The sequence below is a fragment of the Perna viridis genome, chromosome 15, assembly GCF_037379345.1.
Source record: "Perna viridis isolate PV_CMFRI_1.1 ecotype Kerala chromosome 15, ASM3737934v1, whole genome shotgun sequence".
Lineage (NCBI taxonomy): Eukaryota > Metazoa > Mollusca > Bivalvia > Mytilida > Mytilidae > Perna > Perna viridis.
In genome coordinates this window covers 22,829,439-22,973,617 of record NC_142459.1, presented here as the reverse complement: position 1 = coordinate 22,973,617, position 144,179 = coordinate 22,829,439, and the positions used below count along the sequence as shown (strand labels likewise).

General features: G+C 32.9%; 4 protein-coding genes, 1 long non-coding RNA gene and 1 pseudogene across 22 annotated transcripts; 3 read left to right on the top strand and 3 right to left on the bottom strand.

The window, feature by feature from the left end:
• Positions 1-14,881: 14,881 nt before the first annotated feature.
• LOC148597505 (perlucin-like protein) lies at positions 14,882-21,261 on the bottom strand. Its single transcript, XM_088563038.1, has 6 exons — positions 21,247-21,261; positions 20,376-20,444; positions 19,721-19,799; positions 18,365-18,474; positions 16,151-16,462; positions 14,882-14,956 (listed from the first exon to the last, which is right to left on the bottom strand). Exons 1-6 carry the CDS (start codon positions 21,259-21,261, stop codon positions 14,939-14,941), a joined length of 603 nt encoding a protein of 200 aa, XP_088419164.1. The 3' UTR covers positions 14,882-14,938.
• A 286-nt stretch (positions 21,262-21,547) lies between these two features.
• On the top strand, positions 21,548-23,893 carry LOC148597504 (uncharacterized; annotated as a pseudogene).
• Positions 23,894-45,390: 21,497 nt separating this feature from the next.
• Positions 45,391-50,066, bottom strand: LOC148597503 (perlucin-like protein). Its single transcript, XM_088563617.1, has 4 exons — positions 49,936-50,066; positions 49,246-49,339; positions 48,164-48,270; positions 45,391-45,967 (listed from the first exon to the last, which is right to left on the bottom strand). The coding sequence occupies exons 1-4, from the start codon at positions 49,954-49,956 to the stop codon at positions 45,647-45,649; spliced, it is 543 nt and encodes a 180-aa protein (XP_088419743.1). The 5' UTR covers positions 49,957-50,066; the 3' UTR covers positions 45,391-45,646.
• Positions 50,067-63,213: 13,147 nt separating this feature from the next.
• Positions 63,214-73,602, bottom strand: LOC148597502 (uncharacterized). Its single transcript, XR_015919204.1, has 6 exons — positions 73,461-73,602; positions 67,990-68,056; positions 66,073-66,103; positions 65,023-65,069; positions 64,667-64,699; positions 63,214-63,361 (listed from the first exon to the last, which is right to left on the bottom strand). It is a non-coding gene; the product is annotated as an uncharacterized LOC148597502 (long non-coding RNA).
• Positions 73,603-78,055: 4,453 nt separating this feature from the next.
• Positions 78,056-85,071, top strand: LOC148597501 (uncharacterized). Of its 2 annotated transcripts, XM_088563894.1 has the most exons (3): positions 78,056-78,638; positions 80,758-81,366; positions 82,609-85,070. In XM_088563894.1, exons 1-3 carry the CDS (start codon positions 78,544-78,546, stop codon positions 82,874-82,876), a joined length of 972 nt encoding a protein of 323 aa, XP_088420020.1. In that variant the 5' UTR covers positions 78,056-78,543; the 3' UTR covers positions 82,877-85,070. The 2 variants fall into 2 exon arrangements, with proteins under 2 accessions (XP_088420020.1, XP_088420019.1); XM_088563893.1 differs by lacking the exon at positions 78,056-78,638 and having other exon boundaries at positions 78,646-81,366; positions 82,609-85,071.
• A 5,325-nt stretch (positions 85,072-90,396) lies between these two features.
• On the top strand, positions 90,397-142,699 carry LOC148597500 (inositol hexakisphosphate and diphosphoinositol-pentakisphosphate kinase 2-like). Of its 17 annotated transcripts, XM_088564436.1 has the most exons (36): positions 90,397-90,594; positions 92,584-92,770; positions 94,376-94,580; positions 95,626-95,811; positions 96,671-96,822; positions 98,086-98,187; positions 98,965-99,126; positions 99,965-100,086; positions 100,853-100,954; positions 101,456-101,542; positions 102,324-102,509; positions 106,007-106,092; positions 109,575-109,607; positions 110,002-110,031; positions 112,546-112,671; positions 113,417-113,535; positions 114,213-114,322; positions 114,594-114,660; positions 116,748-116,889; positions 117,476-117,702; positions 118,678-118,814; positions 119,587-119,701; positions 120,369-120,476; positions 121,004-121,132; positions 121,382-121,534; positions 122,689-122,784; positions 123,166-123,348; positions 123,776-123,868; positions 124,426-124,525; positions 125,989-126,018; positions 129,591-129,626; positions 131,450-131,533; positions 133,162-133,269; positions 136,446-136,511; positions 140,963-141,124; positions 141,870-142,699. In XM_088564436.1, exons 2-36 carry the CDS (start codon positions 92,660-92,662, stop codon positions 142,172-142,174), a joined length of 4,260 nt encoding a protein of 1,419 aa, XP_088420562.1. In that variant the 5' UTR covers positions 90,397-90,594; positions 92,584-92,659; the 3' UTR covers positions 142,175-142,699. The 17 variants fall into 17 exon arrangements, with proteins under 17 accessions (XP_088420562.1, XP_088420568.1, XP_088420565.1 ...); XM_088564442.1 differs by lacking the exons at positions 106,007-106,092; positions 109,575-109,607 and adding an exon at positions 106,879-106,958; XM_088564439.1 differs by lacking the exon at positions 109,575-109,607.
• The last annotated feature ends 1,480 nt before the right edge of the window (positions 142,700-144,179 follow it).

Genomic DNA, 144,179 nt, shown 5'->3' with positions numbered 1-144,179 from the left:
CATTTGCTTTTTTACTTTGTATGAATGATGCTAGTTACTTTATGTTCTTTGTTGTGTATGTCTGTTTTCCATGTCTGGTCTTTGTACCTGGATTACATTCTTTTGATTACCGCTATAACCTTGGTTCCCTTGATTACCCTTAGCAACTAATTTCCTATTTATTCATTAAAAAAATATAATTTCGATATAGTTGATTTTTTGTATCTATTTTTGATATCATACCTTACAAGGGAGCATCATTATCTAAAATGTATTTGTTTTGGTTCATTTTCAAAAATGTTCCATATGAAATGAAAACAATAAAGGCATTTATGAGCGATGATTCACTATACGAGAATCATAAACAGACTGCAGTATGTTACTGTAATATTGTATAAATATTCATTACTGCTCATATTTGAAATTTGATATAGCACTCCGTATAAGAGTCATACAAAGTGCGATTCATAGTTGGAAAGTCAGCATATTCTTATTTTTAATATCTTATTGAAAATGTCACGGTAAACAGAAAAAAAAGAAGAGGCATGGTGATCTCTTCGATGCAGAGTTATTATTATATAACTTTTGCCTAAGATATTATATCATTGTATTGTCTGCGACCGACGAGGAAAAGTATGAAATTCTGATATGTTTTAAATCATAAGTCACTTATCTAACCTTAAAAACAAATCATTTATAACATTCGTATTTAAATATTTAAATTTAATCTCCTGTAAGCAGAAACGAATTACCTTTACCTTACTTGTGACTTTTAATATGCAAGCCTCTGCAGCATTTTATAATTCAAATCTTCCCTTACGGAAAGGACTTAAAATTTTGTCTCGACTTCGATGAAGGCATTTGAACTTTGAAGCGAATGAAACGTTGCAAGAAAGTACTCAGGGCAGTTTTATCACCACTTGGATTTTTCAAATGTTAAAAAGGATATATTGAATGATTAGATCATACCTTATTTAAAAAAAAGAAATAACATTCAATATTTTCAAATTAAAACGTTTTCGTTTAATTTACTAAATTAATTAACGCCGTTCAATTCTATGGTATTACAACCTATCCATATGTACCTACTTCAAGATAGGATATATGGATTTGAGATGCAGGGTTATGGGGATTTGAACGACTAAACTGGTGATAATTACATGACTATTTTTTAAACACACTTTTTTTAATGTAGACGTTGTTTAAAAAAAAAACTATTAGGTCTCAGTATCGTATAGATTTCTCCATTGGCTCCAATGCTAACGGTGCATGTTTCAAAAAAAATTTAAAAATTGAAAAGTTGATTCAAATAAACTTTCATACATATATCATGTTTCAGGAAATGTTCAAATTTGATTTTAACTTAAAAAACCTAGACCAGTCCACGAAGATTGGAAAATCATCAAACCTTGAAGTCAAAAGCACATGTTTTCTACTTTCACTTTGGTATTGTTGTTGTGCTGCAGTACTCCCTATCAACTGGATATCCTTCCTCTTTCCTGTCTTTGAATCTGTAAATAAAAATCACACATTTTTTCTACTTGGATACATTTTTAAATATGGCCAAAATTCAAGTTCAAAATTAAATGCAGCTCTTTAAAAAAAAATTAGAAAAAAAAGAACTCTATTTTATTAGCCTCCATGTTTTGACGTACACCCGCTCAAGAATATCAATACGATACTGGTACCTATTACTAAAGGCAAAGTTTGCGAAAAAGTTTTTAAAAAAATTAACAGTTAATGTGATATGTTTTGAAATACCTTGTAATTTTTTTAAAATTTCCATTGGAAATATGGTTGTAGCGGACAAATTTATACATGTACCCTATTCTGCAAAATAAGAAATTTCAATGGAAATAGTGAAATTTTTTGTTTTTTTAATTTTTAAATTTCAAACACAATTTTTAAGATGTTGTAATAGATGTTCTAAATATTTGAAATTTATGAAAATTGTTGACCTTTTCTGTATTATGTAATTTATGTGATTTTTTATTATTGTCATGTATGAATATTTGACTTTTTTTCAAAATAAAAGTTGTACTGTTAACTTTTTGTTTTCTTTGAGCCAAATATATTACTGAACATTTAAAAGAACAATTAATGCTGAATAACTGTGATGGTTAATGATTTTATGAAACTTCACACCTAGGCTAGAATAGGCACTTAAACTGCTTAGATGTTGGAGCTCCGGGTCACTCATCAGCCTCATAATCATACCAGTAAAAATGACATTGTTGGCACATTAATGCAAATTTTGAAATAATGCAACCTCTTGGCACTTAGCAACTATGATACAAATATTTCTAAAAAATTAAATATACACAGAATTCCACAAATCCACATTCAAAGTGCAAAAATGCCAAAAGTACACAAGTCAAAAAGTGGCTATTTCAAGCATGGACATGATAAAAGAAGACAAGTGCCTACCATAAAATGTGAAACTGAGCCTCAAAAGACTGTTTTTCATAGACCAGATGCAAACACTAGAGCAGAGGAAACATTAAACCCACAAGCATTACCTATTTTGGAAGATAATGTGAAAAAAATGGAAAACCCACCAAAAATCAAAGTACTTAGAGAAAAACCTGGGGAGGAGAACATATTTGAAAAGTACATGCACCCTAAAATACAAGGCAATAAGGACACTTACAGATTTCTACATGCAGATAAGACTTTCCAGGCAATTTCCAGTTTGACTACTCAAAAGAGCGACAGCATACCATGTGCTGGATGGAAAGTGTGGTATGTACATTGTGTGGATACAAAACTAAAATGGTTCCTCTTTATGAAGAAGTAGACTCGGGCAAGAGAGGCAGAAAGGCAGGTGCACCAAATATCAGACTGCAGATTGCACTAGCAGACAGTAGCATTTCAAATAGTGCATGGTGCCAGATTATGAGCACTATCAGTCATCCCGCACCATTTAGTACAAACATGCAGAGACAAGCAAACACCACTGGAGAAGAACTTGTGAAAATGAACAAAAAAGACATGAAGGAACAAAACAAAACTGTAAAAAGGACACTTCTAAGACATGGGTTCCCAGAAAACACACCTATACCAGATGAAACTGACACACAATACAACATATCCTTGTTCGGTCACCGTAAAACAACACCGTTTCAGCCTGCTACCCAAGCTACAAGCTCACTAGCAGAAAATGTGACAGTAAAGAAGAAACTTATTGGACTTCATGATGCAAACAAGCTTTGTAAGACAGCAAGCTATTTAAGATCACTTGGAGGAGATCCAGAGTGTCCAGGCCACCCTGGTCACTGTTCAGCAAACATGAAATGGAGTGCTACAATTGGCAATGAAGAGAGATATGGTGAAATACTGGCTGATATGCTAAATGAAGATGAAGAACCACTTATAATTGGACAATTAACAACAGATGGGGACAGCCATGCATTCAGAAGATTTAGCCGGAAACAAGAAGAAAATTTAAATTTCATACCTGAGAACCTGCGCGACACCAGACACTTAGCCAAATCACAAGTGCGAGCCTGTGACAATGCCAAATTCAGTGAAATGATGCTACAGTTTGTAACTAAGGCAGACCGTACTATGCTCCAAAGACGATTTGCTATTGACATAAGCAACAGATGCACAATAGAGTTCAACTTTGCTCTGAAGGAGTGTGCAGGAGACATGAACAAGCTTGTGAACAGACTTAGCTATGCAGCAGACAGTATCATTGCATGTTATACAGGACATTGTGGAGAAAAGTGCAAATCATACTCCTATGTATGTAAAGGTACTGAGCAAGATCACTGGGGCAAAGATTTTATGCCAGATGAGGAAGCAAAATGCTTATACATGACAGATGATGATGAGATACTTGTGCGTAATATAATAAACATTCGATTTGGTCGGACAAACTTGGTTAAGACTCGCTTTGGGACAACGACACAAAAGTGTGAGGCCGTAAACCGAGGCTATCGCAAGTCAGATTCAAAAGAATCTACTCACCCGAGGAACTATTCTGCTCGTACTCATTCAAGTGCACACAGGATTAATCATGGATCAGGGGAATCTGCACTTCTGAAGTGTGAGGCTCTTGGTGTACCACTTCCACCAAACTCGCGTCCGGTCACCAAGCTGAAAAGACAGAATGAGAAATATGAATATGATAGACAGAGACAAAAGACACCAAAGGTGAAAAAAGCTAGAATTGATTCTGCTATCAGGAATTTTAAGACTTATGACTCAATACCAGATGAGCCTGATACATATAAAAAAGGACTAGCTGACTCTGAATCTTGTGAAGTGATGCAAATGAAAACACGAAAGAAAACGTGCAATGAACATGGATATTCAAAAGGAAAATAAGACTTTGTTAGGACTTAAAACTTACATTCTGCAACTAAAAAACACAATCTGGGTAAGTTGAATGATGCTGGCATGCTGGGGGGTCCACATTTTTACAAATTTGTCTACTATTATTAATTTCTGGCAGTTCAAGGGACAAATGTTCAGCGTTAATACATAAACTGTTATGGCAAATGTGCGAAACATGCAAGTGCGGGGGTATATCTAAAAGATCATGCACAAGCATATACATAAATCTGTGAGCTAAATGATATTTAATCCTGCCACCAGGCCATTTAACCTTCAAACGACCATATTTAGGGCCTCTAGTAAAGCCTCTTTCTCTTTGATTAACAGCAAATCTAGTAGACCAAAATTTACAATTTTTGGAATTTTGCTGATTTAGATCAATTTTAGAATTAAGCTTGGCTAATTGCAGAATTTTCCATTGGGGATCCATTTTGGAAATGCCATGTGACTAGTACCTACCCAGGTTATGTAAATTAGTTGCAGCATCTGACATAATTTGCATATTTTTGTTCTAACTTTAAATCGAAAGTAGTGGTACTAGGTCTCAGTATCGTATAGATTTCTCCATTGGCTCCAATGCTAACGGTGCATGTTTCAAAAAAATTTTAAAAATTGAAAAGTTGATTCAAATAAAATTTCATACATATATCATGTTTCAGGAAATGTTCAAATTTGATTTTAACTTAAAAAACCTAGACCAGTCCACGAAGATTGGAAAATCATCAAACCTTGAAGTCAAAAGCACATGTTTTCTACTTTCACTTTGGTATTGTTGTTGTGCTGCAGTACTCCCTATCAACTGGATATCCTTCCTCTTTCCTGTCTTTGAATCTGTAAATAAAAATCACACATTTTTTTTACTTGGATACATTTTTAAATATGGCCAAAATTCAAGTTCAAAATTAAATGCAGCTCTTTAAAAAAAAATTAGAAAAAAAAAGAACTCTATTTTATTAGCCTCCATGTTTTGACGTACACCCGCTCAAGAATATCAATACGATACTGGTACCATTAGTTGACCAATGAAATGAGATGGAACAAATATTAGTGCCTTTCTTTAATTTCTCGAAAATAAAATATATACAATCAAAGTTCAATGTTTCCCAACATTTGAATTAATGTTGATTACTCCAAAAAGCACACCATACTGTTTTGTTTTCGTCACATAAGAAATCTAACCAGTCATCTACAGTATTTACACAGCGGTTCGGAAATTGTTAACTTCGCTGGAAATTGGAGAAATGTACAACTTCCAGTAGATAATGAAGGAAGAACATGTATATTAAGACATATTAACATACATGAATATGAAATAGTACATGTAATTAAGGCAACAAGTTCATGAATCAGGTGGAAATAAAAGAAATGTAACCCAGATATAAAGACTATACATGGAAAACTGACTAACACAACAAAGAACATGATATAACTTAAATAACACGTAAAAAGAAACAAAAGTAAATAAGCAACTCTGACCCCACTTTAAGGAGGTAGACCTAGGGTAAGTACATAAGTCATGGAATCATTGATATGTTTGTATTATATTAAATTTCACCAAAGCCTCTCAAGCTTTCGTTTGAAGCAGAATAAAATGAATCTAAGTTAATTAGATGTTTACATAAGATTGATTGAGGTAAAATGCTGAATACAAACGTTCCAATGATTTTTAAGAGTTGTGTCCATTATCCAAGGTCTACCTCCGTAAAGGGAGCATGTAATAGGTCAAGATATGAAGCTGACATTATACTGTTTGCAGTATGTAATGTTCTTTGGGGTAGATGCCATGTATTATATCTTCGAACCTGATTTTACGATAATACGTCGTATAGCGGAAACTGAGATAAAAGGATCTGGCTAAAAGATGATTCTTTAAATGGTATAAACAGTTTAAACTGGGAGTTAAAAATAGATAACGGTTGGTGGTGCATTTGCATATCCAGCAATGAGTATTGTTTGTATGGATTCTTGTGAAGTTTTGAAAAGCAGTACAGATAGTACTGATTTACAAGGGTGATCACAATCATCGTACACATGGCAACACATGGAACAATGTTTCCAGTAAAAATAATGATGAAAGCTTAGCTTATGTGGGACAAAAGACAGTGGATAATTACCAATATGAAGGAGAAATATTTGTATCAATGAAAAATGATCATTTAATAAGATTCCATTTCACTTTCCTCATTTGTCTTCTCCGGACTTGACATTTTATGAGCAACTCTGCGAATGTTTCTGGAAAAGCAGAGGACGCTTACCCTACCGGTGCTCCTGGCCATGCTCCCAGTTTTAGTTGAGTCCGAGTTGCTCATTTGCTTTTGTTATTTTGTATGTATGATGCTAGTTACTTTATGTTCTTTGTTGTGTATGTCTGTTTTCCATGTCTGGTCTTTGTCCCTGGATTGCATTCGTTTGATTACATCTATAACCTTTGGTCCCTTGATTACTCTTTCAATTGGCCAATTAAATTGTGCTGTAAAAGCAGTGGATTATTTATTCTTAATGTGTTTTGCTGATAAATGATTACAGCAGTAAGGCAGCGGTAACATGTATAACTAATTTGAACTAGTTTTTCCTTTTTTTATAAAACTGCCATATTTTAGGAGAAAGGAGACGGGAAGGGGTCACATTCATTTGAATATATTAAAACAATATGTTGTTAATCCAATTTTAATTATTCAATGGTCAATAGTTTTCTTTTGAAGTTATTTCTAAAGGTTCTTTTACAATAAATCTTAACATAAACAGTTTTGTTGTTAAGGGAATTAATTGAACCGCATCTAAAAAAATACTTTTTTCAAAAGGTTTATCTTCCATTTTGACTTTTTATTTCAGTTCATTCCTTATAAACCGCTATCTTTATGCTCAATTATATTTCAGTTATCTCTCATGATCTTCTAGTAAAAGTAGACTTTTCTTTGGTTTCAAGTACGATTTCGATGTTGATTAGATTCCTTATGCAAATCCATTCGCGCTTTTGCCAAAGAGATGTCCAGTACCTCCTACCGTTTTCGAATAATGCATATAAGGAATCAAATGGGACCATGCCCAAACAATCGATTTTTTTTTGTATTTTGATCCGATTTTTTTTAATTGGATTCCCTATATTAACTCCTGTCTGTATCCTAGGCAACCTGGATAATAAGTCTCGCTCTACCTTGATGAAACTGTAACATATCAAGTGCTGACATCGTCTAAATAATTACCACTTTTTACAAACATAGGAATGCATCAAATGTAATCTTAGCACATTTCTCTCGTTTTCCGCCGTTAGGTTGTCCCGGATACCAGTTTTTGTTAGTGACTTCTTGATTCTCAAGACTTTTCAGTACAATTTTGTCTCCAACTACATTTCCCGTTACCTTTGAAACCTTCCGCTCCTATCCAGCAATATCCAAACTTATTTGATGGTGATCCTTTTTTGCATAATAATGCCACACATTTATTTTCCACTTCGTCCTCGGTGTAAACGAGTCTTGCACCCTGTTGTTTACAGTAGAACTACAAAGATGTAAATCTAGTAATTATCATTTTATTTACGATTAGTTTGCTATTCAAAACAAATTATAAGAATGGTCACGTTAAAATCGTTACTTTCCTCTTTCTTCTACTCCAGACCTGACTTTTCATGAGCTACTCGTCGGGTGTTCCTGGAAAAGCAGAGGATGCTTACCCTACCGCTACACCTGGTCCATGATCCCAGTATTTTTTTTTGGGGGGGGGGGGGAATCCGAGTTGCTCAATTATTTTTGAAACTTTGTATGCATTATTTTGGTTAATTTATGTTTTTGTTGTGTTTATCTGTTCTTCACGCCTTCCATTCCGATATAAACTTGGTTCCCTTGATTACTCTTGTAAATCTTATTTGCACAGAATATATAGTTGTATGTGTTCAGTAAAACGCGCTACTTGATTAACCATAATGAGATAGTTACGATTGATTGATTGATTGTTGGGGTTTAACGCCCGAGCAGCAATATTTTAGCTATATTCAGGCAATGAACATGAAATGGATGATGAAATGAACATGAATGATAATGAAATGAAAAAAGGGATTGGACACGAGGATAATAGGGTTTATAAATTTTGATTCCACTAGAAAAAGAGGGAGTGGGTAGGGTTGGGCAATTAAGCCTCCTGTTGGGGAGCGCAAATTTCCTACTCCTACCGAATACCACAGCAGGGTTCTTTAACGCGCGAGGAACTTGACATCTTTCCGAACACGGTGAACCACTATGGTTTGCGATCAGGTTTTCCGTATTATAGCCTGAAAACACTAGCATGCAACACACCAAAGGTACCCTATTCCACCATCTGGGGCACACATTCCAGTTGCTCTTTCGGCTAGGTTTCGGAACATCATTTAGTCGCCTTTAACGTTAGGCTAAGAGCTGCTGCAGGCCTATTCTGTCGACACCCTGACCTGCACGAAGCATTAAAAGTTAAGATTCCTGGATGTACGCATATGTGTAACCAATGGACATCCATTAAGCAACTCCTCAAATGCTGAGAAAAAAAATCGCCTTCCATTCATTAGAACTCTGAATTATATCCTATTTTAGTACGGTCAGACTATTTTTGAGTCATTTGTGCGACTAATTTTCAATTTGATATTCTTTTGAGGTTCCAAACAGTATTTTTTCAAGACTTTCTCCTCGTTTGAGACTTCCATTTTTCCATTTTTCAGACTTTTTCGACATCTGTAAAGAGCATTATACTTTTTAAATTGAACTCAAACACCAGATAGAATCATCTTACAAAACCAACAGTCCAATTTTTCTCGGTTAGATAAAACTTGTAACAGATGTATTTAAACTTGGTCCAACCATACTCACAAGTTTCTGCTGTAGCTCTTCCATTTCGTCCTATAATTACATTATCAAAAATTCTGCTATTTGTTCAGAGTTAGATTTACAAAGCGCGTCCCATTGTAAACGTCGATGTCCTAATATAAAATTATCACTGACCATACACTAACAATAATAGGGTTTATTTTGTGTGCAAAAACAAACAAATTAACAAACAAACAAAAGATACCTTATTCTCTCTTCATACACAATACTTTTAATTCACTATAGTCCTTCATGTATACAAAACTGTATTTTTGAGGAAACCATATATCCTAATCGAACATAAATTAATACAAACAAGAACGACAACTCTTACAAAGTGCCAATTTAATACTCATTCTTAAAAGTTTTATCTCAAAAGTGCAACAACCGGATGACAAACGAAAAGTGTTTATAAGTTCGGTGAGCCTTTCTAAATAAAAAAATAACTTTTGAATCACCTTTTCCATAACGACTGCTACTTAAATATGTAGCCTTAAACAAATGATAACATAAGGTCTCACCTTTATTATTGAAACGTATCTATTAAAAATATCATAATGACTGACAATATAACAGGCCAGGTTCTATACAAGATAGTATAAAATAAAAATGAAATAACATTACAAAACCCGGCATCAATGAAAAAACATTAAATTATGATTTTATCGAACTTTACTGTATTTATCTGCTAGGTCTACTCCCTCGTCGATATCAGGGACAGCAACCAACTTCTATTACAATAATGTCGCATCTATATAATGTCACATATTAAGTATTAAACATTGCAACGATATTCTGACGTCGGAACTACGAACAAAGTTGATTGATTACAAAACACATCAAACTCAATGAGTGTGGTATTGAAAAAGATCGACATTGTTTTAGCATCTTTGATTCAAACAATACAATATTTTTGAATCTAGCTTACCGAGTCTTAATTTAATTTCAAGTGGTATCAAGAAGCGATTTATATGTGTTGTAAACCCCGTCTACCGCCATCAATATCGATACCACCCAATTCTATGTATTTAAAGAAATCTTTTCATGATTGAAACTTTAATTAAATTTGAACTTCGTGTACTTACCATGCTAATAGTACGTGTAGTTTTCCTGTTTTTGTTGTTTATAAGAAAGTACGATGAATCTGGTATTTATAAAGGTAACACATATATGTTTTGATAAAGATTGTGTACTGAAAAGTCACAACTCTGAATAGTGCAAATAATAAGTCGTACAAGAATGAGTAATCAAGGGAACTTAAATTCAAGCGGTAATGGAAAGCTAAAAAAAACTGTTCACTTCTTTCTCTTCTCTTTACGATCAACTGCTACTTGCTGCTAAGTTTATTTTGAACGCCAAATCAACTATAGCTAATTTGGAGTACTTTAAGAAGGAAAAAAAACAAGTGATTGGGCATAATTTGTTAATTGTTGTAATAAGAGCAGTCTAATAACAAATACATTAATATGCATATAATGAGCTATAAACCTAGTAATGTAACTAAGGATAATTGTAGAAATAACGATATGCAGAAAATCTTCACCAATGCAATAATTTAAATGGACGAAAACCTTCATAAACTTCCTAACGTCGAGAAACACTGCTCACCAATGAACGATATAAGCATACCAACTCTCTACGCTAAAGTTAATCCATTCTTCGTCGACACTTTAGTTAGACAGAGTTTGAAATAAATTTGTCGATCTGTCGACACCACAATAATTTTATGGTCATGCATTGTTTGCAATCTAAGGCTACTACTATAAGGTTTTAATTTTGTTGCTACGTATGCATGGTAAATTATTTATATCATTCAGATGATATACCTGTACAATGTACAAAGTTTATCATGAACGATTATTAAATTTTATAAATTTCATAAATGCACCTGATTAAGTGCTGAGCATAAAACGTTTTATTATTTGTTAATTTCCTTTTTAAAGGGGATTTTATACATTTAAAATTTGCGAGCCTGACTTAGCACTTACAAAAAGTTTTGATAAGCAGTAAAGGATTAGAAACAGAATATAAACTTTTGGTAAATTTATATTAGATGATATTTAGTAAAACGGTATCCTATTTTTCCAGCAAATCCTTATTTGCATTTCATCCACAAATTACATTGAAACCTTATTGCAATATGTTGGAAAATGTATAAATGGGTCAAAGAGGGGATAACACTTTTTTTCAATGCAAGGGGTGTTTGGCTCCAAAAACGAATATTTTTAAAGAAAATTATGACAAACATACATTTTTTGGTATTTTTTAGCTTGTGGTCCACATATCTGGATATAACAAGAACTTTTCATCTTTCATTTGAAGAGAAATTGATGGGAAATACACAACATACTTTTGTTTAAACGCACGATATACGAACGACGAAAAATAATTATATTGACATATAGTGAAGACAGAAAAAGATAGAAAATAAAATTAATGAAATTATATAAATTAATAATTGCAAAAATATATAGAAATATCAGTTAAATCAAGGAAATAATCAAAGTACAAAAATAAACGAACGCTCCCAGTGTGCGTTTAAACGAACGCTTATATCGTGCGTTTACGAAAGCAAAACGATGTGTAAACGCACGATAAACGATGCACGAACGCTAAAATGGGAAACGTGAACATCTCAAGGAGGGTAGTCTGTAGCTTTTCTGAACAAGAAATAAATGTGAAATTGGTGGGTTTTTGACACGCATATGTTACCTCCTGTCTTAGTTTTGTAAAGACTGTTACTTAAATCAATAATTGTAGTATTATGTTGTTCCAATATGTCTCACTACGTCAGTATTCGAATTAATATTCTTATCACTTGTTGTTTACGTAACAAATGTAACATTCGCTAAAGAAAAAATACAAGTCGATTCGATTACAATCTGGTATCTGCTGTAACATTTGTATTATCAAATTTTAAGTTGTCATTTGAAATAATAAAATTTCGAAATAAATAATATATAACATGTCTAAAATCAGCTTTTAGTTTGCATTAATACTGATATCATTTTTGTTGCTGCATGTTATCACATTTAACTATAAAATCATACATTCATGCAGGTGATGAATTGGCTTCATATATCAACAATCTTAATTTTGTGTGTTGCTTGTATACCCTGGAAAAGGGATATTACGAAGAGATCGCTACAAAAAATTCAAATCGTCATCATGAACTCGTTGGTCATAATGAGGTTTTCATCTGCACCGTGAGAACCAATTTGTTCATAGTGTCAAAGTTTTCATTTACTCTTTCGTTAATTCTATACCAACATTTATTGGCAACTTAGCGAATGTTCCTAAAAAAACAAAGAAGGCTTATCCTACCAGTGCACCTGGTCCATGCAACTACCCCATATGCTAATTTCATGTTGATTACTCTCAGATAAACCATTTGTATTAGAAAAAAAACATGCTACAAACGAATGTAGGAAACTAATCTTTACTATTATAAGTTGTATTTCAATATGCACAAACAAATACAATGAACTAAAAGTACAAAAAGCAAGTGATGCCTGTCTAAATCGAGCACATAATAATCAGTAATCTGTTTAAATCAAGAATTTTTAGAAATCTCCTTATCAGTTGAATGTTTTGAACCTGAATAAAGCAATTACCTGTCTAAGCCAAACAATTTCTGCTTTGAATAAATCCCATTGTAAACAGGTGCACATAAGGAGAAGATCCAACAGTCCAAATGCTGATATTTTATGCAAAATCAGAACAGGAAAAAGATGAAGCTAAAAATAAAAAGTAAATGAATTGTAAGAAAAAAGAATCTTCACTTGAATTATGTCAGCAAATTGGAGAAATTGTAAAACTTAATTTATCTGTGAGGCTCAACAACTAAGTTTTCAACTTACATGAAACATGGCACTTTCAACACACGTTTACCTACTGTCGTCCGCCATCAGGTTTTTCCCTCATGCACTGTCCCTACTCATAGCAATAAGTATGCCGTCAGACAATTAATCAGTCGATCCACAATAACTGTTTGGAAATTTTTTTTTTTCATTTTCAGAATTTGAGTTTGTCTCTCTCTTGCTTTGTTTACATTCAAGTTAGAAACGAATCAATTTTTGTGTGGCACGAGTGGCTCTGTAGTTGGCCGCCGCCAATCCATTTGAAATTGAAACCCCAAAGAGAAGCATCTGCAAACAATTACCCAATGGTAACAGCGTTTTGTCGAAATGCCAAAGACTTCTACATATTTGTTACTGAAAGCCACCAAAATATATTGTAAATATTCAAAGAACTTTTTTTCTGAAATCACAAGAGTTAATGGTTCCACTTAAGGGTCCTTGACCTCTAAATCGTCTACTGGTGAATCGATTAGTTATGCCTCATCAACTAGAAGGATTTATGTTATTTTTGGGACCTAAAGAACGCTTTATCATTATCCATGTGACACTGTTAAAAATATCATTGAAGCTACTTTGTAAAATCTCAACATGTGGACAACTACACTGAGATATATTTAGGTATAATTCATTGGCTGTAAAATAAATGTCGGTGAGAATAAATCACCATATTTTGAATTCCATATTAAATAACAGTGACATTAAGGCGCCAAAACGAAATCAGAGCATTCTCAAACAATTTGTCAATATGAAATTCTTAAACTTTCTGCAGACAAATATAATGGAACAGTTATGTCAGCTTGATGCATTGAGCTGCTGTAATATTGAATGGAATTTACACTTTGAAAGATTCATTGTATTTGAATCGGTAGGTTTATGTCGGCGATAAATGTATGGTTTTCTCAAAACTTACTACACCGTGCAGATCCGGGCGTCAAAAGAATAGGCCTGCAGCAGCTCTAAGCTTGTCGTAAAAGGTGACAAAATAGTGCTCAGAACCCTAGCCAGGTGCTAGGGCGCTCTGTTCACAGAACAACTGGGATGTGTGCACTAGGCGGGGGATTGGGGAACCCCTGGCATGTTACATGATGGGGTTGTCAGGCTATAATACGGAAGACCTGACCGCAAACCATAGAGGTGCAACGTGTTGGGAAAGATGTCTCGTTCGCACGTTGAAGAACCCAACTGTGGTATTCTTCCGGAGTAGGAACTATAGGGCTCCACCACAGGAGGCTAAATTGTCTGACCCTACCCACCTCTCCCCATTTCCAATGGCAATCAAAATTTGTCGACCCCATTATCATTGTGTCCCCTCCCATTATTTATTTCATCATCATTTCATGTTCATTTTATCATCCACTGCATGTTTAGTGCCTGAATGTAGCTGAAATATTGCTGTTCGGGCATTAAATCCCAACAAAGAAACAAACAAAACTAAATACTTATTTACAAAAAAGTATATAACGCGGATAAATTGTATGTGTCCATACTAACAACATCATTTTATCTGTGGATTTGCTGTGCACAATTTATCAACTCCACTGTTTGCAGTGTCGGAATTAATAATTATTGATACTTAAGGAGGTAGACCTAGGGTAAGGAACATAACTCTTAAAAGTCATTGGAACGTTTGCATTGAGCATTTCACATCAAGAATATGTAAGCATCTAATTAACTTTAATTGACTTTATTCTGCTTCAAATGACAACTTGAGAGGCTTTGGTGAAATTGAATATGATACAAACATATCTCTGACTTAAAGAGTTATATCACTTACCATAGGTTTACCTCTTTAAGTAACACAAAAGTTAAGGATTTATGTAAATATGAAGCCATTTTTTTTTCTGTTAATGCAAAACAAACATCAACAATATTTTCCATGAATTTGTTTTATTGGTTTAAACAATGTTGTTCATCGACACTTCATCGGCTCTATGTCTTTGGATTTTTCTGGAAAAAAACGAAAGAACATCTGAAGGACATTATCCATTGAGATATAACAAAATTATTTTCCTGTCTTGCTACTTGTTTTATTACCAAAAGTTATTTCAGCCAAACTTACCAAACACTGAATCTTTTACTATTACAATGAATATAGCTATTAGTTACTTTTTCACATATTTTTTTTTCTTTTGTCTTTTAACAAGTACTGTAGATCATTACACAATATAGATAAATTAGTTGTAGAGTCATTTTGAAAAAAAAATTGTCATAAATGTGTGTGCTGTTACCATTAAAATTATTTACAAAAACATGGTGACAGACTATATTTGCATGGCTGCATTGATATTGACACTGCATTATCTATATAAAATACCAACATATAAATATTGCAATTATGGTATGTGTTTCAAGATTTAGTTTATTATTAGCAGATTAGAACCAAATGCCTATGTATTTCATCCTTCATCCGTCATGTGAAGTCAGCCTCATATCTTGACCTACACTTAGTAATCAATGGTAAAGGAGAACTATTGATCAAACTTTATGATAAATGTGATGACATTTTATTCAGAATTGTCGACTCTCCTTTCATCTGTGGCAACATCCCTTCAGCACCTGGGTATGGAGGATTCCTATCACAACTCAAACGTTATGCCAGAGCTTCACGAAAGTAAGCAGACTTTTTGTATCGCGCTAGAACTCTAACAAATATGCTTCTGGAACAGGGTTATGTTGCTACATGATGGAAGTCATTACTACAGAAGTTTTATGGTCGACATCATGAACTCGTGGATCTTTATGATGTATCCATCTGCACCATGAAAACTGATTTATTTAACGGGTCATAGTTTTCCTTTCCTCGTTTGTCTACCACGGACTTTTTATTAGCAACTCGGTGGGTTTTCCTAGAAAAGCAGAGGACGCTTATCCTACCGGTACACCTGGTCCATACTCCCAGTTTTTAGTTGAGTCCGAGTTGCTCATTTGGTTTTGTTACTTTATATGTATGATTTTAGTTACTTTATGTTCTTTGTTGTGTATATCTGTTTTCCATCGCTGGTCTCTGTCCCTTGATTACATTCTCTTGATTACCTCTTTAACCTTGGTCCCCTTGATTACTCTTCCATAAAGTGTGCACAAGAACAAAAACCGTACATAACAAAATATACCAAAATGATACAGCTAAAACTTGATATTTACCTTACAGAAAAAGAAATGCTCACTATTGCAATCAGTGTTTTCCCACGTTCCAGCGTCTACACCATGAGCCATTATGACACATCTCTCTAACATAGCATTTTTGGGCTCACCTGGGTACCAATTATTGTAACCCACTGCCTGGTCATTATACACCCATCTAAAGTCATCCCCATTTCCTAAACTGTCATCGGCTCCTAACCAACAATAGCCAAATCGACTGGGCGAACCCTCCGCACACTGTGATGCCAACCATTCGTTTTCTTCTTCATTGTCAATGTAGACAAAGTCTGCATCTATCCTGTAGCAAGACGTCTACAAATAACATTTTAAAATAAAATATTGGCAATGTTGAAATGAGAGAAAGCAAAAACGGCCCTTGGCACAAGATCTTTGAATTAACTCCAATAACTATTGATAAGTTATATCAGAAAATTCTTCTTACTATTCGTAAAATTGCAAAAAGAAATAATTGAATAGAAAATGTGTCCACAAGATATTTAGAATACGACAGATTGTGCCGAAACTTTCAAAACTGACGTTTCATTAGTTTCGGCAGCACTAATTTTTTTACATAAAATCTACTTTTATAAATTTCCTTTATCTTCTATGCACTATGGCAGCAACCTTAAACAGGAAATATCAACATATAAAAAACAATGTATAAATGCTATTGCTGTTACCAAATTAATATATTAGATTTATTTCGTCGCGTTCAGGCAGAACCATTACCCACAAAAGTAGTTATATAAACAACTAACAATATCATCCTTGTAAAACGCCTGGCAACTACATGTTCACACAATAAACGAATAGTTTGAAATAGTAAAACAAAATGACAATATAACAAAGCTTATAGTAACTACCTGACTCCGCGATAAAAAGTAATTATTACGATTTTTGCAAGATACACATGACTAAAACTTTAAAACAAAGTATGTGTATTCATTCGTTTTAAGATTAATATTTTAAATAGCAAACAGTACTAACTGAATTTGCAAGTTAAACATAATTCTTATGAAATGTCGATGATTTCTAAATTAATTTATACAGTGTTATAAAAATGATCTTTCGAGACTGTTACTACTTTTGTAACATCGATTCTAATTACCGTCTGACTGCTTACACACTACCACCCTAGTAGGAAGAAAACACACTAGCCTCATTCCTAGAAAGAAAACATACTAGCCTCATTCCTAGAAAGAAAACACACTAGCCTCGTTCCTAGAAAGAAAACGCACTACCGTCCTTCTTAGGGATCAAACACACAATTCTCCTATTTACCAACTTCCTTACGAGCATTCTACCTGCGCATCATATTCACTAGCCCCTTACTATAGTATCACACCAACTAGCCTCCTAACGCAGCATCATACACACTGACCTTGTACCTCAGCAGTATTAGCACCAGCCTCATACTTCAACAGTATCGCAACAGTCGCCTGTCTTAATAGCATACCCACTTGTCTCCTTCATCAGCAGCATACCCTCTCGCCTCTTTTTAGGCAGCATACTCACTGGCCTCTTATCTTATCATTACACCCACTAGCCACCTGAATAATACTCGATTACTGGAGTAACGTAGTCACTATCCCCTTCCTTTATGATGTTCATTTGTGTTTAACTTAAATGCAAATAATGAAATGTAACTTAAGCGACATGTTTAGAGTTTAAAACCATGTTTAACCCATGCACCTTTCATTTTGAAAACAAAAACATGTGCCCAGTCTGGACCATTGCGGTGGTATTCAAACTTTCTGGTTGTTGTCCTAATATCGCAATTTGTTATAAAAAATGTTCTATTTAGATTCTTCCTTTTGACTACTGTACAAATTCGGTGGTATTTTGTTATTGCCGTTACATTTAGAATCATACTCACAATTCTCCTTCTGCAAAAGAATATCGACATAACGCCTACACTTGAGAATAATACCTGCTTGCGTTCCCACGAGCAGTAAACCAACTAGACTCCTCCTACCTCAAATCCATGACCTAGTATTTCACCTTACCAACATATTTAATAGCTTTTTATTTTAGCTATAAGAAAATTAGCCTTTTATGACACATCGTTTCCGTTTTATGGAAACACCAGCTAGCCTGTTACAAGGACAGTTTATCTACATCCGGTATAGCATTGCATTTTAATCATGAAGTAGTAACATTTCTTGCTAGAGAAATTGCCACCTTAGTAGCAAATAAATGAGCTTTAACTCCTACCTTCGCAGCATACCAACTAGCCATTGCCGAAGATTTTATATAGCATTTGTTTTTAAACTCCATCCAACCAAGTCCATATGCACACTTAGCCAAAGCTCTCTCATCTCTGCCTTAAAATTTGAAAGAACATATTACATTGATGATCAAAGTGAAACACGATTTCTTCCCATGGATAAACGTATTCCTAAGATATCTTGCACTCTAGTTCATTATGTGCATGACTATTACAAACATGGCAAAATTGTTTTTACATCTGCAGTAAATTTTATTTTTTCATACTAACAAATATAACTTAAGCAATCAGAAGAAAACAGAAGCAATCCGAGTGTATGTCTAGATTTTTTCTATAATAGCGATACTGTGAAAATAATATCCTTTATGGGGTACACATTTTCGGGTTGCTTTTCGAAATTTGGTTAACAACGAAATTTGGTTCCAAGCGAATAGAAAATTTCGTATTCAATTGTATGCAAGAGTGGTCAAATTAACAATGCGAGAATTGACGTACTGACATTATTTCTTAAACCACAAAAAATGGAACCCTTGAATTAAATTGTTTTACCAATAACTAATAAACGAGCAGTGAAACAATCGTCTTAACTTACTCCTGTGTACATTTCGTTCAGACATTATCGCGGGCATTAATTATTACATTTTGTTATTGTAGCCGAAGTTGCGATTTTACTCTTCGCCGATATTGAGAAAATCATTACTAAATTTCTTTACAACTATATCTATATATATATATTCAAATCTGTCGCGTTTTTCTCGTCATATAATATGAATTCATTTTACCTTACAGAACTCTTTTGGTTTCAAAATGCATTATAATAGATGCACTTAAACTTTAAAAATCGCCTGCCTTAACGAAATAAATCCTATACAAAATAAGTCCTTAAATGTTATAGAGTACAATTTGTATAAATGCATTGGGATTCGGTTTCAAATGACTTTTTCATTTCTAATTCAATTAATGATATATATAAACGGATACTGCAATTTATATTTGAATGAAAAGACGGAGATTAATGCGATTAGAGGGGTTGAAAATGCTTTAGTAAGATACATCCTGTCAGTTGCAAGAAACTAGGGATATAAATCAAGATCAAAGAAAATAAATCGGGTTAATCGCTGGAATTAAAGGAAATAAATCATGTTAACTGGAACCAATGGAAGTAAATCATAATACTTGCAAAGGTAAAACAAAGTCCCGTGAATCGCATGAATCAAGGAGACAAATCATTTTGATAGCGAGAGAAAAGGGAACTTAATCATGTTCATCGCTAGAGTCAAATGCGTTTAATGATTCAAACGTAATTAATTACGTTTCTCGTCAGAAACTGACTATTATCTTACTTGCGCACGCTTCAAAAACATTGCATATCACAATCAACGAAACTGACAGGATAACTGAAGATATACCATTATTAAAAACCTGAAATAAAATTCATTATTATTATAATAATAAGTCATAAAAACAAAATACATTGACTGATGATAGAGTCTTATAATTTCTTATATTTTTCATTTTTATTAGTCTTTGATAACATGTTCAATGTTATATGGAATATTTAGTTTCAGAATTGTAAACATGTCCTTTTATTCTAAACATTGTTTCATACAATCAAATTGGTTGACTTTTGTTAAAATGAGGTTTATTTTTACTAAAATATTATTTCCGTTTTGATATGCTTTAAAGTTTAAATATATATTTTTAAACAAGCCTTTAAGATACCCTTTCAAATTTTCAAAGCATTAAGATACGGAATTATGTTGGAAAAGAGAACCATGGGGATAAAGGTATAATATATGTGAACTTTATACGACACAGATGCTGAACGTGCCTTGCTAACGGTATCATACATTAAGTTATGTGACTCAAGAATTATGCCCAGAATAAAAGTGTAATGGAGGGCTGTAGAAAAATGTACGTTAATTAAAAAAATCTTGAATATAGAAACAAGAAAACAAATGATTGAATAGTAAATAATCAAGTTAAGAGTTCACTTACCATGATGAATAAAGATTCTTCGTGTTCTGAATTTATCCAAGAACTCTTAATTGGAAATGAATGACAAGTCTTATAAATATCCACAAAACATTCTAATCATTATATAATATTTTAATATTTTGTTTAATTACAGAGGTAGTGTGACACATGTCATGAAATAATTTGAAGTTTTGTTTCAAGTTGCCGTTGTCGAGCAAATGTTGTGGTAGATTCACAACATCAAAGATGAAGTATTGATATATCAAATAAATTGTTGCGCGATAAACGAATAAAAGTGCATCAGTGATGCTAGATTCTCTTCGTTAGTGTTGACCGTGTACTTTTGTAAATATCGGCAAAATAATACCTATGATCAGCAGTGGAATGATTCAAATACGTCAAAATCCCAAAACATGGCCAATGTGAACATATGAAATAGTGGCGATCTGCGAACAAAACGAAACGAACCAAATCCAAAGATGACATATAAAGACTAAAAGATAAGGATACAAGACGTGACACAAAAAAAAAAAAAAAACGAAAGCACTAGCGATGTGAATTCCCAAGCAGAGAGTGATATCAGGTGCTCCTTTAAATATTACGAACGATATATGGAGTTAAAGTGCTCGAAGACATTTCCTTCAAATCAATGTATAAAGGTTTTTCAGCAATAAAATAAATGTGATGAATTTATTTGACAACAATCCATGACCATGGCCTTTATACATCACCTAAGATGCATGATATATCCATAGATGGTCTTCTTCCTTTCATACAAAAAAAAAACTTCTTGGACTTCATCACATTCGAACTAAACTATATTCAATACCTCTCACTCTACTACACTCTCTTTACAAAAAGAAACTCTTGGCATTCCTGTTTCTGAACCTACCTTAGTATCATACATTATTTTGGACATCAACAGGATCTTTAAACCATTTTGTGTTAAAGGTCGTGGTAAGTGAAAAAAAAACGATTAATTCTTCTACTTCCGTTTGTCAAACATGCTCAATTTCCAAAATGTTACAAACAAAATTATTTTGCAATTCAAAGAAAAGTCATTACCGATTATTTCATAGTCCTATACTTCACTTATTGCATCTAAAATTTTCAATACGGGATTGAGATTTCAAGACTAAACCATCTGAATGTTCTTGCAAAAACTTTCCATTCCATAAATGATGCCTTCGGTCATGTCATCATGGGATATTAAGACATCATCGAAAACGAATATCTCCGTAAGAAAAAGGTCACAAGTACAGTGAACTACGCTTCATCAATTGGAATCATCAAGTTCTGATGGATGCCGTAGAAGACTGCGCAGAAAAATGAATGATACGAGAAAAAGAAGGCATTGTTTGTTTCAGTGGGTAAAGGCTGTGCGACCTTTAATTCTTAAATGCATGAAATTTTAAGTAGGTCAATGCTACACCAGTTTACAAAGACTCCGATGTAGCAAAAACATTGTCTAATATATGTACGTATTAGAACGGCTGGTACTTCTGTATTCTTAAGCAAGTTGTAGCTTAGTGACACATATTTGTGAATCTTACTATAATTGATCAAGTTTATGTACAAGTTCATATCTTCAGTCTACGTAATAATATTTTACTTTCCAAGTCATGATTTGTTCATCTTTTACAGATACGGAGGGCTATTTCCTCTGCTCGACGTTCTTTGAGCACCAGCTTTGTACCGAAATATCTCGGTTTCAATCATATGACACGGGAAACTGTTATTAACAACCACACACGGCTATTAGCAAAGGAGTTACTTACACCAGTAACTTCGCTTGATGACAACGCAATACTTGTTCTTGACGGGACGTATGTATATGTGCAGAAAAGCGCAGATTTTGAATTTCAAAGAAGATCATATAGCATGCACAAGCATCGCCCTATAGTGAAGCCTTTAATGATCGTGATTACAACGGGTTATATAATAGCCGTTTTAGGGCCGTATCTAGCTGACGGAAAAAACTCAGATGCAAATATTCTTAAACATATTATTTCAACAAATGTGCAAGAAATGAAATCCTAGTTGCATGAAGGCGACGTGTTTGTGGTCGACCGCGGGTTTAGAGACTCGGAGGAGATACTTGAACAAATTGGGATCAAAATGGAAATGCCATCATTTCTACAAAAAGGGACAAAAACAGTACTCGGTAGAAGATGCTAACAATTCAAGATTAGTAACTAAGGTAATTATTCAAAAAATATTTAACCCAGTCCATTAATGTTTATCTGTACATTGTATTAAAAAGTAGTTTCTATATGCTTTGTTTGAAGTTTTGTTGGCGCATTAATTGTTGTAGGAGACAACTATACTGATTTGATTTTGACAGGGTAGCTTGGAACAATTTCATAATAAGTATTTTGAACTCGAACCTTTTTTTATATAAATATGTTTATCATGATGATGATCCGAACATTATGTTTTTGTATATTTTGAAATATAAACATTGGATCGATGTATGCTAAAAAATATTTTATCGATTAATAAGGTGAAAATAAAAATTAATCCGAATAAATCTACCGAAAGTCGTCGTACCCTTCTTTTCTCTACCGGTTTTTGTTTGAAATAGTGAATGATATTACTGTATACAATGTATACTATATTATGTCTACAAGGCAAAATCACATCACTTAAAAAAGGTTTCATGTACATATACTATATTTATTTTAATTATGAAGACATCTCTTCTCAAACTACTTGCGATTTTTCTACTGGGTTGTAAACATGCATCTGCCAATACACGTCCTTTCGTAAACTAGGTAAATCCTTAAAAAGCAATTCTTAGCAATACACGTCCTTTCGTGAACTAGGTAAATCCTTAAAAAGCAATTCTTAGAGCAGTGAATTCTATGGCCTTCAATCATTATAGCTCTTTTTGGTTGTAGATCAGATGGGTAGTTGAATCCGTCAATGGAAGGATAAAAACCTGGCTATAATTAGACAAAACACTACCCAATACACAGCTGCCTTATATTGGAGAATATGTCAAAATAATTAGTGCCATCTGCAACAAGTACAGGTAATTAGCTGTGCTTCATTTGTTGTCATGTTTTTTGTTTGTTTGTTTGTTTTTCTTTTTTTTTTCTTTTTTTTTTGTCTGTCTTAGAGCAATTTTCTCTACTAATGCTGATCTTTATATGATCTCTTAACTTAATGATTTTCCAGTATATACAGAAGACGAAATAAGAGCTTTAACATTAGGCGTGTATCAAGTAAAGTTGGCAAAAGTTACACCCGAGAACATTTAAAAGAAGATGGAACTTATGAAATAAAAGTAAACAACAACAGGATTATTGTCAGCGAAAATCCAGAGTAGGCATGTTACAAGCAAACAGTATCTTTGCTGGATAAAATACGCCGAGGGTGTAGTTTTGGCCTGGTATAGTCAATGCAAAATGGGAGCAAGAGTCGTAGGATTTTACGCTCATATTACAAGCGTCATATGATACCTTGCCTATGCCAGACATTCTGGTCTCAGACTTGATGGTAGTAAAAAGTGGTTAAAATGTATTGACGATGCTTAAAAAATGCCAGATGCTGTGGGTGCCAATGACAGTGAGGGCAAATTCACGGAAGAATAACTTACAAAATGTTTAACTTCATATTCTATTTGATCGAACTGCACATTTAGAAATAGTTGTCTGTATTAATGATTTTGATTTTTTTCAGTTATCTCAAAAATACGATTTTGAGAAATATCCCATACAAAACATATTGTAAATGTATATTTGAATTCAATAAAGCGAATGTTAATTATTGTGATTTCAAGTAAACCGCTGTTCTTAATTATTATTTTGTTAAAGGAGATAGTAATGTAGAATTTACAGTGGCGTAATACTTCATGTACGACCACCCTTTTTGAATTGACGTCCCTCAAATCGTTGTTTTTTAGGTAACATCAAAATATTGGTTCCATATTTTACGGCACCATATAAGATCCCCCAGGTATACAACTTCTAAATTTCTATTTTTAATAATGACGTCTGAATCCCATTTTACTCAAAAACATATTTTTTGAAAATTTAAGATCAGGGCCGATTTTCGTCAAAAACGTACTTTCTCCTTTACATAATTGACCTCGGTTGATTTGTAAATATATAAGCAGCCGACAGAAAAACATGGAGTCTCTGGCGAGATGCTGTCTATTCCTGATAGGGGTTAATATAGAATTACCTGCATTGGCAAAAATAAGATGGACATTTAGTTCAAGATATTACCGCTATAACATTGGTTCCCTTAATTAGTCTTATATAACGCTATGACGCTTTAACTCAACAGATTGGGTCATCAGCTTTTGCGTCGGCTATTACAGACAATGTGTACAGCCTGCTGCGCAGGCACATGGAATGTTCATGGGATCCAATGATCAGGATGCATCGCTTTTAATTCAAATGTTAGTCGTACTAGTATCTCTGCAATTGTATGAACGCCCCATTGAAAGAGTAATCAAGGGAACCAAGGTTATAGCGGTAATCAAAAGAATTAAATCCAGGGACAAAGACCCGAATGTGAATGATGAGAACGTCGGGAATGGTCGATTTAAGGAAGTGAATTGACAATTATTTATCAGACAACGTAAACAAAATCACAAACTGTAAAACAAGGTCCATTATGATTTTTAACGACTGGTTGGTGGCAAACACAGAATCATGAGAATTTGAAACATATCACCACACGAATTGTATTACCTATTGGCAATATTCTATTTAGTTAATGTAACATTAGCTTTATTACTGTATTGCCATGATTTTACATAAAAATTGTTTGTGACCCTATACATTATCCTCTACCATTGGGCCAAGTGTACACTAAAAATGTTTGCAAGTCCCTGCTGGTTTGACCGGCTCCCTGTTAGGTGGTATTGGGATGATGAGGCCGGTACTAGTGCATGAGTATACATGCTATTCCAGTTTTGAGATGTACCCTTATGTTTGGGACTCGTCTGCAATGATGAGGAAAACCACCATCACTTATAAAATGAATCCTACAAAATGTATGAAACTCGACTATACATATACAATTTGTACCTTGAATACTTTAAACTACTTTCCATAATTTTAAACATATGCATTACAATATTTTCAACAATGGGAAAATAGTATTTAGATATATTTTGAAATGAAATCAAATGTATGTGTACATATACATGATTCATTTTCATCTACATTTTGTACTTATTTGTAATGTAATGTTTTATTGGCTTATTTTAAAGACAGGCACGACAACTAGGAGTGGAGGAAACATGGGAACCGTCAAAAAATATTTTCTCAACTAAATAACGGATACTGTCTAGTCAAAAGATTTCCCGATATCCCGAAAAGCAGAGTAAGCTAGCTAACCCAACTGGTGCACCTGGTCCATGCTCCCAGTTTTTAGGGGAGTTTCGAGTTGCTCATTTTCTTTTGTTACTTTGTATGTATGATTTTAGTTACTCTATGTTCTTTGTTGTGTAGGTCTGTTTTCCATGTCTGGTCTTTGTCCCTGGATTACATTCTTTTGATTACCGCTATAGCATTGGTTCCCTTGATTACTCATTCAAAATATACGTGGAACATATGCGTGATAATTTGAAAAAAAAAGTTACCCAAAGTCCAGATTTTATTTGCGACCGCTCGTAAATCAAAAATGTATTAAAGGGTATCATCATATACCAATAGTATCTCTTCGCCATATTCAAAGCATGTTGCTTTAAATACATCAAACAGCAATTGTACACCATTTTCGTCAAATTTAATGCATGTGGCGTTCAAACTTCAAACACTATAACTCCTGTTTACATACTATGTTACCTAGAGGTTTTCTTTATTAAAGAAATAAACACACAAGTTTTTTTCCACTTGTATTGAATAAAATATACATTTCCACTTTCCACATTACAATTCCATGACGATTTTCGAATACGATTATGCACTTGACTAACAATTAAGTCAGACCAAACGAACTTGAATCGATATATTTCCATTACAAGTTTACCACTCCACCCAGTACACACGGAACTGACCATCACCTTTCACTGATTATCTCACTTCAATGGTAACAAATTAATTGCCCTGAACACTGGACTGTTAGTGTAAAAAAATCTCAAAACTTTGGATACTGCAGACAGCTGCATGTGTTATCAGTAAACAAATTAACCTTGAATCTACGGACATAACAAATTAAAGATAATTAATAGACTGACCAGCTGTTCTTATCTCTGAACTAAATTAAAGAAACCAAACTCTATTTTAAAGACAAAATGACTTTAGTTAATTTCAACTGAACATAATTCGTAAAAACTTTTCTCTTCATGCCATTTCTCTCCCTTTACGATTTAATCTAGCAATCAACAATACTTTCCTCTTCACACCGTTTCTCTCCCTTTACGATTTAATCTAGCAATCAACAATGCCAAATAATACACATATGAATTCAATTAACATCATACAACAAAAAGCAACTAAATAATTGACAATTCATTTACTATCGTCTTTAAGACACTTAGTTTCTCGATAAGTCGATAGTAATTAATAATAGAGTTCCAAACGACATAACTTAGATAACGGCCTCACTAAAAATGTATCCCCCTAATCTCACTTTCTTAACTCTCACGTGTCCATCTTTTTCAGGAAACACCACTATTTTTCTACCTAACGGCCAATTTCCTCTCGAAATGTTTCATTCATTACGAGTACAATATCATTAACTTTCAAGTCTTTGAACGTTTTTTGTCCATTTCGATGTTTTTTGTTTTTTTTTTCCTTTTTCAGAGCTGGTAACAACTCACGAAACCAACGATTGAAAAAGTGTCGAACAAGTCCTTGAACACTACGCATCTTCTCTTTGGATTATAGTCCTTTTCATCTTCCGATTCTGGAGCAAATAGTCCGTCTAATTATCCATGTAGAAAATGATTCGGTACATCGTCTGTTGGATTATCTGACTGATAAGATAACGGTCTTGAGTTCAACAAAGATTCAGCATCAGCAAATGCAGTTAGAAGTTCTTCATCAATAACATCTGCATTTCCAAGTATTGCAAAAATAGCTCGTTTAGCACATTTTACTTAGTCTCAAGAACTCCACCGAAATATAGACCGGTTGGGGAGGGAGTGGCGGATTTAAATGTCAAATAATCCCATGATTACATACTGAATCGTTTATATATATATATATATTTTTTTTTTTTTGTCTAACTAAGTAACTCCCGAAGATCACGATATCGGATAGCACCTCAATATGAAGTCCTCTACGATTCACCATTAGTATCTAGTCCAGTCCTCTACGATTCACTATTAGTATCTAGTCCATACGCAAGTTCGAGATGAACGGCCGTTGAAGTTCAACATGTGATAATACACAAATAACGTTTTTGGCGACGCTTTCCTTTGCCTTGCAAAACAATAAAAGATCATGCATTATCAACTGTTTTTTTTTAACACTTTTAACGGAGATTTAAATATAATGTCTAATAATGGAACCATAATTGCTGTCGAGCTTTTGCCTTTTTTCTTCGACACTCGTAACACTTATTCTCACACTGTCTTATATTTTGGCAACCAGAAATAATCCAGAACTTTTCAGACATCGTCGATAATGTATGATTAGTTTTACTTACATGGTTACCTTTTTCGTGGTAATGTTTAACAATGAGTTTGTCACATAGCTTTGTGTTGGCAATGTAATTGGATACATTGTGTCATATGGTGGAAGTCTACATATACAAGTCGTTAATCACACAACATGAGTCCATTTTCATCTAGTTTTGGATTCAAATTAGACAGTTTACTGCTGGTCGATAACTGTTTGTCTCTTACTTTTGCACGGTAATCATCATAAAATTCGTCTCGTTGTATGTAACAAATAATTTCTGCTTCGGATTCATTGATTTCATCTTTAGGTAAAGTTCATATTCATCGCAAAAGCTTTGTTAGTCTACAGATCCCGATAAACCTATTGACCCACGCACGAACACTAAAAAAGCTTTGTTATTCTACAGATCCCGATAAACCTATTGACCCACGCACGAACACTAAAAATATAATCCAGTTCGAATATTAGTATCTAGATGGTTTTAAAAACGGAATGTCTATGCAATTACATGATTAATAGAATTTAGAGTTACTGATTTACAAATGAAATATCCAATGTTTGACGACTTTTGCGTTCTCTGTTTACACAATTAACAGCCAAGAATCTTCATAAATTAGAAGGAAATCCAGACCATTCCACCACAAACAGTCATGTTCAAGTTTTTTGAGGTTCGACCTTCCGAATCGTAATCCACCTAATGTAAGTTTGTTTGCACATATCGCCACTGCAGGGGATTTTAACCTCTCTGAATTACTCAAATTATATTTGCTACGAACGGTGTATAATCTCTTTTTCGACCACGTATTCACCAAAGTGCGTTTGTACTATCTGACCAAAATAACATTTTGTCGGCTTGTAATCCATGTGCACTAACACTCGAATGCGCTAGTCTTAATCCCAATATAGCCACAATAAGCTCGAGTCGAGAACTACTAACAGAAGTCAACGGAGTAACTTCGGATTCTGTAGTAACGAATTATGTCGATATCAACCCAATTTTATGCACATGTCGAATGTACGTGACTGCATCGTATCCATTTTTTGGATGTATCAACGAATACGTGAGTACATGAACTATCGATTTCTTCATTTTGATCAATTACTTGTAAACATCTAGGACTTTTGACTTTTTTCAAATATTTCAATTCACTAAACCATGACATTGCTTTGCACATTAATTCCCCATCTAAATTATCATCCCACTTATATCAAGATAACAACATATCTTATAGTAACATTTTACTTCTAATAGTGAAAGGCATTATTAATTCCAATGGATCAAATAACAATGGAATTTTGCTAATTTTTATTTTCTTATCTCGGAGAATTCGAACATATTATCCATGTACGTAAATTTTAGCACTGGTTCAGTCGCTCACAGATAGACAATTTCACACATTTCGGCGTGATTTATAGTAACAAATGAAGCTTGAAACGGCGATGAATAAACTCCAAAAACAACAGAATTGAATTCATTCTTGTCTGATTTGATCGGTATTCATTGACCACCACAAAATCGATGATACGGCAAATTATTTTCAGGTGTATGAACCCTCAGATATATTTCCGCTAGATCACACACATTGCGACTGGCTGCATTCTAAATCGAAATAACACATCAAATAGTCTTCTTTGTAATTTAGGAACTTGGTGAATTTAATCATCTAACGATACACCTTGACATTTAGCTGAAGCATCGAATACGATTCTTATTTGTGTTGCTTTTTTCTCAGAGTGAATTACGGAGAAATGAGGCAAATACCATTTACCTTTTGTAATAATATCTGTGTCGACTTTTCAAATGTAGCCTTTTTCAACTTACATTTCCATAATGTTCGTGTATTACTTTGCCACTGCTTCATCACGGTCCAGTCTTTAATCTGCAGTTTCTAAGGACTTCCATTACCTAGCTCCTCAAGTCCTCAAGTTTATCACAGCAAGTCAATCAAACCTGCAAATTGCTTGATATCTAGTATTTGCAGATCTTATCGGTTGTAAGTTCTCAAAATGTTCTAAATGCCGCCAAATTTGACGCCTTTTCCTACATATTTTGCTCAAGTCACTCTGTTGCTGCTTCGTATACCGTCTCCGAATATCCAAGATTTTCTATCACTTTCAACGCTTAAATATTGCTGCAATTGTTTCAGTTTGTATTCTTAAGTCGCTAGCGCTTGATTCACAAATGGCATAAATGCTGCTTTCCACGATTTGTAAGTCCGTTTATCACCGAAAAATTACTGGTATTGAAATGTACTTTAGTTGCGCCCACGTGTCTTGACCAATTTCTCTACTTTAAGACTCTCTGTATTCGACACTTCTGTTTTCCGTAGTATTGATCTATTCATCAATTGACTCAGCATTCTATAAGATGCAATAGATACTCTTGATTTAGCACTTGATCTTTCTGAAGAACAAATAGTCTATTCATTAAAAGTACGTCCATTGCTTCCATTCCATTTTCCTCAGCGTCATGTTACATATCCGGCAGTTTTTTTAACCTCTGCTTGATAAGCGGATTCCTGTATTACTTGCAAAAGCCTGTATCTAGTTTTTCTGCAAGTCCTCAATTTTTATGTAACTTTCGTCTGTTTCAACGATTACCTTATCCGCAGTTTCTACATCAAAATTACCCATTGTCAATATTTCCAATCATAACCATGTTCTGCTTACAAATGTGTTTGCTGTGTTACCCAGAGGTTTTTTATTATGGAAACAAACACACAAGTTCTATTCTACTTGAATTGAATAAAATATACACCCGCATTTTACATAAAAATTCAATGATAATTTTCGAATACGATTACGATACGATGTGTCGATATGCAATTGACCAATAATTTAATGAGACCAAACGAACTTGCATCTACAAACTTCGATTCCAATTTTCCTATTCCATCCGATACACATTGTATTGACCATCACTATTTACTTATTATCTCACTTCAATGATAAATTAATTGACCTCTAAACACGTGACAGTTAGAGTAATAAAAACTTTAAAAATTACAGACAGCTGTAAAGAAATAAATCTCGAATCTACAGACATAACAAATTAAAGATAATTAACAGACTGGCCAGCTTTTCTTATCTCGAAACTAAATTAAAGTAACCAAACGCTATTTGACAGACAAAATAGCTTTAGTTAGTTTCCATTGAAAATAATTAACTATACTTTCTCTTCTCACCAACTCCGTACAACGATTCGTCGTCTTCTACTGTGCATATGATGTCGCTAGCACCAAGAAAAATGATCAATCTATTTTCATTGTTTTTTTGAACAAATATTAATAGTGGAGTCATAATATAAACATTTAAATTTGAAAAAAGGTTTGAATGCTGTCAAGAGTAAATGTGTATCAAGAATAGTTTTAAACACTCATTGATTCAAACTCCTCTGATAACTTGATGATGTTGTCAGACAATGTGTATTTCAATATTAATCCTGTATAAAGTCTGAGGGCCAAAACATATTTCCTCAACCAAATACGGCTGTACGTGGGCTTTATGCAGGATTAATGTGAACATACCCATTTAATATTTGTATAGTAATTAAGTTATGTTTTACTACTACATCTCATTTTAAGATTATTTTATAGTACGAAAAATACAAATTCTAAATTTAAATATTTGAAAGATTAATCAAGGGAACCAAGGTCATTGTGACAATCAAAAGAGTGTAATACGGGGACAAAGACCAGACATGGAAAACCGACATACACAACAAAGAACATAAAGTAACTAAAATTATACATACAAAGTAATAAAAGCACATGAGCAACTCGAACTCCACTAAAACCTGGGAGCATGACCAGGTGCACCGGTAGGGTAAGCGTCCTCTGCTTTTCAAGAAACACCCGCCGAGTTGCTCATAAAAATTCAAGTCCGGGGTAGACAAACGAGGAAAGGAAAACCATGACCCGTTGAATAAACCATATAACTGATCATTCATTTTGTTCAAGCTGAGCTTGTAAAAGTGCATATATTGATACATTTGATTTTAAGCAAAGACGGGTCCAAATTGTATACCAATGATCGTCCGTCTGTCCATCCACGTTATAATGATTTCTCCGTAACCTAAAATTTCGTTTTGTGATAATAAATAAAATTCAATAAAATATCCTATGATTCGTTTTAAACTAATTGATATAATAATCCACAAGACAATGATGGCATCACTAATTTAAGAGTAAGTCACATGATTATTATTTATACATATTGTTCTTTTTCAAATTGTCCTGCATTTATTTTTTGCATACTAGCTCAAAGTCAAAACTAATATGTAAGGTTTCTTATTGTAATAATAAAACGTGCAACATATTTTCTTCAAATGTCCACTTTATTACGCAAAATTTAAGAGATAAATATCACAATTAAAATAATGAATCTCAAATAGTATTGACTAAGTGGCACAGGTGTAGAAACGGAATGATCAAAATCATTTTGTCTGCCTTTACGTTGTACTTCAAAGACAATGTTGAAATGATGCTACATTTGATTTGAAATCATCGTGATCAATGACAACACATAAGTAGCAGTCTTTATGAAGATCTGACAGAAGGTGTTTCATGTATGCAAAAAAACACCGAATTCAATTCAGTTTTATTTCTTGTTCAGAAACCTTTACTGATCGCATAACCAGATTTAGTTTTTCGTTTGCGCCTTTGAGATAAAACATTATATATACTGTACATGAAGTGTGCACTTTGCAAAAGTTATCGTTCTTGATTTGGTTTCATTTAGTTGACTTTAGTGGGAGTCTATAAAGTGCAGATCTGATTGCAGACATGATTATCGTTACATGAATGTGTAGCATATAAAGACTGAAAACAAGCATCGTTCGTTTGTTTGTATTTTGTTTTTGTTTTTGTTTGGGTTTTTTTTAACACCATGAATCACTGTATTGGAATTTTATGTGAACTTAAATCCATTTTAATCCACACTGTTTTAGCACCCTTTTGGTGATGTAGTGCTTGTTTTGCTATTATATTTGTTATTAAAACTGTTTATTTTTATTATTTCTACTAAAAAAAATTAATAACATAATTTATTTGATTGTTTTTCTTCACCTTTTTAGTTTTATGTGCCTAATAATTGTTGCATTTGTTTATACATTTTAAAGAAGCATATCATAGTTATGGTGTATCCATCAGCACAATGAAAAATAATTTATTCAACGGGTCATAGTTTTCCTTCCCTCGTTTGTCTTCCCCAGACTTGACGGCGGGTGTTTCTCGAAAAGCAGAGGACACTTGTCCTACCGGTGCACCTTGTCCATACTCCCAGTTTTTAGTGGAGTCCGAGTTGCTCATTTACTTTTGTTACTTTGTATGTATGATTTTAGTTACTTTATGTTCTTTGTTGTGTATGTCTGTTTTTCATGTCTGGTCTTTGTCCCTGGATTACATTCTTTTGATTACCGCTATAACCTTGGTTCCTATGAATACTCTTTTAAAGTACGGAACTATAAAATAAATACTTTAACTTGAAGATCATTGTTCTCTCTTACCATTACATGCATTATAAACACAATGGCATGATTAACTGTTACACGGTGTGTATGTTTGTAGCATTGACAATCATGATGTTTACATGTTTTTGAACAGTTTGTCTCATTATGAATTACTTTCTGTGATTATCCTTTTCAATAGCTTTTATCTTTTGTTGCTATTAAACATTTGAATTACAGTCAACTGAAATGTGGAACGGTCGGGTAATTATTAACAGACATTCGTTTTTCTTACGCCATTTAAAAATATATGTTAAATATTATATATATATTAAATTATTTTGTTATTATTATTATTTATTTATTTATTTTTTTTTTGCTAGTATTTTTGCTTTGTATTTTCATTAGTTCTATTTTCGATTTTGACTTTTTCATTGATATTTGTTAATATGTTTTTCATCATTTGTCTATCATACGTTTAAACGCACGCCTTGAGCTTGAGTGTTCGTGCATCATGCGCTTCAACGCATGCTTTGAGCGTTCGTTCATCGTGCATTTTAACGCACGTTGGGAGGGTTTGTTTGCCGTGAGTTTAAACTTACGATGGTAGCGGGAGCTTTCGTTTAAAAGCACGATAGAAGTGTTCGTATATCGTGCGCTTGATTAGGGTTTTGTCGTACGTGTGGGAAACCTCAACATCTCAAGAAGTTAACATGTCACAACAGAAAAATATGTAAAGAGAAGAATAGATGTTGTCATGAGTAGTGTATATAATGAGGTAGATACCAGTAGATATTAGTTTAAATTTACATTTAATCACGGATTACATTTTAAGGCTTTTAAGTATAGACAATGCTCTTTTATTTTGACCGTTTCTTTCTACTCGTGTTGATAGATGTTGTTCTCAAGAAATGGCTCATACAGGTGAGATATAAACTAGTTTAATGTTTTGTTATACAGATGCATTTATTTAGTGAAATTCTATACATTTCAAAGCATTGTTTCTTGTATATGAAAACAAGTAGATATTTCCTCTGCACATATAAAACAATTTTGTAAGGGAACTGAACATATTTCATTGCATATAGTGCAAAGGGATTTGATTTTTTTTTCAATTTATAAAAGCCCTCTCCCAAAGGAAAGGGAGGGTTACGTTAACAATTGTTAAACGCATAAAATGAAACGATGAGGTAAAATTTAGCAGACTTCAAAATGGGATGTGTTTGTATGTTAACTAGGAAAATAATCAACTATTTAGACTGCTGCAATTATAGGCAGGAAAGAAAGAGCTATATCAGAATGTGAAGAGAGTTGGATCGAGTTTAAGAACAACTGTTACAGGTAATAATTAAATGAGAAGATGTAAACTTCTGTTAGAGCCATTTGATTATGCAATGCAGCCAGTATGTAGATTATGTCAAAGAGATTGATCATCATCATAAATGTTGTGAAATAGAACATAACAAAGCCGAATTACAAACAAGGAAAGATCTTTGAACAATGTCGGGATCACAAAAAAAAATACCAGTTTAACAAAACTCAAAATAATAATTAATAATAATTTCTAATACTAATAATAACTTATAAGCTGAAAGATGTGTGAAAATTACATTCGATATAGACGTAGGAAAACCGGACGACTATAACTGTCGACGATTGCATACCTATATTGAAATGAAAACACTTTGCAGACTTTCAAATTAATGAATCTAAATAAATATTTGAGTTGTATCAAATTTTTGCAAGACTACGCAGTAACCAGTTTGCCTGTGGAAAACCGACCTTCATGGATACAATTCGGCTTATGACGTAAATTTAATTTGGAGCCTATAGGGTGTAAATACACAAACTTTTTAAACATTACAGGAAAACCCCCCTTTGATAATATTGTGCACATTAACAACTAAGCTTCTCTACTTTCAAACATGTATAGGAGCAAGGTACAGTTTGCATGAAAGCCAGTATCCATAGATGCAGTTTTGAAAAAAAAAAATAATAATAAATCGTATGAATTGAACGCTAGCCTTTGGTCATTGTCATTTCCGCACTAGTTTTCCTGTTTACCAATTAATGACCATAAAACAAAAAGAAAATCATACATATCGATTTTTAAAGCAGTAGATAAAACCATAATAATTTACCGTAGGTTAAACTCCTGTTTGACCCAGCGTTCAAATCAATTGTCTGCCGGGCATTGCATGATGTTTCGAAGTTTTAATTAGCAATCGAGCACGGTCCATACTCTCTGAATAAATATAACTTATGATCATTCACACACGTTTGTTCAAGGGTGTTGCTTTGAAATGATACAAATCTATCATACTGCAAATCTGAAATTCTAGCCAGGTAATCACCCGCATTATAAAGTCTCTAACTCACTGCCATAATTTATATGCATAATCGACTGCAGTTAATACTGTTTTTCAGTATATTGTTTTTTTATCCGTGTTTCTAGTTGAGTCTGAGTTGCTCTTTTGCTTTTGTTACTGTGTATGTATGATTTTAGTTACTATATGTTCTCTATTGTGTATGTCTGTTTTCCATGTCTGGTCTTTGTTCCTGGATTATATTTTTTTATTACCGCTATACCCTTGGTTCCCATGATTACTCTTCCATTCCCACGTGTTCCATACGTGTGATGTTCAGTTATGACGATGAAGTCATAAAGAGCATGAAAGGAAACCAAGGTTATAGCGGGAATAAAAAAAAAAGTAGTTCAGTGACAAATACCTGTAGTTCTTTAAAAAATCGTTGGTGTAAAAGTTGTCGTAAATTATGACATCACAGTCTATCAAAGTTTTGTGACGTAATAACTAGCGACTTATTTTACTCTTAAGTTTTTTTGTGAAAATGGCTACAGACATGGAAAGCGGACATACACAACAAAGAACATAAAACAACTAAAAATAATTCATATAAATTAATAAAAGAAAAAGAGCAACTCGAACACCACAATAACCTGGAAGCATTGATCAGGTGCACTTTTAGGGTTAGCGTCCTCTGCCTTTCTAGAAATCACACCGAATTGCTCATAAAAAGTCAAGTCCGGGGTAGACGAAAGACGAAAGGAAAACTATGACACGCTGAACAAATCATTTTCATGGAGCAGATGGAAACACCGTAACGATCCACGAGTTCATGGTGGCGACCACAAAAATTCTATAGTGATTACTTCAATCTTGTCGTAACATTACTCTGTTCCAGAAGCCTTATTTCAAGAAGCCTAGCGCGATACAAAAAGTATGCGTAGTTACGCCAGATTACCATTAAAAATATTGCGCCATATGATACATGACTTCCTGTCCAAAGTTCAATATTTTTTATTTGATAATTGTTTATGAACTTTGGGTAAGAATAAAATGACGCCTTTTTACCAATGATATATTTTTACAGTAAAAAAAGAAAGTCCATCAAAGCACTTCTAAACTTTTGTCTGACATCCCCTCCTTAAAAAAATATAGGAAATCTAGTTATTGAAATTGAACCGATATCTTGTAATAAATAATTTTAATTTTACAGAATAATTTTGACATACTATCCGAAGTATGACCGATCCATGGAATTAATTTGAAAGTAATTCCTCATATGCTGATAATGTTCACGTTAGTGTTTGTATTAAAGCAAAAAACTGTTTTGTTCTTTCAGTGTAAATGTTTGTAAGAAACATGCATGTCAAAACCCCACCGATCTGACAATTATTGCACCCAAAGAGGCTTTCTTTATTTGAAAAAGACTTGTCTGTTTTTCCTTGATACTGATGGTGCAAATAGTCAAATTACACTATCAAATGATGTTTATTTTTATACCATGTTTCACTAACTGCCTGATTCGTACAGGGCTGACCTTTAACTAATAAATTTGAACTTTGTAAAACAGCTTCTGAGATAATCCATATCACAAGTTTAATAAACGTCATGTGTAAACTAACACATGGTAAAAAGTGCTGACGGGTTTACATACTTTTGACAACTGTTATTATATTTTCATTAGACTTGATTGAAATAACATGTGTGTATGTTGAATGAATTGCATATAACTAACTAATTTAGGGGTATTCAAGGGAACCAAGGTTATAGCGGTAATCAAAAGAATGTAATCCAGGGACAAAGACCAGACATGGAAAACAGACATACACAACAAAGAATATAAAGCAACTGAAATCATACATACAAAGTAAAAAAAGCAAACGAGCAACTCGGACCCCACTAAAAGCTGGGAGCATGGACAAAGTGCACCGGTAGGGTAAGCGTCCTCTGCTTTTCTAGGAACACCCGCCGAGTTGCTCATAAAACGTCAAGTCCGGTGTAGACAAACGAGGAAGGGAAAGCTATGACCCATTGAATAAATCAGTTTTCATGGTGCAGATAGATACACCATAACGATCCACGAGTTCATAGACATTGTAATAAATCAATTTCTGTCAGCCTTCTCGGAAAAAGTAAGCACATAAAGTATATTATTAAGAACTGAAATCTTACGATATATCACTATGATTTTACTGATTCACTTCTCAACAACAATCTACATGAAATTGCCAATTCTAAAATAAATGTGTGGCTTGAAATATTTTTGATTTCTTTAACTTCAATATAAAAAAAACCAAAGAACAAAAACTCCACTTAAGGTCTTAAATCAATTGGCCAAATAAACAATACAGCCCTTAGATGCTTGTTAGTATTTTATAGTAATATTTCCTTGTTACAATCTCGTCATTAGTATAAAGCTCGAATGAAAGTGCTATTTATATTTGAAAGGGAAATCCAGTTCGAAGATGATTATTTGTTATGTATACCCAAATACTACACAGGCACTATTTCGTCTTTATTGGGTGTATAAACTTATTTTCATGACAGATTAAACAGTACGCGTTCGAGTATTTGTTGTTATATATTTTCTTTTAAAATTATGATTTGTAAATTTATTATAAATTATATATACTCTACAATTAACATATGTTTAGCATGAAATAGTTATAAGTCCGTAACAATAGTTTTCTGTGTAGAAATATATTCAACAAACACAAAAAAGACTTACATGGATTCGATGTATCCATTAAGTGCGAATTCTAATTCACTCCTGTACTGTTATCTAGATTGTCCTCTTTCTGAACATGTACATGGATTGTAAAAAGTTCCTATTGGAGCATGTGCCAGACACACTAAACTTTCAATTCATGGAATACATATATGATTAAAAATATATTTATCAGTATAATACTTTTTAACAGTTTATATTATCAACAATACTAATTGGTCATCCGAAACGGGTAATAGAAAATAAGAATTTTCAATAAACATTGACCAACTGATTTTGTTAATGCGATGGAGTAAATGAAGAGACCAGACGTCAAACTCTGTGATCAAAATATAATTAGTTTTATATAATGACTTTTAGTACCCTACTTTCCGATAATTGTACACCATATGTGAGATATTAATACTTTATTAGTTCTAATATCCCTTTTTGCAAAATATCTTCTGCAAAACCAAAATGTAAATACTTATAAAAATAGACATGTTTATTTATCCAACCAGTGACCACATGTTCAGAGGTCATTTACAGTTCTTTATTTGCATACTTTATATATCCCTATTCAAATGTGAGTCGCTAAAGGCAAATTTCTTTTCCAAACAAATTTTAATTTTATTCAAAATAGCGACAATCTGTCAACTCCGTGTATATAAAGGAGAACGTGTTTTATCATTAGTTTACTCAGCATTGTGACAATGAAGGTTTTCATTCTTGCCGTTGTTCTGTTCATTGTAGCCATAGAGGTAAGTTTAGCCAAATGTATTTTATTCAGTGATTATCATGTTAAGTGTAAATATTATTTAAATCAGACCAAATGGGAAAATCAGAAACATGCATGTCAAAACCCCACCTATTTGGCAATATAATTTTGACAGAAATATCTGCCATTGAAATTTTCATTCGGTGCATTTCAATGAAATTTACACTCAATTTACCAAAATGATATGGATAATCTTGTCTTATTTCATTGATTCTAATTGTGTAAGTAGTCAATGAAATCTTCAAAATGGTGGATTTCGTCGGCCACTCCCCGATTCTTACAGGGAGGGACATTGAATATCTTTTTGACAATTGTTTAGAGATAAACGTATTAGATGCTAGTGCTTTAGCTACGAATTTCTATCTGAAAACTAGCACGTTTTCCTTATGAAAATTAGGAGGAACTACCTTTTTTACATTTTGAATTTTTAAAAATATCTAAAGTATATGAAACTACCAATGTCACAAAATCACAACCAATCAACAAGCTTGACATATAGAACCAATAGTCAACTGCCTTACATTCCAAACCGTAAATAGGAAATGCAAACTCCATTTATTCATAATTAGTATGATTACTAGAGAAGAAATAATTGATTAAAACTAAACTTTTTTGGGCCTTCCTCTAGAAATTCGCAACACCCATTTTTTTTGTTTTAAAAGATATATACATTCTTATCGTTTATTTCTCAAATAATTTTACATGCTTTTAACTCGTTACTCGCATTTGCAGGCCACATCTCCCCCTAGTAAGTATTTAATATTATCTAAATTTTCTATACCACCGTCATTCTGACGAATGTATCATGTGAATAGCGTAAAGCTTCTACACATATTATGTATTTTGTATGGGAAGTGGTGAAGGGAAATCTGGCTTTATATATAATCGCCATATCAGTTTTTTTTTTCGAATTTCATTTCAGACTCTGCCAAGGGAGGAGGGGGTTAAGGAGAAGAAAACCTAAATCGATGCGTTCTCGATCTACTGCATTACTTGCATTTAGTCCTTTATGCGTACAAAGTTTTGTAGTACATGTATGTAGTCTTGAACTGTTTCTGGCGACTTTTTTATTTTTTATTTATTTATTTTTTTTATTTGTCAAGCATGAAATTTTCTGTGAAATATGTTATAAACTGACATTGTAGTCCTAGATAATTGGGAGAAAATGAAATTTCTGGGAAACCTCGTGTAAAGAATGTATTATATATATGCATCAAACGTGATTTTGAAGTGGGGAATTCAAATCGGGGTCTGGTATGTGGAATTGGGGACGCTGTCACAATACACTCTCATCTGCCTTTCCAAGCAAACCCTATACAACTACAAATAAACTTTTGCGGGAATTCGGTAATGTTTTGGACATTTCTTGTGTCTATGGAGAGAAAGTCTCATTAGTTTTCGTTTATTTACGATTTTTGTTTCTGAGTAATGGGGCCTTTCAACAGAAGAACGGGGATCGTGTATTATACTTGCATTAAATAATCTAATTACTTTAATATCAAGCAAACGTAATGAATTCAGATTAGTTATCAGTAACATCCTTTGGATTGGTTTATCATTTTGTTGGTATTTGTCAATAGTCATGATCAAACACTATTTTGTACTGTTAAATACTGGAAACATAAAAAAAGTATATAGTAAGAGTAGGCCTGTAATGATTAATTAGAAGTCGTTTTATATATAAATCATTTTTAAACAAATTGTGTGTTTGTAGGATGCCCTAACTCGGGATGTAGAATGAAATGTCCAAATGGGTTCAAACGAGTTGGTGGATGCGAAATTTGTGAATGTAATGGTAAGTTAACATTCATTATCTTTATTTTAGAAAATGTAATGATAGCATATTAAAAAAAACTATAAGGATAACGATCTCTCGTTTTGTTATAACCAAAGTAAAAAAAGGTATTAATAAGTAACTGAACTTTCAGCAAGAACGAAAACAATTAAATGGAAGTCACATATAATAGTAAGTGTCGGTCGATCTCTGTCATTTTTATCGTATGAAATTGTACGTGTAAAACTTCAAAAATCACGAGTATTTAATGTTTAAAAAGTTGTTTTTTCCTGAAGAAGGTAAAATATTTAGAATCAACATTTGTTTTTCCATTACGGCACATGTATTGTTCGTGAAAATATTTAATAAGTAAACAAAGTTCCAAACGTTCAAATCAGTTCTATTGTGACTGTTTGATTACTGTTTTATAATGCTAACTGAACTTTCTGTCTACTTAAATTGTTTGTGTGTGTGATGCAGTGTTTATTTCTATACAATTTATTTTCATTTTTTCATTTTATTTTTTTTATTTTATTGTATTTTTCAAACATTTTGGTCAACGATTATTTCTGTAACATTTTGGCCGATGGTTATTTCTGTAACATAACACTTCTGTTGCTCTTTTTTTTTAGAATGTCCAGAGTTCATGTGCATGATGCAATGTCCAAATGGATTCGAGAAAAATGGCAAAGGTTGTGATATATGTAAATGTGCCTGATAACTTCATTGAATAAAATTGTATTCATTGTTAATAAAAGAATGAATTTAAATTATTCGGAATTTCCTAAAACTTTTCTATCATGCATTTTTTTTAATTAGGAAGACTGCTCATCATATTATAAAAAATAAATATAAGCTTAGCAAGTACACATAATATTTTAATCGATCGTCTTAAGATGAATAAAAAATAAACATATTCGCGACACAGTTGGTCCAGACTCAAAATACCATACTTCACAACCATTGAACATTGATATAGAAATAGACTGAAATCTCATCATAAGAAGATTCACTTCAAATAGTTATTACACTTAAAAAATGTATGTCAAAACTAGAACAAACGAGCCATCAAAACACGAAATCTACTTCTATTTAAACAGAAGTCACACAATTTAAAACCATTCAGTCGAACTGTTTTAAATATTTAGCTAAGAAATATATTAAATATTTAGCTAAGAAAAATATCAGTCAACAAACATTTACAAGTACTAGTCATCGATCTCAATAATGCACAGTAAAATTATCTTCCTAAACGGTGACAAGATATATAACAAACTAATGCAGTATAAGTATATTTACTGTGTTTTCCATTGTAATACGCAACTATCATTGGAAAATTTGTTTTACATGTGATATTTCATGAGTCGATGAAACACATCTCCAACAATTAAATGGACTCCTTCGATTGATCGCTGTGACGTTTATTTCCATTAAGGGTAATTGCATGTCACTGTCACAAAGATAATGTTTTCTTCTTGATGATTCAAGGCCATAATGACACTCATTGATTTCGTAGCAGAGCTATCGACCTTCAAAAACCGACGAAGTTTGCAGGAAATTATTTGTTAATTCAATAAAAATCAGGACGAACATTGACTGACTGTTGGGATTTAACGCCCGAGCAGCAATATTTCAGCCATACTCAGGCGATGAACATGAAGTGGATGATAAAATGAACATGAAATGGTGATGAAATGACAAATAGGATGGGACGCATGGATAATGGGGTCGACAAAATTTGATTGCCACTGGAAATAGGGAAAAGGGGTAGAGTCGGGCAATGTAGCCTCCTGTGGCGGACCCCTATGGTTCCAACTCCGGGAGAATACCACAGTAGGGTTTTTTTAACATGCGAGGAACATGGCATCTTTGCCAACACGGTGCACCACTATGGTTTGCGGTCAGGTTTTCCGTATTATAGCCTGTCAACCCCAGCATGTAACACGCCAGGGGTACCCCATTCCACCTCATGGGACACACAACCCAATTGCTCTACGAGCCTTTTACGACAAGTTTAGCGCTGCTTCAGGCCTATTCTTTTGACTTCCGGATCTGCACGGGGCAGGACGAACATTAGATAGAAACTGAATACAGTATTTAATAACATTAAAATAAACAAAGACTGTTTTTAAAAAGAAAGGCGACGCAATAAAATTTATTCATGTTTACTTTAATTTTCTACATTTCATTCAGGAAATAACAAATGGCTCGCAATTTGAATTTTTTATACAGTTTTTTCGAACGCCGCTAATTTATCAGTATTTGGCCAATCGAGAAACAGCATTGCGATTAGATGACTTACGTTCCCGTTGAAGAGCGTCTTTAGGGGTCAAATGGTTAAAAGCGAAACTATATCGACTGCGTCGATAAAACGCCAAGCATGTTTTTAACTGATTATAACCTAAATAGAATTTTATATAAAAATTATTTGTTGTCATAGAAACTATCAAACTTGAACATCTTCACATTTAACAAATGTCTTCGCAGAGGTGCTTACTTTGAGGTATTTAAGGTGCTTACTTTGGATGATAGTGTATGTACGTAATTTCCATGCATCAATACATGTATTTTTATTATTATGGATCAGATCTCTATCTATATATATATATATATATATATATATATATATATATATATATATATATATATATCAATGCTATATGTTGGCATTGACCTCCCTTCATTTTCATCTGTTTTGTTAAAATTTCATTATGTAACATGAATGACAGTCGTCAAAATTAACAAATCTCAATATGGTAATTAGAATTAGGTTTTTTTTTATATTGGTATAAAAACTTATTAATGAGGAATGATAATGTTGAAAATTAAGTATCAATTCATGCAAGAATCAGGCAGTAGGTGAAACATGGTCTTCCATATCATGCTGGACCATCGAAATACAATTTCATTAACATGGACTGAAAATGAACATTTCAAGGTCTTTTCAAATAGCGAAAGCATCTTTGAGTGATATTACATTGTCGGAACGGTAGGGTTTTATATGCACGTTTCTGATTTTTCCCATTTTGCCTGATTCAAACAAATACTTACACTTAAGGATTGTTTCAATTCCTGGTTAGAATATGAGATATAAACAATTTTGGATCGGTTTACGCCGAATATACCGAGAGGGGGTGTATGTTTGTGGCAAGGACGTTTATATCCCATAATCTATCCAAGCAATTTGTTCGTGGTGGGCAATGGTGAGGGCTTCCACATTGTGAACGCACAGAACTGGAAATTGTCGAAGGCCACCTTACAGGACTACGATTTCGAGATGAGATGCTAAGACTCATCCTACATCCTTTCATTGCTAGGCATGGAAATCGTAACATATTTCAACAGTGCAATGCGATATGTCTTATTGCTCGTGTTTGTGTTAATTTACTTCAGCAACAGAACATTCTGCCAAGGCCAGTTCTGTCTCCTGATTTGTCAGCTATTGAACATTTATGGAATGATCGTGATGAGGCGTGTAAGTAGACGTAATCCACAACAATTGAGTGCAGGTACGATATACATTACTTGAGGTGTGGAATAACATCCAACAAGCATTTATCTAAATTTGAATTACCTCTATGCGCCGAGGATTAACCATTGTAATTCATACTACAAGGGGGCACACTTATAATTGATTTAATCAACTATAACACATGGTTTCAACAAGAAAAATGATATTTTTTTGTATTTCTGCTAGAATCATTGTTCTTTTGATTATCTTTACCTTTTTATCTCTTCGTGCAACATGATTTATCATTTGTTGATTGTTTCTTTTATGTGTTAGATGTTACAGATACTTGAAAATAAAAATATATATTTCCTGATTTTAAATAAAATCAATAGTGATGTTTCTTTTTTATGGCTAGTATATGTAGCTCTGATCTTGCACTGTCATTTTCAAGTGATTAAACAGATGGACAATCTGACATTTGTAATAGTTACCTATGAATGATTAAGATATTTTCATGTTTAAAGTTCAGATGTTGGATGTTTATTTGTGGGGAAGCAATACAGTACGTACAAACTATGACGAGTATTGCCAAGACAACACCGACAGGGAACTCGGATACTCGGTAAGGATCACAATGTTTTTTTTGTTTTTTTTTTTCGTTTTTGTTTTTGTTTTTTTTGTTTTTTTTGTTTTGTTTTGTTTTGTTTTGTTTTTTTTTTTTTGCCACATATTAATGTATTTGTACATATAGTTTGTGCTTAAGGAGGTAAACCTAGGGTAAGGGACATAACTCATGTGAAATCATTGATATGTTTGTATCACATTCAATTTCACCAAAGCCTCTCAAGCTTCCGTTTGTAATAGAAAAAAAATGAATCCAAGTTAATAAGATTGATGTAAAATGCTGAATACAAACGTTCCAATGATGATGTCTTCAACTATATTTTACCCGCACCCAAATTCTTAAAGATAATAGCACTTACTGTGTTGGATTCTTTATTGTTAGTAAAAAAAATAAATGCATAAAAGGATCATTAAACTTTATACTTTCTCTAGTACCTTTCGTTAAAGATGTTTGTCAGAAGCATGAATTTATTGATGAAGATACGTCCTTTTATTAATAACACGACATAAACTAAGAATAATAACTTCATATCAGCAAAATAAAATATAAATATCAAATGCATAGAACTTGCTGACATGATATTGCATTATGGAATGACACAAAAAAAAATTCAAAAACATTATAATATGTACGGTTTTTTACAAATGTAGTTGTAAGTATATATACACTTATGGTCTTGCCACATTCCAACGTTCGACCCATAATTCATAGCAGCACATTGTTCATAAAAGCCACCATCTGGTTGTCCTCTTAACCAATTAGTGAATACGACATTTTCGTTATTGTAACACCACTTCCACACATTATCTTTATCTTGAGCTCCTATCCAACAATAACCCACTCTATATCTAGGACTTTTCCCACAAAGTGCTGAAACCCAACTATTTTCATAGCTATCTTCGATCCAAACCAGATCTGCGCCCTTCGCCTTACATTTATCCTGCAAAAACTTTGATTTGATAACTTAAAATTTCCCCTAGTTTTTTAACATTACGAGGTCTGCTGTTTTGTCGGGTTTTTCAATCAACTTGAATTTACGAAAATAATTCACCGCTTTGTCCGGCTCGTAACTCAATCTCTTTATAAATATTACTAGTTGCTAAGGGATGACCTATCTTAAAATGTTTACGGTGCTGATGAACGGGAAGAGTGATAATAACAAAATTGTCAAACCGATAAAATTAAGACAGTAGTCAAAGGAAAAAGTGGAAGAAAAGTCCGTATAACTAAATGCAATATGATTGTATAAATGGAAATGTTAGAAACTACCGCCAAGTACATTAAACCAATTTTATAGCGCGTCTAACGTCCCGCTTCCATTACGGTTCATTATTTCCAGGATATTTTAACTAAAAAATAGGCAGCAAAAATTGCAACCGGTCAAAATTTTTAAAATCAGAAATCAAAACATTACAGAAGATATAAACAATAAATAAAAGAAAACAAAAAATAAAAATAAATACTTAAATGAAACTTGGAACTTTTTTGATGTATCAACGAAGTGGCAAAATCATATCAAACGTATGCCCTGATTTTCTTCTTACATAACATAACATACTAAAATGATGAGACCTGTCCTGGTTTTAACAGTTATGTTGATTTGAAGTAGGGCGTACGTTTCCAGTGTAGACTATGTTCCTCTGCCAATAAAGTAATGCATTATTTGTGAGAATTTTCCATTCTATGTTTTTTGGGGAATGGGGAAGTTGGTGTAGTGTATTTGGCACAGGAATATGAATGGGAAGATGGGAATTAGCTTGTATTAATCAATATGAAAATTATGTTAAAATAATTAAAGAGTAATCAAGAGAACCAAGGTTATAGGGTTACCAAAAGAATAAAATCCAGGGACAAAGACCAGATATGGAAAACAGACATACAAAACAAAGAACACAAAGTAAATAAAATCATACATGCAAAGTAACAAAAGCAAATTAGCAACTCGAACTCCACTAAAAACTGGGAGCATGGACCAGGTGTACCGGTAGGGTAAGCGTCCTCTGCTTTCCTAGAAACACCCGCCGAGTTGCTCATAAAAAGTCTGGGGTATACAAACGTTGAATAAATCAGTTTTCATGGTGCAGATGGATACACCATAACGATCCACGAGTTCATGATGACGACTATAAAAACTTCTGTAGAGATCACTTCAATCTTGTAGCAACATAACCCTGTTCCAGAAGCCTATTGATTAGATTTCTAGCACGATACAAAAAGTCTGCGTAGTTTCAGCAAGCTCTGGCATAACGTGTTAGTTGTGATATGAACACGCCATACGCAGGTGCTGAAGGGATGTTGCCACAGATGAAAGGAAAATTGACAATGTTGAATGAAAAGTCATCACGTTTGTCGTAACGTTTGGTCAGTAGTTGTCCTTTGCCATCGATTTTTAAGTGTAGGTCAAGATATGAGGCTGACTTCACAGTGTCTGTAGTATCCTTTATCCTGGGGTAGATGCGATGTATCAAATCATAATACATCATCTATATAACGGAAACTGAAATTAAAGGACCTAGCTAAACGATATTCTTCCTTTCGGATCAGATCAGCTACAAAATCAGCATCATAAAAGTGAAGGAATAGGTCAGCAAGTAAAGGATCACAATTAGTTCCATTGGAATGTCTACCGTTTGTTGAAAAACACGCCCACCACACTGGACAAATGTTTTGTCGATTAAAATTCCCGCATTTTGTAAACATCTTTCTCTGTATATTTGAAAGATGATTTGGAATTGTTTCTCAAAAAGTATGAGGAATCTATACCAACAACTATATATTTGTATCTAGGTGTACCATCTTTTTGGAAAAAACGACGATGTATAATGTTTTTATGTCGGGATTTTAACTGAGCATGAGTAAAAGTATACACTGTTGAAAAATTAAAGGTGTTAATTCTATTATATTCAGATAACAGTTTTGCAATGATTGTCTCCAAAAGATCTTTCGAATTTTTCAGGATCAACATAGAGTTAATACCACTACGGGAGTAACAATTGTTCTGGTAAGACTGCAGACCCTCTTTGACAGTTGTGAGTATAGAAGTTAAAAGTTTTGAAAGGATATGGATAGGATGCTGAATAGGGGGATATGTAAATTTCACGTTTATTCCATTCTGGGGATGTAGTTACAGACTTACTCGAGCTGATGTCCAAGAAATTTCTTCGTTTCCTCTAAGATAGCAATGGTCTCTTAGTTTCTCCCAACCAGCCTCACAATTTGATGTTGCGTCCCTTTCTTTTCTTCCTGAAACATTATTAAAGTCGCTTAAAAATGCAATAAATAAACTTGCTCTATATTAAGCCGAAAACAGTTTGTAAACTTGATCAAGCTTTCGACCATGGAAACACAGGCGGTTCAGACTTTTAAACATTTCGAAAAAAAATAATATCTTGTGATGTGACAGCTGTTTAGCATATAATTAAAATAGCAATAGTTTATTTTTTAAACATCAACCACTAATGTTTAATATTAGGGGTTGTTTGTCTATTTTTATATATATATATTTATCACTTAAAGTGAAAAATGCTGTCAATTTGAACGGAATTGACGTAAAGTGGGGGAAGGAGTATTCAAGGGAACCAAGGTTATAGCGGTAATCAATAGAATGTATTCCAGGGACAAAGACCAGACATGGAAAACAGATATACACAACAAAGAACATAAAGTAACTAAAATCATACATACAAAGTAACAAAAGTAAATGAGCAACTCGGATTCCACTAAAAACTGGGAGCATGGACCAGGTGTACCGGTAGGGTAAGCGTCCTCTGCTTTTATAGAAACACCCGCCAAGTGACAAAAGGGAAAAGTCAAAATAAAATTTTTCGGGTGAAGGCGAATAAAAACTAGACCGAAAAGGGATACAAATATAGGATAAATTGTTTTTGGCCTGAATTTATTTTTTTCAAATTTCATGAGGAATGATAATCATTCTAGATTAGCAAAGAGACATATTTACTACCATCCTTTTTGATTAAAAAATTACATTAACTAACTCAGTTACTTTTTGTAATCGTTCATCTGAAGATATAATGACGATCGTTATGATTTCACTTTTCTTACAATCAAACACTGATAAAGAATGCTAGTTATGATTTTACCATAATCAATACAGAGTGTTATACAGAAGTGAAATGCTGACATTGATTAAATTTAAAACGAAAAGCAAAAGAAAGGAATATGTACGAGGAAGCACCCAACCAGAGAAGTCAACCTTACCTGTTAGTGGGGAATTGCTTGAAACTACAGGATTCATCATAGCAAATGTTAAAATTGCTAGCATCATGTAATATGGTTCATACTTAAGAACAACCTACAATATACACAAAAAACAAAACAATTTTATTTTTATTGCATAGTTTTTGTTTTGTTTTGTTTTTTTTGTTTTTTGTTTTTTTTTGTTTTGTTTTGTTTTTTGTTTTTGTTATGTTGTTTTTTTTTTGTTTGTTTGTTTTTTCATACATGTATTGTACAAATCAATTAAGCACACCTGATACAGGTATTTATGACTACCTTAGCTAATCAATTCACACTTGTCGAATGGTAGTAAAGAAATTGCCAACTATCAAAATAGTAAACAAAATCATGACAGGGTTACTATGTTGCTTTCATGAAACAATTCACACTGTCAAGGGCTCATGTATTTAAAATCATTCTTAAGCCTTTTAGAATTTATTCAAGGAAAAACGGTATGCACAGATAATTTAGTGGATGTAAAATTGAGTGTTTGTAGGCAAAAAATATATGATTTTTGCCAATTCTTTCGAATACTATGTGTTTCACTTAGAACTTAACCTCATAGAATATATTTTGTGTGTTCAGGCTGCTCAAATTTTAAAATTCTCCAGAATTCAAACGCATTACGGTTTTGTCCCTTGTGATAATGAAATAAGTTTGTATTTGACTTACCATAGTTTTCGTCTTCAGCATTGACAAACGCCTGATTACAGCTATTCGGCCTTAGACATTTATGTCTGTTTTATGTATCTTCTGATAGTAATAAAATATTCGATATAGAGATAGGAAAATATTACGTTATTGGACGTAACATATGTCTTCGTGTTAATGATGAAGATGTTAAAACCTTAGTAACAGCTATCGCTTATCTTCAAATCAAGTTTTACATTTGAAAAAGTACTTAATAAGTACATTTTAGATGTAAGCAGTCCTGAACAGAATCTAATGCTACTTAGTAAAAATTGCAAACAATTTGTGTATACGGGAATATGATACACAATGTAGACAAACATTATCGTCTACTAGTATTCAGGACGTCTGCGGTACGCAATCATATATTTCGCAAGACCTTTTCACTTTGTAATGCTTTATTAACGTAGCCTAGTGAATATGCCAAAATACTATACCAAGGGTGATTTATTATCTAATTTTTATTAGACCCTTTCAAAAGTATTTGAAACGATTATTTACCGGTGCACGTGGTCCATGCTGCCAGAATTTAGTGGAGTCCAAGTTGCTCATTTACTGTTATTACTTTATATGTATTTTTTGTTATTTTTTTTTTTTTTTGGTTTTTGTTGTGTGTGTCTGTTTTTCCATGACTGGTTTTTTTTTATTTTCAATTTAATATGTTGTTGTTGTTGTTGTTTTTACGATGAACGTTATTGGTAAATTGCGTTGCTGTCCGAAATTAAATTTCTGCTTTGTTGTACATTTGTATCTACATAAAAGGAATCATAAATACATGCAAGAGATTGAATATACCTATCAGGGCAACGTATGTAACTTCATGCTTCTGAACTTGGTGTTACTTTATTTCATTTTAAAATATAATTGGACACGCCTTCTGAGTTTTTTCCCAGTTTTTAGGTAAATATATATATATATATATATATCTCAGAGAGTTTCAAATTTTGTTGAAAAATGATCTACACCATTACCTTGACTTTGAGTAAAAGATTCAAGCAAATATCTGCAATTATTTGTTTTTAATGCCCGTTGAAAGTTTCTTTTTTTCAATAAGTATATATATAAATTGATAGTTATTTTACAAACGTATTAGCAATTAGAACTTTAGTTATAATTCATGAAATTGACCTTATTGATTATTGGAGTTTATTCTTTGAAAGAGTTTTATGAATTTCCGCTTCAGGATAATTCACACATTTGCGTGAATATGCATGTCGACTTTCATTCACATCACATATCCTTTATCAGCTGAAAGGTCATGCCAGTTTTCTACCTTAGTTATTTAATGTGAAACATGTAGTAAAACCTTAGCATACGTGAGCAATTTAATGTTATTTTAACCGGAGAAATTGGACCATGGTCACGTGCAGGAAGTTCAGCCCTATAAAAGTAATGCTATGAAGTCTAGAAAAAATAGCGGAGACAAACAGAAGAAAAAACATCAACATGGATACGATTTATATCATTGTAAAATGTATTCAATGTACATTAAGTAGTGAGCAGGACAAACTAGGTATATAATGGAAAAGTAATCAAGGGAACCAAGATTATGGCGGTAATCAAAAGAATGCAATCCAGGGACAAAGACCAGACATGGAAAACAGGCATACACAACAAAGAACATAAAGTAACTAAAATAAAACATAAAAAGAAACAAAAGGAAACTCGGACTCCACTAAAACTGGGAGCATCGACTTGGTGCACCGGTAGGGTAAGCGTCCTCTACTTTCCTAGAAACACCCGCCGAGTTGCTCATAAAAAGTCAAGTCCAGGGTAGACAAACGAGGAAAGGAAAACTAGGAACCATTGAATAAATCAGTTTTCATGGTGCAGATGGATACACCATAACGATTCACGAGTTCATGATGACGACCATAAAACTTTTGTAGTGATGACGTCAATCTTGTAGCAACATAGCCCTGTTCCAGAAGCCTATTTGTTAGAGTTGTAGCGCGATACAAAATGTCTGCGTAATTTCGGCAAGTTCTTGCATAACGTATGAATTGTGATATGAACACTCCATACGCAGGTGTTGAAGGGATGTTGCCACAGATGAAAGGATAGTTGACAATTCTGAATGAAAAGTCATCACGTTTGTCGTAAAGTTTGGTCAACAGTTTTACTTTACCATCGATTTCTAAGTGTAGGTCAAGATACGAGGCTGACTTTACAGTGTCTGTAGTATCTTTTATCTCAAGGTCTTTGGAGTAGTTGCGATGTATCAAATCCCAAATACCAGAAGGACCATATTTGAATGGATAATTTTTTTCAAGAAGAGTCAAATGGTTTAGCCTTGAAGTCCTCAATCTCGAGGTTCTGCAATAGCCTTTTATAATTGAAAATTTTTGATGCAATGGGTGAAGTGTAGGAATATGAAATAATTGGTATGGATTTGTCTTTGAAATGTGGGGGAATTTTGTTGGTGACGTTTTTGTGATGGAGAATGTTAGCCAAATTAATTGCATCTATACCTTTGTTAACAAACGGTACTGGAAGAAATGATCGTTTTTCTTCATCTTGACTTTTCACACAAACTGGTTTGAAGAGTCTGTGGATATCCAAAATGATGGCAACAAGTCTGTAAAATGATGAGGGGGTCAGAAAGAGGAATATCACGACTTGTTTGGTAAACGGAGTGTAGTACAGTGAGAGGTATAGAATAACGTTTGGTTCTAATGTGATGAAGTCCAAGAGGTTTTTGTATGAAATGATGTAGACAATCTATGGAGACATCATGTAACTTAGGTGACGTATAGTGGCGATAGCCATGACTCCTTTCCCGTCTTGGATTTTATTCAAATCAGTTCATCACATTTATGCTATTGTTAATGAATCAATCTAGCGTAATATACAGTAGACTTAGGTGGAAAACAAGACTTATCAGAGGCCAAAAAAACCGTTGACATGCATGTATGATATTATGACTTACTTAAATTTCATACAAAGGAAGAAAGCATGTGTAATGTCTTACTAAGCTAACAAATGACCTATGTAATCACCACCGGTATATTTAATTGAAGGAGGATAAATGCCTGTACCAAGTGAGAATTATTGAGGTTCAGCTACTTCGGTGGTGTAATATCTTTTTTGTCAGATATTTGGACTTAATTATGGATTAAATAAGGGTTCTATAATTTTATGTTGACCCTGTTATGTCTTTAAAACGAAATTTGAAAGATCAAAAACTAGCGTAAAATTCATGGTCTTTTATTTTTATTGAAACTGCATCTGTTGATACCAGTTTTCATCATAATTCCACAATACAATGTTCCTACAGATATCTGAAAGTAGAGAAGTTTAGCTGTAAAACTGCATTAAACTGTTAGAAAACAGAGGAATCGACTGTTCATCCAGTTTGCTTATATGAACAATGCAACAATTACTTTGCCGTAAGGAGGCAGGCCTAAGATATGAAACATAACTCTTATAATCAGTGATATGTTTATATCATATTATACTTTACCAAAGTGTACCAAGTATTCTGTTGAACAGAATGAAATCAGTCCAAGTTACTTAGATGCTTACATGAGATTGATGTACAATGCTGAATACAAACATTCCAATGATTTGTAAGAGTTGTGTCCCTTACCTTGGGTCTCCCTGCCTAAAATACATAATTTAGGTTGTGTGATATTTGTTCATCAAAACCTTTTGATATTCTCATACCTCATACACTGTACTACTAAGACATCAAATTTCCCTTTCCACACTTAAGTTGTCGGGCGCTTCTTAATATTGTATTAATGGCCTATTTTTTTTCTATCTAAACAGAAAGCATACATCTAGAAGTAACATTTACTTTGTTTATCTTAAACAAAGTGAAGACAAATAATTAAAAAATAAAATGACGTATGTTTTAAAAATCAAGAACTTAAAATCATCAATTCAAAGATATTTGTGCTCAACCTTTGGGTTTATTATGGATTTATGTGTGGTTCTAAATATATATAAGACCCAGATATGATCGTCACTGAATACCTATTAGTATCACCTAACCTTGATACAGCCGAAACGTTAAGTTGGAGATACATTTCAATTGTCATTGCCTCAGATATTACCATTTTTTACAAATATAGGAATGAAACCGGTTACAGTTTGAGTCATCCCATTTCCCCTGGTCTACACCAAATGCAATTTTAGCACATCTCTCATGCTTTCCGCCATTAGGTTGACCCGGGTACCAGTTTGTGTAAGTGACTGCCTCACTTCTGACATTTGGGAGCCTCCACGTCCATCTTCCGTCTCCATAGAAATCCTCCGCACCAATCCAACAATACCCAAACCTACTTGAAGGTGAATTTTCTTTACAAAACGATGCCAACCAATTATTTTCTTCTTCATCATTAATGTAAACGATTCTTGCGTTCTGTTGTTCGCAATAGTACTACAAAATAATTCTATATGTTATCATGTTTGTACAATAAGTTTATAAATTAAGTGTAAAATGGGACAAAAACAGAAAAAATGCATTTAAAACCCCACAAATCTGACGATGTAATTTCACTCAATGATACTATCTCTATTTGAAAACACAATTATTTGAACTCTGCTTCACTGGAATTGCGCAGAAATTTCAATAGAACCTTAGAAAAATAAAGTTATCTGCCCGTGAAATGTTTATTTTCAGTGAAATTGTAGCTTAATGGTTCAGCATGATCTGGAAAATCTAGTTTCTTTGATGGTAGTTAAATTACGCTATCAAAATCATGGCTTTTTTTTCAAACAATGTTTCACCAACTGTATGATTCTTACAGGGATTGACACTTAATAAGTAAATAAGGAGTTCAAATTGAAAGTTAACATAAATTTCGTTCATGTATACTGTGGTATTAATTAGAAAGTCGATCAAAATAAACAGAACTAACGCGATATATTCTAAAGCAGTTTTATGTGACTGACCTTCATCGATCCTCAAAAAGCAGTTGTCACTTACCTATTTAAAACACCAGATTCCTCACTCTATTACAGTTAATTTCTCTTTAAAGATTTTAAGTAGCAGTAAATGTGAAAATTAGGCAGTATGTGACCAAAACAAAAATTGGAAGTATAATTTTACTATTTGCACCAACAAATACAAGTAAAAAAGACAAAATTTCTCATATCACTGTAGTAAATAAAGTTATGATTTAATTTTATTGTCATATAACTCTGTCCAAAATGTGTTTTTCTAACATTCTATTGAAAAAACAATATGAGGAAATCTAGTGACCCAGTGAGTGGTATTTTCAAATAGAAAACGCGTCCTTGTGTGATACTATATTGTCAGATCAGTAAAATTCTGATATGTATGCTTCTGATTTTATCCCAGTCTGCCCGATTCTTACTAAAAAATTCAATTTACTCCATGGGGATTTGTTCTTTAGATGATATCTTTTTATGACACATATGTTGATCAAGGATTTCCTTTTGTTTATTCTTGTAACTTTGGTTTTGATATCATCTACGTATTCTTAAATAGCCAATCGCTTCGACATGATCACGATACTGGTTACAATCAACATACTCTACCAACAGTCCATGCCTTCTCATCTTCATAAAACTTGTAACAGTTGTTTTTATACTTGGTCCATCCAAATTCACAATCTGACGTAGATCTTTCTATCCTGCCTATAATTGTGTAAGACTATTTGATATTATGTCCTGGTTTATACATAAAGCACAACCCACTGAAGACATTATATTAGTAACCTCTATTACATTGTGTCGCCTTATGCTTGTTACGAACCCAACCCTATATAAAACTTTTTTTTTTTTTAATCTGTGATGACTTGTTTATAGTAATTAAATCAATAATAGTAATTTTTTATTGGCTTTCTCATTCTCCATCTCTCCATTCCGTCATTCCACGAATCACCATAACCCATTCCACATGAGCCATTCTTACTGAATATCACCCCATTAAATACACACGAATAACGCATGATATCGCTATTATTTTGTATTCAATAGTAAATATTCATTTATCATTAATGTCAGTCTAATTTGTACATAACGCCTCTCCCGTGTCTCATGCCTCCTTTTAACATACTCCAAATGGGTAGTTTTCCTATTAATGTATTTTAATTGAAAGGCTTAATCCAGGCACAGGATTGAACAACAAATTTTATCTTTGCGATAGAATGGATTCAATCTATAAAATGTGGTGACCTTTGAACAAATAATTACTCCACGTGTCTTACCTCTATGAATCATATCTTGTGCAAGAACAGCATCTACCAAAACTAACAGTAAGACGGACACAATAACAGGGCACTTTCCATACATAATAGCCTAAAATAAAAAAATCTAAATATTTACCATGACACTATGGCAAATTTAAAATAAACAGGTACTAGACAAAATAACTTCAAATTATATAAGAAAAACAAAAATTCATATAGCAACCGATACAAACAAAGAGCTCTGTATTTGTCTTAAATTAAATATTTAGGTGTTGATTGATATAGCAAAACAATCCTTCAGTATGAATTCCAAAAAAATAGGTTATGTAGTTTTAAATATTATCTATCTGGCATCTGCCATGATACGATGCATAGCAATATATAAAATAAAATCAAAACTTTGGGTAATATATTTGGGAACGAACTAGGCAACCAAAATTCTAGCGGAAATCAAAAGACTGTAATACAGGGACAAAGACCAGACACGGAAAACAGACACATACAACAAAGATCATACAGTAACTTAAATAATACATACAACGTAACAAAAGCAAATGAGTAACTCAGACTCCACGAAACAGTTGCTCATACAAAGTCAAGTCCGAGGTAGACAAAAGAGGAAAACCATGACACGTTTAAAACATATTAGTTTTTACGGTGCAGATGGATACACCGTAACGATCCAAAAGTTCATAATGATGACCGTAAAATTTCTGTAGTGATGTTTTCATTTCTTGTATAAACGTAACCCTGTTCCGGAATGAAACAGGCGTAAGCATCAAAGAACACAAAATAACCAAAAAATACACACAAAGTAACAAAAGTAAATTAGCAACTTGGACTCCACTAGCCCCGTGCAGGTCCGGGTGTTAAAAGAATAGGCCTGCAGCAGCGCTAAGCTTGTCGTATAAGGCGACTAAATAGTGCTCAGAAACCTAGCCGGGGGCTAGGCGCTCTGCCCACAGAGCAACTGGGATGTGTGCCCCAGGTGGTGGAATGGGGTACCCCTGGCGTGTTACATGCTGGGGTTGTCAGGCTATAATACGGAAAACCTGACCGCAAACCATAGTGGTGCACCGTGTTGGGAAAGAAGCCACGTTCCTCGCACGTTAAAGAACCCTACTGTGGTATTCGATAGGAGTAGGAACCTTTGCGCTCCGCCACAGGAGGCTAAATTGCCCGACCTTAGCCATCTCCCCCTTTTTCCAGTGGTAATCAAAATTTGTCGACCCTATTATCCTTGTGACCCATCCTTTCTTTTTTTCATTTCATGTTCATTTTATCATCCATTTCATGTTCATTGTCTGAATATAGCTGAAATATTGCTGCTCGGACGTTAAACCCCAACAATCAATCAATCAATCATGGACTCCACTAAAATATTAAAAACATAAAATGTGAATGTTTCTATTTAATCATAAAAAATTAGCGTTGCTAGCGTCAGCCAGTTCACTGTAATGGTATTTTTTTTCTCAACAGAAAAAATTGAATAAAATTCGTTGACTTACCATAATTATATTTCTTCTTCGTGTAATTATTCTGTCAAGAAATTCTCTGCTGTATCTTAAGATAATATGATGTTTCGATGTTTTATACAATATTTTTGCTTATTCATAATTTGTTATGCAACATTTAAATACATCTGTTAACGTTTCATGGAACATTATAATATATATCTGATAACATTTTATTAAAGAATTTTATGTAGCACATTGAACTAAAGTTTGATATTGATACTGAGCGTGTCACTTTACAGACAATTTTTAATAAAAAAATGAAATATCCAACTGTTCTCTTCTGCCTTTGTTCTTATATTTTATGGCAATTTGCGAACAGAGTGTTTACGAACGTAAATGATATTGTATATGCAATTCACACAGTCAAAGCTTAGAGCGATTTAAGTAACTTTTCTTTTGTGCATTTAACATATAAATGTTTCCCATTGAGCTAAACACATATATACATGTATGTATGCATACGGTTGGTTATCCAACCATTCATATTTTAACCTGCAATTCATAATCATTGTTTTAAGATATTTTAATAAAGTGAAGAGTTTAAAAAATGTATCTGAAGTATATGAAAAAAAAGACGTTTTAAACGAGACGATATATTTCGGAAATTTCTAAATATCGTATAAACTAGTCAAGGATATGCAGAAATATGCACAGTGGTTCAAATAGTTTTTCCTTAATATTGGAGTCAATGGAGATATAAAAAAAAACAAGTTCGTAGACTATGCACTTGTTTTTATTTTACAATGAAATTATTCTGAATTTATAAAGTTAAGGGATAGCTATTATGTTTCTGATTGGCCAAGACGTATTTCAGGACACCTTGTGACAAAGCTACGTTGTACTCACTATGGAAGTTTTATTTCTGAACTGGTGCATGTCCAAAATGTACCAAATACATATAATGATAACAATAACATCAACTTGATTCACTGAAATTGGAAAATAATTTTAGACATTAATGTCATATACAATTAAAAGAAAAAAGAACAAATCCTCTTTCAATAGATGTAAGATAGCGTTCGTGCCTTTTTCAAGTTCAAAGAAAAAGGTTCAGTAACACAATGGAGTTCTCCAACCAGATTCCAAAGCCTAAATATTGCACATGCTCACGTTTGTTTTGTTATATTGAATACTCAATACTCATTGAACGAGGTTAATTTGAACGTCAGTGCTATGATATTTTAAGGCAATCAAAGCAAAATACAAAATATTTAAAAGATAAATATCTGTTATCGCCTACCCGAATATTCAATTGTTTTAACTACAACCCATGTTGACTGTATTTAGATGTTTAAATAGCAAAAAAAAACAATATATAACAGTCTTAAAGATCTTCAAAAAGAGCAATTGTATAAAGTATACCTTAACATCATTGAAATTACTGTTTACAAAATCTAGCTTCTAGTTTAACATTCAAAGCAAGAAAGCTTAAAGTGTACAAATTGAATTCATACTTTCGTATTTAAATCGATAAGTTTTCGAATTATATATGAATATTTGTGATTCTTACTTAATATATAGAAAATTTCTAATATGGTGGAAAAAATGAGCTGAGTTTGTAAAGAATAAAACACATAAACACATGAAATAAATTATGTCAGTAAAATTTATGAGTTGAAAGAATTCATGAAAACAGTTTGAAAGGTGTATACCAAGACAACAACAATATCAACATGGTGTTTAATATGAGTGGATGAAAATGAATAAACATATTAAGGATTGTTAACAACATTTCAGTAATGTCTTTGAAGAACAACATTTCAGTAATGTCTTTGAAGAACAACATTTCAGTAATGTCTTTGAAGAACAACATATCAGTAATTAAAGTGATTTTGATCTTTTTTTTATTATTATTTTCACATATGTTCCATTAAGTCAATATCATTTCCAATAAAATATTTTACTTGTGATATTTATCATAAAATTTTAACGTAATGTAACATTTGCAAAAGATCAAATTGCAACTCAGTTAGAATTTGATATCATCTTTTATATTTGTATCTTTTTGCCTGATTCTTACAAATACGTACACTTAAATGTCAAAATGATACAATGTGACTAGTCAGTGCTTCCATACGGAAATTGTTAACCGTTACAGGTCTGGTGGGGTAGATTTCTAAAGAAACAATCGTACCTTCTCAGGAAAATACTTTCAGTTTTGTAGGACTTCCGCACACTTAGATGCATTTTCGATATTATAAGGTAATGGAAAAATCGATTTCTACAGATAATAGTTGACCTCAAAGGGCACTTTTCCTGAGTGTGAATTTAATTTTGAAAAAAAATATGTGATTGTTTCTAGGCTTTCAAACTTATGTATACCTGTAATATCGTTCAACTAGAACGCAAATTACAATATAATTGTAAATATAAACATAACATGTCATAAAATAAATAGAAAGCAAATAAAATATAAATATTGTTTCGGAAAAAGTCCACCAAATGACAACGAAAAAAACGAAATAAAAATAAAAATAAATCCACAGTGTAAAGTAGGAAAGGGTGGCTGAGGTTTGGGGGGTGGGGTGGTGGGGATTAACTAAACACAGTTTATCTATTAAAATTCATCAAAAAGTGTCATATAATTCAATTCAAATCACATCCTACCTTTTTGCAGAAAATACATGACTAAAATGTCTATAGCATGTTTACAAATAACAACGTTACCAGTTTTAACGTAAATTTATTTCGAATGCCGGACATTTACGACAAGCAGCTAAATATGTGGTAAAAATTATATATCTTCGGGGGAATTTCAGACCTTATCTACCTCAATCACAACAAGAAAAAAATCATACACTGATTCGACCTCTGGAAGCCCAATGAGTAATATTCTTGAAGAGTAATCACAGGAACCAAGGTTATAGCGGCAATCAAAAGAATGTAATCCAGGGACAAAGACCAGACATGGAAAACAGACATACACAACAAAGAACATAAAGTAACTAAAATCATACATACAAAGTAACAAAAGTTCATGAGCAACTCGGACTCCACTAAAAACTGGGAGCATGGACCAGGTGCACCGGTAGGGTAAGCGTCCTCTGCTTTTCTAGAAACACCGGCCGAGTTGCTTATAAAAAGTCAAATCCGCAGTAGACATACGAGGAAAGAAAAACTATAACACGTTGAATAAAATCAGTTTTCATGGTGCAGATGGATACACCATAACGATCCACGAGTTCATGATGACGACCATAAAACTTCTGTAGTGATGACTTCACACTTGTAGCAAAATAACCCTGTTCCAAAGGCCTATTGGTTAGAGTTGTAGAGCGATACAAAAAGTCTGCGTAGTTTCGGCAAGCTCTGGCATAACGTATGAGTTGACATGAAAACTCCATACGCAGGTGCTGCTGAAAGGATGTTGCCACAGATGAAAGGAAAGTTGACAAATAGAAGAATACAGTGTTGAAGAATTATAGGTTTTAATGCTATTATATTCTGATAACAGTCTTGAACTGATTGTCTCCAAAATATCTTTCGAGTATTTCAAGATCCACATTGAATTAATACCATTACAGGAGTAACAAGTGTTCTGGAGGACTGCGGACCGTCTTTGACAGTTGTGAGTATAGAAGTTAAAAGTTTTGAAAGTGGTTTGGTGGTACATTTTTCAGATCCAGCTATGAAATGTTGTTTGTATGGATTGTTGTGGAGTTTAGAAACCAAGTACATAGACGGTAAATCACAATCATCGTCCTTGGTAGAGAGACCAAAAGAGGATAGCACAGATTTATGGTTTTCCACAATCGCTTCTTTGGAGAGTTTGGTACCAGTATAGGTCTTATCACTGCTATTATTTTCGACGTCGACCTTTGATAATAAATATTGGTTATACGAATGTAAAATACAGAAAAAACAATGTTTTTTTTGTTTTTTTTTTTTTTTTTTTTTTTTTTTTTTTGGGGGGGGGGGCTTTGTCTGATGGTGGGACAACATATTTGTTATGTATAGTAGACAATGTTTTTGCTTCATCGGAGTCTTTGCAAACTGATGTAGCCTTGACACTCATTGGCATACTTAAAACTTTCATTCGTTACAAGACATCACGGCCTTTAACCACTCTGACAAAGAATCAATGTCTTAAATATTCATTTCTCGACCTGGCTAATTGAATAGTTTTATAAAAAAAAGTATGTCAGTTTATATAAGATTGAAAAGGAAAAGACATCACGTGTACACTTTGACATATTCCCCATTTCCATTCTTTATTATATCTCATAGACAAATTAGGTAATAAGTTGGCCTCGTGCAATAGAGCACTTGATCATTCTCAGTACCTCAGGACAAATATTCTGGTCTATTGCATCCAACCCATTTAATAACTGTTTACTATGAAAGCAATGCAGATTCTTAAATGACCTTTGTTGTTGTTGTTTTGTATCGAATGTCAATTTATTATTGAAAAACTTACTAATTAGACAGTTGTTACTTTTCATCCAGTGAAGTTTATCAACTTTATTTCTTTACTCTTAGAAATCCACAGGAATATAGTCACAATTACAAACCAGTACTATTGAGTAGGCTAAGCCTATTAGCGAACACAACATTTAATTTTGATCAGTATAAGACCAAAAATATAATAGTCTGGTTTCCTTCCACCACCAAGAAAACAAAGGGGTAGTGAGGGTTGACTTTATTGGTGCTTGTGCCAAAATGGACATAAGATATTAAGGATAGGTATTAAAACTAGGCTAGCAGAAAACGTACAAATTGTTATTTATTTATTTATTATGGCCTTTGAATTCACTGATGAAAAGTAATAGGTAAGAACGCTGATTATTCATTATTCAAAACATTTTTGAGCGATATTTCTAATTATTGTAAAGCAGTGTACCACTACACTTCGTGTTTGTGACATTCGCTACAGCTTTGAAATATTTGTAAGATTTGAGCAATGAAAAAGCCTAAGTATATAAATACATACACAAATATTAAAATGGTTTTGAGTGAGATTTCAAAGCACTATCAAATGTCTATCAGTTAATTTAAACAGAAATTCTACCAATATTCAAAATAACGTTTTTTAACAGAATTATTTGTTTGTCCCCAGTTTAAGATGTTACGACTGAAAGTAACAATTAGCTTGTAAATTGTAAATCCCGCAGTTTGACTATCCTCCAGTAGATTTAACGCAAACATAGCAATATTTATGTATGTTACATCAACTTGATCTGAGAATTGAGGATCACGTGATAACATGGTTTAGATTTGTGAGGCTTGGATCTTTAGTAATTTTATTAAAAGTTTCTTTAAAAAACGAAGTTTGGATTTCCAGGGGGGGTTTATGATATATTTTTTGCATTACACAGCAATGAAAACTAACAAAATTATTTTGTGTCATGTCTTCTTTACTAAAATTGAATATTTCATGTGTCTTGACTGATTGCAAGTAAGGAGTGTGGGATTGAAGTAAAATTAGAAAAGGGTTAAGGTTATTTAATATTCGGCCTCCTTCACACTATTTCTTTTAGAATGTTTATTGAAGGTATATATGTAAGGACTGCTACATTACAAATGCACTTGGCACATAACCACACATATGAAACGAACAAAATCACATCATAAAATATGTTTCGAATCATCCTTTGTTTATTTATTTTATAATCAAATAAATTTGCAACAAGATTGTAAAGTAAAATCATCATTCTTCGAGGTTCCGTCAAATTTTATGGAGGCATTATCTTTGATGAATATTAGCAGATGGAGGACATTGAGGACAATATTCTGTAAGAAACATATGGTAACAAAGCAATTAATTATTAATTATTTATCATACATATGACACATACTAGACATACATATTATTATGTGCCCATCGCTGTTACAATCAGGCAGCGTGGAAAAAAACACCATTTTGTAAATATTTACATCAGAATCATGGAAATAAAAGAAAAAGAATTCCGTACAATTTTGGTAGATTCAGTTAAAGTTTCAATGAAATACACTGAAAATGAAAATTAATGGTCTTTTCGAACAGAGAACTCATCCTTGAGTGAAATAGACACGTTTGTGGTAATATGGTGAGCATGCTCAATATCCACTTCCGCGACGTAGGGCTTGGGTAGAACAAAATAATTTTCCTCGCTGAAGTGTATATTGAGCATGCTCTACGCATGCTCATCGACTACCCCAACGTCATAATGTCAGATTAGTATGGGTATGATTAGCATGTCTCTGATATGTTTGCTCCACCTTGCCAAATCCTTAACAAGAATTTTCACTTATATATAGTAATGAACAGAAGTTCTAAGAAAAATAAACTATTTCTATTTTTGTATTACTATTTTTTTTCTTCTTGTTGTTTTTGCTCTTGTTTTGTTTTGTTTTGTTTTGTTTTGTTTTTGTTTTTGTTTTGTTTTTGTCTTGGCATGATTCAGTGTTTTCAATGTTGTCATTTTTTACACTATACAGCACTAAAATTCTAAGAAAAAGCATTCGACGTATGAAATTGCATTGCATCCAATTCTTTCTAATCTGCATAAAATTACAAGTTTTACATTTCCCGAAATAAACTGTCATACTTTTATCTTTATAGAATAATCCATTGGCACTTATCAGTATTCGTATTTGGTAAATCTTCTATTCTATGATATATTTGAGCGATGAATGAGGGAATGGGTTTATGGAATGGGGAGGAAGTGGAAATTAGATTTCAGAATTGATAATTTATATGAAAAATAATTTACAATTAATTAATAAAAGCAGTTTTATTGTTCAGGAATTAACAATATATAAAATTCAATTTGATAGTGTAAATATTTGAAAAAAAGAAAAATGCACTGGGGACCTTTGGGGATGTGGATTTTTGTATGGGGAATTTTTATAGGGGATTAAGAATTGGGTATAATTAGTTTTGTTTATACCCTTCGAGAGCTGCAGAATTCTACATATTTGTTTTGGAAGTTTTAAATTAGTAGAGTACACCTTTCCCTTTATAGCTTGATTTCATAGGCTGTTCTTCGTATTGATTGAAAATGGATAGTTGTCAATTTTCGTGGTTACTAATCTAATGGTATGAAGTCAATTTACCTCTTTTGTCTCTGCGATTTGACACTTCTGTATCTGTAAGACATTTCATCAATTTGAATAAAATTTACAACCTGTATTCTTAGATACATCAATCTAATGCTGCTGATGAGAGAATTCTACTTGAAGCACGTAATGATTATATCAAAATGAACGGAGGGAACTTTTTGTGAGCATAGCAATATATATATATTTTAAGGGGACAGAGTAAAACATTGGATTAATCACAGTCAGAAATACGATGTGGACATCCTAGAGTTCATATTTTGTTTGATGTATCAATGTATACCTAATTCATTTTAATAAAACTCTCGTGCAATATAACTTGAGTATATGACAACAGAAAAAAACTAACTTACTAGCGGCAACATTATTTTCCTGGTCCTGACCCGGATTCATTGGCGCTGAATGAATAAATTAAACTGTTTAAAATGATTCTATTAACCTGAACACAATACTATTATATGTCCTATCAGTGACAACGGTTGAATTTATAACATCCATAAATGTAAACGGTATAATTTTCTCAATAGGGTTAACTGTGATTGAATTGATTGCCCATGCTTTTTAAATTGAGAAGCCAGGATGAAGAAGGATAATTTGTATGTAAGAACATTTTGCATTTTACACTGTTCTTTCCATCGACTAGTAGTGCATTTCAATGAAATTGAGATTCATTTTAACCATTATACAAAAAAAAACAATCATTTCTACTGCATTGTTTCATCATGTACATAGGATGCAAGCGGTACCCCATGCCACCACACAACCTAGTTTCTCTGTGAGCAGAGAGCACCCTAGCCCCAGCCGAGTTTTGAGCACTATTTATTCGCCTTTCACGATAAGCTTAGCGCTGTTGCAGGCCTATTCGTTTGATCCCCGGACCCACATGGGGCCATTTCCATTGATAAAAATATAATAAATGAAAATAATAATGTAGGTAGGCAGTTCTCAATAGCAAGATCATAGTGATTGTTTGGGTTGTCTGCTTAGTGTAGTCACAATATATCACACTCTCGTATTCAGTATAATATAAAACATACTGCTGTAGTAGAGGGTGTTACGCATCGTATTACACTCTGTAAATATATCACCCTCGATTTCGTCTCCTGTGATATATTTACCTCGTGTGATATTACAGCGTAACACCCTCTACTACAGGCAGTATGTGTATAATAGTATGGTTATTAAAATAAATCATAACTGAGTACATCACCTCACAAAATATCACGAAAATAACAAATACAACACTTATAATTTAATTTGATTGGTGCACAGATTTGAGGAGGACTTACACACGTTAACAAACGTTCTGTTGTACAAGATTGCGAATTTCATGAACATAAATATTCGTCATAAAATGGGGTTAAGAGAGCGTAGTTGTTTATTTTTTATACATTAACTTCCCTCTTTTGACTCTTTCAAAGTCATCTTCTTGATCTGTAAAAAATATTTTTGATCTGAACAAAAAATATCTATTTGTGTACAGCCTTGACAAGACTTATTTGAGGAATAGAAAAACGATAGAAAACTGTTCAATTCCAACACAAAATATAAACAAGGAATACATAACTTCGGAAAGATCAATATGTCTCGTGATATGTATAGCTAGTTTCAGTTTCAGACATATATTTTACTGAAAGATTGTAAGCCATAATTTACACTTCTACTAAAAATTAATTTTGCAAAACTTTGCTTTTCTCATTCCACGAGACAGGCAGCAATGTGAGCATTGCTCAGTCGAAAAAAAGTGGACAATATAAACTGCACTAAAAAACCAGCAGCACCTCACTAAGAAGTAAGATTCGCCTTATTCAAAGTAAGAACATTTGAACTATTTTTTTTCCTTTTTTTCTTCGATATAATTGTGTATACATTATGAGTCATTATCTGAACGCTGGCGTGAGTTTATTACTTATTTCAACTTTTCATTCATTAATAGCATATGTACATAAATGATTGATTGATTGATTGTTGGTGTTTAACACCCGATCAGCAATATGTCAGATATATGCAGGCGCTGAGCATGAAATTGATAATAAAATGAACATGAAATAATGATGAAATGAAAAATGGTATGGGGCACAAGGATTATACGGTCCAGGAATTTAGATTACATGTAAATTATCATTGTGTCCTATCCCATTTTCAATTTTATCATGATCATGTTGTCATCCATGTAACGTTCATCCCCTCCCCCCCCCCCCCGAAATATAGCCGAAATGCTGTTAATTCGGCGTTAATCAATTTCTCAGAAAAAAACTTATAGTTTTTATTTTGTCTCCACCTGTTTTGATCAATTGAATCTCAACAATACTATAATTTTAAAGCCTTTAACTCCTGGGCATAATTTCACCAATCAATCTGCCCATAAATCCACCGAACAAATTGTTTTATAGTTTACAAAACGACAGTTCCTCTGTCTGATTTTTTTAATCCTACTTGATGATTGTCATTATATTTATCACAATGCTAATAAAAAATACATACTATGGGATGTATATAAAATTCCATATGATATTTAGAAGCCTTTTTCACGTTTTCAGTTTTATTATAATTCAGTTTAACCAATAAATAAATTGAGTTATTATCTTAGTTCAAATTACATTACCTTATCGGGATCAGTCAATATCAGTAAATAACTTCGGATTAGATAATAAACTAGGAAAACTGTTAGTACTACTCGTTTACTTGAACCCTCTCCCCCCAAAGGAGAGTATACACACACACACACACACACACACACACACACACACACACACACTCCTCACACTCCTTTGATAATATGTACGTATTGACTTCCATATAGATTCGATATATAAATAAGAGATGCACAACCTGTTTTAAAAAAGATTCTGTGTAGGAAGAGTTAATGGTAAAAAGATGAATGTGGAGTATCGTCCTCTCACACTGAAAACGGGATAATGTTACAGGATATGAATCTTACAAACGTTAGTTTTTAACATTAAAATAAAGCAAACCCTTAACATCAATTGTTCATTCTTAAAACTGCATTTATATATTTTGACAGTTACAGATTTTCCGTAATCCAAATTAGGACTATGATATATTATCCTTTTCCTTTGGTAATTTCGGGAATTAACCATGCTTCTTGCTCGGGATGCTGCATGCAATGTTTCGAATCTTAAGTGAAACAAAACCTGAATTACTTCTACCTGACAGAAAACCTTTTTTCATCTTTTAAATTGTTAATGATTAAATTTAAACGACTAATTATCAGTAGCATATCAATAAAGCGGACTTTTTTCCACCGTACGTATTAAACAATATATAAATACCTATTGGTTATCTTAATATACACTTACTTGGAAATGACCATACAGCTGTGGTCAAAGAGACACACACGATTGCTACAAACAGCTTCATGACGTCCTGAAAAAATTAAAACTGATGTGTTCTACCTGAACCGGTATGCATATTTATATATAGAAAATATTTATTGTTGCCATATTTGTAACAGTTGTCGATATCTTCATAGTGGATTTCTATAATTGTGCTTGTAGAGACATTACTCCTTCTCTATTTAGATCATACAAGAATTTAAGTGGTGTGTCAATAGTCGTCAATGTTAAAATACTTGCATACTTAATAAAGTAATAAACCTTTTGTGGGTAAAAAAATATCGTTAATACACGTCATCAAAAAAATAACTTAGGGTGAAGTTAAGACATGTGCGGTATCGCTTCATACTAAACTGATTTAGATGAAATGCAGGCATTGTTTTCAAAAAACGTTCGCTCATTTCATAACACAAATCCTTTCTCGAAGTTGAAAGAGTAATCAAGCGTTAATCAAAAGAAGGAAATCCAAGGACAAAGACCAGACATGGAAAACAGATATACACAACAAAGAACATAAAGTAACTAATACATAAAAAGTAACAAAAGGAAACTCGGACTCCACTAAAACTGGGAGCATTGACTTGGTGCACCGGTAGGGTAAGCGTCCTCTGCTTTTATAGAAACATCCGCCGAGTTGCTCATAAAAAGTCAGGTCCGCAGTAGACAAACGAGGAAAGGAAAACTATGAACCGTTGAATAAATCAGTTTTCATGGTGCAGATGGATACACCATAACGATCCACAAGTTCATGATGACGACCATAAAAACTTCTGTAGTGATCACTTCAATCTTGTAGCAACATAACCCTGTTCCAAAAGCCTATTTGTTAGAGTTCTAGCGCGATATAAAAAGTCTGCGTAGTTTCAGCAAGCTCTGGCATAACGTATGAGTTGTGATATGAACACTCCATACGCAGGTGCTGAAAGGATGTTGCCACAGATGAAGGGAAAGTTGACAATTCTGAATGAAAAGTCATTACGTTTGTCGTAAATTTTGGTCAATAGTTTTCCTTTACCATCGATTTCTAAGTGTAGGTCAAGATATGAGGCTGACCTTACAGTGTCTGTTGTATCCTTTATCTCAAGTTCTTTGGGGTAGATGCGATGTATCAACTCCGAGAAATTAGGATTGTTTAAAGATAATACGTCATCTATATAGCGGAAACAGATTAAAAGATCTAGCCAAACGATATTCTTTCTTTTGGAACAAATCAGTTATAAAGTGAGTCTCTTCAAAGTGAAAGAATAGGTCAGCAAGTAAAGGAGCACAATTTGGAATGCCGACCGTTTGTTGAAAACCACGTCCACCACACTGGACAAATATTTCAGCATAATTCCAAAAATAATTCCAGCATTTTCTAAACATCTTCTTCTGTATATTTGGAAGAAGTATGGGGAATCTCTACCAAGAACTATATATTTGTATCTAGATGTACCCTCTTTTTTTTGGAAAAAAACAACGATTTAAAATGTTTTTAAGTGGGGATTTTAACTGAGTATGGGGTATAGAAGTATACAGTGTTGAAAAATCATAGGTTTTAATGTATTATATTCAGATAATAGTCTTGAACTGATTGCCTCCAAAAGATCTTTCGAATTTTTCAGGATTTACATTGAACTAATACCACTAAGAGAGTAACATTTGTTGTGGTAGTACTGCAGACCCTCTTTGACAGTTGTGAGTATAGACATTAAAAGTTTTGAAAGAGGTTTGGTGGTATATTTTGCAGATCCAGCTATGAAAAGTTGTTTGTATGGATTCTTGTGGAGTTTAGGAATCCAGTACGTAGACGGTAAATCACAATCATCGTCCTTGGTAGAGGATAGCACAGATTTATGGTTTTCCACAATCTCTTCTTTGGAGAGTGTGGTAGAAGTATAGGTCTTATCACTGCTATTATTTTCTACATCTAGCTCTGATAATAAACATTTGATGTAAAATGTTCTGTGGACAAAACAAAAACAATGTTGTTGTGGGCTTTGTCTGCTGGTGGGACAACATATTTGTCATGTATAGTAGACAATGTTTTTGCTACATCGGATCTTTGAAAACTGATGTAGCTTTGGCACCCATTGACCTACTTAAAACTTTCATTCGTTTCAAAATTAAAGACCTCATGGCCTTTAACCACCCTGACAAAGAATCAATGTCTTCATGTTCTCGTTTTATGAAAGTTGGGTTTTTTTATTAAGTGCAACGCAACAGTTAAAAACAATTACATGGAAAGCATTGAAATTCGTTGAAAAGGAGAGATAACTTTTTAATTATAGCCAAAATTTGGCTGCTTTGTTAAGGAACAAGCCATCCATTGTCACAATAAAAAATCTTTTTGACATACATATAATAAAACATTACATAGTAAAACAAAATCAGTGGGATAAAAAATGTACCATTCGTCAACCATATCAACAAAATCTGCGGGTGTTCCTAGAAAAGCAGAGGACGCTTACCTCTCCGGTGCACCTGGTCCGTGCTCCCAGTTTTTAGTTGACTCCGGTTTGCTCATTTGCTTTTGTTACTTTGTATGTATGATTTTAGTTAATTTATGTTCTTTGCAGTGTCATGTCTGGTCTTTGTCCTTGGATTACATTATTTTGGTTACCACTATAACCTTGGTTCACTTGATTATTCTTTGATTACCACTATAACCTTGGTTCCCTTGATTATTCTTTGATTACCACTATAACCTTGGTTCCCTTGATTACTCTTTGATTACCACTATAACCTTGGTTCCCTTGATTACTCTTTGATTACCACTATAACCTTGGTTCCCTTGATTACTTCTTCATAGAGCAACACTTAAGATCTAACACGAGTTCTTTCAATGTTTCTATTATTGCGGGAGATTCTTAAACTTTCTGTTTAACTGGTGGTAGTTGGGAGGGTCTCTCTTCATGACTTATGACGATTTGTGTATTGAGTTTCTGTGCTTTTCAATTTTGTCAAATATCATATTAACACCTTGACAACTAATTTCCCATTCCTAAACTGTTTTCGTTCGATTCATTCATTTGACCTAGCATTCTGGCTCTTCCAGATACGTTAAACAACCCATTTTACGATTCGTTTAAGCGTTTAACCTTGGTGTCTTCATATACTCCTCTCTCTTACCAATTCTAGTTACAATTCCAAGTATCATCTTTAAGGTAGTCACCGAAAAATATAGATTGTTTTCGGTTAATCAATGGTCCTACGACTGTCCTCTGGTAAATGTTCTGTATCAGTTAAAGACATTTTAGCTATTTGTTTGGTTCCACCAATAGGTTAAAGGTCATGTTTACCATTAGTAATTACTAATTATCTTAAAAGTTCAAAGTCCACTTTCATTCACCGTTTTCGCAGCGTATCTTTTCTTAAATCAAAATATGTGCCCCGAGGTATCTGTAAGCTATTCAAGTCCCAGTTTTTAATATCAAAATGTGTAAATTTATAAATATTTACTTTTTGCAAAAATATTCCAAAACACTTCTTAGAACTATCCAAAATGTACTCCATGAATAAGCGTAACGATGGCAACCATTTCTTCATGTTCACATATAATACTTACGTATGATTTACATAAATATTTAAATGAGTAAAAAATGAATCCATTACATCTTCTCGTAAATCGATTGCTTTATTCACTTCTGTTTATCGTAATGTCAAAATAGTTTTGAAACTTTTTACATAAGTACATATTGCTTTGTCTTTATGATTCTGACAATTTGTGTTGCATCGAAATATTTTCTTGCTTTCAAGACATTTAGAATGTAGCGATATCCCATTCACTAAAAACGGAGTGTATCCCATATACCCGGATAACGGAAACAAACCTTAACTAGTTTACTGTTATAGTATGGACAGTAAGTTTAAAGGGGTGTCAAACTTTAAGCGTCAAACATTATCCACTGTTTGAGGTTACTCTTACCAACTTCTAGAGACATATTATTTTTTTATTCATATTCAAGGTTAACCCCGAATGAATGTTCAAATTTACTTTTATTAGTGAAAGGTAATAGTTTTCCCAATGGCCCGCGTTAGGAAAACTCAAAAGTCCCAAATATTGAGACAATAATAAGATTATAAGTGCAAGGAAGTGAAATTTCAATGATCAAAAGTCATAAACATCATGCCACTAATTGATTCCATTTTAATATGGACACACATATGTTAAATAAATACCTGAGGAAAACTAATGTCCCAAATAGAGTGAACATGATATGGGTTAAAAGTCAAGGGCTAAAGTAAATGAAATTTCAAAGATCACGCCAGGTAAAAAAATGAGGGTACTAGACTTAAGACCACCACTAATTATTGCCCTGCTACGACAAGTGGCGGTCATCCTACAGTGATCACTCTGTACTTCCGTCTATCCTGTACAGAATCGTGTCCGGGCTGTAACTTATTTTGCTTTTTTCGATATGGGCTTTGATATTTGGGATGTGGGTAGATCACTTTGACGATGTGTCGCATTCCATAGAAAGTTGACTATGACCTTGAACTTTGACCTGTAGGTAAATTTTCTGGCTTTTTTTTCTACAAAGTTGTGTGCGGAATATATTTGAATTCATACTCCTTACTCAACTGGTAAATATTTTTATTGAATATGAGTGCAACATTAAAAACTGAAAATATTTATTTGGTAAGCTTTTTAACAAATCTATTTCATATAAATGGTTTAATTATCACGGTGGGGCCCACAGAGATGGATTCCATCTCAATAATTTCTAATAGGTACAATGCACGATTGACATACATGTGGTACATCAGTCCATATGACGACGGGATGATACAAGTACCATCGATGTAAAAATCAGTTTTGTTTTTGTTGTTGTTTCTGTTAAGTTACCATACAGTCAGTTTTGAATGAAACTGGTATGATTACAAAAATGGGCTTGGAGATTCAAACGGAGAGTACTGGATAGGTTAGCTTTTTTTTCAAGTGGAATTTTTAAATTTAGAATGTATTGTTGTCATAGAATTTAGGAAACATATTTTTGAGTTATACTGCGCTAATTCAGTCCGCTCAATATTTAACCATGTTTCTCTAATTATACACAATTTTGTTTTGTCTTTATTCATTTTTAGGTTAAAGTCAACAATTTTAAAACATGTTAAGCCATGTAGAGATTTTCGACTGTTTGGCTGATTTCAGTTTCTCGTATTGCGGCAATAAATGGTGAGGAAAGTCTGATTTTCCAGGCTGAAAAAAAGCGCCCGGAAACCTTGACACACGTGCAGCTCGAACAAACAGGACTGTTAATTACAAATCAAGTGCATTGATATAACCTGCTCATTTTTTAAAAGTTATTTTCACTCCCCGCAATATTTATCCATATTTTTGTCACATTACTCGATAATCTGTATTTAAAGGAAACGACGTCCTTCACTCTATCATAACAAACGGCCGACACAAACTATATATCATTGTCGCTAATATTTATGGTGGAACTTACGATGCAGAATATTCCAGTACTTCTGTCAGTAGTGAAGATGCCAACTATAGATTTACTGTTGGAATATACATCAACGGAACGGAAGATTAGAAGTGTATTTATTTCGTTTTCGTTGTGTTGCTGGCATCGATTTCTCAAAAAGTCGTAAGTGTAAAGTTGATTGTTAGTGATGACGTCACAAATTAAAGTAGCATTATGACGTCATACTTTACGATCTATTTCACACTTACGACTTTTAGTAAATAAAGGCACCTATTTCTCTGTACCTGTGTATAATGTTGTTTTCGGGCCAGCTGCAGCCTTCCATGTGGTGTGTGGGGATTTCCTCATCGTTAATTGTAGACACATCGGTGGCCTTGAGCTGACATTTTTAATATCTGTGGGGGTGTTGTCTCTTAATTCATTTCCGTTGTATTAAGATTCAGATCTATTCTAACTTACCATAACTTCTGTAACCTTTTAAAGAGACCACAAATGGATCGATAAGGATTATAACTATATTATTACCTATTTGTCTATATCATTATTATTATTATCATTATTATTATTATTATTATTATTATTATTATTAAAATACCCGAGCACGAAGTGTCGGTTACTTTTTGATTTTATACCGTTTCTTCTGTATCATTATTGTTATCATTGTTTTTTTTTAATTTTGTTTCCTCAGTATAATAAATGGAGGTATTAGAGAAAAACTTTGTCAGAAGAAGGAGGGGTACGTCCGTCGAAAAGTGGGATATGTCATAATATAGGACATTGCCATATCTTGGAAACGTAGGTAGACAGCAACTTGAAAATTAGTGTGGTGGTGTAGTTTGATGCACTCTATAAAATTATGTAAAATAGCGAATCGGTATTTCATTCATTGCCAAAGTAACGAAAAGACGAAAAATTTGGCCGATTTTTGTGATTTTACTGATGTTTTTCATTTATGTAAGAAAAACTATTTGATATATCTTTACTAAACTTAACGCCCCGTGCAGGTCCGGGTGTTAAAAGAATAGGCCTGCAGCAGCGCTAAGCTTGTCGTAAAAGGCGACTAAATAGTGCTCAGAAACCTAGCCGGGGGCTAGGCGCTCTGCCCACAGAGCAACTGGGATGTGTGCCCCAGGTGGTGGAATGGGGTACCCCTGGCGTGTTACATGCTGGGGTTGTCAGGCTATAATACGGAAAACCTGACCGCAAACCATAGTGGTGCACCGTGTTGGGAAAGATGCCACGTTCCTCGCACGTTAAAGAACCCTGCTGTGGTATTCGATAGGAGTAGGAACCTTTGCGCTCCGCCACAGGAGGCTAAATTGCCTACCTTAACCATCCCCCTTTTTCCAGTGGCAATCAAAATTTGTCGACCCTATTTTCCTTGTGACCCATCCCTTTTATCATTTCATGTTCATTTTATCATCCATTTCATGTTCATTGTCTGAATATAGCTGAAATATTGCTGCTCGGACGTTAAACCCCAACAAACAAACAAACTAAACTTAATGGATATATAAAACCATCTAAGTGTGGTTGACTTCATATTTTGAATTAATTTTTGTAGATGGCCACCATCCAAAAAAAGTACACTTATGAAAACAGTGTAAATGTCATCAAAATTTGTTTTGATTCCTGTGGATAAGTATAGTGTAATTTTGATTTATTTACTCTTTTTTTAACTTACTATGTAATGTTTTGGAAGGTTTCAATGTTTATAATTCTTGTCAATCAATCAATCGATAATTCAATTTATTGACGTCACATAAAAAAATCTTTAAGCCATTGTTTTTTTTTGTGGTAAATTTCGATGTTTAAATTAAGTTTAGCCCGTTTTATGCATTTATTAACGTTTTCATTGGTCTATACATCAATTATAATTTTTGAGATTTTTTACGGTTTTGCACACAGGACACGGTCCAGAGTTTGCCATGTATAGAAAGCAATAATTGTCATAAACCTAAAAGTGTATAATATTTGTAATTGTTATAAGACTTGATATGTTGTTTAGACAAGTACTTGAATGCGTGTTTCTCTTGTATTTTGTAGCTTTTTACCTGGTTACATCCAATAAAGCAATTTCGAAGCGATTTCTTGCATAAAATGTTGGATCTTAAACTGGTTGAAACTTTCTGTCGATCTGGCGAAAGAACAATTGACGATATGTTTCTCAAAAATAGATCCATAAACCGGAGGCAACTTCTACACGTTTTGCGGAAACGTAAATTTTAATTATTATCATTCCTCTCAACGTAAAGATGTCCTGGCGATTTCTCAAAGACCGTTTATTCGATTCATACCACACTTGGCTAAAAGACCCAGCATGCTCAATGAGAATCCGGAATTTCAAAATTGCTTTCGATTTTAAAATGGCCACCAAAACAATACACGGAAAAATGAAAAAAAAAATCTATAAAATTAGTGCACGTATTTCATAGTGTGCAAATTACTTAAATAGCAGTTCTTGACATACTGACATCACAGACATTAAATAAAATGTTCAAAAAGCCGCAATTCGTTTTTCAAAATTGCCGCCTTAATCGAAAAATATTCAACATTATTCGATTTCGATGAAAATTTATTTTTCCACCAAATCTTCAAAATGCTCTGATTTAGTTATAATTTGGTTTTAAGATTAAAAAGAATGTGCCGCATCTAAAGCTTCAAGGCAGTGTGTTTATAGGAGGTGATTTGCGAAACAGATATTTTAATTTAATTTGCTTTATTTTGTTGGTTAGATATACATATTTTTTCACCAGTAAATATAGCTCAATGCAGTCTATAGTATTTATTATTATTTTATGTTTTTTTATTTAATTGCCAAGAATAAGGCAGGTACAGTAATTGATTATTTGCCAAAAAAAAAAAACAGTTTCTGAACTGAATTCATCGAACTTAGAAAACTCAGTTGACAGTGTTTAATAGTGGTATGATGAGATATGGTACTCACTACCCCACCAATAGAAATACACCCCTGTTACCATTCTACCTACTTAAATATTATATTGTTCTGCATTTTTAAGCCCCTAGTTTTACGGGAGCTATATAGTAATCATGGTCTCCGCACTCGTCCGCACAAAGCTTTTTCGATAAAGTTTTCTCTGAAACTACTTGAATCATTTCTACTTGATATTCTTCATAAGATTTCAATTTCAGGTTGAAAAAAATCAAATTGACCCTTTTGGGCTAAATGTGGGATAGTCGATGAGCACGCATTGAGCATGCTCAATATACACTTCCGCGAGGAAAATTCTTTTGTTCTACCCCAGGCCTACCTCGCGGAAGTGTATATTGAACATGCTCATCAAGTTTCCACACAAGGACTTGTATGAGAACTTTATTTATAGTGGTTGTGTATCGTGCAGTGAGATGATTTGCTTATATTTTTCTATATGGTTTACTATTTTATTATTTGCAGGTGACGCTCTTAAGAATGTCAGTTTCTATGCTAAAGCGTACGGGGAACCTGATAGAGATAATGATAATAGAACATTATTGTGCGCAACAAATTAAGGGTGGGTGGTGGTATAGATACTAATAAATGAATACTGTATTAAAAGGTTTTTTTATTGTTTTTGTTTTTTTGTTTTTGTTTTTGTTTGTTTTTGTTTTGTTTTTTGTTTTTGTTTTTGTTTTTGTTTTGTTTTGTTTTGTTTTTTGGCAATGGTATACATACAATTTTCTCTTTTTGTTTATTTTCACATTTTCACATGCAACAGTTCAAGTTCATGTTTACCTAGTTTTAGAGTTTATTTTCGTGTACAGTCCTTGCATTGGAGCAAAAGTAAATTCCCCATAAGTGGTGTAATGACATATTACATTTATAAGGCATGTTGGTCTGTATAGGTACAATAGCATGCTGCTTCTGGTGATTTAGATAACATGTACTTCATACGAACCTATATTCATGTAAAACGTTGACATTACTCATAAAGCAGTATGTTTGTAGTTCAATAACTAAGGAATTTATTAGATGTGTATCATTAACACAAACGAAGTTGATGCGCAGCTTCTTTGCCTTTTCAAGAAGCAATATCCGTTGCCCCAGATAAGACCTTCGCTTTGTAAATAACTGATTATGTTACTGTTCTGTGACGCAATTCATCATTTTAAAAAATCAATTATTGAAATTAAAACTATTATAATTTTGTTATTAAATAACGTAAGGAAGCCTCTTTGCATGAATTTCTTCTGATTGCAAAGCGTCCTGCTTTTTAGACACTTCAATGCATTTTGAGATGTTGTACGATATGCGGACGGACAGACAGAAGGTATGCCGTGAGATGTGCTTGCCATATATATAATACTGCACCTTCAACCAATGTCGAATAAATTTCGATGCGAATTAACGGACAGACTACATTGTATATTTTAACCGACGCAATCAATTGACGGGGTCTGTTAGATATTCATTGAACTAAGTAATAAACAATGGACCAGTCAAGTCGGTTCAAACGATTGTGTTTCGTTTGACAATTTAAAGTTAAAGGTGAAATCAAAACTATTCTATATGCTAGTCATTATTCAACTATGAATGATTTTTGTAAATGAACATATCTATAAACAAAAAGGTTTATGCTCCTTTGTCAGGTATACTTGTAAATGTATTTTTTAAACTACATATACCTAAAATAGGCCTAAAATATATCTATCAGTCTATGTATGTTACGGATTAAAATCTAATCTCTTTTTTTTGTGATAAAGGATACGATTTGTCGATTATGACGTTTTAGAAGAAGCTGCGTGATTGTACAAAATGGTTTTAATTTAGCTAATTTACACTTGGGTGTCCATCGAACTCATTTTCTCAATGTAGTATGAGAGGATACAGCGCATTCTTTTTATTGTTGAATTTTAAATATATGGATTGTTTTACCAAGGCGGCGTCTGTCTGACTAATCCCCTGTGAAGAGACAACAATATTGAGTTGGTTTTGCGACTTATTTTTTCTTAATTGCACTTCGACCGTCCAAAGAATTTTGAAAGAAGGGTCTATTTCACTATACCAGCATCTGTCTGACTGAACTCTTGCGCAGAAACAATAATATTGAAATGTTTTTTTACAAGATTTGAAAAAAAAACATTCACACTCAGATCTGCTGATATGGAGGAACAGATAATGAACTTTGGTGGGTATAATGCGGACGTTTTCCTGAACCTATCACACAGAGAAAGGCTGAATTATTCCTGTATTATATGGTAGGTTAATGTCAAAGTAGGTCTTTTTCTCGGCAGATACAGTTTGTCTGCCCGTTACACTATTATTACACATATGGAATATATTCAAATACAATTATACTGTCTATAGATTTGATTGTGCCACATCCGTGAGATTTTTAAAATAAGTTTTAACAACACAGCAAAATTAAGGGAAAAACAAAGTGTAAACATCACACAAACGCTTTTTATCTTAAAATCAAAGACTGAAGTCTTCAAAGTCGCTAATCGTCAAATATTCTATGCCAATATTTTGGCTGTCGACATCCAGGCGAAATCAATGCTCTACTAAAGTCAACTCCCTATTAATCAGTGATTTTCTCATTTTCACCATAAACCCTGGTGTAGTTACATGTATGGACTTAGTTCAGATTTTCAAAAATCACAAATTGTATTGACATGTAACTTGAAGATTTTAGGTCCAATGATAATAATTATACATTCATGTTCTTATGATTATTAAAGGAAGGCCACAAGTCTTAGTACAAATTCCTTGCTCTTCATTTTCAAAGAAATTCAAGCATAGTTTATGTCCCCAACCGCAACGAAGAAGAGGACATAGAAATACCTGTGTCCGGGAGACCGTTCGTTACACTTTCCTTTGTGTTAGTCACAACGAATATACATTTAGTTGATAATATTGCAGCGCCATTTTGATTCGACAATTTTTTACAAGTCATGGGACTTTATACATGCTGCATTACAGAAACTTTGTGGATGCAACTCCTCAGGGACCGCTGTACGGATTGTCGTCACATTTTGCGGGATTGTTAGTCGTATTTTGATTTTATAAGTTTTACAGCAGTTATGGGACTTTTGCATTTCAACATTTTTAGGGGTGGCGGGGAGACACATACATGTAGCTAGGCGTAGCAAATTTGTTTGTCAAACAATTCTTACGGTTTGCTTCTTTATTTCAAATCTATTCGGCTCCAAAATATCGACAAAAACGTACTGAGGCATTTCAGATACATCTTATCAAAGTGACCGTGAAAACAGTAAATAGAAATGACCTACATACACACCGTAGAGAACGAATAAATATATATTAAAAAACTAAAGAACACAATTCGTAAAACAAGAACTAAAGCACGTGCATAATTAACTACAACGGAAAACCGGGGAGTGACATCGAGTGCACGGGAAGGTTAAGACGTCTTATTCCGCCAGCGGCACATGTTACATTGCAAACGAGCAACAATAATGCAGCTCCCCAATACGAGTCACACATGAGTCCGATCAAAACCAACAGAGCGATGAAGAGTTGTGCGTACTTAAATTGAGAAATAAATGTATGGATCAAAACTTAGGAATATTATCCAAAAGAAAGTCGAACTATGTAAGATAATAAAAATTCATTAAAAATATGGCATTAACACATCAGTAAAAGACCGCTATGTAATGGTGAAAAGGGCGAATGTCAAATTTATGTAAGTAAAAAAACAAAACAAAAAACAAAAAACACCCCCCCCCCCCGCCAAAATAAAAACACACACAAAAAATGCATTTGGGATTTTGCTGAGAATTTGATTTGACCTGTATTTTATAATTCTTGACAAGTGTGCAAAGTTTAAAAAAGCATTGTTTCTTTCTCAAGTTATTATCTGAAAACCGTCCAGGGACGGACAGTAGGACACACAATTTTTAGAAGGGTATCACATAATATCTCCCCACTTTATATGGCAGGTACAAAATTGGGACAAAAATCTACAAGCACTCGGGGAACGGACGGTTTCGATCACCCTCCTTTTTCGAGAACCAATAGTTTCGCGCGATTCGTTAATTTGATTGAAATTTGTATTTTTGTTAGTCTTTGCATGGGCCACATTGTAAATATTACATAGAAAATTTAATTTAAAACATATTTGGGTTGTAGTATAAGGGGAAAAGGGGTGGTCGAAACTATTCGTGCCAAGTGCCTGTGCAAATATCCAAAAGAAATATCGTTGATGAATTTGATTCGATTTCTTTCCGCGGACATCGCAAGTATAAGAAAACATTTAAATACACATGTGTATTTATGGGAAACCTTTCTGTCCTCGTCATTGAGCTCTAAAACTTATTTTGTATATCTGATATTTATTTCCATTGAATGCTTCAGTGGTTATATACTGAACGAACCACAGCAGTGCATCAACGGACATCTATATTGCTTGTCGTGTATTGGTGAATGGAAAAAACGCGGGAACAAAGCATGTCCTGCTTGTGGAGCCGACGCTTCTGTCGGTGAAAATAACGAAATAGAACTCACAATTGGAAGTAAATACGTACGTTGTGTGTTTGATTGTTGTCAATGGAAAGGTAGACTTGAACGTCTAAATCATCACGTGGTTAATTCGCATGGTTTGTCGAATGAATCGCATGTTAATGGTTCGTGTGAAAGTTTGTATTCTGGTGATAGTTTAGAAAGGCATAAACAAATGCAAGAAATTATAAGATCTCAATTCATGAAGAAGGATGCCATAATTCGAAGGATAAAGAAAATGGAGAAAAGAAACAAGCGCCGTATTTTCGGTCGAGAGAGTGCTAAGACTGAAGTTCCAGAACCGGTCATTTCTCGTACAGAGATATTTAGACCGTTTTCCGATATCGTTACGATCAACTTATCAGATACAACGCCCCAAGTAAGATGGCCTACTATAGACCTGAATAAAGATAATTTTAACCAAGGCCGACTGAAGAGTTTAGATGTAACAAAGTTCATAAGAAGGTTGGGTTTATATCTTTAAGTGTAAGTGTTTGTAAGAATCAAGCAAAATGGGAAAAATCAGAAACATGCATGTAAAAACCCCAGCAATCTGACAATATAATTTCACTCAAGGATACTGTCTCTATTTGAAAATACTATTATTTGTCCTTGTTTGGCTTTGTTTAGAATTTTTTCAATAGAATGTCAAGTTAGAAAAACGAGGTTCTTGACAGAGTTATCTGCCCTTGAAATTTTCATTTTCAGTGCATTCCAATGAAATTATCACTCAATGCATCAACATGATATGAAAAAATATCATGTTTTCCTTGATTCTGATGGTGCACATAGTCAAATTACATAATCGAAATGATGAGTCATTTCATACCATGTTTCACCTACTGCCTGATTCTTACAGAGACTGACACTTAAGAATAATTGTTTGTTTGTCTACATGTGAGGTATAATGTTATTCATACCTTCTGAATTATTTGGTGAAATATGTGAATCACCTTGTCCGTCCATTCGTCCTAATTTCGTAGGACCTATTTCCGCTCCCATTTGATGGATTGATTTCAAATTTGGTATGTGGATTTATGGAGATGGTTCAACGTATTCAAATGCTATCCGGTATCAATTTCCTGCACGAATGTGGGTATACCGAACGTTACAATTCCTGCAACATATTTTTCGTCTCGGCCATTTTTTCAAGTTTCATTTTCTCACTAAACAGAAAGGAGACTTTCGTGTCTTTCCCGCAAGTTGAGATAGAACATATGCATAAAAATCGTTATGTGTCGGTCCGTGTAAGAATTAGGCAGTGGGTGAAACATGGTATGAAAAAAAACTATCATTTTGATAGTGTAATTTGACTATTTGCACCATCAGAATCAAGGAATACGGACAAGATTTTCAATATCACGCTGGACCATTGAGTTACAATTTCATTGAAATGAACTGAAAATGAACATTTCAAGGATAGATAACCCTTTCAAAAACCTCATTTTTTCTAAGATTCTATTAAAAAATTTCTGAGCAAATCCAATGATGCAGAGATCAAATAATGGTCTTTTCAATTAGAAAAAAAGCATCCTTGAGTGGTATTTTATTGTCAGATCGGTGGAGTTTTGACATGCATGTTTCCGGTTTTCCCTATTTTGCCTGATTCTTACAAATACTTACTCTTAATCATTTACTAGTAGCATAACTGCTTACAATAATTCTTTCTAAGATTTATTTATTTTCTGTTTATTTTTTTAATTGAAGGGAGAACACGCATATAAAAATGGACCAGTTAGAAAGGCGGAAGCAGAATGAAATGAAACATCTTTTCAGTAAAATAGAGAATCTAGAACGGCAACGAGAAGAAAACAGACAGATATCTGAACAACGGATTGCACAGATCGAAAGTAAAATGCGGGAGGGGAGGGAAGCATTTGAACGAAGACTGCAGGAGAATGAAACACGACACAAGACATGCCATGATGTACTTAAGAGACGTGTTAGTGTGATTCGGGTAAAAATGAAGAAATAGTTGTGAAATTAATTACTGAATTTAAGTGCAATGCCGTCTTTGATTCTTGTTATCAGTTTTGTATTATATTTTTAACTGTATACGTATATACGTAATTAAGTACAGATGGACTCATCCGCAAGGCAATTATCTCTAAAATACCACTCTGTGTAAAAATCAGGCACTTCATTTTCCCCAATTTGGTCTTTTATGCCTCAAATTCTATCAATACATCTAGAAAACAACCGAAATGTGAATTGAATTTATCCTGAAGCGTTTATTTTGACTGCTTTTATAGGGAAAAAGTGCTGGAAAATCTTCTGCCATTTTTCCATAGTGCATTTCAACTAAAATTGACCTACCTATTTCTTAAAAAGGCAAACTTTACAAACATCTCGATGGTTATTTCTAGAGGTTATAAGGTATGAATACTTGGATAATGCAATAAAATCTCTGCGTTTTTTTTTCTTCATGTGCCACATTTTATACACATTTGGCCTAATCTTAGAAGTCACAGCGGTACGAGTTCGAGTCCAGCGGAGGGAACGTTCAAAACTGTGCATCGAAATTTGACAGTTCTAACATCGTTGGGAATTTTTCAGACCTTTTTATGCGTTTACATTATCTTCGCTGTGATTATTTATTCATTTATTTGGATTCTCCGTATTTTCTCCGAATTGTGACTGCATATTACGCTTTACGAATTGTGAATATATACACAATAACTAAATATGTTTAAATTTCACAAAGTTCAGGATTTGAATGATCATTTCTATAGAGCACGGTGAAAATTATAGATTGTCATGAAGTAGTCTGAGAGGGTTCTGGGATGTAATGTCAGGTACGATTTTTTTCACCCAAGGCAATAACCGAAATTGATATTTTATTCTGCCTTGTTAGGTAATTACAATGTAAGAAACTATAGAATCACTTTTTTTCATTTTTTTTAACGGATGAATAAACACATCTTTTTTTTTCAACGAAAACCGGTATCGGATTTTCAATCCGGACTTGATTTAATAAGGGAGAGTGATGGAAGTTTCAGTCTTTACCTAGGTCTTAAATAACTTCTTATGTATTAAGTTTAAACGTAAGTTATTACAACGTATCTACATCAGGGGCGGATCCAGAATTTGAGTTTATGGGGTGCGTTAATTGAATTAAATGCCATGCAAAGGAGGGCAAAAAATATTATGGAGTGAAACTAGTGGTGAAATTTATTTTTCTTACCGATTTAGGGGGGTGCGTACGCCAGGTACGCCAGTCCATGGATCCGCGCCTGTATATTAGTTTTCTTCTGGTGGCTGCAATGAACGTACGCGTACAAGTATATAGTTAAATTTTAGATTTAACCCACTCACTGAAGCTTATGAGTGAATATCTAAAATTTGAATATCTTGAGGAGAAATCTTGTAACCACTCGAAATTAAAGGATAATCTATAATATTTCTCCCATTCTAAGCTGGTTATCAAAAAATGCACGTGACGTTTTATCCACCTAGCTTACGGTGGTTAAATTTCTGCGAAAGTTTCCCGCCATTTTACATTTCAGTCCAATTGCCTCAGTCCAATATGGGTAGCCTCTGACCAATGACTAAATAATACTATAATACGTCGCTGTTATGTAACTCGAGTTTAGAACCTGAAAATCATGGAACCAATTAAGTAGCACTCCAGCTAGGAATCATGCAATATGCGATACATGGTTGGGAATCCTATATATTTTTATTTTTGATGCTTTGTTTAAAATACTGAAGTAAATATAAAAGAATAATGTGGCTTTTCATAGAACCCTTGTACATAAGAGATAAAAAAAATTATATAGAATGCACTGTATAATTCAAAATTAAGGGACATACGTCAGTAAATAACACTTGAATACAATAGAAAATGTTGGATTTTCAATGTGAATTGTCTCCTAAGAGCAGAGAGATTGAAATGAATAATTACACATTTCATTGTAGAGACCTATAAAACAACTCAAAAACACAAACTGTTGCCTTTTTTAAGGTGTATCAGATATTTCACATATCACATAATATGCGGGATTCTTACAGAGACTGCTATTCAAATATATATTATAACTCGTTGACAAAGATGAAAAAAGCCATTTGAAACAACACAACAGCAAATCACATTCACATAGTTGTTGAATGTTAATAAATATGTAATATTTATCGATATCAATAAATGCCAATTTATTAATATTGTACTCATGTGCAAAGATACATGTGTATATTAGAATATTGATATATTCTATAAATAATCAGAAAAAAATCAATACTTTTGCTTTTATGCTTTTTTTATTATTTAGATCTTTGTTGATGTAATATGCTAGAAAAAAAGTATATAGTGGAACCAGCGGTGCAAAAAAGGGGAAATCCTTTGACATGACGACTCGAGGAACTCCACACGAAGAAACACACGTACAACAAAAACGAAGACACACACACACACACACACACACACACACACACACACACACACACACACACACACACAAAACAACAACAAAAAGACAGACAACGAACCAACAGTATACACCATGTTGTATCAACCAGCTACAGTTATCTTTACGTTCACAAAATGTTTTATTTGAAAAATATGGTGACACAAAATTAAAACAAATTATATTCAAACGAACATCCTAAACATTTATACAATGTATAATTGCCGTGCAATTGATGTCAGCATCAATCAATAAAATGCTGTACGTGGATTCTTGTAAAACTACATTGTAGTTTAGCTCCATCGTCTTTCTATAGGCAGGAGATGTTGGTCATTAATGTGTCTTTTTGTCTTTAATTTACTTTTTAGTTGTGTCATCCTTCTGTTATTCGTCGCGAGGCCTGTCAGTGCGTACTTAAACGTCTATTTACAGGAAGAAAAAAAGAAAAGCAATCTTTATGATATTGCTTTCAAACAGTTTTAAAGTCTCAATTGTGAAGTACTTATACCGTTAAAAAAAATAACAGATACATGTATGTCGAAGTGCAACAGTTACATGCACCAGCGTATTAACTACATCCGTAAATATAAAATATGTAAATGCTTTGAAATTTTAGCACCAAAACCCTGGCACAGAAGCCTAATTGTAAAAAGGTTACACGGTACTTTAGTATTATATGAAAACTCCGACGCATGCAGGTGCTGAAGGAATATTGCCAGAAATGAAAGGAAAGTTGACAGTACGGAATGAGAAGTCATTATTAAATAAATAAATAAATAACTTTTCGGCATAAAATACATAATAATAAACATAAGCTCTATTGAGCTTTTGACCTACATACTATAACAACAAAGCATGCAAATAAATAATGGACAATGCAAGATACATGTATTTATATATGATGCGAGCTGGCTATCAAAGCAAAATAAAAGCAGATGAATGAATAGCACTAGAACTAAGAACAACTAAAACTAAAATGATAAAAAGCAATGCAAATGCGTTATAGCAAAATAAAATATATACACTCGAAATGACCTAGATGGAGTCACATGCCGTGCATTTACTGTTCTTTCAAACACAAGATTTTATAATGTTTTTTAAATTGATTAAAATTTGATATTTTTTCTAAACTCATCAGGTAGGTCATTCCATAAAACAGCCGCAGCATATCTTAAAGATTTCATACCATATGTAGTTGTTCGTACTCTTGGTACATTGCACATCTTCAATATTTTAATATTTAAAATTCTAATTTGAGTTTTTAAAAGCAAGATCATATTAACAAGGTGATGATAGTTTGTTTAAAATCACAAAACACTCAATAGCTTTTGTATGCATCCTTCTGATCTTAAGCTATGGTACTTTAGCTTAATCTAGTACATTTGTAGCTCAGCATATGTGCTCTCGTAGTCTTCATATATAAATCGCAAGGCACTCTCTTGCATTTTTTTTTCAATTTAGAAATATTACTTATATTGCTAAAATGCCATGCCAAAGGACAAAAATTAAAGTTCGAAAGAAATAAAATTGTGACATATGGTAAGTTTATATAATTTGGAGAGGTACATGTAGCAGCCAATGCGCTTCAGCACATTGAGTTGTGTGAGACCTTATGACATACATTTTTTATATGTTGATTTAAATTCAGATGCTAGTCTATATCGATCCCCAGTAATTTTACAACATCCTCACATGTTATTTTAGCCGACTCAATATTAAAAACAGGCTTCATATCATGTGTTTTATTACCTGTAGCACTAGCCTGAACTTTTTTATGGTTGGCCTGCATACTATTTATTTTGAACCATTCTATCAATACAGAAATTTTCTTTGAAAGAACAAACATTTAATTATCAATGCCATAATTAACATACGACAAGGTGTTATCATCAGCATTATTATATAAAGTACCCTGCTATATATATATAATTTATTCTGATAAAACCGATGTAGTACAAAGGTATGCAGAAAAAACATATTATTACAAATTGCATTGAGTTGTACAGTTGCGGGGGAAATACAATCATAGTTTTTTAGAGGTCAGAGAGAATCCAGAGTGTCATTTATAATTCTAATGAACTTGCTCAATGAAACAAAATATCATTTATAATTAAAAAGCGAGGGACAAAGTTTAGAACCTTGACGCACGCCTTCGTGGTGTCAGCTCAGTCACCGACCAGTTAAATAATTTCCCAGTAATTTCACAGATTTAGACGATAAACCGTAAGTAGAGAGTTTATTTGAAAAAAATATATATCATGTACATGAAGCAGACAATCAAAAGCTTTCGAAAGGTCGATTAATACATCTGTCATATACTGGTTTTTATAAAGTACCGAATTCCAGTCTTCAACGAATTTCAGCAAATTGGTCTGACACCCATGACCCTTTCTAAAAGCACATAATTTAAAAAAAGAATTAAAACATTTTTTCAAAATATTTTGTCAGTTGATCAGACGGAACCATTTCATATAATTTAGATATCGTTGGTAAAATACTGACATGATGGTCCAGTGGTCAGGATCACTTTGGTACACTCTGTGCTTCCATAAGCCTGCTTGGAAAATTACTATTACAACTGGTATGTAATACTTTTGTTAGGAACAGGAGTCCCAGCACCAAAACCCTGGCACAGAAGCCTAATTGTAAAAAGGTTACACGGTACTTTAATATGATATGAAAACTCCGACGCATGCAGGTGCTGAATGGATATTGCCAGAAATTAAAGTCTTCAACGAGTTTCAGCAAATTGGTTTGACACCCATGACCCTTTCTAAAAGCACATAATTAACAAAAAATTAAAACATTTTTTCAAAATATTTTGTCAGTTGATCAGACAGAACCATTTCATATGATTTAGATATCGTTGGTAAAATACTGACATGATGGTCCAGTGGTCAGGATCACTTTGGTACACTCTGTGCTTCCTTAAACCTGCTTGGAAAATTACTATTACAACTGGTATGTAATATTTTTGTTAGGAACAGGAGTCCCAGCACCAAAACCCTGGCACAGAAGCCTAATTGTAAAAAGGTTACACGGTACTTTAATATGATATGAAAACTCCGACGCATGCAGGTGCTGAATGGATATTGCCAGAAATTAAAGTCTTCAACGAGTTTCAGCAAATTGGTCTGACACCCATGACCCTTTCTAAAAGCACATTATTAACAAAAAAAATTAAAACATTTTTTCAAAATATTTTGTCAATTGATCAGACGGAACCATTTCATATGATTTAGATATCGTTGGTAAAATACTGACATGATGGTCCAGTGGTCAGGATCACTTTGGTACACTCTGTGCTTCCTTAAGCCTGCTTGGAAAATTACTATTACAACTGGTATGTAATATTTTTGTTAGGAACAGGAGTCCCAGCACGTAAAGCTTAGATGAGATTTTATCAACACCTGTATCTTTCTTAGTATTAATTTCATTAAGTGGTTTAGTAACTGTGTCAACGTCCTGATGCCTCAGAGTTAATTTCGTGTATCCTAGGATGACTGTTTTCGCCAAAAACAGCATCTTTACCAATTTCATTTAAAACATTTACAAAAAAATATTGGATTATAAGAAACATCTATGTTATCATAAATCCTTTTGTCGCTTTCGACTAATACAATATATATATATATATATAGTTTAACTGTACTGTACAAATGTTTTAATTCTTGTCCGCCAGCACCTCTTTCTTGAAAGCGAGCTTAAGTACTTTCAGATTTTCCTTTAAGTTTAGTAACAATGTTTCGTTGTTAAATCCACAATTTAAGTAGAATATTTATATTTGTACTAAATTTATCATTTGACGTAGATGGAAGCCTATAGATGGCATAGATTAACCATTTAACGTTGTCAATATTGATTTCATATACACAATTTTCTAGAATCATCACGGTTTTCGTATGAATACACATAAGTCATGAGTTTTCCCTTTTTCGGGGCCAATATATAACTCAAAAAAATGTTCGGTGCTCTTTTTTCCGAAAAGGTACATATACATAGATAGAGCTCAGCATGCTGTCGATTTTCTCAATTTATTTTGTATATAGTTTTCAAGCTACATGTACATTTCCAAAAACTTAATACTAGTGGCTGGATACATGGCAATCATCATCTCGACTCTAATGAATATTTAGATGCATTAATTCATGTCAAATGCAAGTGTCTGTCTTTTTTATTCACTCAGGAAACCTCATATTTTAGAAAATTTCTATTTTGATCACTCTTAATCGGAATCTTTGTACAACTTAGACTCACTTATACATTGTAACTTTCGTAGAGTTGATGATGCTGAAAATGAATGACTTGTTTTGTACATTAATAACCTCTTTTATAATTTTCGAAATGAGACAATTACTATTGTCTTGACACCGACTCAATTAATAAATGACACATTTATACTTGTGGGGGGGGGTGAAAAAAAGTAATTCCAAGTTTGAGCCAAATAAAATTACTCAGCAACGGACAGAACAAAACAGCATGGTCCAATATTATCCCCAAATACTTAACAATGTATATTTTCAAACAATATTTTAAATCTGGTCTATGGCTTACATGTAGGTTCTATTTTTAAATAATCTTTACATACATCTACAAATAGGGCGACTGTTTTGTTGTGAAGTTTACCCACATTCTTGTACCCAGTTTTGTTTTGTTTCCGTTTACAAGTTTGTTTGTTTTCTTTCTCTATGTGCAAAAAAAAAAACAATAAAAAAAAACAAAAAACAAAACAAAAAAACAAAAACAAAAAAGACAAAAAACATAATAAAACAAAACAAAACAATATCCAATGCAAAACGGCGCGGATTGAAGAAGTACTTGTAAGACAGAAAATATGAAATATGGGTAACTTGCTGAGTATCGAGTCCTGAGAAAGTAAGAGGATAGGAATTAAGTGCCAAAAAACCTATAATTTTGCTGGAGTATAGCGATAAGGTCTGATCATAGTAATTTGGTTGTCGATCTCTTTACTAAATATTGCCTTATTAAGTGACAGTTTTGAAAGAATAACTACTTCATAAAAAAAAAAACAACTTTAAATAGCAAAACTCAATCGATGTGAAAATGGACCAGTTATGTGTGGGACGAAATATCCTATCATTAGTTCCCTTTTGTCAACATCCGGCAGTCAAACAGCAGCAGAAGTCAAAATTGTCTTTTTCACCAGGGCTTTAGCAATTATTTTCCACACACAATGATGTCGATTTTTAAGCAGTAGAAATGAGATGAAATAAAAATCAGATCGGTGACAAGTGAAGCCTTTGCGACACTTTCGCCCATTGTTCGGAACGTAAGTACACACACACTGTCACTGGACACCGTACTCAGTAGCAAAGATTTATCTACCTGTACATGTACATATAAATTAGTAAAAGCCGGAAGAAGATCTCTCTCAGCACTAGAGAGAGCCTACGAGGAGCCCCTTCATATATTGAACCCATAAGCTTTTATGTTTCAACAATTTATAGAGTTTAGATACAAATGTATTTCATTCCCATTTTATGTCTGTCTGGGAAACATACATGTAACTGTTTGAACATCCATTTAATCTAGGGCCTTACAAGTCCATAAGAGCCTATAAAGGATTTGTATTTATGTACGCATTTAATATACTAAGCATGCAATTTCTAAATGTCTCTCTGAAATGTGCAGGGTGAATTGGAACACTTAATAAAGGTCAAATGCTTGTGTTGCTGGAAAAAAATTCTTTAGTTGTGATTAATGTACAACAAAATAGATATTAATGTAATTTATCATGAATGGGACCAAAATTTGTCACGTGGGTTATTATATCCTGTTTAGAAGTTTGAACTACAAAAAATGTAAAACAGGGGTCACCCAGCACTAGTCACAGTCCTTGAAATGTTTTGGTTTCTCATATTAGTGTTCATGCATCAATTAAAATTGTGCATGTGCTTAAATTTTAACTACACAATAGAAGTGTTAATTTAAATGCACAATAAAAACATTCATTTATTTTTTTTAAACTCATTATTTGCTTTTACAGCCATTATTTATATATATTTTTATTATTACTCTTTTTATATTATTTCTAATATGGGGTAGGCATTGCCTAAGTCAGCGAGCACTGTGAGCTTTATCATACATGTACCGTCTGGGTGAGACTCATAAAAATAATAAAGGACGTTACATACATGTAGAAGGGGTGGGGGGTCAACCTGGATGAAAAATTTTGCTTCACAAGTGCAATATTTTTATTTATATTTAAGTAGCAAGCAAAATCAACATTTCTATTTGAAAATCTGTCTTGTTAATTAATGGGGGAGTTTTTTTTTCAATAAATGAATAACTTAAACAATTTTTTACCCTAAAATTCCAACCCCATACCCCCCTTTCCCCTTGGTCTCAAACTGGTCAATAACTTTATAGCACTTCGCAATACTTTACATTATTTTATACTTCAACATGTTTAAGGGCATCTCTAGCAATATCCATTTCAGTTTCGGCCTGTCAGGTCAATTTGTACAGATACCGGGAATATTACAGTTCTCCACTAATGGTGGGAATATTTTACACATATCATGTGACGTAAACAAAATTCAGACGTCAGCTGCAAATTCCAAACAAGAAAATAATTGCTATGTTTTGATTTTGATTATTCCATCGGAGTTATAATTTTTTTCCAAGGCGGGTTAGGTTCTTGACAACAGCAACAGTGGAACAGTGGAGATACATGTACGTACATCCACATGTTTCCCGAAGTTTTTAAAAACATAACATAACAGTCACTTCTTTTAATAAGTAAAAAAATAGAAAATGACTTGAAAACTATCAGAAAAGATGAATTTATTATTACTGTAACGTAATCTTAACCTATATTTTTTATTTGTTTCATTGAAAGATATGATGAATTTTCTCCGTAAGTACAGTCACATTTTGTTACTTCCGGTACGTGACTTTTTTTCATTTGTGTATTGGGGAACCTTAAGGGAAATTTAGAAGGTACACGTAATAACCGTAGATCTCACTCCGCTTCGCGGCGCTCACTATTTAAACGTTTTCTCTCTTCTTTCTCCATAAACTGTAAGTTTTAATATTTTTCATTTTTCTTCTTTCAACACACGCTGGCAGTGTTCACTAGCAGGAGCTTTTGTTTATATGCATGATAGACATGAAATGTTCTTTTTATCTTGCATTTGGTGAGTGATTTGTGTGCATTTAGGTATTGTGAGTATGTGAAACCTAAATATCTCATGGAGTGTAGCTAACTACATGTACATGTAGTCATGTACAATGTACAGTAATATATTTTTTACAGAATTGTTGTGAAGTAGACTAACAGAGGATTGAAATCAGAGGAGCCACGGCTCATACCTCTGGGTGACTTGGCTGAAATGGGTGATAATAATGAAGAAGATTCTTCTCCTAAGGAGGATGTCAAACCTGTTTTCTTCATGGGGGAGGATATCCTAGTTAAACCTGGTCTTCCTCAGAATCTATGTGTGGTGAGTATCAGGCTTGTAAGGATTCTTTGTAACTTCTAAAGTACTAAGGTTTGTCTGGCAATCTGTATTATGTAATGATGGGTAATTGTATTCATTGATTATGAGATTACATCAGAATTTATAATCATGAAGAAGATACATTATGTACATGTATAGAGTACACCCAGAAAGTATAGATTCTAAAACTCCCATTTTGGTGTCACTTTTCGGAGTGACTCCAAAAATGCCATAAAAATTCTAGAGTGATCTTGGTGTACTTCCTCCAAAAGACTATAAACTGGGAGTTTTTTATTGCCCTGATTATCCTGTGAAGTACCACCTACATCCTGTCATACCTGTCACATGTGTCAGGTGAACATGATTACAATACACAAGGTAAGGGTGCACTATACAGTTACATTAAGGTGCACTGTTTCGCACACCAAGTTACCCTTTTCAAATTTTGTAAAACTTAAAATTAAAAGTTGAAATTTGGTGGATATATTGATTAAATGTAGATAAGTATTTATACATAGACAGATGTAATATATGTTATGGTAAACAGGTGTAATTTAAATGAAAAATGGCATCCGGAATGTTTCAGTCCCCTGCCGTATTAGGTTCTCCCCTCAGCATCAGATGGCTGATTTTTAAAATACCTTATTTCACATGAACTTTTGGGACTAAAATTGTGAGAGAATGAATCGAAAAGGGTCTTATTATTTTTACCTTTCTTCCACCTACTCCATGCATGCTTTCATCCTGTGGTAGTGTCTAAGTGCCTGATATTTTATAAAACATAGTATTTGGCTGTTAGTTTTGGAAAGGCACCTCTGATTTGTACTAAAACTCAGTAATATCTTTTTCATTATGTTACCATGGGTACTGGATTTTATAAGAATAATCACTAAATTACTTATAAATGACTTGAACCTCCACACACCAAGGATTTAGAAAATATGCACTTTTTTATGACAAAACACTAGAAATTTCTGTGTGGACTGCCTCAAAACAGCTTTATTTTAACAAAATGAGACCATATTTTCAGAAATGACCTAACTGTATTGTACTATGTAATAAAATACTTGGAGTTACTCTGAAATACTTCCAAAAAAGACAATAAAATACTCCCATTTGGGAGAAATCACTTTGAGGATTTTAGGAGTGGACTCTGTAAAGCTCCGTCCACTAGACACTGAAATAAAAGTAAGAGAATTCTCCCTCTCTGGGTGTAGTATATACATGCATGTGGCAGTGTGGTGACTAATCAAGCCTTTCTCAGTGTCTTTGTTTGATGAAAAATCAGACCATTTCATGGTGTCTAATCTCCCCTTCCTTAGAAACTGGCTTCCTCCTAATCTCTGTTTTGTACATGTAAATATGTGGGATCTTCAGAATCTTAGCAGGCTTTCTCCATTTATAGTCAAGTCAGATATTTAACTAAGAATTATGTCAAAAAATTTAAAGTGCTTAAGTAATACATTTTGTAGCTACAGTTGTATTTGGTAAGGCAAAAAAAAGTGTTTTACTGTCATATGCTGAAAAAAAATAGGTTCAGTAGGTCAATTTTTTTTTCGTTTGTGGGGGGGGGTGTACTTTCATTGATAAAAGCCTTCTCCATTGTAGGACTATTTAGAAGAAATGAAGAAAATCACTGTTGGTATCTGTGCCATGAGCAAAAAGTCAAATTCCAAACCAATGAATGAAATCCTGACTCGTCTGAAGAAATACATGCAGCTAAATACATTAATCTTTGATGAGGATGTAATAATCAATACTCCAGTAGAAGACTGGCCCATCGTTGATGTTCTTATATCTTTCTTTTCTACCGGTAATTTATGGTCTTTTTTTAACTCTCAGTTACATTTGTAAATACATTTAATAAAAACAAAGTTACACCCTCATGCCCTGAATCTTAATATCACTGTTAAGGTTCTGCTAAAGTCATAATCTAGGACATTAATTGTCAAGATGTTAAGAATGCACTTATTACATGTATGTACCTGAAAACTTGCTTCTTTATACAGAATTCTACAAACACATTTATGCATATTTCCTTCCTTCACAAAACATGTTACTACAACCATATTTTTAACAACAAGTGTGAACATAAATTTTAAGGTAAATGTACAGATTTTTGCAAAGAAATGCAAATATACTGTAGTCTAAATATCTGGTGCAGTGCAAGCTAGCAATAATTTATGACAAATTGCCGGATTGGAATGAAAATTTTAATATTTTATGTTCATTGGTATTTAGCTTGGTCATGGTCATGGCAGAGAATATCTCTACTCATCCTAAATAATATAAAGAAATGGCATTTTTTTTCAAGAAAAAAAATGCTACATGTATCTTGCACTGCATAGTACATTTAGGAAAAGGACTACATGAAATTCAGACTTCAAATCTCGCTGTTGACAGCTGTAGATTTATTGTTGTTTACCTTCTGTTGACAGCTGTAGATTTATTGTTGTTTACATTCTGTTGACAGCTGTAGATTTATTGTTGTTTACATTCATAGAAGTTATAAAACATTTTTCTTAAGCTTGACTTGTGCTTGTGACCCTTAAATACAAATACAGAAGCATTAAGCAATGTTTCAGCGCTAAATTAATGTATAACTATGAACGAAAACATTTCTTAAGGAATGTCCTAGATATTGACTTAAGCTGAACCTTAAATAAATGTAAAATAATGCTATTTAATTTATCAATTCCTCTCATGTTTCATCCTATTCAACATACTGTGGAAATGGCGATTACAAATGTATTTCTACGACAAATTCAAAACAGCTAATATTCTGTCTTTATTTATTGTGTCATGTTATAAATTTGGAAAGCTCAATTTTTCTTTTAAAGTATTTAATCCTTTACCAGGTTTTCCACTAGATAAAGCAATAGCCTACAAAGAACTGAGAAAGCCATTTGTTATCAATGATTTAGAATCACAGTTTACACTACTGGATAGAAGAGAAGTATATAAAACACTAATGAGTCATGGCATACCTCATCCAAGATATGCTGTCCTGAATAGAGATGAGAAAGGGACACCACAAACTCAATGTAAGTTACTCCAAATAATTATATTGTCTTGGGAGGCTAGATTTTACTTTTCTTGGTCCCTCTCTTAAGAGTGATTAAGGGAATCAAGGTTATAACGGTAGTCAAAAGAATGTAATTCAGGGACAAAGACCAGACATGGAAAACCGACATAGACAACAAAGAACATAAAGTAACTAAAATCAGACATACAAAGTAACAAAAGCAAATGAACAACTCGTGTTCCACTAAAAACTGGAAGGATGGACCAGGTCACCGGTAGGATAAGTGTCAGATTTAAAAACATCATTATTATCTAGACTAAGTGTAATTGAACAAAAAATGGACGAAAAAGCACAAAGTATAAAATATTGGATAAAAAGAACTGGGTCAGGAGAACATTTTCAAAGTTACTAAACAGAAAAATAAACTGCAGGAACCTTTTTGAAAGTACTAAAATTGAAAATTATTTCAAGACCAATAACATAGTTACATGTATATGGGAAACAATAAATTATTTGTATAACAAGCCACAAAAACACAGAAATCTTAATAACATCACAAATATTAGTTTCCATGTGCGTGTGATGTGAAAGGTATCTATCAAAATGGACTGCAACTGAAAAAAAAACATATGCAAGTAAATATTGTTTTAAGAAATTATGGGTTCAGTTTGGCATGGGATTCAAGTGACAATGCACAAATTCCATCTGACAAGTTCACTGAATTTCAAGTGAAGGATCTATTCACCTGAATTCATACCAACTCTCTCACAAATTAATTTGCTCAAAACAGGTGAAAATTATGCTAAATTTTTGTGACACTGATGTGAATAATTTTGCCTCTGTTAGATTATTCCTGGAGGGAAATGTTCTATTTTTAGATAGCATAACAGACAATGAGGATGTCATAGAGATAGAGAATGAGATGTTCCACAAACCGTTTGTGGAGAAGCCTGTGTCAGCCGAGGATCATAATGTATACATCTACTTCCCTAATGCTGCTGGTGGGGGAAGTCAGAGGCTATTCAGAAAGGTACTGGACCAATATGTCAAATTCAGGGGTTGCATTAGGAAATTTTTGTAAATAAAATGTTGGGGTTGTATTTGAGGTTTTCTATCAATCAAAATGTTGTACTAATATGACATTCTTTACAGGTCTTTGGACCACAGCCGTGGTAAATTGGTAATTAACATATGACCAATGTTTCAGAAGTCTTTTTTCTGACATTACCATAATCACATCAGATTTTTTGTTTCTGCAACACATAGGCTGCATCTCAGTTAGTTCTATTAGAATAAAAATAAACCATGGGAACTCCATTTTATTATTGTTTTACCATGGGCTTGCTATTGGTGACATTTTACCTTTCGTTATTGCTCAGGGATAAATAATGTAGCGTAAATGGCCTGTGGTAAAACAATGATATAATGTGATTTATTGCTTGATTATTATAAGTGCTAATTAACATGATTAACACTAACTACACACTAAGTTACTCTAAGAAAAAAAATATCTAACTACTAGTATATATTCCAATGCTTCAGAGTAAAGTACAAGAAGAGGTCAGTGCAACAAAAATTGTGATTGGTCATCGATCTGTCAAACCTATCCATTAAACTGTGATCGCAACACTTGACCACAGAGCGGTCAATACATTTTACAGATTCCATTGTTTTATTTGTCAATTTTACACATATAAACATAATGCTGTAGATTAAAACATTTATTATTACTTTATTTTACATTTGTTTTATTATTAACAGATCATCCGTCATTATACATAACAAAACTGCGATAAAATCAGTCACTAGTCAATGGTTATCAATCCATTAGGGACCAATCAGTCACTGGTCAATGGTTATCAATCCATTAGGGACCAGTCAGTCACCGGTCAATGGTTATCAATTCATTAGTGACCAATCAGTCAGTGGTCAATGGTTATCAATCCATTAGTGACCAATCAGTCAACAGTCATCGATCTGTCAAATAGTTGCACGGATCGGTTCAGGGACTGTGCATGTATTGCCATAACTATGCTTATGCTGTGTTGTTTTTCAAAACAGAATAAAAGATGTTATGGTGTCTGATCATTTGGTCTGTCAGTTTCAATATAAGTGATAAGTATGAAAAGCCGCCTGTATCTACTTTTCAGCTTTTGGAATTTCTTGTCTTCACCTATAGTAGGAACATGCTTCTTGACATCTTTAAATGATAAAGGGTATTTTGAACAATTTTCAAAAAGTATTTAACAATAATTTTTACATTTTATTTTCAATTTTTATTTGACTTTGACAGATTGGTTCACGGAGCAGTGTTTACTCTACCTGTAGCTATATGAGAAAAACTGGGTCATTTATATACGAAGAATTTATGCCAACAGATGGCACTGATGTCAAGGTAAGAAATTATTTTATTGTTAACTGCATGGATTTTTTAAGCGTTTGCCTGATACTATAGAAAAGTATGATACACCATAGGGCTCCGCAGCATGGGATGGGAAAATTAATATGTCATTTTGTTTATACATAGCTAAGCTAATTCTCAAGCATTAGATGAGAAAGTTAACATTTCTTGTTGTTTGAACGCAGGTATATATTTTAGAGCCATACTATGATCATCTTGTAGCCAGAAATCTGCGTAGAGCCCATCTATTCTCTTGCTGAAACTAGGAAATCTCCAGCATTGGACAGGAAAGTTTACATATCTTGTTGTTTGTATACAAGTATACACTGTAGGGTAAGACCAGGCTTAAACTGAAGCTAAATTCTCAACCATTAGATGGGAAAGTTAACATTTCTTGTTGTTTGAATGCAGATATATATTTTAGAGCCATACTATGATCATCTTGTAGCCAGAAATCTGGAACATTAGAAGGGAAAGTTTACATATCTTGTTGCTTCAGGTATACACAGTAGACTGGACTATGCTCATGCTGAAGCCAGTAAATCTCCAGCATTAGATGAGAAAGTTAAGATATCTTGATGTCTGTACACAGGTACAATGTATACACACTAGGGCCAGACTATGCTCATGCTGAAACCAGTAAATCTCCAGCATTAGATGGGGAAAGTTGAGATATCTTGATGTCTGTACACAGGTATACACAGTAGAGACATCCTATGCTTACACTGAAGATAGGAAATCTCCAGAAAGTTAATTGTTTTGTTATTTCAGGTATACACAGTAGGGCCAGACTATGCTCATGCTGAAGCCAGGAAATCTCCAGCATTAGATGGGAAGGTTGAGAGAGATAAGATGGGGAAGGAAATCCGTTATCCTGTTTTACTGAGTGCCAAAGATAAATTGTTAGCCAGGAAAGTCTGCCTAGCATTTAAGGTTTGTCAAAAGTCTCATAGAAAAATCCTTCAATGCAGTGTATAATGCAGGCAAACAATGATAATCTGCTTATAACTATTTTGACCTTTGACATCTCTTAATTTTCAAATATTACCTGAATGGATATCATGGTGAATTATGGTGAATTAATGTATGTCAAAGATAGAACAACCCTACTAGGATGAAAAATGTCTGTATTAATCATTACATGTATGTTGATTTTAATTGGGTATCTGTGTTTTTTTTTTTTTATTTTCATGAAGGGATCATACTATGATAAATTTTCTCTCTATTCATTTAAATTGAATTGCCTGAAAGTTGAAAAGATCCTGATTGAGTTGGTCTCACTCATACAGGTGAAGTCCTCCAGGTGCACTTGGTGCATGCTCACAGTTTTTAGTGGAGTCTGAGTTGCTCATTTGCTTTTGTTACTTTGTATATATTATTTTAGTTACGTTATGTTCTTTGTTTTGTTTGATTGTTTTCCATGTCTTGTCTTTGTCCCTGGATTACATTCTTTTGATAGCCACAATAACCTTGGTTCCCATGATTACTCCTCCAGAACAGCTTCTATTCATGTTACGTTTACATTGACAATAGCATGCCTGTTCCTGTCTTAGTTATTTCTTTTTCTTAATTTAATGGGTTTGGAATGGAAATCAGTACTTTGTATGAAGAGGGAAACATAGAAAAAACAAATAGTGATAGTGGTAATATCCAATGTTTATGTTATGTTATGTTCAATCCACTGTGGTTCTGCTTATTGACAGAATGTTGAAAGTAAGATTATAATGTCGTAAATGCCATTCTTCTGTGTATATTCTTTTTTTTTTTATAGCAAAATGTATGTGGGTTTGACCTCCTGAGGGCTAATGGAAAGTCTTATGTCTGTGATGTCAATGGTTTTAGCTTTGTTAAAAATTCTACCAAATATTATGATGACTGTGCTAAAGTATTAGGGTAAGTATGAAATATACAACTTCTTGAGAAGCAATCTTTATAAAATTCAGAGAGGAAGTGATTCATGCATTTCAAAGACCGACAATATTCATTTTTATTTCTTATTCATAAGTAGTTACAGACCACATAACTATTCAGAGTTAGTCATTTGGTTGTTGCATATAAAAATTATACAGATTGCAGATGAAATTAGCACTTATCAAGAGTTGTCGTTCCTGATTTTGTTGATTTTTTTTCGTCTTAATACAGATTTATCGTAGTCAAGACTTCGCATTGTGTCACTTTATAGGAGGGCGTAAGAGAGGCGTTTTCCATTGCAAGATTCTAATTTTCCACATATATAATTCACGTCACAAACAAAGTGGTGAAATCAACGTTAATATTTAGCGTAATTTACAACAACTGATCTGTATAAAGAAAGGACTAGAGTTAAATTGAAATATAGCAAATTAAAAATGCATCTTTGTATTGTTGGTTTTTCTGTACCATGAGTGGCCTCTACCATTGGCATTTTATATGGATTAGTACTTACTTCATCTTTCAATGTCAAAAAGCAGTGGACAGTTCTAAATATCAACTTTCTTGTTTTTATCAAATAATTAACTTGAAAGATTTATCTGAAAAATTAACTTTCAATGAAAATTTTACATTTTTATGACTTTAAATTCATGGTTTGACCCAAACAAAGACACCAGTATCCAATGAAAAATTGTTCTCTCACAATAATTTGAAAGGAGATGAAATAATTTTCATTTAAATATTTCAGGACAATGATAATGAGAGCTAAGGCTCCACAGCTCCATATTCCATGGGTTCTTGGTTCTGCTCCAGAAGATATACCTGTTGTACCCACTACTTCTGGTTCCATGTGAGTACAGTATAGAAATAGCTGTAGGATATTTGTTCAACAAAAAGAACCTATTCTATTCCAGGTTTTGTTTTAGTGTAGATACAGATGTATTCTTGGTTAATGGTTCCCTTTGAGACATTCAATTTTTCTCTGAAAAGATGTGAGTTATTTTAAAAATGATGCCTTTTTCTGTAATTGAATATTAGATATAGTTGTAATAGAGTGACCTGGTTGTGTCTGAGTCAGACTGAGTTGGCTGGTATGTCTACATACATACTGTTGCTTCTGTGATCTAGCACAATAAAGATCGGAGTCAGCACATCAGACTAGAACAAAATAAGGTCTGTGCAGTTGGTCAATGATTCTCATCCTGAAATTCTTGAAATATATGCCGTAGGACAATAAACTTTTATCAATCTCTCCTTTCTTTGACTATTTCACTTTCACCAGACACTGTTAATTCCCTTCAAAACATTATGATAAGTTGCAGAATCTATATTTTTTTTTGTTTTTTTACAGGATGGAGTTACGATGTGTAATAGCAGTCATTAGACATGGTGATAGAACTCCTAAACAGAAAATGAAAATGGAGGTCAAGCACAAAAAGTAAGCAAAAAAATAAAAACCAAGCCATAGCAAACATCATCTATGCTATAGACATTTCTACAAGAAGGAAAATGTAGAAATGACTAATTAAAACGTCTGTGGGCACTAAAAGGTTAATAGCTGAAGAACAAATAGAACCCGAAAAAATAAAAAAAATACACACATAAACAAGCAGCACAAATTTTACTAAAAACTATTTTATGAGCAACTCAGTGGTTGTTTCTAGAAAAGCAGAGTATACTTATCCTAAGGGTGAGCCTGGTCTATGCTTACTTCAGTGTTCTAGGATTTTTTAGAAATTGAGGTTTCCTCGGGAAAAATCCATATAAAATCAACTTTCTCACAGTCAATGACTGCTTTCTTAATAAAACAAATCCTTACAGTAATGAAGTTTTCAACTTGCCACGGGAAAGTGCAACTAAGTACCTAACTTTCCCTGCCCCAAATTTCACTTGCCCCTGGTAACAGGAAATTGGAATCCTAGAACACTGTTACTTACTATTGTTTCTTGTTGCCTGCTATTTTAGTTATATCATGTTGTTTGTTTTGTGTGTCTATTTTTCCTGTCTAGTCTTTATTCTTGGAATATATTCTTTTGATTACAATATGGTTCCCTTGATTACTCTGGTACTGCATTAGGGAGGGTAGTTCCTGATTTTTTTGCAAGTCTCCTTTTATGCTGATGGTTGAAGGTCATATCAGGGTAAAAAAGGGAATCACATCTCTGATTTAATAAATAATGCTTATTTTATTGTACATGTATATTCATTTTTCTATAAAGGTTTTTTGACCTGTTCAAAAAGTATGATGGTTACAGAACAGGCCATCTAAAATTAAAGAAACCCAAACAGTTACAGGAAGTATTAGACATAGCCCGTTACCTGCTGGATGAAAACCAAGCCAGTAGTGACCCCGAGATAGCCGAGAAAAAGGTCAAGTTACAACAGTTGAAGCTAGTATTGGAAATGTAAGTACAATGTATTATAATGGCCATTACATGATTAGAATTTCTTAATCTTGAAAAAAGAAACTTTTAAAAACATTTCTTTTTATTGAAACTTGAATCATTTACTTTTTTCATATGGCTACATAATAAATTGTTTTTTGAACCACATTTTTTTACCAATAATATTTAGACTAAGATGGTGAATCAATTTTGAAGATTTATAATGATCAAAATTTTTGTTTTTTTGTTTTTTGTTTTTTTTTTGGTTGATTTGTGGAATTGCAATTTTATGAACTGTAGCTGTATTAATATCTGGTTTTATAGTTACACTTAGTTATGCCAGCTTATTATTTTGTAATGGTTAATATCTATTAAAAATGCTTAAATTCACTATAGGCTGTCCAGTATAAAGAGATATAAGAGTCATTTAGGCCTGTGGAAATGTAATTTATATAAGGGAACTTGTACTAAGGGCTGTGGTTTATTAGGTAAAAAAGAAAAATGTTTAAGGTGACCCTACCTATTCTTTTTTTCTGCCTACCTTAGCCCATTTTAATGGTATTTTTTATGATACATGTATGTCACTAAACTCATTTTTTTTTAGTTAAGCACTATTAAAGTCAAGAAATCATAAGTGTCGACATTAAATAATTTTAAAAAAACTAAATGATTTTACCTACCTACCTACTTTTTTTTCATCAAATGTAACCTTAAACAGGCAATTTTTTTCCTTGGCCTTATTTCAATAATATTTTGAGACATGTTAATTTCATTTCAATATATCTGTTTTGCCTCAGTGCCCATATTTCCTAAAAATGCAACAGAAAAGCAGGAGATTGCAATTTGTAGGTTGTGTGCAATTACAATAATTACAGGAACTTCCTTAGTTTTCTTTTATTTGTAAATAACACATTGTAATTTTTATAATGTAATCCACTTGTAAAAAAGTAATGACAAAGGGTCAATCAGGGCTACAGCTCAAGTGAGGTGGAAGAGATCCAAGTTTTTACACTCGACTATTTCAATATTTTCTCTGTCACAGTCCTGTGGATCTGAACAGTATTCTTGAGGAAACACTTTATAGGTGAATAGTTTTGATGTGCTTTAATAGTGAAGTCACATGTCCCCTTACTGTTTTAAGCCATTTCATTTTTTGTGGCAAGTACCCTGAAATTGACTTTGTTGACTTTGCTGTGAATTTGAGAGTAGTCTCCCTTTATAGTCCAAGGATTGATTATTTCATGGTTTATGGAGAGCATGTGTGAAAATTGATAGTTGGATAATTTTACTGATACAATAATGCATTTTAAAAAAACATGTGCAAATACATCCCAAGGTGTTGAATGTGTCCCAAAGAGTAACATACATGTATACCGTAATAGCAAGTTTTTCATCCAAGTTGTAATGCATGCTACATGTGAACACATAATGTAGATGTTAAAATCAGTTAATCAGGAATTCTTTAATGTACCATCTCCTTAATGAAGCTACTGTTAGGAATGAAGACAGTGTCTTATTTTGTACCATTAGTTATGTGCTTGTTGTCATGCTAGTAACCTGTAGATAAGCTGAATTTATGTTTTGGTGCCCACTATTTTTTTCAGTCTGTGTGTCTATCCACTAGTTATCATATCTTATGAGTGCCCTTGTAATAGGATCTTTTCAAATGAAAATTTTAAGAAAAGTTGTAATGATTACTATAATTTTGAATTTATTCTAAACCGAATCATTAAAAATATGATGAAAATAATTGAGTAAGGTATTGAGTAATTCTTTTTGTAGTATATTATACACTCCTTGAAACATTCACGTTTCCCATTTTAGTGTTTGTGCATCGTTTGTCGTGCGTTTACACATCTTTTTGCGTTCGTTTAAATGAACGATAGAAGCATACCTTTAAATGCATGATACAAGCGTTCGTTTAAACGCACAATAAGAGCGTTCGTTTAAATGCACGATGGAAGCATTTCATTAAACGCATGATACAAGCGTTCGTTTAAACGCACAATAAGAGCATTCGTTTAAACGCACGATAGAAGCGTTCGTTTGTTTTTTTACTTTGATTATTTCCTTGATTTAACTGTTATTTCTATATTTTTTGCTATCATTAATTTATAGGATTTCATTAATTTTATTTTCTATTTTTTCTGTTAACATTATATGTCAATATTATTATTTTTCGTCATTTGTCCATTGTGCATTTAAACACACAATAAGAGCGTTTGTCTATTGTGCATATAAACACACGCAAGCAGTGTTGGTTTATTGTGTGTTTAAACGCACGCTTGGAGCGTTTGTTTAAACGCATGATAGGAGCATTTGTTTAAACGGACACGTTCGTTTATCGTGCGTTAGGTGAGCGTTTAGTGTGCGTTAATGTATCATGCGTTTGGGAAACCTAAACATCTCAAGGAGTGTATTTATAATATACAGATTTTCTTTGACCATACATGTATGTTATCTCCGTATGTTAAGTTTTTAACTCAAACGTTATGCCAAAGCTTGACTTCTTACATTTAAGCTCAGGAACAGCGTTACTTTGGTATAAGATTGAAGTTATCAAAACATGAGTTTTATGATTGTCATGAACTTGTGGATCATTATTGTGTATTCATATGCACCGTGAAAACTGATTTGTTCCACTAGTCATAGTTTTCCTTTCCTCTTTCGTCTATCCTGGATGACTTTTTATGAGCAATTTGGTGGGTGTTTCTAAAAAAGCAGATAAAACTTTTTTTGTGCTTGTCTGTTTTCCATGTCTGATCTTTGTCCATGAATTACATTCTTTTGAATAGAATATTGGTTCCCTTGATTACTCTTTGATCGTATGGAGAGTCAGTAGATTATATAGCATTGTTTGATGTTAAGGATATTATTTTTATCTTATTTGATATGATCAACATAAAATTTACTTTGAATTCAGAGAGAGAGAAAAGAGGATAAACTCTTATGATAGTGGATGTTATTGCATATAAACATTTATTTTTTTTCCTATGAACTGCCCAAAACAGAGTTTTTTTTTATCTCTATAAATTCTCTGTTGTTCAGATTTTCATTATAAATTATACATCGTATGAATTTAAAGCAAGAATAGACTCCACTATGTAGAGAGGCACACAGTTCAAGATAATCACAGATTGTTATAGTTTTTGGTAGTTTAAGCATATTGCCTCTCAGTATTATTGTACTTTACTTTCGTTATAGTTCTTAGTTCTCAGACTCTTTCTTTCCTATTTTGGGGGTGTCCCTTTTCACATTTTATCGCTATATTATTATAATGTGTAGAAAACTAATTCAGAAAAGCATTCTTAGTCATTTATCCATGCTTTAACAACATGTAATTCAACCCCATTACATTACAGGGCAATAAGAAAGTAATTGAATAAAAACACCAGCCTTCTTCATTGCATCTTTGAATACTGAGCTGAGAACCAGGAAATTTACTTTGAATGGCCTCAGTTTTGTAATTTTTTTTGGGGCAATTTATTCATGCTTCACGCCATGCTTTAACCCTGTAGGTATGGTCATTTTTCTGGAATAAACCGTAAGGTTCAACTGAAGTATCAGCCACATGGCCATCCCAAGAAATCATCCAGCGAGGAGGGTGTGTAACATTTCAGCAATGACTGCCATATTGTTTATATAAATGTTGAGTTGCTGGTGACAAACTGTTGTCTGTAATCTATTTGCTTTATCCACTGTCTCAATTACAAAAAGCTCATATTCAGAATGATTGTTTTAGAATTAACAATTGTGATACTCAGTCAGCAATTTCATGTTACAAAAATGTTATCTGAACTGGTTGACTGTACATGACCTGAATTTTTTTAGGAAAAGGTCAAGCTAAAAAAATTACAAAAGCTGTGGATACAACACAAACTCTTTCCTGTTAGTTAAAAAGTAATGACAGGTCGTGATGTTAGTATATGTAGTTGACCTCTATATCAACCCATTGTCACCAGCTCACCACTTCATACCTGTACAATATGGCAGCCATGATATGTGCCGTCATCAAACTATAGATGTGATATGTAGCTTAGTTTTATCCTTTGTCTGGTGGTCGGTAGCATGTCTGTGTCTATAATACTATAGCATGCTTTAACTACTTCTGCATTATGATTGCCTTTGTGTTTCTGTTGTAGTGATCTTTGACCCTTGTAATCCAATCTAATGTTTTGAAGGGCTTGCATTATCATATAGTACCAGCAGTTCCCCTAATGAGGAACAGATGTTTCATACTCAGATTTTAAGCTTTGGAAATTACAGCTTGCATTTTATACTGACTTTTTTAATATTTTCATTTATTCTTTTGGTTTTGTTTTTCTTTGCAACTTACATTTTAAAACGTTCATTAAAATCAGCTGAAGGTTGATTGTAAAATTTTCTATAGGTATAAATTTACTGGAATTCATCGTAAGATCCAGCTGAAATATCAGCCATTAGGCCGACCTCTTGGCACCTCCAGTGAGGGTTTGTATCCCAGTTACTGTTTGTATGATTTGTTTCACCTTGGGAGCAACCATTTTACTTTAAAGGGAAGGGCATGGGGCTAGTAAACAGGACAAAAAATCATGGTGAAGAAATAAGCTGACTTTAATATTTGCCTGATTATGAATGCTTCAATTGAAAAAAGGCCAAGGGTAACAACAGAAATAATGATTATGAATTTTTTCAACCTAGATCCTCCCCCAAGAAATCAAGTGGTTGCTCCCTATAGCAAAAACTGCATAGTGGACATTTTTGGATTCAAAAATAAAATAACTGACAGAAAATTTACTCAATCTACATGCTTATTTTGTGGATTATAAAAGGTGTTTTACTCCAGCAATTAATATGTTCACCCTGCATAAATTTACCTCTATGCAGTTTTTTTTCATTGGTGTGGCCAGAATTTTCAAGAAACCAATGTCATTTTATTATTTCTAGCTTATTGTTAAACATATTGTGATCTATATTGAAACAGTATGTGATTTGTTTACTTTTTCGGAATCCTATTGTTTTGAAAAAAAAAATTCAGAACAACAGGATTACATTCTACTTGGGAAAACTGGCTTCAGCCCTTCCATCCTAGATAACAACCACTACAATAAAAAACAAGATTAGATAAAACTATTTTCAGATAACAGGAATAAAGTGACTTATGTTTAAACTTGATCAAAATTCTTTTGAACTTCTTTCTGTTACAAATAATTGTTTTTTTAATTGGAAGATATTTAGGCTGTGTTTTCCAAAATACTTCTTTAGATTAGTTTACTTTCAAAACGAAATTCTGTGACATTAATCTTGTGGACACTGTTATGGTTGAGTTCTATGTGTTTGTTTAAATCATTGTTAGCTTTCTTACTAACATATGATGATCTGTGTTGTGTATTAATTAATTACAATTTAAGGAGGATGCTGTACAAAATGTATATTCAGAAATTAAGGTTAGGACTTCAAAACGTCAGGCATCTTAACCCAACCAACTAGAGTGACATGAACATGGCACTATAGAGGTTAATGTTATCTAGACACAACGGACCACAGAGTTTGATATGGCAGCAGTCCATTGTCTATTCATTGACATTGATTTTTTAGCACTGTGTTCATCTTGTCCTCCCAAACAGTTCTGCTTTTGTTGTGTCGCTCCCGTTTGTTGTGTTGGGATTCTGGGTGTGTTCATTTGAAGCAGCCATTTGTGGGAGGCATAGTGTGATCATAATGTCTGTCCATCTGTTTGTCCTTTTTTGTTACAGTTTACTCAGCAACTACTTACTTACAACATAATTTCATATCTTTGGATTCCAACAGAGATTGAAGTGACATCAACTTCCTTTTTGACAACTTTGTACTTATGTAGTACACCACATAAGCATCACGCAAAATGTGATTCATGGTTATAAAGCCTACATATTTTTATTTTTGATATTTTGTTTAAAATGTCATAAAAACAGAAAGTAACATGTGGCTTTTCATATAACCCTTGTTCATAGGAGATAAATAAACATATAGAATGCAATGTAGAATTCAAAATTAAGGGAGATAACTCTGTAAATGACACAAAAATATGATAGAAACTACTGGATTTTCCATGTGGATTATCTTCTAAGAGCAGACAGATTGGAATGATTAATTACACATTTCATAGTATAGATCCATAAAACAACTTGATAAGAAAAATAAAAATATGTAGCCTTTTTTGAGGTGTATCACATTTCACAGAATTTGCATGATTCTTAAAAAGGTTGCTACTTAATTAAACCTTATAGCTACTTGGGTGGGGCAGTCGGTTCTCTTTATTTTTAGTTTTATTGTGTATGTTACATAATGAAAGTAGGAGATGAGCAATATGTATAGTAAAAGAAAACCTAAATTAGTGGAAAATGAAATGCTGGGGCGTTCTGTATACATGTTTATGAATCGCTTATAAATTTGGCCTTGTTAATTAATCACTGATCCAGTTTAAAAAAGGATTTTCATATAATTGTCATATGTGACTTTTGGCTCTGTAAGATGGAACAATAATAAAGGATTAGCAATTTATTAAAGCATTATCTATCGAATTCTCAACTGGTTGCTTCTTGACACACTTTAAACTGATATGCTTGTAATAAGTGCTCACAAGAATCAGAGAATTTTTCACCCTACCTAAGTACTATATTTGTGGTTAAAGTTGAAAATGATTTCTGAACATTTCTGAATGTACAGGATTGGTTTCAGGTTTTTGATCACTTTAACTTTAACTTACTTTTTACATTGCTTTTTAATGATGCTGTTTTAATGTTAAGTTAATGTGGTATGTATATTGATAGAATTTTATCAGATTGATATTTTTTACTTTGCATTTAATTTAATTTTTTAACGAAGCACTGAACTTAAAAGATAGTTACACTTCTCCATTGAGTCTCAGGGATTTCTTCCATTGGTGAGAGAAATTGATTGCCACAAGTGAAAAGAAATTGATTGTCACTCTATTGGGTAATGGTCATTCAATCAGGTGAAGACCTACTATGTTCTATGAAGTTAACTATTTTACTTGCTGTAAGATTCTACTTCTCTGTGTTTGTCATATAAGACCTTTTCATTGCTCATGTTATTGTTTTTAAGGTTGTCAGTTATGTAGAACATGGCAAAAAGAATGTATGTATAATAGAAAATATATCTAGAATAATCACAGCACTATTGGTTATTTAGTACCAATATTTAAGGGTTTTGCACACGTATATTTTGATGAACATATTGGAATATAGCCCTGTCTGTCAATATGCTGTAGAATAAAAATACTCCAAATTGAATTGATGAGTTTCTCGTGCAATGCTTATATTCATTTATTTGCAAAACGAACTATGGTTACATAAAAATATGGTATTTTTAGATAGAAAAAGCATTGTATTTTTTGGTGGGTTTTTGTGCATCATGAATCACTTCTACAATTAGCTGTGTCTGAAATTTAAAAGTGCAGATACATGTACAACAATGCAGATAAGATTTTTATGATTTATTTTATATGACAGCGTACTACAATACATTTCAGTGTTTGACCTAGATCTAGGATCTAGCAGTGGTAATGTCTTTGTATAGATCCTTGCTATAGTGTGCTTTTTAAGTTACCTGCCCTTGGTTTTATAAAATGTGTCCTGGTTTTTATTACATTACGAAAGCTTTCGAGTGGCTTTGCACATCCCTTTACTACATACAGCACATGAGTTTTTTTTTTTGACACTTTGAGGTGTTTGGCTTAAACTTGTCAGGATTGTCTCAAAAAAACAAGATTTCATGCAAAAACAAAGTTGACCCAATTTTAGAGAAGGGGAGCCTGCCTGACTTTGATTTGGTGCCTGGTTTGGCTTCATGCATGATACCAAACATTTCCCACCATAAATGTGTACTTATGAGCTGCCAATTTCTGACATGTAAAGCAAAAGTATTAGAATAAAAAAAAATATTTTGAGGCAATCCCTTAAATTGTGTATTAATTGTCAATTGAAAAAGACTATATTGTCTTTAACAATTCTAATTTATACTAAAAAGTTATTTTCTTTATAAATAACCATGATAAACATTCTCTTAGAATTGTCAATTTTGATGGAAAAAGATACATTTAAATGCTGCTGTAGATCCAGAGATTTTGAAAAAGGGGGTGTTAAGAGGGGTTTTAGAATCAAAAGAGGGATATATGCTATTATTTGCTCGTTTTTGTCAAAATTTTGTACAGAATTACAAATATTTGAACAAGAAAGGGTTCCGAAGAAAGCCCCAGAAATCCCCCCTGCGTTCATCACTGTTGATGTTTTTTTGTTTTTTTTTCGGTCACCATACATATTTTATTGGTAACTTAAGAAGCATGGACTGCTATTTATAGTATATTGGCTAGACATTGGTGTGGCTTAATACTTGTTCTACTTGTTATAATGCTGACTAAACATATTAAAAACAGAAAAAAAACCAAATATTATGCTTTGATTATCAATTTAGATATCATTAATTTTTAACAATTCTGAATAAATGGAGGAAATCATAATTAATGAAATATTGTCTTTTTTGTTGGGAGCGGTTCAATTATGCATATTATTATCTTAACCATACCGATAGTTTTTATACTGCAGTTAAGTACACGGGAATTGAACATGCATGTACTCATAATTTGCATATAGTTTTATTTTATTTTATTAATAAAGTTAACAAATTGTCACTTTAAATTGGTCTTACTCTCTTAATACATCCCTCTTTTTTCACAATTTTACTTTGTCTGGTTTTGACAACATTGGTGTAATTAAAAACTATTGCAAAGTAGTATGTCTCCTTAGTTATCTGTAGGTCATATTTATTATAAAATGTGTGTTTGTGCAGTACATTATAATACTATTTGTTAATGTACATACTTAAAATTTCAGCTCTAGATTACCATGATTGCGTCTTTAAGTTTAACTTCATGATATTTCTTATATAAAAAAAATAACCACAAACAATGAGTTATTTTGAATTTGTGGTGATACTTTTTTATGTATAAATAATTCATAAAGAGTTATTTTGAATTTGTTTTGATATTTTTTTTTTAATAAATAACCTGAACAAATTTCAGTGCCTTTAAATTTGCAATGACATTTTAATGATCAATGAGTTCAGCAATAAAAAAGTGACAATGTTGCTCATGTGCGGCCATGCATGAAATTGATGCCTGCTGGGTTGATAGGAAAGTAGCTTCTAGAAAAGGTTGTGCCTGTTGAAACTCCTCAGAATGGCGGGTAGATACTTATCTTGTGCTTTACATCTCTGGGCTTTACTAGAGCTGAACCTATGTGCTTTCAAAAGTGCTTGCAAATTCCAGTAGTCAAAAACCCGGTTGTTCATTAGATATCTTCTGCTTTTGGTTTATTTGGTATAATGTATATACAGTACACCCAAAGATTCTCAAACTCCCATTTCTGAGTCACTTTTTGTTGTGACCAGGAAATTCCCCAAAATAGTATAAAAATCATGGACTGATCTTGGCATGTAACTTTGTCCAAAAGGCAATAAAATGCTTCCAGCTGGGAGTTTTTTATTGCCCTGATTATCCTTTGAAGAACCACCTACATCCTGTCTTACCTGTCAGGTGAACATGATTACAATACACAAGGTAATAAAATACTTGGAGTGACTCTGAAATACTCTCAAAAAGGCAATAAAAGACTCCCAGATGGGAAAAATCACTTTGAGAATTTTAGGAGTGGACTCGGTAAAATCCTCCCTCTCTGGGTGTACTGTAAGTTTTTCTTTCTCAAGATTTATTGTAATTCATTGTAGGAACTTCTGTCATGATTGATCTATTGATAAAATTTATTGAACAACTGGGTCCATCATTGGCATCTTGTTAAAATGTTAATTTTCACATTTGTATTGAGTCATTTGTGAATAATTAGTAAATTTACTCGAAAGAATTAATGTGATTTTGGAAAGTAACATTTTCTTTTAAAGGTAGTCTCCTTGTGAGCTAAATTAGATAATTGATATGTATGATACATGTTACTATAGATCTGTAAAATGTGGGTTAATATGTAAAATGTGTATTTATAATGATTATGTTTTTGTTCACTAGATGAAGTTGCAAGGCCTCCATCATTATTGTTGGTTGCTAAGTGGGGAGGGGAGTTGACTCCTGCTGGAAAAATTCAAGCTGAGGATCTGGGGAAGGCTTTCAGAACTCTATATCCTGGTGGACAAGGTAGTGATTAGTCTCTAGATTAAACTGCAAGTGCTATATACATGTGTATATGAAATTAGGAGAAATCATAATTCCAATTTGACTTAAGAGGATTCCAGATTCTACTGGATTCCAATTTGCTCTGTAACAGATGCATTTTACACTGAGTTGATATTTTTCTATACATGTGTTAAAAAAGAAAGCAGAGGCGTTTACCATTACAGTCTCTCCAGTTGTTTCTACTAAAAAAAAACAAATGACACAAAGTTCAAGATTTTAAGAGTCATTTTCATTAAAAAAAAAAGGACTGAGAATACGGGTTGTCTTCAAGGAGCATAAACAGGCATGTAAAAGGATTTAGTGATAAACTACAAGTTCACTTACCTTAAGTTTGGTGTCCTATGTCCTAGTAGACTTTGAAGAACTTGTCTGCCGAATATGAGTTGTCTCATATTCTAACTGCAGTATTACTTCCTTATTTTCCTATCGAATAGTGATTCTAAGGTCAAAGATTAAATTTGTGATGATTACGTTTATGAGGTCCTTTATCATGTATAGACCTGTAGATATTGACTGACTACTGAGGATACATAAAAGATTTAATTATTTGAAAATAAGAAAACCTTATTTTAAAAGGTATGCATAAATTTTATTTTTGTTTACCACTTATATTATTTTCATTTATTTGTTTCAATGGTGTACAGACTTCCATTATGGAGATTTGTTTTCAGATTTCCCCTTTTATTAAATGTGTAGCATATTACAGGTCAGTTTGAGACCCCAGGTTTAGGTTTCCTCAGATTACACAGTACATTTAGACATGATCTTAAGATATATGCGTCTGATGAAGGGCGTGTCCAGATGACAGCTGCTGCTTTCACTAAGGTAAGATATAAGTGATATATGTAGTGGTTTAAACCTTTTTCAGATTCTTCTTAATTTCTACATATGCTGTATGAATTGGGAATCACTCCACTGTACTTTCGATAAAAGTCACAAATTCAGGATTTTACTGATTGTTTTTAAAAAATACGGGAAGAAATACTGATTGTCATAAAGTAGCTAAAACACTAGGTCTGCTCATGTTGGAAGACTGTATTAATAAACAATGTAAGCAAGGTGATCTTTAGAATCATAAGGTACACATACATCCGGTACATGTACATGTAGGCTATTGAAATTTAACTTTTGCATATACTCAACATATCTATCATCTATGGATAAAATTTAAAAGTTTGGTTACTGTGTATCCTGAAATTTTGTCACAGTTTGGTTTTTGATACTTTCATGGTATGACCTGCAACTCAAAAATAAATCAGTTTTAAATATTTTCTCTCTAGAACTTTATAATTTGATTTTAGGAATGCTAATTAATTCAAACTATAGTACATATATAGGTCACCAAATACATGAATGAAAGATGGTGCAAAATTTTGTCCAGTTGTTCCTTTTAACATGTTTAATTGGATAAACAATTCAAAAGGGATTGATACATATATCATGTAATGTGTTTCTGTCCCTCTATGCAGTTTCCAATATTCATTTATATTGGTTGTTTACAGGGCATGTTAGCATTTGAAGGGGAGCTAACTCCAATCTTGGTACAGATGGTGAAGAGTGCCAATACTAATGGACTTCTGGACAAAGAAGGAGAATCCAAACACCAACATATGTAAATATCATGTGTATTGTAAGGTTCTTATATGATTGTATATCATATGTTTAGGACCGCCTTGAAAAACATGCTTCTGACTAAATAATTACTTGATGAAAAACATTTAAATAAAAATCATATGGTACTTATATGTTTTCAATAGGATTTTATTAATAAAAAGAATATAGTTTTCATATGATTTTTGAAAACATATGATTTTGTGTAATTTAAAAGCACAAAAACATATATTTACACATGTTAAAATCTTTTTATATTGTTATTTTTGAAGTGTTAAAGCCAGACTCACACAATTACTGAATGAAGACAAAGAATTCACTGAAGAGGATATACTTAAGGTATGCAGTGTTCATGACCTATATAAATAGTTCATTTGAGCATATGTCGTCATTTTACGGCCATTTTTTTCTGTAATCTGTCATCAGTAGCCTTTATTTTGTCGTTTGTAATCTGTCTCATGTTTCAGTGACAATATCTTTTTTCTTTACTAGCTTATATTCTTCTGAGGTTATACTAGTACAAGTACAGTAGTATTCGCTTATAACATACAGGCTTATAATGAATTCAGGCTTATAACAAATTAGAACATATTTCCCAGTCCCAGTGTTTTACAACTAATGCATTTCGTCATTGATATAACAAATTTGTTATAGCGAAATCAGGGATATAAGGAATTCGTTATAGCGAAATCGTGGATATATAACGAAGTATTTCTTATGGCCCGGCGACAGGTTTATTGCTGAAGTTTGTCTTGGATAAAATGATGAGTCAATTTAATTGTTATGTAAACACAAGTGTGCTACCCACTATTATTGATTAATCAACAATTTCACGGTGGATGAACACACAGTTAGAAGATCAGCTAATCTTACCTGTATTTATTTTCAATAAAATATCCATCAAATAATGACCCCCAAGCCATTGAAAAATTTAGCCTAAGAACATCCCACATTGTGAACTTTTATCATTTTTGATTTAATGATTATATTTGATGGTAGTTCCATTAAATCGATAGTTTTCCACGCCTCAAGGGGTCAAATATGCTGTGTAAATTACTGCAGACTCAGGATGGTTTGATAATGAAAATTGAAATGCCAGTATGCAGAGAAAGGCTTCTGATCTCAATACTATGTATCAGTTAATCTATGTGATGTTTATCTTAAAGAAGAAATACTAATTAAGGGGGTGTTCAAGTATTTGACTACCCTGTCCAGTCTCCCACTGACAAGTAAGAGTAATCAAGGGAACCAAGATTATAGCGGTAATCAAAAGAATGTAATCCAGGGACAAAGACCAGACAAGGAAAACAGACATACACAACAAAGAACATAAAGTAACTAAAATCATAAATACAGAGTAACAAAAGTAAATGAGCAACTTGGACTCCACTGTAAACTGGGAGTATGGAACAGGTGCACCGGTAGGGTAAGCGTCCTCTGCTTTTCTAGAAACACCCGCCAAAGCCAACCGAGGAAAGGATAACCTTAAAAAGTGAAAAGTTTAAAAGATAATAGAAAGAGAAAGTATTCAAGCTTATAAAAAGAGTTTATAAAAACAACTATAACAGCAACAAAAACATGTGTTTTCTTTTTTATTTGTCATTTATAATAAATACACATGACAAAACAATTATTTAATTTACTGCTAGGAAAAAATGCATCAATATTGCTACGTCTTAAGTGATAATACCACTATTAAGAAAACAAAAGTGGAGATAATCCTAATTTTGAAAAAAAAGAAAAGTTTATGATATAAGGATGCATATATAACAAAGTAACTAAGACAGTCCCCTGAGATTTGTTATAAATGAACTCAACTGTATTTAAATGGCTTAATTATAAACTGAAATTGCATAAGTGCATGTTCACTGTATCTTGATCTTAGTAGTTAAAATTGATCAATCTTATATTTCCACTCATTTGCAAGTTCTTGATACATATGAGCAAAGAAATTTACATTTGCATTTCCTTTTGTAATCTATCATGAACATAAAGTGGTGAGCTATTATGTGATACCCTAAAAAAGTTGCATGTCTGTCTATCTGTTCATCTCCTGACAGTTTCCAGATGAAAACTTGAGAACAGATCAATGAATTTATTTGGAACTTCACATAGTTGTTACATACCATATAAAGTTCAATTTTCAGCAAAAGTTAGTTCATTTTGAACATTTTACCATCACCTTTGTTTCAACATTGCATGGGAGGATACCACTCAATGCTCCATTAATACCATATTTGCAGCCTTGAAAGTGATATTCAAAAGAAAGGAAATTATGCAGATAAAAATTTCCTAAAAATACTATGAGCACTCAAAATATAGTAAATAAGAAATGTTTTGCTAGAAAAATCATTTTCTAAAATTCATATTTTCAAATTCAACCTAGTAGCTACCATGTTACTCTCATTTTCTTGTTGCTATTTCAGATTGCACCTACTAAGAATGTTTCTTTAGTGAAGGCAACTGAATTTATTAAGAATCCATGGAGATTCTGTGAATATGTTTACTCTATGGTGCAGGAGCTTACAGCCAAAGTTAGGAACCTTAAGCTAGAACACAGAACTAGAGGTATATCTTCCAGTTCGTGTAGAAATCTCATGCAGGATTGTTTTCTTATTTCCACTGACAAGGATTGCAATTAAAAGGACATTTTTAATTTATCTTGAAATATTGTCCCAAGCTCCGGAAGTTTTTAATTGTTACTCAAATTGGCCAGATAGAGCTTATTGAATATCAATTTTTTTTTCTAAAAGAAATTCCACACTTAAGTAGCTTTAAGGAGGTAAACCTAGGGTAAGGGACATAACTCTTGAAATCAGTGATACATTTGTATCATATTCAATTTCACCTAAGCCTCTCAAGCTTTTGAAGCAATAAAATCAACCCAAGTTACTTAGATGCTTACATGAGATTGATGTAAAATGCTGAATACAAACGTTCCAGTGATTTTTAAGAGTTGTTTCCCTTACCCTAGGTTTGCCTCCTTAAATCTAATCAGAATTCAAAATCTAGGGTATGTGATAACATTATAATATTTGTTTTACGTGAAATTGCACTAATCTTAAAGTTATTTCTCATAATGAAGGGAATTATCACTCCAATTTGTAGCATTATTTAAAATGTTCAATGTATTGTATCCATGGAATGCTTTCAGACCTAAAGCTGTATAATGGAGAATCTTGGGAATTATTGATAAGACGGTGGGCTAAGTTAGAGAAAGATTTTAGGATGAAGGATGGCCGATTTGAGATCAGTAAGATACCGGACATATACGACTGTATCAAGTATGATCTACAACACAATCAGAAGACTTTACAGTATGACAGAGCATCAGAACTGTTCAGGTGCTCAAAGGCTCTGGCAGATATAGTTATACCTCAGGTTAGTTCATTTGGGGCTGAAGAACTATTCTATGAAATTGGGGCATGTAGAAATGTTCAGCTGCTCAAAAGCCCTGACAGATATAGTTATTTATTGCTACTTTTGTTTAAAATCCCTTTGAACTTGCTATATGATGATTTTCAATCTCACGTCAGTCGAGTAAGAATGAAAATTATTGTATAGCTGTACAACATACATCACGTCATGTAGCCCTCCCCTGAAAAATAGCCTTGAAAGGAAACTTTGCAGTGCTTATAATATTTACATATTTAGGTGAGGGAAACTGAAAATAAATGATAACTGAAACCTTACACTTCAGCAAAACAGCAATATACATATTATTTAATACTTCTTCAACTTGCGGCACTTTCTTATGTTCATCTTATCTTGGACAAAGCCGCTCGACGAGATAAACATGAAAAACTCCTTCTCATTGAAAAAATGTAAAATAATCTAATAATCACAGGTCAGTCAAATTTGGGGATAGAGGCTTCAGAAATGTTCAGCTGCTCAAAAAGAGAAAAGAACATATCTGATGAAATGTAACAAATGCACTAGCATATAACCTAAATACAAAATACTTTCAGAGATCACTGAAAGGCATAATACATATAATTATGTGTATCTATGGTGGGGGGGGGGGGGGTCGGGGCTGAGATATGTTAAGGCTTTGATTGTTAAATCACACATTACATGTATTAGTCACATGGGTTATACAGTCTTAAAATATCTGCAAATTTAGAAATTATATCAATATTTTAGTAAATTCAAAGTCCCATAATGTATAGATGTTTTATTTACGTTACCATGGTTACTAGTGATGGATTTTCCTTGACATTATAAACTTTTAATTGCATTATATCATTAATGACAAAATCATACATTATGGTAAACAAATTATTTAGAAAGTTAATTGTATACTTGTATGTAGGAGAGATTTAAATCTGCAAAATTTTCATTTCTTGTAATTAACAGGAGTATGGTATAACAGTAGATGAGAAACTCCACATCTCCCAGAATCTATGTACCCCTCTGATGAGGAAGATAAAGAGTGATATAGAACAGTGCTTCCTGCCTGATGATGATGATGACAGTACAAGACTTAATTCTCAGTATGTACTTATGTACGATTTAATTTATTGGCAATTTTAATATATGACTTTCTATATTTTCGCTGCCTATGTTTTCTGTCTCAGGCCACTGCTTTGGTACTGAAAAATGTGGGCACTTTTCAATGGCATTTTTATGTTTATTTGACTGTGACATTACCAATTAACAGAATAACCCTAGTTTTGAGCATCACATCTCACCCTTTTGTGATACATGTAGTTCTCACCCTATTGTGATACATGTAGTTGTGATATTTTCTGTCTCAACTCAGTAACTTCCACAGCTCTGTATAAATAAGACAGAGACTCTCAATATCATGAATATGTACTAACAGTTTGATGTAGTTTGTTTGAGTCCTGGCTGATATATTCTCAACCAGCTGAACATGTAATTTGAAAGAAGACTGTTCTGGTTTCTTTAAAAAAAAACAATGATTTTATTCTTTAGGCAGATGTATTGTGTCAATTGAAATGATTTTTTGAAACCTAGAGGAAAGTTTTAGGAAGACATTGGTGTAGACAGACATGCTAATGTAAATATTATCCCAAGCAAAACTGCAGTTTGGTCCTAATCCTTCTGCTGGAATTTAAGATTTGTTGGTTACTTTCATATTCAGCTAACTATATTCATGAATTGAATTAGAATATTGATGATTGTAGTGTTGTACTAAAAATTTATCTTGAAGAAATTGAACATTGTGGCATAAATATCCTGTTTTTTAAGAAGTCTGAATAAAGAAGAAAAGAAATAATTTATGATGTTTTTATTTTCTAGGTATTCCAAAGGAGTTGCCTCCCCAGAAAGATTTGTCAGGACACGTCTATACTTCACCAGTGAGAGCCATATTCACTCCCTGTTGAACATGCTTAGATTTGGTGGCCTCTGTGATGTAAGTTTGTAAATACATGATTCACAAGCAGAATAATTTTAACATGATTTTTAAACAAATTTCACATTATTTTTACCTAATTGAGCAAAATTCACATGAAATTTAGGTGAATATAGCTTTCACACAAATTTCTGTTGAATTCATGTTAATATCAAGTAAATCCAATTCACATAAATTTCAATGAGTAATATTTGCTGGTGTTGTATAGTGATGAGTTGGTTGATCAAGAGCTATTAGCAATGGGCTAAGAAGTTTTTTTATAGTGTATGACTTACATTCTAGAGGATACCTTGAGAAGAATAGCATCTAAAAACTAAATTACGTCTGTAAATTAGTTCTGTGGTGACACTGTATTTCGAGTTCAAAATAATGATGTCTATATGTGGTCCTACAAGTTCCTATGTAACATTATATGGACTGGTTGAATTTGTATGAAAATGTAGAGAATTCACATCTAAAAAGAATTTTTTCCTGATATTTGGATCTTAGAATGACAAGTACTCTAAGATAAGTGCATGCATCAATTTACGAATACCCTGTATATTAGAAATGGTTTGCAACTAGATTTTTTTAATATCTATAATTTTTTTAGTTAATTCAAGTAGACTTGATTTTTTTAAGTGTCTCTTAATTGTTTTCTTGATTGATCATTTTTATCAATTTGCAGGAAAATGCTGATGAGCAGTGGATGAAAGCCATGGAGTATCTGAGTGCCACACCAGAACTGAACTACATGACCCAAATTGTTATTATGATGTTTGAAGATCCATCTAAAGTAAGAGTGCAAAACCGTTGACTAGTTTGACATCTATTACTAAAATCTTAGTTCTCATATGAGAAATGAGGAACTGTCAGAATTTATTTCAACACAAAACTTTTTTGTCCTTTCTCTGTATTAACAGTGATCTAGTGGAACATGTAGAACACTGGTTTGGAGAGGTTCTTGTTTAACATGATCCATCAAGCATACAGTATGCTGGGACATAAAAGTTTAGTTGGCCTAATGACCACAATACAAAATTTAACAGAGTGTAGGTAACACACTTTTGTACATGACAGACATGATTTTCATTCATCTTGAATAGATTTCTGCAAAATCAGATTTTATTTACATGTATTAACTTCTGATTTTGATCATTCCCTCATGTCTGTTGGAGTTGTAATAATTTTGTTTGACACACTGTTTTTTTCTGTAAAAATAAATTAGAAATCTTGATTAAAAATCACAAGGTTTGCCCAGAAGATTAACTACTGCATCCTCAAATGTGCAAAATTTTTAATATAGAATCCACTTTTTTGCAGGATTTATCATCAGATGAGAGATTTCACATAGAATTACACTTCAGTCCTGGAGCATATACTTGTACTGACAAAGCTTTCTCCTTCCCATTGGGATCAGGATGTAGGACAATGTCAAATCATGGTAAAAATGTAAGTGAAATATGGGTTCTGGATGTAGAATAGTTATTGTTTATAAATATTCCTTTTCAGACGTAAATTTGTTCTGGTTTTAAGCGGAATTCCGCTTTTTCAAATCCGGATTTTACTGTAACGATTCTGTATATTTACTTCCAATTTTGCCAATTTCTGCTCTGGTTTTTGATCTCATAAAAATTACCCCTTCTCTTTAAGGTAACCAACAGACTAGTATTTTAAGTTTGACTGTTTTACTTTTTGTAGATGAAGTCCAAGAAAGCCAATGACCTTTCTATGACCTTGGATGAGAAACGACAGGAAATAGCTAAAAACAAGCAGCATTTTGAACGCCCTGTTTCTGCTCCTATGGTGATTCAGGAGGAGTTGGAGGAGGAAGATAAACCTAAAAATAACAAGGTACCAGTTATATAATTAAGTAGTGCTCTGTCTTAAAACTAGGCAGAAGCTTATAAAGGGTGATTCATTCATTTCTTAATACCTAATATTTTTTAATGCAAATCCTTCTGTAGGCTCACTAGAAACTGTATTAGGAAATATAAGTGCTAATTAAAGTAGTGCACTTAGAGATATTAAAACTTAAAATTTAGTTTTGTTCTACTACAGAAAAAATATGGGAAAATTTCCCTCAAGAATTTTTACACAATATCCTGTCAAAAAATATAAGTAGCAGATCCAAGGACATGACCTATAGGTAAAATTATTTTACATGATTTTTACACGAATTGCACATGATTTTCACTTAAACTGAACTAATAAATTTTGTGACAGAGTTCACATGGAATTTGTGTGAATCGTCCTTCACATGAAATTCACATGATTTGTTCACATGCAATTCATGTTAAGTGAATTTCACGTGATAACCACGTTAATTTCATTTGAAAAATAGCTGCCTGTTATAGCAAATGTATTTATACAGTTTCATTGATTATCTAAAGATATGATGAATCATCACCTGCCTGGTTTTTAGGCAGAATTATACTTAAGTATCATCATATCTCAAGATAATCACTGAAACTGTTCAAATACATCTGTTATGTCCTAAACACATCTCTTCCTATGTTTATGTCTATGAATCTGCTATATATTTTTTGGACTTGATAGTAGGCCCTTAACTTGTACTCCCTTGTCAATGATGTCCTCCTAATTGTTATAAACATCAGTTGTTCCAAAATTCATCTGGTGGATAAATGTTTATCAACTTATATAGAATTTTGTTGAATTGATGAGCATGCTCAATTTACACTTTCGTGAGGTAGGGGTTGGGTAGAACAATACTTCAATAGAATTTTCCTCCCGGAAGTGTATATTGAACATACGCAACACATGCTCATTGACTATCCCACAATTAATACAAAAGGGTCTATTGACTTATCCAGTGAATAACTATTGTCTAGCAGATCAATAATAACCAACTTCTAAATTTTAAATCTACACCTTGGTGGTTTAAGTAGAAGTTTTGTGGGAACCTGAGCCTTGATGGTTTAATGACCAGTTGACAATGTTGATAGTTTGAATAATTGATTACCTTTGTGTTGTTTTTATGAATATAGAAGTCTACACCAACACCCAGATCTCCAGATTTAGAAACACCTGAATGGGACTGGCCTGAAGACAACAGTAAATCAACAGAGACTCTTACTGCTGAGGTTTGTAAAACAGGGTCATTTTATGGCAGTTATTCTTGCAGTTCTGTTGGGAAAGCCATTGCTGTGAAAGTAAAACTGTTATCATGTCAAAGGTTAAAAAGTTGTTTCATTCTTAAGCCAGTTAAGGCCAGTCATTATGAATTGTCTGTTTTCATGTCTACAAAAACTTAGGGAACTTAGATGAAATATTGTTTCTTTAATTACAATGCAAACTCGTATGGAATTTGCTCATATAATGAGTATTTCTTTATTACAATCAAATATAATACTCAAAAGAAAGAACAAGCCTTAAAAGATAGTTCCTATCAAAATGGTGATTTGTCTTGATCATTAGGGAAGAAGAAACAACCAACTTTTCATTTTGGTCTTATCTCATTTCAGACTGCCCACAAACCTCATGATGAAGATACAATATCTAAAACTGAAGACCAAGAAAACAGGGCAAAGGTAGATAGACAGCAGAGTCGGTCATACTCAGCTCCAATGGTGGTCCAAGAACAGTCAGAGGAGTATCACGAGTCAGAAATGTTTGATACTCATCATAAAGTAGATGTCCGGGAGAAGGTTAGTCAAAAAAAGTTTATAAAACTAATAATACATATTTTCTTGGCTGCTAATTTTATGGGATTCTAATAAATGGTCATAGTTGCGGGTATCGTTTTTTTGTGGTTTCAAAAAATGAAAAAAGGAAAAAGAGGTAAAACAAAAATACAAGGCAATATATACTCTTGCCAACAATTTTAGGCGACATCAGGTGATCTTGAAGTGTAAGCAGTCCTGCTCTGCCAGTTGCTTTCATCACCTTAGCTTATATTAATTATAGTATACATATACAAGCATTTATTTGATGTCAATGATAAGTCATTATAATGTATTTATCATAATATTCTTGTTGGTAGTATAAAATTGTATTTATGTGATATCAAAGAATTTATTTAACCAGCTTTTTTTTAAACTTTACATAATCAATGTTATTGTTTAAATGATTTAGGCTAAGGATGACTACTTTGGACCAAAATCTCCAGACCCTGATATCCCAGAATGGGATTGGGGTGATGGAACAACAGAAGAATCAAATGGTCAGGTAAATACCATATAGTGGCTTTCTAGAATGAAAAATGGGACAGTTTGAGATCCAAAGTCCACCTGGTGAAATTTAAGTGTTTTGGAAAGCTTTTGTATGATTGAATGATGAAAGTTGAAAGACATTTGAGATTAAAAACAGCATGTCCACATAGTGAAAGTTATTTATTCAGACATTCTGAACACATAGTGAAAGTTATTTATTCAGACATTCTGAAGGTATTACAAATCTGATTATATGATTGCAGATTCCTTTCAAGGATAAAACACAGATTTCAGACCCTGTTTTGACCATACTAAATTGTTAATATGAAATTATACCTTTACTCAGTGAAATTCAACATTTAGTACATGTACTATGAACTATACACATTTATGGCAAACTTTGCAGTGCCTATAGCAAAAAAAATATGAAAGAATTAAAAACGAATGCAGGAAGTTTTAAAGGTATTTATCCCGTCCAGAATTTGTTTTCATGTTGCTATGGCAATGGCATTTTAGATAATTTTGATTTCTTAATTTTTCATACTATATTACTTTTTCATGATTATTTTACAGACTATTGATGCAAGTAATGGTATAGATGCATCAAAAGCTGTATCAGAGCCCATTCCAATCCAGTCAGACCTTGTTTCAGTAGATTCGAGGTCCAGTTTAGGTGAGAATTATGTTTTATGTTTTGTACAAGTGTCTATGAAATTTTTCTTTGTTTATCTATTGCATATAATAATACAGAAGGTGTCTCTTCATATGCTGTATGCTCTAAGAAATTGTAATATTTTAAGAATGGTTCATTATACATGTTATAGTGGAAAAGTTGCTTTCAATTTTTATCACTATTTTGATGTTTATTTTGTTTTTGAGTTTCTGCCATCAAAAAGGGGCACAAGTATACATTAGTACAGAATGTTACATATTGGTAAAGAGCATCTATTTATTTTTAGATCCTCTCACAGTATGATTGTATCAAACAAACCTCTTATTATGATTAGTTTGCTATATACAGTGGATTCTGTCAAATTTGACTATGAAAATTATTTTGGTTTAAGAAGGCTGTTAAAAAAACACAATTTGGAAAAGTATAAAATTCTGAATTTTATCCATAAGAGTTGATTAATACAGGATTATGCAGCTGTTTTAACAAAATCTTAAGTATAGGATTAGTTGTAGGTTATAATTATGATGTCATAGTCAGACAAAGTATTGTTCTGATTTTTTTTTTTTTTTTTTTTGTAAAAAGGGCTGCTGGAATACTAAAGTGACAGTCTTTACTGTATCGTAACAGTTACCCAAGTTTTGACATCCAAACCCATACTGATATGAATGACAGCTAATTAATTGTTTTTTTCCTAGTTTAGAGGCTTAACTAATTTGTAGCAAGAATTCATCATAGTTCCCATTATTGTATTGATTTACTGAATTATCTCCAAGGCCTTACAAAAATATGTGTTTGATGTTGCTTCCACACGTAGAAAAATTTGCTTTATGCAAAGTTTTTATTTATTTTTTGTTTCTTTAGTTAGTAATCATTAATCAAAGTAAATTCTGTATTGGTTTTGAGAATTCTTAATCCAATGTCATAAAAAATCTCTTTCTTTTAAGATATGAAAAATATCTTGGTAAACAACATCAAACAGAGATATTTTTCAGCTTGGCATTGAGAAACATCAATACTTCATTTACCTTCTTCATCTATTTCTAAAACACACAAATTAGTAAATGTTGAGATGGCATTCACTTGATGGTAAAGATGTGACATCAGAATTAAGAAATCTTGAGATCTGGAAAAGACCAATTAAGGCCTCACAAAGAAAATTACTTGGTTCTTGGTTCCTCCATCATCTTTCTCTGGAGGTACCTTATTTTTCATTTTTATTGTCATATCAGTTAACTAAAAATGATTGCAAAAAGAATCTCATTCACTACTTCATCTGTCTATGAACATTTTAAAGACCGTGTCAAATTTTTTTGGGATACAAAAAAATGATAAAAATAATATCCTCCCATTCTAATTTTTTTTTCTCATGAAGAATGGCTTGAGAACCATATAATTAACTTTGAAGGGCCTTTTTTTCAGTCGTAATTAAATCATCATACATGGAATTTGTTTTCACATTCAAGCTAAGATAAAGGAAACAAGTCAGACCTTAGGTAAGCCCTTAGCACGCTTTATTTCATTTGTTGTATAGCAAAACTCTCTGCATTTCAATCTGCTCCTATTATATACCCTGCTCATAAAGAGTCAAGGGTATATATTGACCACCATGTCTATTCCTTTGTTATATAAATGATCTTAGAATTCTCACTACTGCTTAATTAAATCTTTCAGGATTTAAAAACATATCATTGGTCATTGATTTATTGTCAAATTTCAGAATTGTGTATTTGATATTTACTGATTGCCCTTTTTCTCATGGGTATTATTTGTAAAAAAAAATGAATGCACTAGAAAACTCTATTTCTATCTGACTAATTGATGACTGATTGCCATCTGATATTGGATGGAATTTCACCAGGTCCTTGATTTAATCAGATTTATCATGTCAAATGACTATTGATCTATACACTGGACGGAATTAAGTGGAAATAAAATTTACTTCACTTTTAATTAAAAATTTTAAATCCAAATTTGGTAAAATGATATTTTACTTGTTCAAGTCAAGATTTTACTATTATCTTTTTTTTACTGTATGTTTACTTACAATTTCAACTATTTCCACATTTTTGTTGGTTTGAAAAAATCTTATCTGAATCCAAATCCCTCTGTAAATATATGAATATCATGGAAGCAGAATGGATTGATAGATCATTGACTGATCGATAATCCACGACTTGTCTGTTACTGATTGATTTTCCATGACTGATCAGTAACTGATTGATACCCATTAACTGATCAGTAATTGATTGATATTCCTTGACCTAGGAGTAACTGATTGATATTCCTTGACTGATCACTAACTGATTGATATTTTCATGACTGATAAGTAACTTATTGATATCACTGACTTATCAGTAACTAATTGATATTCAATGACAGATCTGTAACTGATGTAAAATCCATGACTGATTTTTAACTGATTGATTATTATGACAGATCTGTAACTGATTGACTGATTTAACTGATTTCATGATTGACCAATAAGTGATCAATTATGTTTAACTGATTGGTAATTGATCAATGATTGATGTAGCAAAAGTATCCAATGGATCCAATCAAATGCTTTTTTCTGATAAGGCAAAACAGATAATAATCCCACGGACAGGTCAGTTACTACCAAGGTACCAGTATAGGATTATTTGTGGGTATCAGTCCCATGGACAGGTCAGTTACTACCAAGGTACCAGTATAGGATTATTTGTGGGTATCAATACCACGGACAGGTCAGTTACTTTTTCTTGCTACTAGTATGAAAAAAGAAGTGGTAGGCAGGTAGTGATATTACTTTATTTTTCAAAAAAACATTATACATTGAGTTAATGGGGAAACAGTCAAGAATTTAACAATGATCTAGTCAAAATTGCAATACAATTCTTAGGTTAGATAGGGAAGCAGGAAGCAAACATTATATTTTGGGGGCCTGAGCAGATTTCCTTTGTCTACCTTTGATTAACTGGTAATTCCTAAGTTGTTGAAAGACTTGTTCAACAATAGTTAAAAATACTTATGTCTTTTTAAAACTTTATAAAGTCCCATTGTAACACCTTTCCAATAAAACATTGAGCTTTCAATATTAATAGTTTTAAGTACCAGTCCACATAAAATTCAGACACCGCCAATTGTTATTCATGGTGTAGAAAAACCCTCCATACAAACAATGCTTTTTCAATCCATGTATGTTATACATTCACATAACAATTATCATTTCTGGGTTCAAATCTGCACTTTTTAGAAAATCATACATTTATATCCAACTAAAATTCAACCAAATGAAACCAAATCAAGAACGATAACTCTTCCAAAGTGCCAATTTCATGTACAATGTGTATAAATTTTATCACAAAGGAGCAACAACCAAATGAAAAACTAAAACTGGTCATGTGACCAGTAACTGTTTCTGAACAAGAAATAAAACTGAATTCTGTGGTTTTTTTTATAATGCACGAGTCACCTTTTGTCTGATTTTTAGAAAGACTGGTACTTAAGGATTGCAATAATTTTTAAGTTTAATAGTGCAAACCCCAATGAATTTTTTATGGAAAAAAAAACATTTTTACTTCACTGATAATCAATATTTTAAGTATGCACTGAAGTTTTGCTGTACAGGAGTTTTGTACATTTGAGTTCATGTTGTATTTTTGATATTATGAATATGTTTATTTTCATTTCCTTAACTTTTTTTTTTCTATTTCATGTATTTATTGTACTTTGTAATGTGATTTTCTGTTAAGTGCATAATCAGTTTGTCAAATTAGTTCATACAAAGGCTGTAATGTAATGTCTGTTGAATGGCTGATACAATGTCTTAAGGTCCAACAAAACCTTTGAGCCTGTTGGTCATAGTGACTGACAAATTATCAGAAATGTTTCATAAGTCGCTACATTTTTGTTAAACATTTTGGAGTACAGAGTTTGACGCTTACAAATTTGGCATGCGTGTGTAAATGGTTAACAGAGAAATGGATCATCTAAACTGTGCTAAAATCTTTTTCTAGGTCTTTTGATAGAAATGTTACTAACCCATTTGGGTCACTTTCAGGTACCAGTAATCTGTCATTAGTTCTTAATATAATGTACTACATGTCATTAAATAAAGGATTGAATGTTAAACCGTGGGGTAAGATAAATACTGTTCTGTAGGTTGACAATACAGTCCTGCAGTGCCAGAACTGAAATTACATATCCCATTTTAAGTGTATTGGTTTTGTGCCCAGGATAACAATAACTGAAAAATATATCATGATGAATGGAATGAAATTAAATACAAAATGTATTAAATATTTAATGCTACTGAGCAGAGTACTATAATTCAATATTCAGACAAAAATTTATTGCAATATACTCATTAGGAAATCAATCATTTTTTTTTTTTTTTTTTTTTTTTTTTTTTTTTTTTTTAAATTAAGTGTATTTGTTTTGCATGCCTTTTTTAATTTATTTTCACTATTTTCAATCCATGTATCTCACAATATTTATTGCATTAGTCAAGAATGCTGAATGGGTAGATTCAAAAGCTTAATTTATGTCTCCATTTTTACATATCAATAATTTGATAATATTTTAAGTTTTGTCGTTTTGGTTCATTTTAAATAGTAGTTTTGTTGCTAGGTTACCTGAGCCTTGATGGTTTAAGTAGAAGTTTTGTTGCTAGGTTACCTGAGCCTTGATGGTTTAAGTAGAAGTTTTGTTGCTAGGTTACCTGAGCCTTGATGGGTTAAGTAGAAGTTTTGTTGCTAGGTTACCCGAGGCTTGATGATTTAAGTAGAAGTTTTGTCGCTATGTTACCTGAGCCTTGATGGTTTAAGTAGAAGTTTTGTTGCTAGGTTACCCGAGCCTTGATGGTTTAAGTAGAAGTTTTGTCGCTAGGTTACCGGAGGTTTGATGGTTTAAGTAGAAGTTTTGTCGCTATGTTACCTGAGCCTTGATGGTTTAAGTAGAAGTTTTGTTGCTAGGTTACCTATGGCTTGGTGTTAATCTAGGTTACCTTAGCCTTGATGATTAAAGTCAAAGATTTGTTGCTAAGTTACCTTAGCCATGATGGGTTAAATAGCAGTTTTGTTTTTAGGTTACCTGAGCCTTGAAGATTTGAGTAGAAGATATAGTACGTACTGGTTTGTGGTGATCACTTATTTCATCATATTTTGTTTTTGTATTTTGACTCAGTCATTATGGTGTACTACTTATTCTAATATAAGTACTTCAAGGATCCTCAGACCACACCCATTGTAAAACGTTGATAATCATATGACACATATCATTGAAATACAACATTATTGACATCATATGTTGGATTTTCCAAATTTTTCCAACCTGAGAACAGAATTTTGCTCCATAATGGTTGACATTTAGTGGAACACATTAAGATTTATCTTGCAGTCTTTTTAAAATAAGATCTAGGTATTGTTCCATTCTGTGACTACATAAAGGAACTAACAACACTCAATTCTACCTTCTTTTCAGATGACCTTTTCCATATATTTTAACTGTCCCATGATAGGGGAGAGACTCCCACAAAATCAATGAAAAATGTAGAATTTCCGACAAGAACATATAATATTTGCTGGAGATTTTTAGTTGAAGTACCATATTTTCTGTGAAAAGTACTAAATAATTGAATTTTTACATAAAAAATTTGCGTTCACATCAAAATCTCCCACTTGTGACAATGTCAATGAAGGAGAATCTCCCACCTGCACTGTTCCAAGGGTTAATAGGTATGCTTTCAGAATCTTTAGGGTTTTCTCTTTGATTTGTGCTTTCATAGTTATGAAATCTTAAAAATCTGATTGGCTTATCAGAAAGGTCATCTGAAAAGGAATGAGAATGGAGTGTTGTTAGATCCTATTTTAGCAGTTCTAATTCTAATGACATTATTCATCATATAGGGTTAAGGAGGTAGACCTAGGGTAATGGACATAACTCTTGAAATCAGTGAACTGTATGTATCATATTCAATTTCACCTAAGTCTTTCAAGCTTCCATTTGAAACAGAATGAAATTAGTCCAAGTTACTTTGATGCTTACATGAGATTAATGAAAAATGGTGAATACAAATGTTACAATGATTTCTAGATTATGTCCCTTACCCTAGGTCTACCCCCCTTAAGCCAATGAAAGGTTTATTTAAAATTATTTAAAAAAAAATATTTTTCTGGTAAATTCAATAACAATTAGTAGAAAGGGTTTGAAGTTTTGTATAAAGCTTCAGCCTGCTGTAAAAGCGTGTTTGACTCCCCTGAGTAGTTACTTTTTGTTGATTGATCATTTGAATATAAAGGGTTACTATGACAACTGAGTGAGTTATCTTATTTGACAAATATTTCATCTCATTTCATGCTTGTAGATACTAATTAACACTTAAACCTGCTTAATGTCACTAAGTACAGTTTTAGATTTATGATTTTTTATTTCAATGAATTTTTAATGAAGGACTAAAATTAAAGGATTGCTTAAATCATATTACCTGGTTAAATTATTATCTCCCCTTATGTTTTTGATTGTAGAAATGTTCTAGTCAATACTTGTTTTAAATTTTGATAATTTGCTGAATATTAAATCAGCTTAAATCTCTTGATGTTTACAAGCTTTGAACAGAAAGTTTGAATTAAAAATGTCTGTAATTAAGAATAAAATTTGATAATATATTTTGTTTACATGGATACTATTGTTTGTTTACATGGATACTATTGTTTGTTTACTTGGATACTATTGTTTGTTTTAGTCTGTCAGTCTGCTTCTGTATGTTTGATTCTTGCAGTTAATTTCAGTAAAATGAAAGAGATGTGTTTATTTATCTAAAACATTAACTTTCAATTTTCTCTGATTGTTTTTCCTGGTAATGTTTTGTGGACACAGACCCCTATCCCCTTCAACATACTTACCTTTGTTTTAATGTTGTGTTCTTATGTTGTGATTTACTTTCAGAATGCATAAAGTCTCAAAGTTTAGAAGAAAAAAGAAGTAGAAGCCTAGATGACAAGACGAATGAGGCTAAAGACCCACGGACAGGTCAGTAGAGACCAAGGTACAAGTATAGGATTATTTGTGGGTATCAATCCCACGGACAGGTCAGTTACTACCATGGTACCAGTATAGGATTATTTGTGGGTATCAGTCCCATGGACAGGTCAGTTACTACCAAGGTACCAGTATAGGATTATTTGTGGGTATCAATACCATGGAAAGGTCAGTTACTATCAGGGACCAAGGTACCAGTATAGGATTATTTGTGGGTATCAATCCCACGGACAGGTCAGTTACTACCAAGGTACCAGTATAGGATTATTTGTGGGTATCAATACCACGGACAGGTCAGTTACTATCAGGGACCAAGGTACCAGTATAGGATTATTTGTGGGTATCAATCCCATGGACAGGTCAGTTACTACCAAGGTACCAGTATAGGATTATTTGTGGGTATCAATCCCACGGACAGGTCAGTTACTACCAAAGTACCAGTATAGGATTAGTTGTGGGCATCAATTTTATGGTGTGTAAGATTTGGTTGGTTTGTGGGTTTTTGAATTCATCAATTTCAACTGAAATTATATATTTCATGAGAAATTTGAAATTATGGTTGGTCTAAACCATGAAAATAGATGCTTCACTTGTACAGATCATTTTCATGAAATGTGGTCAAAAATATTGATTGTCTAAAAGTAGCTTGAACAGGTCTGTACATATTTTTTAGGTTGATCATTTATTTATGTGTTTTGTATGTGTTATTTCATGTGTGTCTTTTATATATTTGTTTTCTTCATTGGTCTTAGTCCTTGAATTATGTTTTTTTTCTAATTTCTACTCTAATATTGGACCCCTTGGTTACTCCTCATCACCTATAAATAAAGTTTTTATCTACATATTTAGTTCTGTTATTGACACAATTAATCATTTTTTTAAGTATCAGTGTATTTTAACTATCTAGTCGTAGTGTTATGTTTTATTGGAATTTTCCCTATGTAACATGTCATTTTTCTACATTTTAATTATTGTTGCACTGTATGGTCTAATTCCAAAAATATGGCAAATATACATAACATTTTTAAACTACAGAAAAAAGCTGCACATATAATTTTGAATGTGCATAACTTTATGACACCATCTAGTGTATTATTTCACAAATTGAGGTGGATGCCAATACCTGATCATTTTATATACAGAAAAGCTATTTTAGTGTTCATATCACTTCATCAGTTAACACCTGAATATCTTTATGTTTTTAAATATGCACATGAGGTGAGCTCTAGAAATACCAGACAGAGCCAAAGAAATTTATTATATATACCAAAAACTGGAACAAAATATCTTAAAAGATCCTTTGTTATGTCAGGTAGCTTGTCAGTCAAGCATAAGAAACTGTTCTACAACTGAATGTTTTAAAAAGGACATACATGTACTTATAAAATTACTTTAACATGTTGACCAATAATTAGACATTATGTAGTGAATTCCTATCATATACATGTAATATTATCTATTTAAAATTGTTATTTCATTTAATGTGTATTTTATACTTAATGTTGTAAATTATGTATATAATGCAGGACCATACTGTAAACTAGTCTTCGGACTAAATATGTAATTCTGTTGAAATAACGGACTTTATTATTATTATTATTATTATGTTTACATTTCAGACTTCTTCATCGAGAGACAGTATCTAACAGTACATCTCCCTATAGCTACAGACAAACACAGACATTCATTCTCCAGCTTGTTCTATCTCAATCCTGATGCATTTAAAGGTAATCTGACATCATTAGCCAATGTACAATACATTATTGGTTATGGGACTGGCATTGGTTTCATAGAAAATCTCAGATTTTTCTCTAATCTTTGAGTTTTTTTATCAAATCTTCAATTTCAGATGATTTGATTTGTTGAATTTTGAGTTGAGGAAAGATTTGAAGAAAACCTCAAATAAAGACTTCTATGGAACTTCGCTCTGGTTGGGCATGTACTGATGTGATATCATGGTTTTTACTTGGTCTGCTAATAAAACTAAGGGACAGATTGGAAGTGCTGTGGTGTAATTTTGTTCTAATATTTGCTCAGATATTTAAAAGGTTTCAGAAGGGTGTTTTTCTTCTGGAGTATTTGCAATTGGTTATAAATGTGTTTTCCCTTTGCCTGTTATTTATAATAGCGGTATATTAGGTAAAGATAGTAGTTTTGACATAATCAGATCTATAGTATTGGCTGTATGGCTTTCATTAGAAATAGGTGGTGTTTTTTACCATGGCAGTATGTTTATTGATTTAGTATCAGTTTTCAACGTTGTTTCTCTAGTGTTGCTCTGAGTTGTGATATAACTGTAAATTTTGCTGTATGGAATGTAAATCTCCACATAGTACCTATGTTATAATCACAAAATTCAGGATTTTACAAATTATTTTCATAGAATACTACCAAAACTTGGATTGTCATAAAGGATTGAAGCAGCTCAATGTTTGTTTGTTTTTGTTTGTTTGTTTGTTTGGTTTTTTCTATGAAATTTGTAAATGAAATCTTTCTATCTACATAGCATATCTGATATTTGTGCAACTTCTATTTTCTTAATTTTATTAATTTGGGCAATATGTTCCCGTGTGAATACATTTGTGAAAAAAAGTTCACAAGAAATTCATAGGATATTAATTATACATGCAAATCACATAAAATTTATGTTAATTTATCCAAATTTCATGTGGAGCTATTTTTGCCTGTGTATCCTCATTGGGTATGTTCACTTAAGCGTGAAACTGATACCATTGATAAATTGTACTACCATGGTATAGAGAGAAGAGAGCATGGTATGATAATACAATAATGATGACCTTGAATTGAACCTTGGGTGTGTTATTGACCTTGAAGTGGACTCTGAGCTGGCATTTTTATTGTCCCTGAAACTCATTGTGTCATGAAGATTTGATTATGTATGTTAATGTATATTTTTACATTAGCTTGTGGATGGACAGGTAAAGAATAGGTTGCCTTAAACTTCATTATTACACACAAAAATCACAGGATTTTCTGTTCTCCAAAACAATAATCATCACAATAGGTAGCAGCATCTAGGTAGCCTGTAATATACATTGAAACTTGCCTGAACTGAACATTTTTAGATTGATATTATTGACATTTTTTTGGTTAAAGGGTGAGTTTGGTTTTTACAGATTACACTCTATGAAGTTGTAATGCTCAGAAAGTCAGTCTTACTTGGATTAACTAGCAGGCGGTTAAACATCGTCTTTATGTAGATAACAGGACCATTGAGAAGAAGATTTAAACTTTCTATCATATTCAGAAGGTACAATCTGTATCTGATAGAAGAATTAAATCCCCTTCTTATTGGTCCAGTTAGCAACCTAAGGAAGTTCATTTGGTGATTGTGATTTAGTCAGTGGAAGACTTACTGTTTGTCCTTGATCAATATTACTGTACAGTGCCTGAACTGATCCAAGCAACTGTAATTTTGATCCACCATTAGTCATCGATCAGTTTCCTGCCGTCATTGATCCATTAAAGTGGTGATCCCTTTTACTTATGTTATTTGGATGCTGATCAGTTAGTATATATTTTATAAATTGGTTTATTTTGGTTTTCCAGTTTCACTCTTATTTGCTAAATGATATAAAATGAATTTTATAATTTTTTACATATGTTAAAATATGGAATGAATATTTTAAATTCAAAGAAAAATTTAGTAAAGTATTATATAGAATTAATTCCAAAGAACATTCTAAAACTTACTTGAACTGATTATCTGTCACATCAGGCCGGTCATTGGTCATTGGTTCACCAGTAATCATCAATCTGTCAAATACTTGCATTGATTGGTTCAGGGACAGTATGTGTTGTAAAATTTCATTGTAATTACTATGAAGGGCCCCTGGTTTGGTATTCAGGGTTCAGACAGGGTTCACTTGGCCCTTGGATAGGTATTCAGGATTCAGGCAGGGTTCACTGTATGAAATTATTTTCTTCATATTTTGAAGCAAATATTGTTTGATTATAGTATTTATATTTTACAAAGCACATTTTCTTGCACATAAGGGCACATAGAACAATAGTCTGCTTTTGCTCAGCAAATGCACTTATATAGGTCTTTGCCAGATCATTCTATTATGCCCTTAAGTTTTAAATATCCTGTCAATATTGATTTATACTGCAAGCTATATTAATTTTTGTGGAATAATTTTTTGCCATTTTCAGGGAAATAGCTTAAGTTTTCTTTTCACTGCTAACAGGTATTGATAAGTTAGCATTAGAAGTTTTGTGTTTAAGTAGATTTTTTTCAGACAACCACTAATCTGCTCATTTTCTTACAGGTACAAATGTTGTTCAATTGTTTATAATTTAGACCATTGCATAAGCTGGTACCTTGTACATTGCCAGCAGAGGTACCAGTTTCACAAAAAAAAAATCTCAAGCTGATCTTGAACTTCATCAACTCAAACTTCAAATCAGATCCCTAAAATTTAAGATTCTTAAGATTTTATGAAGAAGCTCCTGTAAACATCATGACTTATAATGGATGGGTATTTTTACAGGTATAATGTTTAACATTGTCTTATTACATAGGATGACTGAAACTACCATTTGGACAAGTACAAGTTAAATTATACTTGCCTGGAGGACAACCAAATCTTTTTTTTCAGTTTTTAACATGCATTATTTAAAGGACAACCTAGATTTCAATTTGGGCAAATATAATTTTTTTATTAATTTGTCGATAGGACTTGGTTTTAAGCTGTAAAATGATTAGAGAGGGTTGCTTACTCCTTGTCTATACGACAAGATGGTTAAAGTAATGAAATGGGTGATGTCAGATGTAACAATACTCCATTTTTAGAATGGTACACTAGGAGAAATAATTATTGAAGGAAGATTGTTTTATTTTTTTATAGAAAGAAGAGATAATTATATTTTGTATATTTAGGTCTAGAAGATAAGACAGTGAGAGAAATGATAAGAGCAAAGTCAGCCTCGTTTATAACTAGTCCTGGTATAATGATTCTTCTAAACATTCATTGCTTCATTGCTTCATAGTGTTTAAAATGTCCTTTCTGAAGCAGGGGCGGACCCAGGATTTGAGTTAAGGGGGGGGGACATTAATTGAATTAAATGCCATGCAAAGCAAGGCAAAAAATATTTTGGGTGAAACTTGTGAAAAAAATTTGTCTTACCGATTTAGGGGGGCCTACGCCCGGCACGCCAGTCCTTGCATATGCGCCTGTGAAGATACACTGAGTAGACATATAGCTCTATTTAAGGACTAGTTTTTTATGAGCTAAACGAAACAGAAATCCTTTGGGAGGGAACCATGTGTCAAGTTTACCAACATTGAAATAAGGTCAAGGGACTTAATATATTTTTTTTCAAATATTAATTTGAACAGAAAATGAATTTATTTGTCACCTTTCAGCACCTTTGTAACTGAGATTGGACTAACTATACAAGTTTCTACTAAGTTTAGTCATGTTGTAATCATGTAATTTCATTCAGAGAGGCCAATTTAAACACAATGGTGCCATAGCTGCCACTCATGGGTTTCATACTTGCATTCAAGAACTTATCTGAATTTCAATTGGTTGGAAAAAAATTTAAATGTTGAGATATTTTGTAAGGTTTAAAATTAATACTTTGACTATTCTTTCATTTTTAGAATAGTATCCAAAAGTAGAAACTACTTGAATTACTATAGAGTAATAAACCCTGCTGTGGATTAATACTTTGCAGCAAATCTCCCACAACACTTACTTGTTTAATTAACATTCATTTATTGCAATGGTGTCAGTTCTGTTTTAGGTGCAATATAAACAATACTTAGGGACTATCTCAAAATAATTTTAAATCTTGTTCTATTTGGGTGTGCTTTCATGTTTCTTTAGTTTTCCATGTTTTGTATCTTTCACTTCATATTTACATTTTGTTTTGTTTAATTTATTATATCTTATCAAAATTACTGACCTTGAGATGACCTTCAGATGAGGTCACAGGGTGAAACTGATACACAATTTTATTGTGACCAAATACATTTAGTAGGGGATAGTTGTCCACTCTGTGACCAGATAAATTTTTGAGATTAAAAATTTGTTGAAAAAAAATTGAGACAGTTCCTAATGGTATGCTGTATGTGTCACTGAGTTCTTATATCATCACATGGATGTAGAATTTATGTTCAAAATGTAGATATCACATTATATGCAATGAATTTATTTCTTATAAGTTGTAAATCAAGGTGTTTAAAAAGTTTCTCAAAATAAATTATAAATACCATTGATTTTCAAACCAAAGCTATTATCAAAATCATGCCCAAGAATTTAGAAGACAGCTTCCATGGCTAAGAATAAGTGTAACAACAAAATTACGGAACACTATCACATGTATGAAAAAACTGCTAAGCCATCATTAAGACGTCTGAATCAGTTGCTTGCAGATATAATTTTTTTTCCAAATCTCTTTACTGTAAGATGAAAATGAGTGTTTTATATGCATGTAGTTTATTTAGTGGCTGTAACTGATGTATTACTTCAGCACTACTATTGATTGATTACATTTAAACTTGAGGATATCCAGTGACATTTTTTACAGTTCAAGTGTCGGATCAATCCATGTTGTGAAATAAAGAGTTAGAAGGTGTCTTGATTAGTCATGTAAAAATTGTACAGTTGAGTGACTCATATATAAGACAGCCATGATGCCCACCCTTTATTTTTACACATGGTATGGTCCCTGGAGCAATACAGTCCCTGAACTGATTGATGCAACTATTTGACGGAGCGATGACCATTGACTGATTGATTGCTGGCAGATTGATAATGATGACAGGGGAACCACCTGATAACAGTTTTGATATATAAAATGACAAATGATCTGGTAGAAATAAAACAAATTTAATATAAAAATTTTAATTGATGTTTGATCAATGACTGATCAAAAACTCATCGGTGGTCAATGACTGATTGCAAGTGTTTGTTGAAATGACTGGTTCAGGTACATTATCTCTTATGCAATCTGCAAGCCAAAATCAATTGGCTGAACATCAGTGGCAAACTTGCAGTGTACGAAATGCTTATGACATCATTCTACATTTGACTTTGATGTATTGATGCACTAAAAATAAATTATTTTGCTTTATTCTGTTATCTTTATTACACATCTTAACTTGGCTTTTTATGTGTTGATTTAGCTTCCCTGCTTGCTACTGTAAGGTGAACATAATGTGATATCTATATCCAAAGTTTTGATTTGGTTTTAAGATTTAAGGAGACTTTTATTCATTTTAATGCCTTGCATTAGACAATGCTGTCACATTCCCAGAAGTAAAAAAAGAAATATTACTTACAGAAATGTTTTCAATATTTATTTACAAAGTTTATGATACAATCTTTTTTATACCTTTACAATGCAGAAACTCATAAAAGAGTTGCCCTTTCAGATGAAGTAATTGCATAAATTTTTTAGAGGTACAAATTATTGGTCCCTTTTCTACAGGGGTACAAATTCACTATCAAGCATGAAAGGTGCAGGTCTTTTTTATTCAGCTAAAGATCTTGATTTTGTTAGATCATTAGTATATTTCAAGAATTTAGCATAGATCCCACTCTGGAGTTTGATCATGTGATGCAATGTCTCAATGTAAAGCTTTAGAATTGAAAGCTGGCTTTTTTCTGCTTCTTTTCAATGTCTTTGTAGGTTTTAAGCACCTCTCCATAGTTTTGTTTTAGTGAGTATACATGTTTGTTTGATCATAATTCAGTATCACAAATGTAAAGCTGGATTTAAACTTCAGCTATGGATGATTTGTTTTCAATGTGTGATCAAGTTTTTGTTATGAACTTAGACTCATTTGTCCATATAATTCAGCTGTTATAATGCCATTGATAATGACATCATTTTGAAAAGCATTGCTGTCTTACAGAGTGGCTCTATTGTGGCTGTTTAAGAAAAAAAATATCAGAAATTACCAAGATTCTATGACAATTACTTTATATATTTTGTATCTCCATTCAGACATTCTTTGCTTTCATTTTTAATTGACCATTGTAGACCATGAGTTTGCTAAACTATTTTGATTTTTAAGTTGCATAGTAGTTTTGAAAGGAATATATGTAGGCTTACACACACACCCATGACTGCAATTTTGAAGATCTTAATATTCAACTTGGCTATACTGGATATTGGTTTTTATTAATCATCATATAAGGCTTCATAAGAAACCTAGCACTTCTCATTTTAAAATGTATGATTCTACGATATTCTAGATTTTTCATGAATTTATTATTTTGACCATAGAATTGATCAGTAGATTCTCATCCTCTTCTGCCCCTAAAAGATTGACAAATTGAAAAATATAAAAAAAAAAAATTAGGGCAGGAATTTCAAAATCAGCTTCTAGTATTGAAATACTATAGTACACAAATATTTCATTTCTTTGTAACTAAAACAATGTTTCATCGCTGAAACTGATGTGGTTATGGATTCAGAACATATCTATTCTGCAAATATCTGGTAAGAAATAAAACAATACTTAAAAAAAAACAAATCCTCAAAACCCACATTTTTCAAGGTTGGGTGAGAATCTACCGTTTAAGTCTACTTCGTGTAATTACCTGTCAGTTTATATTGAGTAACCCCAGCATATTCAACATAGATATTACTACATCCTGTTTTTACACCTTTATTTTTACATTTGTAAATTATAGATATAGATATAGCAATTTTTAAAACAAACATGCCTCTATAATTGTTCGAAAACTGTATTGTAAATGGTGATTGCCTTTCTTGCATGCTATTTTTAGAAAAAAGTAGTATTTTAGTGATGTTGGCATGCTTGTTAGAGATGATATTTTGAATGGAGCATTGAAATTACAGCTCATGCAATGATTAGGTTCAGGTGATAGAGTTTGTTTTCCCTGGTTTGAGTAATGCTCACCAAAAGAATTGCCTAAGGTAGTAAATTTGACAATTGAGAAGGTAATTTTAATTATTTTATTAATACAAATTAATTTGTCTAGTTAAAGTTTAAATGTTTTTCTCAGTTGTCTCGGTAGCATAGGAAGTCTGTCAGGTAATTGTAAGAATGACTCTAACCCCTGGACATCATCATTTGATGTGCTATGAAATATTTCTACCTTTTATTACGATCTAACATGTCTTAGTTCTTAAAATGTTTACTCCTTAATAGGTTAAGGTATTTCTCACAATTGTCCTTTATTTCTTAAATTGATGTAATGATGTATTTAGAGATCATTTATAGGAAGCAATTGAAACAGTTCGGAGTATTTATACAATTGTTTCCAAGTTGAAAGAAACATTCATTTGTTTAATTTGAAAGTCATTAAACATGTTAATTGAAATTAAGTTTTGAACTTTTAGGAATTGATTAAAAATATACATTCAAATTGTTTTCTAATTGTATTTAAAATTTGGTGTCTTTTTTCTGCATTTCAGCTTTTGAAGGTTTTAACATGGTGCCATCCATTAGAGCTCTAGAGACGCTCCACCATAACCTGACTATGAAGCAGCTGTCATTGTTCTTACAAAGGGCAACAACTAAGAAGTTCATGAACCCAACACCGATTCCCTCCCCTGGAGGTTCACTTTCATTCAAAGGTATTTTTGCCTCTCCGTATTATTTATTTGTTTTTTTAGAACCATTGGTACCTGAAAAGGTATAAATTAACAAAGCTTCACCTTTATATGTATATGTAACTGATTCTATAACTTTTAGTTTTATTCAGTGTTAAAGTTACATACTAATTAGTTGCTATGGTAGCAGTTCTTTGTTTTTATGTTAGTTTAGAAGGCCCACTAACTATTAAAGAATTAAGGTGTTTGTATTACTATAGAAGAACATAATTACATGTTTTTTTTGGGGGGTTGTTTTTTGTGGTTTATTAAAGCCACTTGTTCAAATTTTAATAAAGTATGAAATGTTCAATTTCTTATGAAATGAATGACCTATCTAAAATTCTGAATAATTGAATACTGGATTGCTTAGTATCAAATTTGTGTTCGTGAGTCAGGTGTGATGCATACTATCAGACTGTTGCTTTGCAAAATTCTACATTAAAACTTTGACTCCTTATGTCAATCTAGCACTAGGTAGGATCTGTTCAATTGCTCAATTCCTCTAGTCATGAAATGCAGGAAATGATTCACATAGAAAGTACAACTATGATCAACCAATCAGAGTCCGAGTTGCTCATTTGCTTTTGTTACTTTGTATGTATGAATTAAGTTATTTTATCTTCTTTGTTGTGCATGTCTGTTTTCCATGTCTGGTCTTTCTCCCTGGATTACAGTCTTTTGATTACTGCTATAACCTTGATTCCCTTTATAACACTTTCTATCGTAGGTTTAGGTCCCAGTCTACCATCGTCCAGTAACTCCAGTGCCGGTCCATCCTCACCAACATCCAATTCTACACCAGTGGATTTTATCAGTAAACTGAAATATTACATAGACAAACAAAAAATAGAACGTAAGGAAAGTGAAATAGACAAATCACGGACAGAGAGCCTCAGTAGCGACATGGACAGACAAGACGCTTATGATAGACAGGGGTCAGACAGTGGTAAATCCAGTCATTCTAGTATGAAAGGACAAGATAGTTTAGAACAAGACAAAATTCAGTCTAATGATACAAAAAATCCCAGTTGATGATGGTTGATGAAATAGAATACTCAAGTTTTTGTTTTCTTTGGAATGACATTGAATGTTTTACCCTTTGTTATGTGGTTGTTAGGGTATTGTTGTGCAGTCTGCCCACAATTTTGTCCACTTGCAGTGAAATTAATTATTATTCAGTTATAGCTTCGTACTTGATAACCTATAGAATAGTTTGTGTGGGAGATTTTTATGTAAAAAATATTTTTTGATGTAAAAATTTAATAATTATGTATTTTATTTTTTACAAGAAATACAGTAATTTTTAGCATAAACTTATCTCATAATGTGAGAGGGTTTACAAGAAAACAATTTTGTCTGACAGATCCAATAGTTATTTGTAGCTTTTCCCCCTAAATGGGAGTAAAACTGGATTGAACAAAGGTTAATAATAAAAAAAAGTGGGAAAATTTTAATGTAAGTACAAGGTCAACACATGCACATTTTACAAGTCTTTATCTTCAGCAATACAATAGATGTATTTTATTATTGGAAAAAATAAATGTGTTCTTACAATAATGTTATTTTTTTTAATTAATTATCATATATCCCTGCAAAGTGGAAGATATTAAGTAATCATGCAGTCTGTCCATCCGTTTGTCAGTCTCGAGATTTAATCCCCGACTTCTCTGAAACTGCTGAACAGTTTAAGATGAAACTTTCACAAGTTCTTAATCTAATTATTCTGTTGTGAACCTCTAATTTTGGTTTTTCATCTAAATTATTTTTATGGTTCCTGATGTAAAATACAGACTTTATCATTGGTCGTCCAGGGGATTGAGAGACCATCTAATCTGCAACTCCCCTACAACCATTGAATAGAATTTGATGAAACTTTAACAGATTTTTTAGAACATGAGACCATTTCGACACCCATTTTTGTTCATCTGACTTTTGGCTTTTTTGATACAAAACATAAACTTTGTTATTTGTCAACTAAGTGGGGCCATCTTCTTATTTCACAACTCCTTAAACCACTGATTATATTAAATCAAACTCTCACAAATTCTTTATTTTATTTTCATTGAATGCCTATTTCGTTATATTTCCCATCTAAATGACTTTTGGAGTTTCCAATATAGTTCTGCAGAAGGGGGCAGGGGTATCATTAAGCGAGTTTTCCACAGTTTTGGATGTGATTTGAAAGTGAAGCAGGTTAAACTTGTTAAATTTGTTCTACTTCAAATGATAATTTTACACCATGAAAACTGATTTATTCAAGGGGTCATAGTTTTCCTTTCCTTGTTTGTCTACCCCGGACTTGACTTTTTATGAGCAACTCGGCCGGTGTTTCTAAAGCAGAGGACGCTTTCCTACCGGTGCACCTGGTCCATGCTCCCAGTTTTTAGTGGAGTCTGAGTTGCTCATTTACTTTTGTTACTTTATATGTATGGTTTTTGTTACTTTATGTTCTTTGTTGTGTGTGTCTGTTTTCCATGTCTGGTAAATGAACTGGTGAATGAGAAATTATTTTCTGTTTGATAGTGCACTGTTTGGTGCATGCCCCAAAGTAAAAATCTTACTCCATTTGTTGATGTATTATTTCTTGTTATTTAATTAAAGGTAGTAACAAAGAAAATGTTATAATTACTTACTTAGATTTATTTTTTCTTGCCAAGTTAAGGAGGTAGACCTAGGGTAAGGGACATGACTCTTGAAATCAGTGATATATTTGTATCATATTCAATTTCACAAAGCCTTTTAAGCTATCATTTGAAGCAGACTAAAATCAATCCATGTAAATTTGATACTTACATGAGGTTGATGTCAAATGCTGAATACAAACGTTCCAATGATTTGTAAGAGTTGTGTCCCTTACCCTAGGTCTACTATCTTAATTCTTAATTTCTTTCTTTTTTGTTGTTGTTTTGATGCTTCGTTTTTAACTAATACAGTCTTCGAAACGGAGGTTTTTAAGCGGATTGCTGCTTGTCGGTCTGTCAAACCACAAATTGTTCGGGAACTCGTAAACGAATTTAATTAATCATTGTTTCTTTCA

Bases quoted from the DNA above. Each gene is read 5' to 3' on its own strand.
- LOC148597500 (XM_088564436.1), top strand. From the start codon at position 92,660: ATGGGTGATAATAATGAAGAAGATTCTTCTCCTAAGGAGGATGTCAAA. The intron at 94,581-95,625 runs GTAATTTATGGT...ATCCTTTACCAG, and splicing joins TATATCTTTCTTTTCTACCG to GTTTTCCACTAGATAAAGCA. The intron at 124,526-125,988 runs GTGAGAATTATG...TTCACATTCAAG, and splicing joins AGATTCGAGGTCCAGTTTAG to CTAAGATAAAGGAAACAAGT.
- LOC148597503 (XM_088563617.1), bottom strand. From the start codon at position 49,956: ATGCTGAAGACGAAAACTATG. The intron at 49,340-49,935 runs GTAAGTCAAATA...TGTATATTGTAG, and splicing joins TGCTGAAGACGAAAACTATG to GTTGTTCTTAAGTATGAACC. The intron at 48,271-49,245 runs GTAAGGTTGACT...ATAATGTTTCAG, and splicing joins AAGCAATTCCCCACTAACAG to GAAGAAAAGAAAGGGACGCA.
- LOC148597501 (XM_088563893.1), top strand. From the start codon at position 80,606: ATGAATTTGATTCGATTTCTTTCCGCGGACATCGCAAGTATAAGAAAA. The intron at 81,367-82,608 runs GTTGGGTTTATA...TTTTAATTGAAG, and splicing joins GTAACAAAGTTCATAAGAAG to GGAGAACACGCATATAAAAA.
- LOC148597505 (XM_088563038.1), bottom strand. The intron at 19,800-20,375 runs GTAAGTGAACTC...ATTTTATTTCAG, and splicing joins AAGAATCTTTATTCATCATG to GTTTTTAATAATGGTATATC. The intron at 16,463-18,364 runs GTAGGAGTTAAA...TGTTATTTGTAG, and splicing joins CTAGTTGGTATGCTGCGAAG to ACGTCTTGCTACAGGATAGA.